A 144,179-nucleotide genomic window follows, 5' to 3' on the forward strand; every position below is an offset into this window, starting at 1 on the left:
TGGTTAGACAACCCAGAATACAAGCACTCCCGACCCACCTCAGATGCGCGAGAACAAGACAATCTTTCACTCTCTCATACTTCTCCACAATAAGAATAATCAGTCACTAAATAAGTTCAAAATAACCCAGCCTAATTACCCACACCTTGGCAATAAGAAGTATTTTTATAGAACAGATCTCTAGGCGTTGTTTGCAGACCCCCGACCTGAAAGCCTTAAAGTAAAGGTTTACATCATTGGAACAGCAGAGCTCAGCTCTATGGCACGGCTTTCTTTGTGTGTGTTTTAAAAACATGCAACCACACTATATCAAGGCACGATTCTTCCATATTGCAGCTGTTGGTAACATGTTTTGTCTAGGTAATAGGGACTGACTAGAACAGAATAACAAGAGACATTGTTGATCGACCTTGCACATTATGTTCAGACAGAATTGAAGGGAAAGCTGAGAACGTGAAAAACAATCTGTTATCATGTACAGGGCAGAGGCAAAGCGTCGCGAAAACAAATTCTTAGCAGAGGCGTGCACAAAAGCAGCAGCATAGGGCAAGCAAAACTCATGCTAACTTAGCAATGTCGAGAATGAACCCATGGGCCACATAACCCCACATAAATTAAGGGTACCAGAGACCAACCGTCCAGATATCGCTAACATTTTAACCGCTTCATGGCTACCCTGAGCACCTTGTTAAACACAGCTTTCTCACAACCAGCTGGACAGTTTGACACTAGGGGGTCTATTAGGATGGCGGTCGGATGGCAGCCACCGAGCCGTTGGCGGTCATCCACCCGCGATCGCAACCAAGAAAACCGCCGGTCCCATTATCATGGCGGTAACGACCGTGGTGGTGAGATTTACCACCCACCCCTTTTCCGCCGATAGCAGTCCACACGCTTGCCTGGCAGGCGGAGCTGGACCGCTAAAATGGGGCTGGTACAGGATCAGACTCCGCCGGCATGATTATGATGCAGGCGGTAGCCAGCCTTACCGTGGCGGTGGAATCGCCATGAATAGGCATGCAGAAAATGTCTCCGGGGGCTCATTGCCGGCCCCCAATGGGTTTGGGGGGTGTGGGTGCATATCCCTGTACCAGGTGGCAGGCACTGTGCAGTGCCTGCCACGCAGTGCAGGGATATTCTGGACATCCTTGTTTGGACATCGCGGTGGTGCTGCTGGCAGCAGCAACCACTGCAATGTTAAATGCCACAATCGTACCGCCGCGGTCGGATTTCGACTGCGGAGCATACTAATTAGACCTGGCGGTTATGCCGCAGTCCTAGAGGGCGGTGTTTTCCCGCTACCATGGCGGTCGGAGTGATTTTCTGACCGCCATCCTAATAGAACCCTAGAAATCAATTAACATGCTTTCTGAGTAAAGTTCTAACTTTCTACTATATTTGGAGTAATTTTATTACATTTTTTGTATATCACTTCCAGAAATTTGCTATGGAAATCAATATGTAAAAACAACGTTTATGGACAACCTCTTTTTTCTGACTTCCACTTGATGGATTAACACCAAACCTCCAGGAAGGAGCTAAAATAGATGAACATTTTTGGGAAAATTTTGGAAAGATTGATCAAAGTTAAGAATAGTAAACCTATAACTTCCTCTAAATGCTTACCTTCATGATATTTTCAATATTCTGTGTAAGATATTGTGTACCTTCATATACACATTCACTGCTCCACAAGCAGCAAGCTTTAATCTGGTCTGGTCCTTCATGAGTTTCCTTCATATTCAATATTTTGTGGCAGTAATCTGAGAAATTTTGTGATTTAAGCCAATTATATCCAGCTTTGTGATGGAGATAGCTTTGTACAGCCATAAGAAAGGGCCATAATACATATCTGTATGCCATGTTTCTGGCCATTCGTGAAAATGTGATAAAAACTGGACTAGCAGTGAATGAATCCCTGATGTTGATACAAAGAACATCTACACTGAATCTTTGCCTAACATATGATGGTGCTGAGCTATTCGTTAATTTCTCTGTGAGATTATGGGAACCAATTAGATTTCTCCATATTTAGAGCTTCACACCAACTTTGCAGGGATTATTACAATGAAAGTGCGCTGTAACAAATTGGATTGTTGTTTGACTGGGGTGTGAGCCCTGGTAAAGCAGCAACCACACTCTTTCTCAGGATGAGGTAAAAACCAACCCTAAATTAACCTATGCTCAACTCTACGGTAGCTTGTCACAGAACAGTCATGCATAATTCAGAGGCAATGTGCAATGGATTGCGCAGCACTTCAACCAGTAATAAAGTGAAGTAATTTTTAATAAATAAAACAAGACCAAGACAATAAAAATCCAATCAGTAGGAAAGGAGACATGTAATTCTAAAGACTTTGGTGAACATGCCACCATGTCTCAGTTCCAAAGTGCAGTGAAGCTGTGATGTGAGGTCCTGCATTGTTTTCGAAGATCACATTGACAAGGACTTGAATTGTGAAGTCTGTTGTTGAGGATGCATTGTGCAGTTGGGGTGATGTGTCGGTTCCGAGGAACTGTGATGTGGAGTCTGGCATAGTAATAGGGTAGCAGTCCTTCAGAACAGGAGACCAGCAGAGGGCAGTTCTTTTTCCTGTATCTACAGGTCCATAAGTATACTGAAGAGGTGATGTTTGAGGTCCAGTATTTATAACCGGTGCCCTTCCTCTGGAAGGGGCAGATGCTTCTAGAATTCCATTTGAAGTCCCCTGGCATCCTGCCATCCCTGTCGAGGCTCCAGGCTAAATACAGGGGGTAGGCAGCCCTTTATGTTGAGACAGAACACAGCCTATTCAGGTGTCATTAGGGCTGGCTCTAGCTCTGGCCTTTCAGCCTGACAGTGATGCCCACCTAGGCACACCTCAGCTCTCTTTTGTGTGTGGCTGTCTAGGAGGCTTTTGTGTGTGGCTCTCCAGGAGAACACACAAAGCCCAACTGTGAGCTACACCCAGTCATGTGACCCAGTAGCAGGCTACAAGCACTAAATGGCTAAGGACGGAAAATGGCAACTTTCTAATAGAAGCATTTTCAAAATTGTAATTTAAAATCTGACTTTACCATAAGTTAGGATTTTTCATGACTATTCGAAAGACACCAAACTTCAAGTGGGTATCTGCTCCTATTTGGGAATTACAGCGTATTAAATGTAATAATGTAACTCAAATGTTTTTCTTTGGAAGAGTTAGGCCTTGCTGTAGTCAAAAATGAATTCAACAACCAGGACTTGTAAAACGTAAAAGTATATGTCCTACTTTTTAAATACACTACACCTTGCCTCTGGAGTGTCCAGAGACTACCCCAGGCGTGATTTATATACATTTAAAAAGGAAGGTTTGGACCTGGCTATAGGTTTATTTTTGCTAGGCCGAAATGTCAGCTTAAACTGAACACGCAGGCTGCAATGGCAGGCCTGAGACAGGTTTGCAAGGCTACTCAAGTGGATTACACAATCAGAGGCACAGGCCCACCAGAAGCATTTAATTCACAGGTTATGGGCACAGGCACTTGCCACTTTACATGGTACTTACAAGTAATTCAATATGCCATTTGGGTATAAATCAATTCTACCATGTTTTAAGGAGAGAGCACAAGCACTTTAGCACTGGTTAGCAGTGGTAATGTTTACAGAGTCCTAAAGCCAATAAAAACAAATTCAGCAAAAATAGTAGGAGTGAAGTCAAAAAGTTTTCGGGTGAGCCTGTAGAAAGTCCAACATGATTCCTCTGAGGTGGTGGGAGAATTTACAGCAAAAATGCAAAGCAAGATTCTCCCAATGTCATGGAAGCTGGTTCCACAATTGTTTTTTCAGAAACAATCCTCAAAGTACAAGAAATCAACAACTCTGACATGCATGGAGTTTTCTACCTTTACTCATGTGCCATTGATGATTTTCCCTACTCCATTCATCCATGCATCACAAAGAGATCTGGTGCAGGAACAATTCGTTCATAAAACCTTTCATAATTATCATAGGCCTTCCTATGCATGTTTGTCTGTAGCTCCAATGCTAATGGAATACCGGACAAATGTTTCTGATGGAAGAGCCAGGTCGGGGCTCAGCCACACCTCTAAATCAAGGGATAAGAGAATTGAGGATTTATAGCAGGTCTTCAGTTCAGTCAAACTCTAATTGCTGCCCTATGTAATTCTGGTATTAAGTCAGACAATGGCCTATTTGCAGTATAGTGCAACTGTAACTTGTGTCACACATTCACTGTCCATGCAGTACATTTGTAATATCAGTCCAATTCCAGCTTCATTTAACAACCGACAACCATCTACAGTGCTTGAAATTAAGACAACAATTTGAGTGACACACATAAATATTAAAGAGCGTCGGGCTCAATGATGACCCCTGGGGGACACCGCAAGGCAGAGAGAAGGGTAATGAATTAAACTCTCCAATGCTCACGATCCGCTCTCTGTTTGGCTAAAAATGAGAAAAGAAGGTCATGAACCGATCCAACCATCCAAAATACTGCTAAAAGCTCAAGCAAAAGGTCTTGGCTCACAGTGTCGGAGGATGCGGATAGGTCCAAAAGGACCACCGCAGCCCTCTCACCGCCGTCTATGATGTGTCTTATCTCTTCGGAGACTATTACCAGAGCTGATTCTTTGCAGTAGCTTGACCTAAAGTCAAAGTGTGCCTCATCCAGAAGCTCATTATTCTCTAGGTCCTTTAAGAGAATATTGTTAAAATGCTCTTCCAGGTCCTTTGCTGGTAAAGGCAGATGTGAAATGGGTCGACGGTTTTTCTTTTCCTTGGGGTTGAGTGACAGCTTTATCAACAGAGAAAGAATAGAGGCTTTTTTGCATTCAGTGGGGAAAGTGCAGCATTGATAGTGGTGTTTAACAAACTTGTTAAAACCTGGGCTATTCACCTTAAGATTGGAGTAGGTTGAAAAAATGCCATATAGCCTGTGTCCTGTAATGAGCTTGGCAGTGTTCATCAACTGATTTAAGTTGAAGCTACTCAAGTTCTCAATTAAGAGTGCCAAATCTTTGTGAGTAGGGTCTTTTAGATGAATATTAAAATCACCAAGTAAGGTGTAATTAGGGTAATGAACACTTGTCTCTATAAAAACTTAATTTTAGGGCCCGCAGGCCTGTATATCAGGAGCCCTTAGAACATAGAATTGTTGGCCAGTTAGTCGTGAAGACTGTTTGGGTACCAGGATGACCTGTGGCATCTCCCAGCCAGTGATTCACACCTGGCTGTGTTCTAGAATGTCCAGCCCTCAGGTCTTCCAAGATCCTGTCCCAACTCTAGTCCATGACCATGTCCTCACAAAAGAGATCTTCGTTCCCCTGCCACTCATGCAGGGAGTGAAATACTGGGGACCTACTGGCTGCCCTGCTAGAGGTTCACCTGTATGACCTCAGTCTCCAGACAACTTTGCATTTGTCAGATTGAAATATCAGAACAGTATGCCCTCTCTCACAATTAAAGACTCCCCTGAACGTTCTTACACAATGTGGCAGCACTAGGTACCAAACCTCATCCAATTCCTCACCCTTCCTTCCTGATACACCATATACAAGGCTTTTACAACTTTCTAGGCACATTAACTGCTGCCACCTTGTGCAAGCTCTAGAACAGTGCTTCCCAAACTTATCAGAACCATGACCCACTTTTTAGAATGACAATTGTATGTGACCTACCGAGCTTTAATGGCCATGAGGTGGGCAATTTTTTTATGCAACTAAAGCATCGTCTGGCAGCGTACTGTCATTTAAAGACAGCACATTTTCTATTAAAATGGGCACTATATTTGCACAGACATACCGTTTTACTCATAAAACTGCATCATGCACAAAAACGTCTGAAAATCAGGTTTCAGTGAATATGTATCACTTGTACATCACCAAGTAAAGTTCCTTGATTTGTTTTGACCCTAATGAAATCTTTCCTTCCATTAAACTTCAGAATTACAAAACATGAGCTTAATTTATGCTTTCCTAACTGCTGAATGTGTACAGTTAATTTACAGGTATTTACATGTTGTTGGGTGTTACAAAAAATTACATCCTACAGACTTTCTCTACACACTCTGTACCCCAACAGTATTGTCACAGAATTCACTTTACATTTCTTTCTCTGACGGCAATGTGAGAGGAGTTTGTAAACACCAAGCCGCATGTTAAATAAAATAAGCAGCAATTTGTCAGAAGACATAGCCTGACTTTTGACCTCTGTATTTGAAGCACAGCAAATGTTACAAGTTGAATACAGACGGCCCGATTCACGAAGGTAAACTGAGACAAAAGTCTAACTTTACGACTTTCGACAATCGAAAGGGCTTTTATGGGTAGTTAAGTTCGACTTTTGTCTCAGTTAAACTCAAGTTTTGGTCTTAAGTTTAACTGAGACCAAAAGTCCTTAGAGCCTGATTCACAAAGTTAAACTTAGACATTTGGTCTAAACTTAGATGAAACGTCTACGTTTATGACTGTGGGAAGTCACAAAGGGCATTTACGAGTAGTATCTTTATGTCCGCTAGTCCGTTAGACCAAGCATCTACGTTTACCTTTGTGAATCTGGCCCCTTAGACTTCTGGTCTCTGTAAAACATAAGAAAAAAATGTTTGGTCAAAGATTAACTGAGACAAAAGTCTAACTTTATTACTCGTAAATGCCCTTTGTGATTACTGAAAGTCGTAAAGTTTGACTTTCGGCTCAGTTTACCTTTGTGAATAGGGCCCATTGGTTAGAGGCATCTTTATTCATTTCTTGGACTTTCACGACCCACAAAAAATCAGCTTGCGACCCTCAGTGTGGGAAAGACAGCTCTAGAACATAAGCCTGGTTTTCAAACCATTGGTCTGATTCTGTAAGAAACGTTCTACAAAAAGAAGATACAAACAAATCTTAGAAAATAGTGGGGCATATGGAGAGCCAGACCTAAACAAGTGAATGAAGAAACATTCAACACTGGTCAACAATTGATTAATGAAAGGAATACCTCAAACCGGCCACCTTTGGGCAGAATTTTATATTGAGTAGGAAAGAGAGCAAATGCTCTTTAAAGAGGGAAAATGCAACTTTAAAACAAAGACAAAGAGATTGAATGGCATTCTTGATTATCAGCAGAAGGAAGGAAGTGGCAAATAGAATGCAGCAAAGGAAGAAAAACAAGGCTGAAGCTGTAGCTTACCTTTGAAAATTGACCATTATTACAGCTGTTAAATGAAATTAATATATTTTATGTAAATCCTATTATTATAGTATAATAAAGTTAAGGAGTGAAGCTAAACATTGGGAGGTTCTGGTTACAGAGGTCACCCCCTATGGAAGCCTGCACAATAAAATGATGTCATGATGAGTTTGACTTAAATTATTGGACTTTGTTTTCTTTCTAGATAATCCCTGACATTGAATTCTGCTGCATGGATCTACATCTCACTGGGCTTCCCCTTCAACTACCAACCTCCACTCAGCTGCTAGACATGAGCTTCAATCGCCTCATCCTATTATCACCAAAATACTTCGGCAGACTGCTGTCACTACAAAGACTAGATCTCACCAGGTAAAAGCCATGTCCTATGTAAATCATGATGTTAATCTGATGGGGAGATGTGTTAAATCTGGCATGTGTACAGAGTACATGGATTGGAAATTAGGCTTTTAATGATCCCAAAAATAATGCCTATGACTAGTTTTAAATAATGGTTAATAAAACAGAAAACATATCACAATAATCTCATAAGCGATATCATGGCATTTAGGCATATACAGGGTAAATAGCCTCATACATATTGCACTTATTTAAAAATAAAGGTCCAGATATAGATCCTGGAGGTTTGACCCTCCATTTATCAGGGTAGTGGAACTCATCCCCTCAAAAACCCCTGCGGAACTGTCGCCTGATAAATTAAGACATCACCGCCAGCCCTGAAAAGATTGCTGCGCCTTCACAGGAGCTGTGACAAAGGTGCTTCCTGTAAAGGTACAAAAAGTTTGGTGTGCATCTACCATATTTCTGATTGTCATATACCTAACTTTTTTTTATTTTTATGGATCAAACTCTTGAAACAGGAGTTTGCTTCTGGCCCCCACACCTTGGGATGCTTCTTCTATTGTATGTAGGCCATTTTGTTTTATTAATGACTGCCAGTTTTCTCCAGATAGTGGCATACAGAAAAAAAGAAATCACACCATCAGCTTTAAATAAGGCGTGCAGTCTTCTGACTTTACTCTGACTGCTCAATGTTTTTCAATGACAAATCCAGTGGTGGCACTGCTGAGGAAAACTGAAGGTATGCTGGACTCAGAATTAGGTAGACCAATGTTCGGCAGAGAGGATATTTCATCAATTTTGTGACGGAGTACCCTGTCCACCAAATGCTAAATAAGGTACAAACAAAGTTTAATGATGAAAATTCAAGAAAATAAGTTAATTTATCATCACATTAATTGCATATCAAGTTACCTTAAGTTTATTAGCATAGAAAGCATTTTACTTTTTTTGCCAGGGATATTTAGCTTGACTTGGATAAATAAATAGCAATTTATTATACAGAGCCAAACTGTTCTATGAGTTGCTAAATAACTGGAAGTAGAGTTTCATATTCAAAATGTGTTAATTGCATATCATCGGCCAAAACCATTGCTCTATACTATTATGAGCCTATGTACACTCATTTAATTTCTGTGCTTTGTTTTATCAGCAATAACTAAGGGTTCTAACGCTGTGTTGAACCTGAAGGGACATAAATTAAAGCCCAGTTTAGTGTCTTCTTTAAGGCTATGTCAAGCAAGGCATTGGTGTTGACACAAACCTTGGAACCCTAATGAAAAGACATTATATAAGTGCACTATGAGTATACTGAGGGGTCGATTCCGATCCCGGAGAAATATTCCCCGTACGAATCGTATCCGGAGTTTTTTACGTACGAATCGTACAAGTCCCGTACAAACTGGCAAGTACGATTCGTATGTAAAAAACACCATACGAATCGCATTGGGAATATACCCCGACACGTCCTCGGGTCGGAAAAAGTGTCCGACACATCCCCGGACGTTTTTACGTACGACTCGGTAAACCGACGTCCGAACGCGCAAGTACAATCCGTCCCGTCTGTCCGAATCCACAACCGTATGGTAAAAACACCGTACGGAGCGAACCTCCACAGCAACCATGGAGACGTCCAAACATGTGCCCGCATACGCGCCGAACACCCCCCTGTGTTTGCGACGTCCCCCCAGCCCCTCCGTATGTCCACGCCGTACCCCCAGCCCCCCTATGTCCGTGCCGTACCCCCAGCCCCCCCTATGTCTGCGCCATACCCCCAGCCCCCCCGTATGTCCGCGCCGTACCCCCAGCCCCCCCTATGTCCGTGCCGTACCCCCAGCCCCCCATGTCCGTGCCATACCCACAGCCCCCCCTATGTCCGCGCCGTACCCCCAGCCCCCCCGTATGTCCGTGCCGTACCCCCAGCCCCCCCGTATGTACGGTGCGGACCCCCACCCCACCCCCCGTATGTACGGTGTTGACCCCCACCCCCCGTATGGACAGTGCGGACCCCCTCCCCACCCCCGTATGTACGGTGCGGACCCCCACCCCACCCCCGTATGTACGGTGTGGACCCCCACCCCCGTATGTATGGTGCGGACCCCCACCCCACCCCCCGTATGTACGGTGCAGACCCCCACCCCACCCCCCGTATGTACGGTGCGGACCCCCAGTGCTACGCTACGCGCTGGGGGTCCGTACCGTACATACAGGGGGTGGGGTGGGGGTCCGCACAGTACATACGTGGGTGGGGGTCTGCACCGTACATATGGGGGGTGGGGTGGGGGTCCGCACCGTACATACGGGGGTGGGGGTCCGCACCGTACATACGGGGGTGTGGTGGGGGTCCGCACCGTACATACAGGGGTGGGGGTCCGCACCGTACATACGGGGGGTGGGGTGGGGGTCCGCACCATACATACGGGGGGGCTGGGGGTACGGCACGGACATAGGGGGAGCTGGGGGTATGGCGCGGACATAGGGGGGGATGGGGGTACGGCGCGGACATACGGGGGGGCTGGGGGAGTGTCCGGCGCGTACCGGGCCCCCTTTTCCTCACGCCTCGCGGCGTACTTAGCTTTACCGGCACTTTTTGTGTGCCGTAAAAATATAGCCATCCGGAGTGCTGTCGGTACGAATTGTACTTGCTGGTACGTAAAAAGCTGCCTAACTCCGTCCGCATGTCGCGTACGCGCCGTCCCGGATCCCATTTGTATGTGTTTTTGTGTCGGTCGGTGTTTTGTACGACTAGTACGGAAATGGTGTTTCCGTACGAATCGTACTTGCATGTTTGTATGGTGTTTTTACCGGGTACGAGTCGGACGGAGAAAACGCTCCGACCGACGGTTCGTACCCGGTTTCTCCAGGATCGGAATCGACCCCTAATTTGTTTCTTAATACCTCAAGCAACTTCATTTTATACTGTCAAAAGCTTTGGTGCCATTTAAACTTACCAATAAACAAGGATCTAAACTATCTCTAGAAATATACATTAAGGGGCAGATTTACGAGAAACGAACTCAGTGCATTCTGCAAGCCATTTGGCTACACCGCACTGAGTCACTTTCAGAGCACAGGAATGCAACATATTTACAATGATGTGTCGTATTCCTGTGCTCTCCCCTGTGCTGGTGCACAAACAGCTGCCATGCGTTGGCACAGGCGCCCTTGCACCATGGTGCAAGAATGCCTGTGCCATGGGGATATTGTTTTCTTGCAGGAAGGAGCCCCTTCCTGCACGAAAACTATCACTTTAGGCATTTTCCTCTTCCAATGCGTGCTGTAGAATGCAGCACACATTTGAAAGAGAAAAAAACGAGGAGAAATGAAAACATTTCTCCTCGTTGCACCTCGCTACGCCATCCCTAGAGGCAGTGTAGCATACTGACGAATTTCCAGATTTACAATTCCTCGTAAATCTGAAAATGTGTCTGGTTCCATGGGTGTTGCGTGGGAACACCCACAGTACCAACCATGGAACCCCCCTTTCACGCAAAGTGCTCAGTGTACAAGGATCATATTTACAAGGACAGGAAAAGCCACACAGGGTGGCTTTTCCTGTCCTTGTAAATATGGAGCAGTGAAATACGCCACCAGTACATCACAAAAAGAGACGTAAGCAGGGGGCTTGTAAACCTGCCCCTAAGTCTCTAATTTGCCTGGCATGTTTGTTCCAGATATATTTCTAACAAAGCCAGATTGTTTTGAATGCACAAATTGTTTTCTATCCGGACTCAGCCTAGTTTACCAACTTTTTGTGCACATCTTAGACTTGATATTGATTAATGATATGATTCTGTTATTGACACACTCCGAAAGATATTCACCTGGATTTGGAAGCGAAATTAGCTGCAACTCTTTCATTGAACTTGGAAAAATATTGTTGATGACACACACCATATTCAAAGACTTGTGGTACAGTAGATGTGATTTCTCCCACATTTATTAAAGAAAAATTGCATTTAAGAAGGTCTCACATTTGCATACAATGAGGCCCCACACAAATGAGTTAATACAACGTCACATATGATTAGGATTTGTAACATTGTTAGCATTAAGCTAAACAAAGATAAGAAAATTGTTTCTTACCCATCTCCAAGTTTAAGTGGTTAGAAAATATAGCACAATTTCCAGACAAACATTTTTCCCTTTAATTACCTGGTTGAGTAGTTACAATGACTGAAATATGATATCATAGATAAATGAAATTACACCTTTAGGTCAGAGCATTATTTACATTCTATTCTGTAAGAAAATGGTGCACTTATAGAGAAGAATGTATAATCCGGTTCTGTCAGATTACATAAATTCTCAGCAAAAAGAAGATTCCTACAAAACATATGCAGCATAAACTTTTCTTTAACAGTTAATTTTTTACTCTCACCAATATGGACTAGAAAAATGATCGGGCATGATTTTGACGTTGCTTCCCAACAAAAGATTCTTTTAAGGTGATGTAACTAGCAGACTCCCCATTTCCAGCCTATGCAAATTATGACTGGGCAGAACTCGCAATATTTCACTCAGTGGAATTCTGCAGAGTTACAGAAAAACTCCACGAGATTCCACGGAGTTCCGCAAAGAGACAGAAAATATGTATGTCGCACTGCTCGTGCTGCAATTTAGAACCAGTAGAGTGAGCAGCACTGAACATTCTGCGTGAATGGCACCATGCTGTGCGCAAGTTCACCAAGCCATTCGAGTTGATTTTGCTGCAGCTCGAGTAGAAAAACTACTCGAGCTGCAGCAAATCTACTCAAGAAGCAGCCCTCTGACTACAACCACTTGAGACCGCCCATGTTAGAAAACGGCACTAGGGGACATCAAATCTCACTCACATTTCTGAAAACATGCAGGAGAAAATTCCGCAACGTAACGATTGGTGAAATTTGGCCGGAACTCTGCATCACAAGAGTAATACACAGTTGCCGAGATATATATATATATATATATAAATGTATATATATAAATATTGTATATTTATTACCTACTGGCGGTCCCCAGTAGGTAGATAGTTAGGACCTACATCCGCAACATTCTATTTGGAATAACTTTGGTGCCAGTAGACGAATCTTCGCGTAATTTTCAAAACTGGTGGGGCGCTTTGGTCCGCTCCTATCCTGAAAGTCTCGGGGTGATTCGTCAAGCGGGGGCCGAGAAAAAAGGGGGGTCCCAAAACATGTTTTCCCCATGCAATTTTCCATAGGAACCTTTAATCACAGCTACAGCCCGAACTGCTGAACGGAATTACACCAAATTTGGCAAAAAGGTAGTACTTGGTTCAGAGTCATGCCTTTTGGTTAAATGGTGTAAATACGTTCAGTAGTTCAGTTGTTCCTGAGAAAATCAAAAGTAAAATCACATATATATCTGGGCGGAGCCTAACCACACATCTCATCGTAAGATCTGATTAGCTGTCAGCACTTCATCCAAGCAGTGTTGGCAGCCATCTTGGGACCTCATTAAAAAGCATTGCAGTTAATAGAAGCTTTTAAGAGTTTAGTTACATTATAAATCATTTGTTGATGGTACAATACTCATTTTAGGAATTGTGGTGTGTTCTAAGGTGATTTTACCATGTGGAAAAGCTTTCTGGTGGGATATCATTAATCATGTTTGAGAGAAAACTATTTTCTCATGCTTTTCCCACAGAGGTTTGGAAGGTGATCTATAAGTTAACCGAGAGCATATTTTCTGTAAATTCACATTATCATTCTCAGTAACTGAGAATGAAGTCTGACATTCTCAGTAAAACATGTACATCCAACAAGGGCAGAGACTGTCAGTTGATTCCTTTGTGTTCTACTGCAGCTTCCCAGAGTGTTCTAAAGACCAACTAGAGCGCTATTAGTCCTACTTATGACAAACGTATTGCACACCTGAAGCCATCTTGATCGGAATAAAGTGGTAACTCTTAAAACATTTAATTTAAAAAGGAACAAAATAAGGGGGTTCATTTTGCCATAGAAAGTATGATTAGTGCTGCAGAAAGAAAAATTAGGGCACTTTTTGAGTGACTTCACAAATCCTCTTCTATTTCATTAAAAAATTCTGACACGCAGACTGAAACATGCACTTTCAATACCAGCAGCAGACTTCCCTGGTGAGCAGTAGCTTTACTACAGTGATCTAATGAGCAACTAGAGTGCTAACATTCTGAATTTATGGCAAATGTGTGACACATCTGAATGCCTTCTTGATGGAATCAAAGTAAAGAACTGAATGTATTTCCTACTGAGGAGACTGTAGTAAATGAGGAAATTGGGAAACTTCATAACAAATAAGTCTTCCAAAATGGCCACCAGAGACAAAAGAGCCCAAATGTAGCCCAAATATCACCCAGATGTAGCCCAAGTATAGCCCAATGACAGAATGCCCCAGAGTGTTCTAACGAACAACTAGAGCGCTAACAGTCTTACTTATGACAAAAGTATGGCACACCTGAAGCCATCTTGATTGGAATAAAGTGGTAACACTTAAAACATTTAATTTAAAAAGGAACAAAAGGAGGGGGTTCATTTTGCCATAGAAAGTATGATTAGTGCTGCAGAAAGAAAAATTAGGACACATTTTGACTTCTCAAATCCTCTTCTATTTCATAAAAAGATTCTGACATGCAGACTGAAACATGCACTTTGAATACCCGTAGCAGACTTTACTGGTGAGCAGTAGCTTTACTACAGTGCTCTAATAAGCAACTAGAGTGCTAACATTCTGAATTTATGGCAAATGTGTGACACATCTGAATGCCTTCTTGATGGAATCAAAGTAAAAAACGGAAAATATTTCCTACTGAGGAGACTGTAGTAAATGAGGAAATTAGGAAACTTCATAACAAATAAGTCTCCCAAAATGGCCACCAGAGACAAAAGAGCCCAAATGTAGCCCAAATATCACCCAGATGTAGCCCAAGTATAGCCCAATGACAGAATGTCCCAGAGTGTTCTAACGAACAACTAGAGCGCTAACAGTCTTACTTATGACAAAAGTATGGCACACCTGAAGCCATCTTGATTGGAATAAAGTGGTAACACATAAAACATTTAATTTACAAAGGAACAAAATGAGGAGGTTCATTTTGCCATAGAAATTATGATTAGTGCTGCAGAAAGAAAACTTAGGGCACATTTTGACTTCTCAAATCCTCTTCTATTTCATAAAAAAATTCTGACATGCAGACTGAAACATGCACTTTGAATACCAGCAGCAGACTTCCCTGGTGAGCAGTAGCTTTACTACAGTGATCTAATGAGCAACTAAAGTGCTAACATTCAGAATTTATGGCAAATGTTTGACACATCTGAATGCCTTCTTGATGGAACCAAAGTAAAAAACTGAAAGTTATTCCTATTGAGGAGACTGCAGTAAATGAGGAAATTAGGAAACTTCATAACAAATAAGTCTCCCAAGATGGCCACCAGAGACAAAAGAGCCCAAATGTAGCACAAATATCACCCAGATGTAGCCCAAGTATAGCCCAATGACAGAATGTCCCAGAGTGTTGTAAAGAACAACTAGAGCGCTAACAGTCTCACTTATGACAAAAGTATGGCACACTTGAAGCCATCTTGATTGGAAAAAAAGGGGTAACACTTAAAACATTTAATTTGCAAAGGAACAAAATGAGGGGGTTCATTTTGCCATAGAAATTATGATTAGTGCTGCAGAAAGAAAAATTAGGGCACATTTTGACTTCTCAAATCCTCTTCTATTTCATTTAAAAAATTCTGACATGCAGACTGAAACATCTAATTTCTAATTTAAAACATTTATAAAGCGCAGCGTGCACCGAACGGTTTCTTGGCGCTAGTGGAGGGTATTGGCAACAGAGGCAAAGTAGGAGCCTGTGGTAGAGCAGGGGGGGGGGAGTTTACACAGGGAAGGCCTGTTTAAAAAGAAACGTTTTTAGTTCCTTGCGGAAGGACACATAATGGGTAGCCGCCCGGAGATGGTCAAGGAGGGAGTTCCAGAGAGTGGGGGCCAAGGTAGAGAAGTTGGTCCCTCCCCACTTTTTACGTCTGAAACGTGGGATTTGAAGGAGGGACTTGGAAGAAGAGCGAAGCTCTCTGGTGGGAACGTATTCTTTTAATAATGAAGAAATAAAGGCGGGGGCAGTGCCTTGACGGGCCTGGAAAACCGTGCAGGCGGTTTTAAAAAGGGAGCGTTCCTTGACAGGAAGCCAGTGGAGCTCCCTGAGAAGGGGTGTGGAGTGGTGGTAGTATGAGAGACCAAAGACCAACCGAGCAGCCTGGTTTTGGACCATCTGGAGCCTCCTCAGGCTGTATGCTGGTATGCCGTTGTAGAGGGCGTTGGCGTAGTCCAGCCGTGATATTACCAATGCGGCCATGATCATTTTGAGTGCCTGGGGGAAAAGAAGCGAGAGACAGTGCGGATAATTCGGAGGGTGAGGAAGCAGGAGGAGACTACAGAGCTGATTTGAGAGTGGAGGGTGAGCTGATTGTTCATTTTGACCCCCAATGTTTTGACCGTGATAGAAGGAATAGGGGCGGGACCAAGGGAGGAGGGCCAGAAGAGAGAGTTCCAGGGACTGGAAGAACCCCCGGTGAGAACCAACTCGGTTTTATCCGGGTTCAACTTGAGATGGTTGTGGTTCATCCAGTCCCTGATGAATGTCATGGTGGACTGGAAGCTAGAGACAGAGAAGGGAGAGGAGGATAAGTCAAAGATGAGTTGGAGGTCATCCGCGTAATTGTACACGGTAACCTCCAGCTGCTGAAGAGCGAAAATGAGGGGAGAGATATAGAGATTGAATAGTAAGGGAGACAGAGAGGAGCCCCGGGGAACACCACAAGTGACGGGGAGTGGGGTAGTTGTGAAGTCTCCCAGCCGGACCGCCTGGTTACTGTCCCTCAGGAAGGAGGAAAGCCACACCAGGGCTGATCCCTCAATTCCAGCCGCCTTGACACGGGACAGTAAGATGGTGTGGTCCACCGTGTCAAATGCGGCGGAGAGATCGAGGAGTACCAGCGCCTGGTGTTTGTTATGATCCATACCCTTCCTGAGGTTGTCAAGGACTGATACCACGACTGATTCAGTCGAGTGCCTGGGTCGGAAGCCAGCCTGGCGGGAAGCCAGTCCCCCATTGGCCTCTACGTGGGCGCTGAATACCGCGGTGACATGGCGCTCCAGCACCTTGCCCAGATAGGGCAGCAGGGAAATGGGGCGGTAATTGGCTGAGATGGACGGATCAGCGCCAGGCTTCTTTAAGATGGGCACTATGGTAGCTGATTTGAGCGCAGGGGTCACTACTCCCTGCGCTAGAGAGCTATTGAGGAAAGTGATGGGGGGTTCAGGGCAAGAGGAGTAAATTTGTTGCAGGATTCGCGCCGGACAGATGTCTGCCGGGGAACCAGACTTAACTTTGGGGAGTATCTCCATAAATACCTCCTCAGTGAGGGGAGGGATGGAGGTAAGATGATTTTGGACAGTAGGAGGAGAGGGATCAACAAAGGCAGACGAGGGGGGGGGATGTTGGCCTTGATGGTAGCGATCTTGTCGAGAAAGTAAGTGTTGATTTGGTTGCATAGAGGCTGGGATGGGGGGATTTGGGGTGAAGCTCTGTCGGAATAGGCCAGGTCATTCACTATACCGAAGATTTCCCTGGGTTTATTCTCAGCTGACATTATTTTTGATGAAAAATAGGAGGTTTTGGCGGCAAGGATTGCAGTCTTGTATTCGGCAAGTGATGTAAGATAGAGGATTTTGAATGAGGGGCAGTAATTTTTTCTCCAATGCCTCTCTGCCTGTCGAACAGACAGTTTTAGCTCTTTTAGGTGGTCATTGAACCACCTGTTCGCTAGATGCGCTCCGTGATGCCCAAAGTGCAAAGTGCTCGATAAGGTGTCTAAATAAGGTTTAAAATCACATAAAATCAAATAAGCTCACAAACAGCGTCTACTCCCGGCTTTTCGCCTCAGGAGACAAACCCAACCGAGCGCTAGAAGATCGGCGCTTATGAAGGGCGGAAAGAGGGCGTGGCCAGGAGGTGGGCGTGGCCAACGGCGAGGGACGCCGGTGCAAGGGGTCACGTGAGCGCTAGATCCGCTCCGTGATGCCCAAAGTGCAAAGTGCTTGATAAGGTGTCTAAATAAGGTTTAAAATCACATAAAATCAAATAAGCTCACAAACATCGTCTACTCCCGGCTTTTCGCCTCAGGAGACAAACCCAACCGAGCGCTAGAAGATCGGCGCTTATGAAGGGCGGAAAGAGGGCGTGGCCAGGAGGTGGGCGTGGCCAACGGCGAGGGACGCCGGTGCAAGGGGTCACGTGAGCGCTAGATCCGCTCCGTGATGCCCAAAGTGCAAAGTGCTTGATAAGGTGTCTAAATAAGGTTTAAAATCACATAAAATCAAATAAGCTCACAAACAGCGTCTACTCCCGGCTTTTCGCCTCAGGAGACAAACATGCACTTTGAATACCAGCAGCAGACTTCCCTGGTGAGCTTTAGCTTTACTACAGTGATCTAATGAGCAACTAGAGTGCTAACATTCAGAATTTATGGCAAATGTGTGACACATCTGAATGCCTTCTTGATGGAACCAAAGTAAAAAACTGAAAGTATTTCCTACTGAGGAGACTGCAGTAAATGAGGAAATCAGGAAACTCCATAACAAATAGGTCTCCCAAGATTGCCACCAGAGACAAAAAAGCCCAAATGTAGCACAGATATCACCCAGATGTAGCCCAAGTATAGCCCAATGACAGAGTGTCCCAGAGTGTTGTTAAGAACAACTAGAGCGCTTACTGTCTTACTTATGACAAAAGTATGGCACACCTGAAACCATCTTGATTGAAATAAACTGGTAACACTTAAAAAAAAAATTAAGGCACATTTTGAGTGACTTCTCAAATCCTCTTCTATTTCATTAAAAAATTCTGACATGCAGATTGAAACATACACTTTTAATACCAGCAGCAGACTTCTGTGGTAAGCAGTAGCTTTACTACAGTGATCTAATGAGCAACTAGAGTGGTAACATTCAGAATTTATGGTAAATGTGTGACATATCTGAATACCTTCTTGATGTAATCAAAGTAAAAAACTGAAATCATTTCCTACTGAGGAGACTGCAGTAAATGAAGAAATTAGGAAACTTCATAACAAATAAATCTCCCAAGATGGCCACCAGAGACAAAAGAGCCTAAATGCAGCACAAATATCACCCAGATGTAGCCCACATGTAGCCGTATGGCAGAAGTGTGCAAAACACTTTTTATTTTTTATGTTTTTGCAGTTTTATATAGTGCAGACTTGTCAGGTACTTGAGTTCTTTACATGAGCATTGGTTACATAACACAAGAAAAATTCATTTTGGTTGTAGACACGGGAAGATTAAGTGATTTGACCAGAATCACAGAATGTTGAGCTGAAGCAGAAACTCCAACCTAGTTCCCCAGTTGCAAAGTCTGCAGCTCTGGAAGTAACACCACATCCTCTTCCCTAAGTGCAACATTTTATCAAGTGGTCAACTGAATGAAAAAACATAAAGATTACAAATAATTTAAAAGTTCTTTGTCGTTATTTGAAAACTCAGAAAATATGTCCTCATTTTAGTTTTTTAGAGCACTAACCATAATTTTGATGCAAATAAGACCCTCTCATATATGTAATTTCTAAAGGAAATGCTCTAGGTATTACAGTTTTGATTACATCAAGATGACGTCAGGCGTTCCACACTTTTGTAATAAATATAGAATGTTAGCAATCTAGTTGTTCATTGGGATACTGTTGAGAGGCAGAGGCCAGGGGCACGGACTCTGAAAATTGAAGGCAGGTAGGAGAGTGCAGAGGCAACAATTTGACCACACTGGGCAAGCAGGAAGGGCAGTGGCAGCACAACAGATTATGGAGGGCAGTGTAAAGGAGGGCAGGGGCAACAAACTAACAATACAGGACTGGCAAGAGAGGCTGTGGCAATATAATAGACCATTGTGGGCAGTGGTAGTACAACCATACAGATCCATTTCAGCCAGGAAACGTCCAATGTTTTTAAGCTCAAATGGGCTTTATTTGATCTGTCTCCAGTCTACAATCTCCTCTTTTTCAATGTAACTCAAAGGGGAAAATCAATATCCCAGTTTTTTTTCAAAATCTCCCTCTTACCAAGTTCAAAATGTTCGCAAGTATGGTGCATTGGATCATGGTAGGCAGGAGGAATTCGGGTAGGGACATGGACTCGGATAACAGAGGACAGGAGGGACATGGAGAGGTGCACCAAACTGACCCTACAGGGCAGGCAGCAGGGTTTGCAGCAGCACAATACACCACACAAGGCATGCGGGACGGGAGTGCAGCACAACAATCCATAGAAAGCAATAGGGAAGGGACAGGACCATGCACATGGACAACAGAGAACAGAGGGGAAAGAGGAAATGGTAGCTAGCTGACCATAATGGGCAGACAGGAGAGAAAGCTGCAGCATAACAGACCATAAAGGGCAGGAGGGACGGATCAGGGGCATTACATTAGAACAGACAAGCCAGGAGGGAGGGAATAGGGGTCTGCACATGGAAACAGATGGCTGGGGGCAAGGGGGCATGGCAGGAGCAGCAAGATGACCATGGAGGTCAGGCAGAATGGGCACTAGAAACAAGACACACCATGGAGAGCAACAGTGAGACTATGATGGCATGCACACACACCATGGAGGGGAGGTGGGAGGGAGTCAGGGGCAGCTAGCTGACCACCCAGGGAAGGTGGGAGGGGGCCATGGCAGCACAGAAAACCATACATGGCAAGCGGGAGGGTTAGTGGCAGCACAATGGCTATGATGGGCAAGAAGGAGGGTGCAGGGGCATGCACAAAGGACCATGGAGGATAGAAGGGAGGGTCAGGACCTGGGCACAGACAAGAGAGTTCAGGGGCAGGGGCCTCACAACAGACCGCACGGGGCAGGCAGGAGGAGCAGTTGCAGCACAACAGACCAGGGAGGGCAGAAGGGTGTGGTAGTAAAATGGACCATGGAGGACAGGAGGAAGGGGATAGGGGCATGGCATGTGGACAGGCAGGGTGGAGGTGGCAGTGACAGGTTACAGTCATCTGACAATGCTAGGCAGGTGGGAGGGGAGTGGCAGCTCAACAGAACACTCAGAGTAGATAGGAGTGGCAGGTCCATGGAACATGGTGGGCAAAAAGGATGGAGCAGGGGCATGCACAAAGACATCGGAGGGCAGGGGGAAGGAGAATAGGAGCAGCAAGCTAAGCACAGAGGCTAAGCAGGAGGTCAATGATGGGCCATAGAATTGGGCAATGGAGGGCAGGAGGAGTGGACTGGTACATCATGATAAATGGAGGGCAGTGGCTGCACATCAGACAAAGCATGGCAGGAGGGAGGAGGCTAATCCATGGATTCAGACAACAGAGGATAGGGAGGAGGTGGATGTGGCAGCAAGCTAACTGTTCAGAGAAGGTGGGTATTAGGAACTTTATTGTTTTTAAAATGTGCGAACTACTTAAAATATGAACAAGTATGCAGCATAATCTCACTTTTATTCAGGAAGAAGAGGACGTGTGTGACTGACTCTGGGCTCACTTGGCAGAAACACCCCCTGACCCTCCACCCCCCATCGCAAAATGTAATGCCCGTGAAAAGGGTAAGTGGACGCAGTGTTATATAGAACATAGTCCTGAGAGCACGATTCAAAATGAAAACTAGATATAGTATATGCTATAAACTATGCACCAAAAAGTGTGATATAAGATGAACCGGGGCGTGAAATATAATATGCAATACATTGTGCGCAATGACAGATTCATTAGAGAGCGCGAGATAGCACAGGCACTAGCGCGTGCTATGCGATATGCGCCTTGGAGTGTAATATGCACAGGGCAGTGTTGTGTAACCTAACTAGTCTCTAAAGTTGTAATATAAAATATGTGCTGGGGAGTCTAACGTTGCATATGCACTGTGATAAAGATATGGATCCCAGATTGTAATATGTATGGCATAGCGTTGTGCGTTATAACATAGGCATCGAGGAAGACACGTTAGATGGGGCAATATAACCCGTGCGAAGGCAAGTTTGGCATGACATATTCACGGGGTCGTGTTACAGTGCACATGGGCTAGAGAGTGTCATAGCATACGCACTAGCTGGTGGAATATAACACAGAGGTGTGTGGCACTCGGCGGGCACTGGTGGGTGTAACACAGCATTGGGCTCAGCCAGGAGCACGCTGTGACTCTCAAGTGAGGTTTGTCTCCTTCCAGAGAGTAAAATAAAAAGTATTACACATCCGGCGGTGGATGTGTGTTTTATTAACCGTGAGGGGGGTTTCTTGCAGAGTTTGGTCGAATTTTTGTTGAATCCCCTTTGAATGGCTTGGTGTGCGTGTGTATTAAATGTGCCCATCAATAGCTACCCATGTTTGTATAAATAAACGACAAGGGTGTCTACTTGGAGAGTACCCACCGGCGGGTGCGCCGGGATTAGGCACGGTAGGGCGTCAGACACGTCAGAGCTTCACTAGCGTGTAAATACATTCCCTGTGGATTCATTGTATGCATAGTCGCCTTTTAATGAATATCACGCAAATCGTCATGGGGATAGGTACATACGGTTTGTCCAGAATGTCCTAGGTGTTTCTATAATATTTTTAAAAAATAATAAACAACAAAGGACCGACCGGGGGATGGGTTCCCCGGGGCAATAAGTGGCCTGAGGAGGGGGGCATCCCAGCCCCCTCCTAAAGAATTAAAAAAAATAAGGCCATTACCCGGGTGTTGGGGTCCCCGGGGCCAATTAAGGCCTTGGGAGTAGGGCCACGCGGCCCCCTTCCAAATTTATTTTTTTCAACAAAAAAAATTAAGGTGCAGGCCCTGGGGGATGGGGTCCCAAGGGCCAATAAATTAGAAAAAGAAGGGGGGGGGCCACACAGCCCTCCTTCTTAAAAAAATAAAATAAATAAAAGACCGGCATCGCGCCGGAGGCCACGCCCCCTCCTTGCAGCACTCTGCAAACGCGCCCAGTGGCCAGTTGTAAGTTGGGGATTTATTTCCCCTTCAATACTGAGGGTTCCTGAGGGCCAACTAGCCCAAAAGGTATCTCCAGTATGCGCCAGGGAGCTGCGTTGCAGACAGGTGTTCTGAGGCCGCAACCCTTTTTACACCTCTATGCAATGCAGCTCTGTGGCGCTTACTGGAGGTACCTAGTGGGCTAGTTTGACCCTAGGGATCCTTAGGATTCAAGGGGACTTAATCTCTCAATGTAGAACGGCCACAGGGCGCGTTTACACAGTGGTGAAGGGAGGGGACGGGGCCTGAGGTGACGTGTGCAAACACGCCCTATGGCACGTTTTAAGTTGGGGAAATAATTCCCTTTCAATCCTGAGGGACCCTGGGGGCCAACTAGCCCACCAGGTGCTTCCAGTAAACACCACTGCGCTGCGTTGCAGAGAGGTGGTGCAGGCCGTGCCCCTTTTTACACCTCTCTGCAATGGCGCTTACTGGACATACCTAGTGGGCTATTTTGCCCCTTGGGACAGTAAGGATTCAAGGGGACTTTATCTCCCAACTTAAAGCGGCCACAAAAACCATTGAAATTCCCCCGTTATAGTTAGTTCAGCTAACTATAACTCGCGCGCCCGCAATGCACTGCTGATGACGTCACATATTACATCACTCATGACATGGTCAGTGACATCACTCATGACATCACTGATGACATCTCAAATGATATCACTGATGACATCACTGATGACATCATCCTTGTGATAGAGTGGCAGACCTCCTCTCCCCCTAATATAACCTTTGATACACACATTCAAAAAAAGAAACTAAAATTTTCAAAACAATGGACATACCAATACCAGTTACAACAACCTATTCAGTAATTCTAAGATCCACATACACATCCACTCATTCACCAACAGTCCTATACAGTCACTCATACATGTACTCACTCATCATATGTACTCATACACCTATACATCCTGTTACACAACGCCACTCATCCATAGAGTTACTCACAAACATAGTCACTCATGCTAATAAAGAATCAAACATCCATTTACTTGCATATGCAGTTATACACACACCACCACACTTACTTCTACAGAAACTTACACATACTTAGTCTTTTAAACAATCACTTATAGAAACGCATACTTATTCATACAGGAACTCTCTCAATCTCTCACTCTCACATACACTCACTTATATACACCAATAGTCACATATACTAGTTTAAAATATATGTAGTTACTCATAAAGACACTATTGAGATAGTCATTCACTCACTCACTAACACACCCATGCACACACTCATCCACCCATACAGTCCTGCACACATGCTGTCTTCAACACATACAAACAGTGAGTCACTCATTCATGCATCTATGCACTACGTAAAATGTTTAGGCATTGGCCTGTTATGAGATGTTTGTAATTGGAGAACGCCGGTTGGTCACCCTAAATGCACTGTCCTGCAATATGAATAGAGTTCGGGTACATTACCCGGTCACGATTTGAATTCGCATAATTGTAATATAAATTAGAGTGGAGCATTTACATGTCGCAATGTGGGTACATTACCCGTGCACTCTCAGCACCCTTTGTTATTTAACAAGGATACGGAATATGAATTGTCGTTGTATCCATGAGATATTGCACATTGGCATTCTTAGGCGGAAATGTGATTTTCATTTAATTTTCCATTTGGTTATTTAAGTAATCGTATTCTTGTGATTATTAACATTATTGGTTGGCCTACAAGCAATATTAATGATGTTACGAAATTTGAACAAATTGCATTTTGTTAGGGGACACACGTACCACTGTGTCCCCCATCCGGATTTGAGTCATGGACTGCCCTATGGGCCTTGTATATATTGACATCAATGATGATTATTACTTACATCCTGCTGAATAAAGCAATTTGTTTTTTCCTTGGAACACTACTGTTTATCTGGTATTGCTGTTGGTGGACCAGCTCCATGATTTTGGGTGGTGATAATGTGTTGGGTGTGTGGGAAATGTAGTCTTGCGCTGGTCATAGGGTGGACCCTGGTATCTGTGTGCCATCACAAGCTGTTGGCTAAATTACTTTGTTCATGTAAGCAGTTACTGCATGGTGACATCGTCCCAAGGTGTGTTCCTTCCTCTGTGTAACCTGACATCTTCCCTGCAGGGTGTTTCCACTATGTGGTGCTGAGCTGTGTCTACATCAGCTGGGTGTGTGACGGACTCCTTCAACTTTGCACATGCATGCTGAGCGATGTCTCCACCTGCATCATTCATGGCATCCTTGGTGGTCACTGTCCTTGTGTATGTAGACTGTTGACATGACTTCATGTGGACATGTTCTCTTTTAGGCGCTATGCATGTGTGTACTCCCAGCCTCGCACACATGTGGTACATGTACTGCAGGGTCTTTGTGCACCTGACTGACATTTGTGGGCATTGTATCTGTGGATACTCCACCCTTTGCGTTCCATGGGCACTGCTGGGAGGACTCTGCACCCACCCCTCCTGTGTCTGGACACTGCTGGGAGGACTCTGCACCCACCCCTCCTGCGTCTGGGCACTGCTGGGAGTGATAGGCACCCACCCCTCCTGTGTCTGGGCACTGCTGGGAGGACTCTGCACCCACCCCTCCTGTGTCTGGGCACTGCTGGGAGCAATAGGCACCCACCCCTCCTGCGTGTGGGCACTGCTGGGAGTGATAGGCACACACCCCTCCTGTGTCTGGGCACTGCTGGGGGGACTCTACACCCACCCCTCCTGCGTCTGGGCACTGCTGGGAGGACTCTGCACCCACCCCTCCTGTGTCTGGGCACTGCTGGGAGTGATAGGCACCCAGCCCTCCTGTGTCTGGGCACTGCTGGGAGGACTCTGTACCCACCCCTCCTGTGTCTGGGCACTGCTGGGAGTGATAGGCACCCACCCCTCCTGTGTCTGGGCACTGCTGGGAGGACTCTACACCCACCCCTCCTGCGTCTGGGCATGTACGCTCCATACATACACTGTTGGGGTGGGGGTACGCTCCATACATACGCGGGTGAGGGTATGGTCCGTACATACACTGTTGGGGTGGGGGTACGCTCCATACATACGCGGGTGGGGGTACGGTCCATACATACACTGTTGGGGTGGGGGTACGCTCCATACATACGCGGGTGGGGGTACGCTCCATACATACGCGGGTGGGGGTATGGTCCGTACATACACTGTTGGGGTGGGGGTACGCTGCATACATACATGTAGCTACTCACCAACCCATGCAGCCATGTATACACAAAGTGAGAGACTGATACAGATATTTACATATTTAAACAGTACTCACTAAGCCATGTATTCACTAAGATACACTTAATCAGTCAGTTATACAATCAATTTTTTTAAAACAAATCATTCATTTAGACACTTATATACCCATTTATTCTTCCATCGACCTTGAGATATACATATATAAAACATATGTAATGTTCAGAAAAACACACATTCACTGGATGATGTTATCAGTGATGTCATCAGTGATGTCATGAGTGATGTCACTGACCATGTCATGAGTGATGTAATATGTGACGTCATCAGCAGTGCATTGTGGGCGCGCGAGTTATAGTTAGCTGAACTAACTGGGGAATTTCAATGGTTTTGTACGAGTGAAAAGTCCAGCAAACTATAACGCCCCTGAAACCTATGGTTTCTTCAGTGAATATATATATATATATATATATATATATATATATATATATATATATATATATATATATATATATATATATATCCCCAATTTTGTCGAAGTACAGATGCACACTCAGGAGTCAGTAAGCCACCACAGGGGTTTATTTCCGTAAACCGCTACGCGTTTCGACACTCGAAGTGTCTTGATCACACGATTTTCACAGTGTACCATGACGTCCATATAATAACAACAAACATAGAAAAGGCACTTCATTTGAAAGACCCACATCCTCCCTGGTTTAGGCATCCATCTTGTAGTGGTAAACAGTACATGTGAAAAATGCATTGACATGTTAGATATCGTCTCAGAATTAATGAGATTCACAATAACTCAAGCCAATTATCCAAATAAATAAATGAATGTTGGCAGCATGTCGTAAAGCATAACACACCTTATTATTCTATAAATTGTAGTTATTTTAAAACCGAAATGAAAAAGCTGGTCGCTTAAATTTTGGTTGCGTGCTCTCATTATCGAAAAAAACTTTGCGGCTAAATGTACATTTTTCATGCAAAGCACCTCCCAATCAGAGGAATGATTACCAGGTACTGCATTAATTGCGAGCTAGTGTCAAAATTAAAGAAATCGACAAGGTATACTAGGCAAGTGCCCTTTGGTACTCAGCTTGTCTAAAGTTGTACTGGAAGTGGGACTATGTCTATACAATATATATATATATATATATTCACTGAAAAAACCATAGGTTTCACACATGTTATAGTTAGGTAGATATTTCACTCGTAAAAAACCAATGAAATTCCCTCGTTATAGTTAGTTCAGATAACTATAACACACGCGCCCGCAGTCCACTGCTGATGACGTCACATATTACATCCCTCATGACATGGTCAGTGGCATCACTCATGACATCACTGATGACATCATCCTTGTGATAGAGTGGCGGCCACGCGAGTTATAGTTATCTGAACTTACTATAACGGGGGAATTTCATTGGTTTTTTACGAGTGAAATATCCACCTAACTATAACATGTGTGAAACCTATTGTTTTTTAAGTGAATTTGCAAGGTTTTTTAAATGCTAATTCCTAACTATAATGTGTGTGAAACCTATGGTTTTTTCAGTGAATTTGTACGGTTTTTTAAATGCTAAGTTATGTATGTATTATTATTTTTTTTATATATTTATTTTACAATAAACTACGTATTTTTTGGTTTTTCACCGTGCGCGCACCCCCGCGATTTAAAAAAAAAATTACATTGTTTTTTTCTGCCTTCGGCGTCCTTCAGGGACCCTCTGACAAAGGCTAGGGGGTCAGGAACTCTCTACCCTGCCCCCTTTTCACGTTTCTTTTTCACTCTCGCACTGAAAAGAAACAAAATGGCGGCCAACACTTCCTGATTTCGACCGATTCGAACGTTGACTAACATGTAACCACCAATCAGAATTACGCTCGCGCACGTTAGGGTGCTCGTACGGTGCGCGGCTATAGATATGTATGTGCTTTTAACTGCAATTTTCTCAGGAACTACAGAACAGATTGACTCCATATATGCAAAAGGCACATCCCTGAGCTGTGGACTACCTCTCTGCCAAATTTCAAGTAATTCTGTTTAGCCTTTTGGGCTGTACCTTGGACAAAAGGTCCCTATGGAAAATTGCATGGGGAAAACGCGTTTTGGGACCCCCCTTTTTTCTCAGCCCTCGCTTGACGAATCCCCCCAAGACTTTCAGGGTAGGAACGGAGCGGAGCGCCCCACCTATTTTGAAAATTTTGCGAGGATTCGTCAACCAGCGCCAAAGTTATTCCAAATAGAATGTTGCGGATTTCCTATGGAAACACGGTCCTAACTATAACTATCTACTGGCGACCGCCAGTAGATAATATATATGTGTATTTAAGCATAGGATTAGCACAATGCTATCCACGCCGAGATAGAAATGGACAAAGTCCAGACACAAGGGAGCACCCAGTATAAGTCAAAACAATTCACTTGCAGGCATAGAGTGATGCATAAATTATGCAAAAAGGAAAGAGAGAACTCTGGGTAGTTCTCAAGTTTAGGTGGACGGCAGCTCGAGTACAGCGCACCATCAACACCAGCGACACTCTAAATTTGCTCACCTCAAATGTCTGCTTTTCTATCAAAGTTTTTAAGCATAGGATTAGCACAATGCTATCCACGCCGAGATAGAAATGGACAACGTCTTTTGCCATTTGTACAGCAAAGTCTTTAAGCATAAGATGAGCACAGTGCTATCCACGCCGAGCTGTAAAATGACAAAAGCCATTTATTACTCCAGGCACAGCACCACAGCCCCAGACCGGTGAAACACCATCCAAGCCAACCCGAAATGAATAAAAGCAACCCCCGACACGTGCCCCGCCGTCACCACAGCTCTCCAGAGAGGCCCAGCCCCATCCAGACACAAGGGAGCACCCAGTATAAGTCAAAACAATGCTGAAGCTGCTGTTCAGTGATTGGTTCATAGTCCCTCCAATAAAAAGCATATAAAGGATTCAAATAACGCAAAGCTGTGCTCATTTATTTTGATTTTATGCTCTAATGAAGACCGATGCCGAAATGCATTTGCATGAGAAAATCAAGTGATTGCCCCGAGAGTGCTCCGCGTCAAGAAATAGTTGTTGTGGAACAAAGGCGGTAGCACCCCCCGCCACGGAAGCACCCACCCAAGAGTTCGACTGCCAGGGTGGATCGTATATATACATACATAAATATATATATATATATATATATATATATATATATATATATATATATATTCACTGAAAAAACCATAGGTTTCACACAAGTTATAGTTAGCTGTACATTTCACTCCCAATGAAATTCCCCCGTTATAGTTAGTGCAGGCAACTATAACTCACGCGACCGCAATCCTCTGCTGATGCTAATACTGTATTTAGACACTTATTTGCCCATGTCTTCTTCCATTAAATTTTAGCTATACATATATTACAAATATTTTTTTTTCATAAAGACACATATGTCATCAGCAGAGGATTGCGGTCGCGTGAGTTATAGTTGCCTGCACTAACTATAACGGGGGAATTTCATTGGTTTTTTACGAGTGAAATGTACAGCTAACTATAACTTGTGTGAAACCTATGGTTTTTTCAGTGAATTTGCAAGGTTTTTTAAATGCTAATTCCTAACTATAACGTGTGTGAAACCTATGGTTTTTTCAGTGAATTTGTACGTTTTTTAAAATGCTAAGTTACTTTACGCCATTCGTGGCGTGCGCGCCCAGTTAACGCAGTTTGTTCCGTGCGCGCACGGTGCGCTTCGTGCACCGTGCGCGCACAGTGAGCACGCGGTGCGCTTCGTGCACCGCGCGCCCACTTTACGCAGTTAGTGCCGTGCACGCACAGTGGTCACGCGGTGCGCTGCGCGCACCGCGTGCCCACGTTACGCGGTATGAGCCATGTACGCACGATGCGCTTCGCGCACCCTGCGCACATGGGGGACATATTATGCGCTTCGTTGTGAACGTTATTCATTTGTACTTTCCATTTAGATTTTATATATCTTGCACAAATGGTGCCCTACGGGCACCATTTGCACACGGGGTGGGGAAAGTGTGGATAATTTTTTTTTTTTATACATTTTTTACCGTACGCGTACGGTAAGCGTAATCGGCGATTTTTCGAAAAAAAAAAAATTTGTTTTTTTGGCCTTGGGGGTTGTTTGGGGACACATATATGGATGCTGGGTGTTTAAGAACTGAATATACTCCCCCTGTAGATGTTTTTTTTCTTGGTTTTTGCAGCCCCCCTCAGAGTGCGAGAGAGAAAATGGCGGCCGCCGCTTCCTGGTTTTGACCGATTCGAATGTTTACTTAGATCGAACAGCCAATCAGAATCGCGCTCGCGCACGTCACCGTACGCGTACGGTAAGCGCACCGTAAGCGCACCGTAAGCTGGCTCAGATATATATATTGATTTAAAGGCTATTTTCTCAGAATCTACTGAACAGATTTACACCAAACCTACAAAAGGCACTTCCTTGACCTGTAGACTACCTCTCTGCCAAATTTCAAGGAACTCTGTTCAGCCGTTCGGGCTGTGGCTGTGTCTAAAGGTCCTATGGAAAAATGCATGGGAAAAACGCGTTTTGGGACCCCCCTTTTATCTCAGCCCCCGCTTGACGAATCCCCCCGAGACTTTCAGGGTAGGAGCGGAGCGCAGCGCCCCACCTATTTTGAAAATTTGGCGAGGATTCGTCGACCGGCGCCAAAGTTATTCAAAATAGAATGTTGCGGTTTTCCTATGGAAACAGGGTCCTAACTATAACTCCCTACTGGCGACCGCCAGTAGGTAATATATATACATACATAATTATATATATATATATATATATATATATATATATATATATATATATATATATATATATATATATACATATGTATACATGTTGTATCTCTTGCTTGCAACTTCTGTTCCAGACTAGAAAAACAAGTGAGGACCCAAGTAAGTGCAAAGTTTCTTTATTGCCACCAAGTTAGTCCGCCATGACGCGTTTTGGCCGGTCCACGGCCTTGATCACATGATATATATACATAAATATATATATATACTTCTATATATATATATATTATCTACAGGCGGTCGCCAGTAGATAGTTATAGTTAGGACCGTGTTTCCATAGGAAATCTGAATATTCTACTTTGAATAACTTTGGCGCCAGTTGACGAATCCTCGCGAATTTTAAAAAATAGGTGGGGCGCTCCGCTCCGCTCCTACCCTGAAAGTCTCGGGGTGATTAGTCAAGCGGGGGCGGAGAAAAAAGGGGGGTCCCAAAGCGCGTTTTCCCCATGCATTTTTCCATAGGGACCTTTAGTCCAAGGTACAGCCCGAACTGCTGAACAGAATTACTTGAGATTTGGCAGAGAGGTAGTCCTCAGGTCAGGGATGTGCCTTTTGAATATCTGGAGTCAATCTGTTCAGTAGTTCCTGAGAAAATTTCAGTTAAAAGTACATATATATCTATAAGCGCGCACCGTGCGTGCACGGTGCGCGCACGGTGACGTGCGCGAGCGCAATTCTGATTGGTTGTTAGATATCAGTAAACATTCTAATCGGTCAAAATCAGGAAGTGTCGGCCGCCATTTTGTCTCTCGCAGTCTGAGGCAGTGAAAAACAAAGGTGGAGAATGTCAGAAGGGGGCAGGGTGGACAGTTCCTGACCCCCTAGCCTTTGTCAGGGGGTCACTGAAGGACCCCCAAGGGTGAAAAAAACATTTATTTTTTTGACGAAAAAGCGCGGGGTGCGAGCACCGTGTGCGCACGGCATGCACAACGCATCGTGGGTACTCGGTGCGCGCACGGTGAAAAACCTGAAAAAAAAATATTAATAAATACATAACTTAGCATTTAAAAAACTGTACAAATTCACTTGAAAAACCATAGGTTTCACACACGTTATAGTTAGGAATTAGCATTTAAAAAACCTTGCAAATTCACATAAAAAACCATAGGTTTCACACATGTTATAGTTAGCTGGACATTTCCTTCGTAAAAAAACAATGAAATTCCCCCGTTATAGTTAGTGCAGGCAACTATAACTCACGCGACCGCAATCCTCTGCTGATGACGTCAGATATTACATCACTGATTACATATGTGTCTTTCTGAAAAATAAATATTTGTAATATATGTATAGCTAAAGATTAATGGAAGAAGACATGGGTAAATAGGTGTCTAAATACAGTGATGTAATATCTGACGTCATCAGCAGAGGATTGCGGTCGCGTGAGTTATAGTTGCCTGCACTAACTATAACGGGGGAATTTCATTGTTTTTTTACGAGGGAAATGTCCAGCTAACTATAACATGTGTGAAACCTATGGTTTTTTAAGTGAATATATATATATACATTTTCCACGAAGCTCCTTCTGGAATACTGGGACCCTAGGGAAGGTGGCGTACACTCCGGCGGAGCGTGCCGGTAATTAATATCCAACCAAGGCAAAAGTTTGTATTATACGCTCTCAGGAAGAACCAGGCAACAATCCAGTATGGTGATCCAAATTTAATAATACACAACGCGTTGTGTATTATTAAATTTGCCTTGGTTGGAGATATATACATGTGATAGAATTTCTCAATAATTTTATGAGATTGTTATAATACATTTATTCAGGTTGACATTTTATGTAATTTTACCTGTTTCGTCACTAATATATGCTGTTCTTGTTGTTTATGTCTATGACGAGATTATCGCAGCAAGCTGATCACGTGGTCACGATCATATGGGCACTGTCACTTTAAAAAGGTGTTATCTCTCTTAGACCACTGTCATGTGATCAAGGCTCAGGCGAGCCGAAACGCGTAATGGCGACAGAGGAATAAAGATTTTTTGCACTACGAGTTGGGTCCGTGCCTTTCTCTTCAGGAGAGCTGTCAGCTTGGATAAGCTACGGAGGAACAATCGTGATATATATATATATATATATATATATATATATATATATATATATATATATATATATATATATATATATATATAGTGTCCAACAAAATGCCCAAGAGCTCTTAGGGGCACACTCGCAGCCAATTTACCATCATATATATATATATCCAACAAACGACTCACTCCACCAGGGCAAGAACTGGAGGGACACAAACGGGGAGCCAGAGAAAAACCTTTAATGGCAGTACAGGCGGCATTGACAAGTTTCGGGTTAAGTCCCTTCTTCAAAATGCCAGAAACACTGCAAGCTGCTTCCTGAGGCCTTTCAGTCATCCATCTCACTGCCATTGGCGGCAGCCCAGCAGAGCCAATTGTTTCCTGCATGCTCTGACTCCGCCTCCTTCCGAAGACTTCATCTCCCAGCATATATATATATATATATATATATATATATAGACATAAAACCTACTGGCAGTCGCCAGTATTGATTTGCCAATATCTTTAGTGCTGTTTGACGAATGTTCGCAAAAGTTTCCCAAAAAAAGTTTCACTCAGGTCAGGTCTGTCAAGCGGGGATTGAGAAAAAAGGGAGGTCCCAAAATGCGATTTCCCCATGTTAGTTTCCATAGGAAACTTTAGACACAGCTACAGCCCGAATTTGCTGAACGGAATTACACCAAATTTGGCAAAAAAGTAGCTCTTGGTTCAGAAAGCGCCCTTTCTTTTAAATGGTATAAATCCGTTCAGTAGTTGCTGAGAAATGAAAAAAAAAATATATCGATATCTGAGCACCAAGGAGGGTTCATGAACCCTCCTGGGCATCAACTCAATTCTGATTGGCTTCCAACACTCCAAACCAGAATGTATTGGCAGCAATCGTGTGACTCGGTAACTGAGTCACTAGAAAACAGTGGACAAAAAGGTTAAAAAACAAGAAAAGGGGGCAGGGTAGAAACACCCTGATCCCCTAGGCCTGCCTGGGTGGGCCAGGTCCCAGGGGCAATGCTGTTTGTTTTTAAAATGTGTTTTCATTGTTTTTCTGGAAAACGTGATCATTAATAATCAGCAGAGCTTGCTGCAACATGCAGCGACAAAGGGTGTTATTTGTCACATGACATTGGCAGTTGCTATTTCACAGCTGTTGATTAAATAAGTACATTCATCTGGTATCTTACACATGTTATGTGTGTACAGTAATGTTGTACATATCTAATACAGCTAAGATTTTGGTGCATTCTTTGCATTGTGTGCATTTTTTGATTGCCAGTTCAACTTAGACTGTTGTGGTCTCCTACAGTGAGTCCAATAGAAGGACCAGAAGGATAAGTTCTACTCCAGATACTTTCTGGTGATGAAAAAAATGGGAGGGTGAGAGTGAGCGCACACACTGGACTGCAGTTAAGTGAACAGATATCTCTGAAAGCAATTGTTCAGTGACAGCTTGATGCAGTGAAGGTTACCATCACTTCTTAGAGCGCCTGTTCACCCTGCTCAGTAATCGCTCCCAAATGTCGTTGTGTATGCCTCGATGACGGCAGAAAGTTTATGAGAACAACAGGGCAGCTCCTGAAGGCTATAACATGGTAACCTGGGTTCCAGGAAGAAGATTCGCCAAGCGCATGGAAAGGTCTGCGTACGAGGCCATGCCTGAGATGCTGATAGGAGTGACCCGTTTTAGGACTGGTCAAGAGAGTGATAGGCATGAACTCAGGTGTCTGCAGTTAGCATGCCTGCTCACTGAATTCTATGTAGAAACCTCAGAAAGACCTAAAGGCTTTTGGTGGCAATGTCTCTCCAGTGGAGTGAAGAAGTGCTCCCACCAGATCGAATGGCTCTGAGTATGCTGAAGTGATGTGTGGAGACCTCATTTGGAGCAGCATGTATCTTGAATGCTAATTCCTGGGGCTGGAGTAGTGCTCCATGCCCAGCTGCTGCCATTCCTCCACCCCCCTTTCTCAGACAAATTACTCTGCCAGAGATAATAGATGAAGGTAAAATCCCGCACAACAGCAACTATCTTTGATTGGGCTCTCTTTACAACGTTTTGACCCCTGTCTACAACACATATTCCTCTCTGCTGAAGGAACTGTGGAGAGCTTGCAGAGATGCAGCTAGTGCATCTGGATTAAAAACAGGATGCCATGAGTAACATTGGCAATGTCTATATGGAGCTCCTTACTATGGAACAGAATCTGGCAGTAGCAGTCTTTTTGTTTTTCTGACACTTGGTACACAGGGGGTAAGCCCTATCACTCCAAACGCATCTGGGCAAAGAAATAATTGTAAATGTAACAATAATGTGCTGGAATAGATATCCAAAGAAATTCATGTTGAAGGAAAACATCAATTAGTCCCTCTCTTGGATTAAAATATTATCCGATAACTTTTTATGAATTCATGCCACCAACAAAAAATAGTAGTTAAAAAAAGTTTTTTATGTATATATTCACATGTAAGTTCTATAGACAATACATACACGCATATCTACAAAAATATACATAAATATATACAAATATATACAAAGAACAAAAATAATAATAGTGGATCGAATCCACAAACTGGAGAAGCCCTAAACAAATCGAAATTATTAAAAGGAATTAATAAGTATTGGTAATTAAAGAGGACATAGACTTCCCCTCAACTCATATTTTCTGTTATTTAGGGCTATCTCTATTAGATGAAATGCTTGCGATAAAACACTTTGGCATCCGCTTCAACCAATAGGGTAAAGAGGAAAGTATTAGTATAGATACACTGTTATTATTTCTGTTCTTTGTATATATTTATGTATATTTGTGTATATATGTGTGTATGTATTGTCTCTTATAGAATTTACATATGAATATATATATAAAAAACTGTTTTAACTACTATTTGATGTTGGTGGCACGAATTCATGACAAGTTATCGGATAATATTTATAATCCAAGAGAGGGACTAATTGATGTTTTCCTTCAACATTAATTTCTTTGGATATATATTTCAGCGCATTATTGTTATATTTACAATTTTCGGACACTTGGAACATCCTGGGACCCCCCGACTGACAGGGTGCCTGCAGGGCTCTGGATTGATTTCTTGTAGCCAGGATACTGTCAATGAGCCAGTATTGTCCTGAGATATGGGCAGCTGTCTTGCACTTCGGATCCTGTGTTGTCTTCTACACAGTTTACATTACACCCGAAGCAGTAGGCACTCTCTGTTGACTGTAGTGTCCTTGGGAAAGTTGGCTAAGCAAGTGAGCGGAGGTCTGACTTTCCACACAGAGAGCCGTTGCTGCTGTACTTTTGCAACATGTCTAGGCTAAAGCTTCGTCGGCAATTTCTCTTTTTTTGTGTCAAAATCTGTTTATTGAATTTAATTTAAAGGTTCCAAACAATCTGTAAAAAACCCATAATGCGTTCAACCCTTTCACGCAGGAGCAACATCCATGCATTAGAGAGCTATAATACTGACACAGTTTTGTATCTAGTTCTGGATTACTCCCGCAAACAAATCCGAGAGCAGAACCCTGCACTAAATCCGAATGGGAACATACGAACCTCCGAGCCAGTGGGGCACAGATTCCAACAGCTGAGCTCTAAATTCTTGGAACGTCGCCGTTTGTTGAGAAACAGAACACCAACGGATAAGTGGAAATACAAAAATGAAACAAGGGAGAGAAACTCCCCCCCTTACCAAACCCAGGAACACACATGTGCTTATAGTCTTGTATGTGGACAGGATACGAGAAGTAAACCTCCCATGACCAGCGCAGGAGGGTTCACATGTGGGGGGAGACACCCGGAGCCGAACCTTGAGGAAGGGGAATCTTGTATTAGATCAGGAAGAGATGTAATGCCCTTAGCCTGGGATGGCACGCAAACAGAGGAAGCCCTTCCGATATGTAGCATACTAGCGGGCTCAAAACATAGTCGAAGCCCTTACGCGAGTCATCCACTATGTCAGACAATCGCTCCATTGCCAATGCGCGCCATAGGCGGGTACGCCATTGTGTAAGTGAGGGAACTTCTGGCTTCTTCCAGGCTGCCACCAAAGCCATCTTGGCTTCCACCAAACATAGCCACATGATGGACCGGTCCCCCTGAGTCTGGTATTGGAGAATGGGATTGCAAACCCCCAAGAGTATATTTTCCATGGAGTTGCCAATCGGGTACCCCAGTATTAGCTTAATCTGGGAGAGTATTTCTTTCCAAAACGGCTGTATAGCCGGGTAATCCCACTTTATGTGTTTAAAGTCCCCCAGAAGGCAACAACCATGCCAACAGTGGTCAGATGTGTTGGGAAAAATTGAGTGTAGTGTTTGAGGGTATAGGTACTAGTCATAAAACATTTTATAGTGGGCCTCTCTCAGGAATATGGATCGATTGTACTTTGCAATATCTTTATACAGGCCTTCCCATTGCTTGTCTGAAGGCGCAGTTGGCAGAATGCCCTCCCAAAATGCTTGGTGGCGCAATGATCGTGGAAAACCCAATGGGATCATGAGTGTATAGAGAAAGGAGATGCACCCCCTTCCTGCGTTGCCAGATTGGACACATTTTTCCAGTGGAAGCAGCTCTCTAGTGGCTGCCTGTCGTATCTGCGGCTGCTGGACCTAGTGTACTAGCTGTGCATAATGGAAATCTTCTGTTTGTGGGAGCTGAAACTGGTGTACACAGTCTGTAAGGGAGCGAATCTTCCCTCCAGAGAAGAGGTGGGAAATCATAAGGCAAACTCCCTCTCACCACAGAATAAAGGGCCCCTCATGTAGTGCTGGAGGGAAATCAGTGCTAAAGTGTATGGGCGTATAGGGTGATGGAAACGTGGTCGCCAGTAGGGTTTTGGTCACGGTGTCCCACACCTGGAAGGTCGTTGCTGTGGGTATGCTTAAATAGGCGTTGGCTGATCTATCTGTTCTCTGTCGCCAAGGCAAGTCCCAGATGGTCCTGCCCATCACCTGCCTGTCTATGTGAAGCCACAACTTCTCCAACTCCCTCAATGACCATTCGCCAAGGACCCGTATTTGGGCCACTCTATAGTATAGTAAAAAGGCTGGGAAAGCAAGGCCCCCCTTGAGGCGGGGTCTCGTCAACAGGCGGTAAGAAAGGTGCGCTCTTTGCCCCTGCCATATAAAGTGGATAATCATAGACTTCAGTTCTGGAAATAACCCCTTTCAGGCATAATAGGGAGCACATGAAAAAGATAGAGGAGGCCTGGAAGCACGTTCATCTTTACTGTGTTGATTCTGCCTATCCAAGAAATGTAGGGTTGCGCTCCACTTCTTGAAGCTGGTTTTAAGCTGTCTAAGCAACAGAGGAAAGTTAGCTTTATATAAGTCACTCAACTTGGGGTTGATTTGCACCCCAAGATATGTCATTGCCTTACGTGCCCACTGGAAGGAAGACATCTCCGCAACCGTTCTTTGCACCTCTGGGGGCAATGTTAAGTTTAGTACAAAGGATTTAGAGATGTTAACCTTGAAGCCCGAAACCCTTTCAAACTGTGGTAGCTCCTGGTGTATTTCGGTCAGAGAGGCTACCTGGTTAGTGATTGGCAGTAACACATCGTCAGTAAACAACAAGATCTTGTGGTCATCTGTTCCAAACCGAATTCCACTAATCTGCGTGTTGGCTCTCACCCTAGCTGCGAAAGGTTCGATGCTGAGAGCGAAGAGCATCGGGGAGAGGGGCAGCCTCTTTAACTCTTGCTAAGTTAAAAAAATCAGATGCCACTCTGTTACCCACAACCCTAGATCTCAGGGCACTAAAGTTAGCCCTTACCATTCCCAAGAAAGACTCACAGAACCCAAATCGGCACAGAGAAAGCTGTAAAAAAGCCCAGTCCACCTAGTCAAAGGCCATCTCTGCTTCATGCGATGTAAGGGCCACCGGGATCCATTGTTTCTGGGCTTTATCTATAAGATGAAACACCCTGCAAAGGTTGTAGTGAGTCTGGCACCCTTTGATGAACCCTGATTGGTCGGGGCGAATAAGAGTAGGCAGGATCTTATCTAGCCTAATGGCAAGGATTTTGGAGTAAAATTTTGCATCTAGATTCAACAGAGCGATAGGCCTATAGGAGGAACATTGCTGAGGGTCTTTGCCCACCTTCAGGATTACCAATATCAGGGCTTCCCCCATGGAGGGTGAGACTGCTTGGGTTGCTGCAATATCGTTGAATAAGATAGTAAGCTGAGGGGCTAGATAAGCGACAAAGGTTTGATAGAACTGCGTGGTAAACCAATCTGGGCCCTGTGCTTTATGCCGCTTGAGTGAGTCGATGGCTGCCTGCACTTCCTCCTGGGATATGGCACAGCCCAACTCCTCATTAGTAGATGCTGGGACCTGAGGAAGTTTTAAAGCATCTAGGTAGTCCGTCTGGTCCGATACTCACGAGGGTTCTGCCTGGTATAGTGTGCTATGAAAATCGTGGAACGCTCTGGCTTTCCCCTCCTCACTAGTTTGAGTGACCTCATTCCTGTCAGTAATTTGCTTTACAAAGTCTTTTTTCCTGCTTAGCCCTTAACTGTCTCGCCAAGAAATAGCCTACCTTGTCCCCTCTCCCGCACTCACGAGCCTGGAGCCTCAGTATCGTCTTTTCTGCTCTATTAGTGTAGATGGCATTCAATTTCCCTCTGAGGGCTGTGACCCCTCTAAGGGCCGGAGATGAGGGAGTGGCCTTATGGGTATCTTCTGCTTTGAACAATTCTTGTTCCAACTCCAATCATTACTTCGTCTGGAGTTTCCTGAGAGAGGTGGCTAGGGAGATGCAATAACCCTGTATATGTGCCTTAAAGGCATCCCAATTGTTTGCTGCAGACGTGTCCGCGGGAACGTTAATAGTGAAGAAGTCCCTAATAGCTTTACGGATGTCAGCTCTGTGTAATCTATCCCTGCACAGCACCTCTGGGAAATACCATCTGGTCAGTTTATAATGTGGGGCCGGCAAGTTTAATACACTGGTCACAAGAGCATGGTCTGAGAGAGCTATGGCGAGGAAGAGGGAGGTTGTACATGCATGAATGAGAGATTGACTAATAAAATGTGGTCTGTACTCGAGTATGACCTATGGGCGTGTGAGAAGAAAGAATAGTCACGCATGGTGGGATTGAGGGTCCTCCATATGTCTAGAAGGCCCAATTGTTGCATGGATGCTGTCAGTGCTTTGCTGAAACACCCACCGCTCTCTGTGGATGTGTAGTGTTCATCTGTGGGTCCCAGATGAGATTAAAAGTACCCATGAGGACAATTTCCCCCAATGCAAAACCCACTAGAGACCGGAGAAAGGCCAATATAAACTCTCCCTGTCCCAGATTAGGTGCATACACTGCGGCAATCATGCAGGCCCTTCCTGAGAGCAAACCCCTAACCATAATAAATCTCCCCTCCTTGTCGCTTTTCGGGGCTTCAAGGTGAAAGTGGGCTGAGTAATAAAACAATAGGGCTACTCCATTTTGTTTTTTGGGGTTAGCTGCCCAGAATATCAAGGGAAAGTGTCTATGCTTAGGACGCTCTTCCTCTCCCCTTTTGAGATAAGTCTCTTGCACAGCCACCACCTGCGGACACTGATCCCCCAGAAACTTCCAGAAGTGTTGTCTCTTGTTAGGGGAGTTAAGGCCCCTAACATTCCATGACATTAATGTAACCCCCATCTACCCCCTCATCCTGACTTAGATTGTAATGGGGCACCCCTTGTCCTCCTCCCTGTTCCTCCCCATCATGTTTAGGTTGTGATCCCTGGGAACAACATGTATCAACATAACTACATAAACGAAAAACATAAACTGTTCAAGATTCTGCAAGGTCCCTTGGGACCGTATCCTCTGAATGCTACTGGGGTAAGACCACTTCCGCACCCAGAGCCCCGCTAGAAATCTCTGGAAGATCCTTGTCCCTGGCATTGACAATTCTCACATCCAGCCAGCAAGCAGCGTATGTCAGCCAATTTATACCACTGTCCGATCCTAGGAGTCAGAGAGTCAAACCATGGGTGAAGTCTTTTCATCTGCCCTGTCCCCTTACTAGGGGGGATCTAAACATCCCGGGGAGAGTACTGTGTTGTCCTCCGCTTGCTCGGGCAGGCAGATGTTACTGCAGTGTGAGCAAAAATTGAGATGGGCATGAAGTCTCATTACAAAGTTTTCTTGTTAGCTTTCCTAGGTGTCTGCCAGGCCCCATTAGCTCCCCGTCCTGTGGCCTGTCAGTGGGGCCTTCTTTCGGCATTGTCTCAGTTTGTGACAAAGTCGCTCTCCAGATCAAGTAGAGACGCTGCCCCCTCCACCTCTGTGAAGTGCAGTTGCCTATTGTTGCAGGAGAAAGCCAGGCCGAAGGGGTAGGTCCACCTATACCTAATGTGGCACTCCCTCAGGGCAGACGTGATCATTTGGAATTGTTGGCATCTCATCAGCATGGCCCGGGCAACATCCTGGAATAGTGCACAAGATGCACCTTGGAATTCCACCAAGTCACAGTCTCGGACCTTCCGGAGTTCCTTGACCTTGATGGAGGCGAATTTGGCTAAGATGTCTCTCGGGTCTTGATTTTTCCCCTGTAAAGCCGGGCCGACCCTGTGAATGCAGTCCAGTTGCACTTCGCACGCCCCCTCGCCTAAGATGCTGGTAAATAGGCCCACCATGTAAGCCTCCTTCTTTCCCTTCCTCCAGGCACCGTACCAGTATGTTTTCTCTTCGAGAGCGGTTCTCAGGTCCTCACATTTTAGGAGTGCTGAGTTCACCTGAGCAGTAAGGGATTCCGCCCCCTCCTCTAGCGGTTGGATTCGGCCATCTAAGTAATTTTGCATGTACGTCAAGGGTGCATGAGAGAAATGGTTGAGTCGGGCCACCACTCCTCCACATCGGTTGTCCAGGGAGGATCTGTGTCACTCATAAGTCCAGTCCCCTCTCAACTTTGGGCAATTGCTCAGGGCTAGACTCCACTAATCGCATTCTCACCGTGCTCTGTCACAGAGCCGAGCGAAGTCACGTCTTCGGGCCATGATGGTTGGCCACTCCCCGGCAATGCTGTTTTATGTAGCGGGGGCCGTGGGGGCACCCGCAGACCCTGGCACCTCCACTTTCCTGGGGCTTCATTGAAAAAATGCATGGGGGTGGCTGCTGCCCCCCCACGCTGCCCCGGGGAACGCCACCTCCCTGGGGCAATCTTGATTTATGTGCAGGGGGCCTCATGGGTCACCCCAAGCCTCGGGGACCGCCACCTCCCCAGGGCTTTATTCTAGTCAGGTGGGGCCTCACAGGCCCCCCAAGCCCCAGGGACCGCCAACTCCCCCGGGCTTTATTAAAATGGGGTGGCAGGGCCTCGCGGGCCCCCCCAAGCCCCAGGGACCACCACCTCCCCTGGGCTTCCTTCTTTAATGAGGGGACAGCCTCACAGGCCCCCCAAGCCCCGGGGACCACCACCTCCATGGGGCTTCTTAATTAATGGGGGGCCTCGCAGGCCTTCTAATCCCCAGGGACCACCACCTCCCCGGGGCTTTCTTCTTTAATGAGGGGGGCCTCGCAGGCCCCCCCAAGCTCAGGGGACAACCACCTCTACGGGGCTTTGCACTCATTGTGAGGGGGCCACGCAGCCCACCTCCTGGAGCCCTCAATGATGCTGGGGATGCTGGGGATCACCACCCCCCAGGGCCGGCTCTTGCAATGTCCAGGTGTGCCCACTCCCAGGATATTGCCATTTGCAATGACAGGGCAGGAGCCGTGTGGCTCCCGCCCTGTCATTGCAAACACTGCTTTGCTTGGTGGAAGCAAGCACAGGGAACCTGCTCTCACTTCTAACAAGCAAAGCAGAATTACTTTTGGGCAAGGGAAGCTGCATGTTAGCAGCTCCCTCTGCCCAAAAGCAATGCCGGCTCCCGCAGGAGGAAGGGAGCTGGCTGTGGGGGCATTGGGGCTCCCCCCATGATCCCCAACGTATAGCCAGGCCCCGGGGGATGGGATCCCCATGGCCAGAAGTGGCCTAGGGGAGGGGGGCCACGCAGCCCCCCTCCTCAATGAAAAATACAAATAAAAAAAGACGAGGCCTGGCCCCCGGGGATGGGATCCCCAGGGCCAATAGTGGCCTAGGGAAGAGGGGACACTTGGCCCTCCTTCCCAATAAATAAAATTAAAAAAGGAGGCCATACCCCGGGGGATGGGGTCCCTGGGGTCGAAATTGGACTTCATCCCCGAGCAGCAGTGCACCAGGATCCACGTTTGCAGAGTGGTGTAAAAAGGGGGCATGACCTCGGACCACTCTCAGCAATCCAGCTGTGTGTGGCTTACTGGAGGTACTTGATGAGCTAGTTGGCCCCAGGGACTCTCATGAGGAAAGGGGACTTCATCCCCTAACCAAGAGTGTGCCAGGAGGTGCGTTTGCAGAGTGGTGGAGAAAGGGGGCGTGGCCTGTGTTCCCCTCAGTCTCAGGGGTACCCCAATCTAAAGTGTACCCTAGTATATGTAGGTATTTTCACTGTATTCTAAGTGTCTTTTAGCTTAGCACTGGCTCTAGGACTGGTTAGTCAGAGTTAGTTACCACCAGTACCCGTCAGTAAAACAATTGGTGGCACAGGGTGACTTTGAAACAAGGCCTCTTTCTGCACCTCTGTTGGTTCTTTCCGCATTTTTTTTTACTTCTTTCTGCACCTTTCTTTGTCTTTCCTGCCTTCTGTTACCTCTTTCTGCATTTCTCTTGATTTTTTGTGCACCTATCTTCCTCTCTCTGCACATGTCCTACCTCTGTAGGCATAGTTAGAAATTAGCATTTAAAAAACCTTGGAAATTCACTGTAAAAACCATAGGTTTCAGGGACGTTATAATTAGAAATTCGCATTTAAAAAACCTTTGAAATTCACTGAAAAAACCACAGGTTTCATGGACGTTATAGTTAGAAATTAGCATTTAAAAAACCTTGGAAATTCACTGAAAAAAACACACGTTTCAGAGACGTTATAGTTAGAAATTAGCATTTAAAAACCTTAGAAATTCACTGAAAAAGACCACAGGTTTCAGGGACGTTATAGTTAGAAATTAGCTTTTAAAAAAACCTTTGAAATTCACTGAAAAAAAAATAGGTTAGTTGGACATTTCACTTCTAAAAAACCAGTGAAATTCGACCGTTATAGTTAGTTCATCTAACTATAACTCACGACCCCGCAATGCACTGCTGATGACGTCACATATTACATCATTCATGACATGCTCAGTGACATCATTCATGACATCACTGATGACATCTCAAATTCTAACTATAACATCCCTGAAACCTATGTTTTTTTCAGTGAATATATGAATTTATATATATATGGGAGGGCACACAATGGGTGGCCATGTGATATGGGTCAGTATTGCCATTGAAGGGTTTTCTAGTGACCTAGTAAACAAGAAGACTGAAGGATGAGTGCTATGTAAGTTTCAACAAAAACGCAAAATGGCAAAATTGCATCATATCATTTACATTATGCTTTATGTATTTTTATATTACTTGCTTATTTTCAGATAGTTTTCTTAAAAAAAGCTGTTTTCTTTCAGTGCAGTTAACAATGAACACTGGGTGAAATTAGCATATTTAAGGTATGTTTACCATATATTACTGTGCATTTATAAAGTGATAATAAAACAATGGGCAGTGAGGAGAAAAGTGGATCTACTAGATTCTGTGGCTGCAACATTTATTCCATAATTATTCATTTTTAATTTTTGGCACTTAATTTGCTAAATAAAGTCAAAATGTTTCTAGCTCAAATGGCTGAAAATATTACTGCATGAGAATGTGCCACATAGTTTAGCTTTTTTGCCACATGTTAGAAAGTGGACTATTAGTTGGGGTGGATGGTATTCGACCACAAATAATGTCAGTGTTCTTTTTAAGTCAAGCAAGTGTATCAGCAATTTAAACATGAGTTCAAACCCTGGCAGCTATGTCACAGAGCTTACAGGCTTAACTCAAGAAAATATGTAAAGTATTAGAAGTACCAACACAACACAATAAACATCCCACTCTAATTTATGAAAATAGAGAATACTTTAATGAAAAAACTGACGCCAAAGCAACCAAAATCTAATAAAGGGAACCGTAGAAACAGATTTTTAAAGTTTTAAACACAAATAGCACCAAAATGTGTTAAGCACCATCAGTGATCATTTGGCTACGCTTGACCAGGACCTAGGTGCAATTTAATGTGGACATTGATGGAGCATAGGTAGGATACAGCAATCAGGTAGCCTTCTGACTTAGGCCCTAATTACAAGCTCGGATTCCTGCAGCAGGGCTAGGCTGCAAGCTGTAGCAAGCTCAGCAAGACTGGATACCCTCTCCACGATGTGCCGGTCAAATGGGTTTGCTGCTGCGGAAAACCTTGTAGCAACACGGAATCTTTGACCCATCAGCAACGCAACTTTGTTAGATTGACTTGGCAGGTTTGTCCTCGTACTCCAGATGTCTTTGGAGTCCCAGTTTTTCATGGTTGTTGGGAGTACACTATGACACAGCCAATGGTTTAAGGATATCAGGAACAACACTGGGGGTCAAGATTCACTTCATTAGAAACCACCGGCATGGTCCAGGGCAGGCCCAGTTGGAACAGGTCAGCTGTACTCTTCAGGCAAAGAGGCTTCTAGCAGCTTGTTCTGTCCCATTAGCTTAACAGGAGTTTAGTCGACTGACTCTTGGAGTGCACTTTCTTGTCCTAGGTTTGAGTCGGAGCAGTGCAGCATTTTAGGTCTCAATAGCAGGTACAGCCCTTCTTCTGTCTTCCACAGATCCAGTAGTGTTCTGAAGAGGGTGCCCTGGGATGACACATTTATACCTGGCATTAGCCTGTGGGTATGGGCAATTCCTTGTCCTTTTCTAACTAATAGGAAAAACGGTCCTAGGGGTAACCTTACCCACTTTTGCAGCAGTTTCTGTGTGATCTAATGCAAACAATCCCACAGTGACCCTCTACACAAAACCTGAGCAGCGTTCCTGTGCTCACCCTGGAGGTGAGGCCAGGGAAATGCAAAAACCAGCTCTGTGGGCAGGTCCACTCCCACTGGGCTTGGTGCCTGACTGACTAGAAGGACACAGGATGGGACTGGCCCAGGTTTTTGCTACATCTGCCAGGGTAGGCTTCTGTTGAAGTTAAATACGTCCATGGGAACATCCCAGAAGGCTATCCTGTCAAAGGATAGATCGCCTCCTTACACCCACGGCATTTTTCTTAGCCCTGGGAGTAAATTCACACCTCATCAAGGGCTATTCACCTCCTGTATGACTACTGGAAGCTCAGGCAAATAAGCTTCTACAGACTTTAGGCAGGCAAAAGGTAGTTTTTTTAAAGTACCTTTTCCAAAATATTTATTACTAATCCGACTTTACCAGTAAATTGGGCTTGTAATAAATATTTTAAAAAGGCCGAAAAATAATATTTGGAGCTGTTTCTTGGCAGAGATAACAATATTACATTTAATATTGTATCCAAATGCTTTCATTTGGAACAGCTAACCCTGCTACTTTGTATATAGCATTTTAGGACTTGTTACAGTAAGGACATGTTTAGCATAAAACTTTTACATGTCCTACTGGAAATACCATGCACCGAGCCTCGTGGAAATTAAGGTCTACTTAGGGGTGACTTATTAATATTTAAAAGGAGGGTCTAGGCCTGTCTAATGGGGGTTATAATAACAGGTTCAATTTACAGTTTAAAAACTTCACGGCCAGGTTGCAGTTGTAGGTCTGCAGTCATGTTTTTAGTATCACTGGAGGGCATGGCATTCTGGGTGCGGCAGTGCACAAGTGCAGTGCTTAATTTGAGCCTGTGATTATTGGTGGGGTCTACTGTAACTTAGTTTTGGGGTCTGGCACTTATTTTTCTGTGTCAGACATTTAGAGAAAATTAGAGTGGAAAAACACACAAATTGGAAAGACGGAGGAAGAAAAATATGAAGAAAATGTCATTAAGGGAGAAAGCCGGACAATGCAAGAGTGATAACAAGAGGGACGGATTGTCTGGTAGTGGATTAAAGAGGCATGAGGTAAATTGAAGACTACCAGTCTTGGTATTCAGCACACCAATTTTCAAATGCACCAGCCTCAGGCTCCAGAACTGAGTATAGGGCACAAACGCTCTTTCTTTTCTTTTATAAATTAAGCACTGCACTAGTAACATTTAACTTACAGGCCCTGGGTGTATTTTGTTCCATATACTGGGAACTTATAGGTAAGTTAAATATGGCAATATGGAGTACAGCCAATTTCAACATGTTTTAGGAGTGAAACATATACATAGGGACCCAATGAGCTGAGTCCAATGAACAAAGTAAAATAAACAGTCCAAATAAATGGGGTTTATCATGCAAAAGAAGCTTATACCACCCTATATATACTTCATATAATTTAGATAAATTAGATTTTCTAGTAACTCTGATAATAGTGAAGCTCTACAAAGTAGTGTCGGGTTGTCATTATGAGGAAACCTGTATTTTACAGGGCACTGTGAAATATGTTTAATGTTATTGTATCCTGCTAAATATGAGTTTTGATATCACTACCTTTTGTACAATAGGAACATCTATAATGCAATTATGATTTCAAACTAAATTTACAAGTTCTCGTTAGGAGCATAATCCATAGCTTGCATAGCTTGCACAACAGCCATGCAAAGCATTACTCACACACCAAATGGAATGCTCCTGACTTCACCCTTAATGCAACAGATGTAATAAAAGGTGTTACAAATAATCTTACAGATGAGATTATTAATACATTAACCTTACCACTTTAAAAGCAACTTTAAAAGCGACAACGATAAATGTAGTATTATCTATTAGTTAGAGTATGTTTTGGTACTTAATTAAATATTGCTTTTAGTTGTTAATGCAACTAAACATTTTGCTATGCAAGCTAAGTTTTTGTCTAACAGGAGGGCCAGGACCCAAGACTCAGGGGGAAACCTTGGATGCTGCGGTGGATATGGCAAAAAAGAATGAAAAGACACGGATCAAGCAAAATGAGTTAAATGTGCTTAAAGAAACAACGCATCCAAACACTCCGTCTTCCACAGCGCAGGTGGTCATAGTATGCCCTGAGCTGCACTCTACCCCCTATCCTGCGTAAGTATAATTCCCAAACAGGGGGCCCCTGCCAAACTACCAAATCATACGATGGGGCCTGTTCTGATAATAAAGCAGAAGCCAGCAGTAGCAAACCGCTTAAGGGCCCAAAAGTGTCCACAGACGTAATGCAAGGCACAAGCTGCAAGCCTCCTTGTCTCTCACCCAAGACGCCTGACAATTTTGAAAAGTTTTATTCGCTAGCTGATGAATCAGAAATATCGGATATATGTATCGCCGCTTCAAGTGAGGAAGATGGGTCTAAATGGAATAGCAGCTCAAATACAGAACCTCAGAAAAACAGACATAGGCAGACAAAACAAAAAAAAGAAGAAGGGGGACCAGCAGAGAAGATGTAATACCCCTGACAGAGGAAGCGCTGCAGACCTGAGATGGGATTATTCTGCCACACAATTTACAGTCATATCATATACAACGGACGCCTCGGGCAGCAATGCCACAATCACAGGCAATAATGGCTGCAAGAGAGAGTGGGAGAAGGGGCAAAGATTTAGCCTGCACTGGCATTGGTACCACAGTCCATCAAGAGCTCTCAGGAGTAAGCCAAATCAGATAGCCGCAGATCACGCTTAGCAGCCAAAAAAACTACAAGGGGCCATCAGGAAGGTCGGCAGAACTTGTGCAGAGATTGCTGATCGAATGGCTTCCGTAGAGGTACGGATGGAAAATCTGGATAAAGACCTAGCCACACTGAAAGCCTGTTAGACCTGTCAGCCCTAGGGTGGTCTCCCCATTTATTTTTGATCGTGCCTCATTTTTTCCACCCTCATTTTTATGTTGGACTAGGTCTCCGGGCGCCTTTTCATTGCCAATCAGTGTTAAGGTGCAGGTGCTTCCTTCTCCCAAGATGGCTGCCACAGACCCCTGCTACTGCAGAGTGGTCTTTATTAGTAGCACCCTAGCTGCCAGGAGCTGGCTGGGACCCCACAACAATGTTGCAACACCAGCCCGCCTTTTTTGTCCCATAGGTAGAATGGGGAAGCTCCTGGAATGTGCTGGAACCTTCTAGAAGGGAGGTGTGGTTTTTACTTTTGCCACCTTGGCTAGAGGTCACCTGACCTAGGGATACATAAGTGAGGGAGGGAACTTTTTCCAGTTAGTTGGCCAGTGGGGTAAAGCAGAGCTGGAGAATCCACGCAGGAGTGTAGGCGGTAGGGCCTAGCCAGGGACTTATGCCTCTGAGAGTGACAGGATTCAGGTGCTGCCTCTTAAGTATGTGAGGGATCCTGTAAAGCCCACTGATCTTGCCCAGCAGTAGGAGGACCCAGGGAACCTCTGCCCAGCCTGACTAGGAAGGACCTAGTCGCCAACTCACCCCCTACCCCCCTGTAACAGAACCCCTTAAGGGCGCCAGATACATCTGCGCCATCAAGACTTTCTAGAGCAACTGATTGCAGGAACTGAATGCTGAGACTGCGTGTCCAGACTGAACCTTGAAACTACATGCCTAACCGATTGTGGTATCGCTGAGGATCAACCAGGTCTTAGCGCTGTGACCCCTGCGCTCCCTGACCTGGCCTGGGATCCCCGGCAACGTGCTCCGTTAAGCACGGAGCTCCCCAGCTTAATTTGAGCCCCCCCTGTGGCGTGGAGGCTGAAGCGCGCTCACCGCTGCGGCCCGGAGGCCGGAAGAGTGCCCCTCATCGTCGCGAGGCCCGAGGAGAAGCCCGGGGCCCCGTCGCTGCCGTCGCAGCTGTGGTGAAGGTGCGTGAGGCCGTGGCCGGCCCCCGTCGCAACAGGATCGCCTGCGGACTTCAGAGCCGGTGTGGACGCCTCCCGACGTCGAGCAAGGTAAGCCCGGAGGCTTGGGACTGACCCCAGTGCGCCCCCTACAGGCTGGGAGCCACACCGCACCCTGAGCCCGGGTTCCCTCTCCGTGGGAGTCCCCTGGTCACCACGACAGAGAGACCCCTCCGAGGGACTTGCCCCTTGTTCCCCACTGACTATTCAGAAACTTTGTGTCTCACGAACTGCACCGGAGTACGAGAGGCTCGCTCCGTAAGTATTCATTGCTACTGATTACGAGTAGCGCTCTGTTCTAAATGCTCCGTTCTGAAGTATTCATTGCTACTGATTACGAGTAGCGCTCTGTTCTAAATGCTCTGTTCTGAAGTATTCATTGCTATTGATTACGAGTAGCGCTCTGTTCTAAATGCTCCGTTCAGAAGTATTCATTGCTAGTGATTACGAGTAGCGCTCTGTTCTAAATGCTCCGTTCTGAAGTATTCATTGCTATTGATTACGAGTAGCGCTCTGTTCTAAATGCTCCGTTCTGAAGTAGTCACTGCTATTGATTACGAGTAGCGCTAGGTTCTGACTGCTCTGCTTTGAAGTATTTCCTGATTAAAGGTTACGAGTGGCGCTGTGTTCTAAAGGCTCTGCTCTGAGGTATTAACTGATTAAAGATTACGAGGAGCGTTAGGATCATGGGCTCTCCTCAGAAGTCAAATGCTCAGTTATTACGAGTAGTACTGTGTTCGTCAGATTTGTCCCGAGGTGTACAAGGCCCGCTTAGCGCGTAGAGCGCGGTGATCGCCACTGAGGCGCTACAGGTAACCAAGGTAGCGGTAGGCCTGCGAGGTCTGCCCTAGGTCCCTGCACGCCCCCAGGAGTGGCGCTGCGCTCCCCAACCCTACCACGGGGAGTGAGAAACACGAGGGTGGCCTAGAGCCTTCAGGAAACTTCCTGGTGAATATCCTACTGGTGAATATCATGCCGGTGAATATGGTGCTGGCGAACCCAATGCTAATATAAGTGAAGCTTGCCATTGTCATCTCATTAACTGCATTTATATCTCATGAAGTGCATTTATATCTTATGAATTGCCTTGTTATCCCATGAACTGCATTTATCTCGAACTGCTTGGATAAACTTGAGTTATTTGCATAAATCTCTACAGTGTGGCGTCCCTTATTGTGTGCGTTCCTTGCTTCAGAGAATGTGTGTGTTGTATGGTCGCTTTACACACAAGCCTTTGGGTGCCCAGCCGCTCGTGTCATGTTACCCCCTTAGGGCCTGGAGACCCCAGGTCTTACAAAGCCCAATGAGATGAACATGAGGTCATAGTTAAGGCCCTCATATGGAAAATGGAGGAGCAGGAAAATAAGCAGCGGTGCAATAATCTCCGCTTTCTAGGCATTCCTGTATGTGCGGAAGGGAATGATCCCAGGAGCTATATGATCATGCTCCTCAAAGGGGCCTTTCCAGAACTACACACTTGGGACTGGGACAAAGAAATCCAGTAGGCACACAGATTCCCGCTAACTCCCTCAAAAGGTGCCTCATCTACGGCTCAGCACCCCCATGCTATGCTTCCATATTTTGGGAACTTTCTCCTGCGCCAAGCTCTGTATGATATGGCCAGACCTACGAACAAAAGGGTTTTGATGGAATCACTTTCTTCACCAGGCCCAACTTCGCCCACGCAACAGTCAAACGCAGATGGAGGCTGAGGCAGCTCTTCACTCCCTTTTAACACCTGGGAGCCTTTTACCTAAGATAATCTTTACAGAACATTCCTCTGGCATTTGAGGAAAAGAGTTTAAGATCGCTTCAGTCTAAATTCAACACCTTTATTTGGGCTTCAAAAGCGATTAGAATATCTTGGAAGAAGCTCCGGAGGATAAAGAATAAGGGGGGGTTGTGTTTACCTAAATTAGTTTTGTATGCTAGGACTTTTTCTTTGAGGTTAGGAAAACCATTTTTGGGCATCCCTGATGATTCGGATGTGGGAATAATGTTCAAAGCGATGCTTTTGGATGTGGAAGATGGAAGTAAATGCTTTTTATATGAATATGGAGATCCGAGATTCTTCAAAAAGGTCCGACTAAAAATATTACGTGAACTGGCTAGTTTTTGGGCAAAAGTTAGAAAACTCTTAAAGATTAGCTACTTCAGTGCTTTTGCACCTATCTGGAATGCTCCAGGGTCGCCGGGTTGGACAAGAGATGTTATGTCAACTCCTTTGATAGTTGCTGGGATCTGGTGTTGGGGACAATTAGTTGTAGGAAAATCTTTATTAGCATGGGAAGAGCTCCTTATACTTACTGATAACAGACTTTCGAAATGTAAGTACTGGCAAGTACGAAGCTGGCATCAGAATGTTGGTTTAGAGGTGGGCTTGCCTAATGCATTACAAAATTTACTCTGGAAAAAAATTGGGAAGAAGAAAGAGATATCAACTTTGGATTGGCAAATGCTGGACCTGGAAGAAGGAGAATTCAATTTACCGAATGAGCTGTGGGGAGAGAGCTTGTCTGGTGTTCAACTCGAAGATATCTGGCAAGTATCTCATGACATCTTATATACCACAGTACAGCCAGCATATTAGAAAAGGAACCATATTTTTTGTGTCCATAGGGTGTACTGGTCTCCCCAAAAACTCGCGAAGTTCTCGAAGGGTCCAACTCCAAAGTGCCCTAAATGTCTTCTTCGTGAAGCTGACGATATTCATATGTTTTTTAACTGCCCTAAACTTCACAATTATTGGACGGCGATAAACAAAGGTATGGAAGATATGATGGGTCTAAACATCCAGGTAAGCCCACTTCTAGTGTTTTTTGGTCTATTACCGGAGTATGAATCCCTTTCCAGATGGGAAAATAAACTATGTTTATATCTGATTTTGATTGCAAGAAAAGAAATCTGCAAAAAATGGATGAAGGATATACCTCCTACTTTTTTAGACTGGGTCGTCTCCATTAAATATACGATGAAAATGGATAGAGTTAAACTGGAGAAGAAAGCATCAAACAACAATAGGGAAAATAGATCAGACTTTTGGAGTCCATGCGAGGCTTGGTTGGGTACTCTTGAATAATAAAGATATTGGTCCAATGATTAAGCCTAACACTTGATATACTTCATCTCTCTGGTTCTATATGGTGCCCAGTCTTTCTTTAGAAATTCTGTGTAAAGCAACTCCAAATGGACACAGAGCTCTCCAGTGGGGGAAGTCGAGAGGGAACCCACAGGAGTAATTTAATAGCTCTGTTGTATCTATTGGCGAATGAGGACTAAAAAAAACCAAAAAAAAACACCTGGGAGCCAACGTGTACCTGCAGAATCCCGCTCGGCTAAAAATCATGTACAATGGGACTACACGTAGCTTTGTCTTTGAAATTCAGGCCAAAGCATACTTACAAGAGATTACTAATCGAACTGGGAGTAAGTAGTACCAGTCAACTGTCAACTGTCCTAAACTCAATCAGCCGGGAAGCAACGTTTCTATAGTGTTACATGATCCTTCTCTGACTGCTGTGAATTATTATTTATTTTGCTTTCTTCTAAGTTTTCTTTTTCCCCCTTGTTTCTTTTTTCTCTCTTTTTTCCTTCTCCTTGACTCTTCCTCCTTATATTTTCCTCCCCTTATTTGCCCTAAAATGCCGCCACTCAAATAGTCAGCATATAGAATATGGTGAAGGGGGAAGGAGGGGTGAGGGATAAGGAAGGTACCAAATCCACAGCATGGATGGAGCACCCTGGACTGCTCAGTCAAACTGTTTACATGTTTATTTGGGGGACATGGAGCTAAATATTCTGAATCTCTTTACTACTACCTGCTTAATGTATGCATCTTTAAAGTATTTATAAGTCACTTAGGGGAGCACAATGGTGGGGAAAGATCGGGGAAGCGCGGGGCCTTGATCCCTCAGATGCTATTCTCCTGGCCTTGGCAAGGCCAGGTAACCTCAGTTGTAGGCCGTGGGAGGAGGGTGGGAAATGGTGGAGGGGGTTACGGGGGGTTAGGGGGCTGGTCCAGTAAAAGGGGGAAACAAATCTGTAAATTTTTGTTCCTAATACGGTATAAGCATCCATTAAAATATAAATTAGTAAGATACGCATTGCCGCAATTAATATTTGCGGCCTCAACGATCCTAAAAAAAGATGAAACAAGGCAGCAGGCTTAAGGTTTTAAAAGGCAAATATAATTTGCATGCAAGAAACACATATTGAAAACACACAGAAACATCTATTAGGAACACTTGAGTATGCATTGGTGGGGGCCACGACGCAGAACTCTCGCACACTCAGGGTCGCAATATTGGCGTCTAATCGCACATCACAATTCAGCCACACGTTAGTGGATCAGCTAGGGAGGTGGGCAATTACTGAATGTCACAGGAGTTATGGGGACCCAATTACTATATTCTCCATCTATGGAAGTAACTTAGTCGACGCAATGGTGTTTTATCATTTTAGTAATGAACTAGCTACCTGGCCACTCCCGTTAATAATCTGCAGGGACTTTAACCTAAACTAGCCTGCCGATAAGAATTTTAGACAGGAGTCAGGTTGGATATATAAGGGTCGTAAACCGAAGGTGTTTCAGGCTCTAAAGGCACTATGTCAGGAACACGCGGTCACGGATCTTTGGAATTGGCAGAATCCCACAAATCCTGGCTTTACCTATTTTTCGCATCCACATAGTAAACATGTAAGAATAGATTATATTCTAGTATCTCACTCCTTACTGCGGGATTGCAGAATAAAAAAAAACCCTTGTATATAGGCAGACCACAGCCCGTTAATAGTAGAGATTAACATGGGAGGGCTTATAGGGGATGCTGCTTTCACATGGAGCTTTGAGCGGGCGCTTCTTTTTAATGAAGAATATTGTGAATGGGTGAATATCTCAATTTCTTAAGGAGAGCATAGGAAGTGCCAGAATTGACGTCGTTTGGGATACACTTAAAGCAGGAATATATGGGGGAAACACTTAGATTTTCTCTTTCGCTGAATAAAAAAAGCTGTAATGAACGATCGACTAGTTAAATTAGCAGCAGCAGAAGAAGAGCTGATCACAGTAGTGCAAAATAAAGGCAATCATAGTGAAGCACAAGCAAGGGTTATGGCTGCCAAATCGGAAATTATGGAGATAGTAGCCAAAGGTGCAGTTGACAAACTCGCCGCATGGCGAGAAGAAGCTTATGAGTGCAGCGAGCAAGTGGGTCATCATCTTGCCATAAGGGCCAGACAAAAGGCAACCCTGAATTTAATTGCAAAGATTAAAGACCCCGAGAAGGGACTCATTTCAGGCTCAGCTGGTATTCGAAAGGTTTTCTATTCCTATTATCAAAAGCTTTACTATGAGGATTCACCACAAAATTCGGCTGATGTGGCGACATATCTTAACCAGATCCCCACAGAGCAATTCCCACAGGAGGAACAGCTAATGTTGGAAGAGCTACCCCAATTGCTCGAGATACTAATGTCGATTAATAGCCCGCCCAGTGGCAAGGCTACCGGCCTTGATAGCATACCCCTTGAATTTTATAAAAATAATTCAACACAATTGAAAGAATGTATGACGCAGCTGTTCACACATATTTTTAAGGGGGGCAGACCACAAGAATCTTGGACCAAAATCATAGTTTTACTTAAAAAAAAAAATACAGACAGATCCTGCATCGTACCGTCCCATAACACTAATTAACACTGACAGTAAGATCTTCTAAAAAATGCTAGCTACACGCTTGGCCTCGGTAATCCATATGGTTATCTCCAAACAATAGCATAGGTTTATACCTGGATGAGGGACGACTGATCACATCAGAAGGGCCATCACACTTCTCGATGCAAAAAACATCACTAAGGATCCAATAGCACTAATATTGTTGGATACAGAGAAGGCTTTCAACAGAGTCTCTTGGCCTTTCCTATGGAAGGCTCTGTCCATGGTGGGGATTGGAAAGGGATTTCTGCAAGCCTTCAAAATGCTTTCTTTCCATCCCACTGCAAAACTCTTGATGAATGGAGAACTTACCGACACCTTTAAAATAACAAGAGGTACCCAGCAGGGCTGTACAAGCTCGCCACTGCTATTTGCTATATACATTGATCCCTTTCTGCTCCAGCTAGAACGTAATAATGTTATTAGGCCCATTGTAACCAACGGCTGGGAAACCAAAGTTCTGGCATACGCCGATGACATCGCTTTGGTGACAAATGATCCTGATGTAGCTATAGGCGAAATTGAAGTAGAGGCGGCGAGATTTGAGTCGCTCTCTGGGAATTCCTTCAATAGCGATAAAACTCAAATTATGAGAATGTTATGACTAATGATGATCGAGTCATTAAAAAAGCAACATATCTGGGTGTAGATATCATTGCAAATACTGATTGTACTATTAAGGATAATATCGAGCCACTGCTGGCTAAAATTAAACCAGAATTGGCTAGATTGCACAATCTACACCTATCCATTATTGCCAGATGCAATATCGTCAAAATGCAGTTTTTTCCAAAGTTCTTGTATCTGTTGTGGGCAATCCCTTTAGAATTTGATACTAAATGTAACCCTGGGCGTAGTTCGCGAAGTAGCACTACGCGAAGCTACGCAAAGTGCACTTCGCACTACGAGAGCTACGCTTAGCACTTCGTGAACTGCGTAGTACCCTGTTCACACTGTGCAAGAGGTTGTTTTCAATGTTTGCACAGTGCGGACAAGCAACCGGCACTGTGCAATCATTGAAAACGGCATCTTGCACAGTGCGAGCTGTAGTTTTCTTCTGCTCGAGTAGATTTTTACTTGAGCAGCAGCTTTCTCAACGTGGATTGGTTTTTTATCATCGCGAGCGGTCGCGAGCATACGCGACCACTCGCAATGAGAAACATGACCTCCTCGCGTTGAGAATCTCGCCGGGAGGTTTATTTTCCACGCTCGCGATCGCCAACTTGATGTTGCAGATCGCGAACGAGGAAAAAGTCTCGCCAACTTGACGTTGAGGACCGCCAGCAAGCAAAAAATGACCGCTGCACTACGCAACACTACGCTACGCATGTTTGCACTGTGCTACGTGCAATTCGCAAGCGTGGCGTAGTGCTTTGCCCAGGCTTAACTAAATGTCTTAAAGGAATTGAGGACCTATTCTCCAAATTTATTCGGGGATATGCAAAGCCTAGAATAGCATTCAAATGTATCTCTTTACTCAAGGAAAGGGGAGGGCTTACCCTACCAAACATCAGACTTTATTAATGAGCAACTATCATACTTTATAAATTAGTTCTTATCCAGGAAAAACTGAGAGAAAGTAGGATAGAAGAGATACCATCCCCACTCGAGCTTGTTATGGGGAAAGCAGCATGGGGCTGGGTCTGGAGGCACCTGAATGACAATCAGTTCAAAAAAGTCTGTTTCAAGTTGCTACAAGACAGATGCAAGGTTGTGAAATCTAGTCAGAAACTTATTGGGCTCGGCCGCTTGAATTTTTATACACCACTCTGTAATAATCCCATCTTGCCTTAGATTTTTAAAGGCTCTATTATAGATGGAGTGAAGCAGAATTGACTAAACTTGGAGCCTCTTTTTCCTCAGCAGGGCTGGTTTCGTTTGAAAACTATAGAGAATGGTATGGGCTACATAGGAGAGACTTTTACAAGTTTTTACAAATTCGAGTCTTTTTGACTAAGAAAGGGGGGGGGCGATAGGGTTCACTAATATTGAATTTATAGATAAACTTAGAAAGAATAGAGATTTATCTATTGGTGTTGTCTATGATTTTTTTAATTCATCAATGTCAGATGATATGGAAAATCGAGCTTTAAAATGGGAGACAGAGATTGGTGTCTCAGAAAACCTATTTTTTCATTCAGCTAATTTAACACAGAATATTTTAGTACCAGCCCGACTTCAGGCTCAAAATTATAAATCGTGCTTCTCGCTTTATTATACCCCTAAAAGAATTGCTAAATGGGGAGCGGGGAGAGGGACGGTCTGACCCTGCTGCACTTTATTTCAAGCAGATCTCAGCCACATCTTTGCCACTTGTGATGTTTTGGACAATTTGAAATGAGAAATTACCAGCTTTTTCAATGAAGCCCTGGAGATTCCCTGCTCCCTTTCTCCAACGTTAATTGGTCTTCGGGTAGATCAGGATCTTCAGGGGAATCCCGTAGAAAAATTTGTGTTTATTGGCATGGCAATCCTGCGTCTATGTTTAGCATCTTGCCTGTCTGGATCCTAATCCACCAGGGTTTCAGCAATGGCTCTCCCGGTTACTTGCAAATTATAATCTTGAATTAAAGGTCGAGAAATCTGGGCACCATTGACAAGATGGTTAGAGAACAATGAGTAAATGATTAAAAGCATCTCAAAAACTTACACCTGAACCTTGAAAGTTACCAGAGGGTGACTAACCCCCAGGTGGGTGGGGAGGCAAGGGTGGGGGGGTTAAATCGGGGGGAAAATTACTAATGCATTATTCTCTTGTTTTTCTTTTTTTTTTCTCACTATATGATTTACTTGTTACACATAATGTATAGTATTGTTTAATTTATTGGTTCGATCTTTGCATTAATACATTTTTCTTTTTTTAAAGCAACCTATAATTATATAGGTTGCATCACAAATTTAAAGACTGGTCACAAAATGTGATCGTCCAATTTTGAATCACTTTTTGTGACAAGTCTTTTTGTACATCTGGCTTTTTTTCATTAAATCTTTGGCGGACCGGAGAGAATAAAATAAGAAGGGGGATTAGGGACCCACCATTTAAAAGCTGAAATCTCCTCTTAGTCCACCAAATAACGTTTTTATAACCACTGAGGCTTTGCTTGACTACTTGGACAGGAAACACACACATCTCTCTTCAAAAGATTTCTGTGTTCATACATTTTATGGATAGTGTCTAGTGAGCATGGTCAACAGATGTGACTACCTGGTTTTTGAGCCAAGGGATTTGAACTGCCTGGAATTGAGTGCAAGGTGCAGCTGAAAGTTCTTGAAGCACAGATGTTGTTCCTCACAGAAGGACGTACACAATTGATTCTACTTCTGGTTCACCATGCACTTCAAGAACTGTTGTACTGGTTTGGAGACATAGTAGATTATTTTTAGTAGGGATTAAAGGACAGCTCCTCCTTCCAAGTATGTCTTCTTGCTCCTCTCCACTTTCATGTTGCGCGCTTCGCCATCTCAGACATTTTTCCCACAGCGTGAGTTTTTGAGAGCACTACAAAAACTGCTAACTTCATTTAAGGGCAGATGTGGAAACATTTTAAGTGAGCCGAACTGCTGCAAGCTTGCATTGTAGGTAACAATAATTAAGGACTCAAACGTGTAATACCAAGCAACTACATGAAAGTTTACTTCATTTTGATTACTTTTTGCCTTTCATCCTCCTATTTTTGCTGACTTCATTTTTGCTGGCTTTAGGGTTTTGCATACTTTACCACTGCTAACCATTTGGTAGCAGAGTGAAATGTTGAGTTTGGTGTCTAAGGAATTGTAAGTTAAAACTCTCTGTAATGGTAAAGTCGGATTTTAAGTCACAATTCTGAAAAGGCCACCTTTAGAAAGTTGCTATTTTTCTTGTCCTAACCATTTGGTGCCGGCACCCTGCATCCTTGGTCACATGACTAGGTGTAGCTGCCAGTTGTTTTTTGTGTATTGCTCTCAGACAGTGAGACAAAGAGTAGATAGGTGTTGGGGGCAGGATGAGCCATCTCTCACTTGATGAGGGGCAGGAGCTGTTACCTACCACACATGCATATCACAAAGACTCTGCCTAGGCATTCTCACCAAGGGTTTGACACTCATCTTTTGGGACCCTAGGCAATCTGGGATGAGCGCAGGTAGGCACGTAATTTCAGACACCTCTGAGGGTGGAAACCTCTAGAATATTCTCAGATTTCAAAATGAAAACCAAGTATAAATGGTGGACCCTCAGACCCAACTCTTTAGTACACCTCAGGACCTGTGGAAGACTCAGAAGGACTGCTGTGCTGTTCTGCAGAAGTACTGCTACTCTGCTACCCGTTGGCCCTGCTGTCTGATTGAAAGGACTGAACCCAGGTCCATAAGAGTGACTTCAATTGCTAGTCTGGCCTCCTGATATGAGCCTAAGGGACAGAAAAGGCTCCAACCACCCTGAACCCAGCACCTGGACTCTGTCTGCTGTGAGTCCTACACCTCAAGGGGTACCACCCCAGTCCTAGACCCTTGGAAGTGGGCCTGAAGGTGCTATGCAAACCCAGATGTGGTCCTGTGAGCAGAACCATTGCCTCTCCTCGCAGACGCATTGGAACCTCCAAGTCATGTATCCCCAGCGCCAGACCTAGCATCCTAGCCCGCAGTCTCCTCAAAATTGCTGCTGTGCAATGCATCCTCTGCACAGGCCTTTGCATCACAAGCCCTTTATCAACAGCCTCTTCAATGACATCTCAGGACTCCTCATTACAGTCCTGCATCTTTTTCAGAATCCTCCAGTGTGCATGCACATCTTCGGCGCAGGACTTAGCATCACAAGCTGCTTGTCCACGTCATCCTTAATGACGATGCAGAACTCCAGATTGTAGCACCACAGCTCCACAACAGAGTCACTGCATGATGCATCTTCGACGCGGAATCTCGCAACGCTCCGCAAACTAATATTTAAGATACTTTGTTCAGCAGGCCTAACTGGGTCCCTGTATCTGGCCTTCACCCCATCTTGGGTGGCCTGAACTTGTGACTTCGTCCAAGTCCAGTATGACCAGATACCCACAGTTGTAGCCTTGTACTTCCAAGCCCTCTTTTCATTTAAAAGGTTGAAATTGACATATGTCTGGTTATATGATTGGATTTTTGTTGTTTTAACCTCAAATAATGTATTAGATTTTATTGTGTTATTTTATATTAGTGTGGGATTTTTCTTGTGTAGCATATTCACTTTATTACTGTTTGAAGTGCTGCAAAAATAATTGTTGTATCCAAGCAGACACAAATGCTGAAGAGAATCTGAAGAGATTTATTCAAAGATAAAACTAGACAACACACAACATTCCTAATGAAAGTTCTGGCCCCCAGCCAACAACTGCCTTCAGGCATGAACCCTCAGTACTGAACATTCTAACACATACTTAAAGTAACAGCACATATAACACACACACCCATTATGAGCTCAAAACAACTAACACATACTATACAAAAAAATCTTGTGATAAAGTGTGAACACCATTATTAACAAATACAGATTTGCTGCGGAAGAAATGAATACAAAAAATAAACAACCAATAATGTATAGAAATAGATTTTACAACATATATCCCATAAAATGAGCAAAATTGCACTTACATGTTAACTCAAGACATAATCTTTCAAATATCCTAGCCTTCTGTTTCTCTCTTCAAGAAACTGGAACCTTCCAAACCTCCAGTAGCAATCACCACCTCGCTCTCCACTTCCCCCATGCCTGACACACCATGATCACTCACTTGATCAGAATCACCACCATTCATGGGTTTCTCCCCATCAAGCCACAAATAACCTGAAAATGTGCTCCTCCACAACTCCTCTCATACCTCATACTCATGAACGCAGCATTCCTTTAACTCCACCATTTGACATTTTCCACCATAATGGCATGCTTAGACACCTTCACAACATGTGTTTTAGGAAAAATCTTTTTCCCTTCTTAGAGCCCTGCTGCTTTGTGATTTTAATCTCATTACCCACCTGAAATTGCACGCCCCTTACTTTATATACTTCATTATACCTCTCTGTACTTTTCCACTGAGCATCATCAACTCTAAAACATACTTCTCCCAATTCAGGCATCTTTATGCTGGTACTTGCGTGATCTGTCACCCGGGCAGGATTACGCTTTCCAGAAGAGCACCTACCCTTCAACAGCACAAAAGTAGCCAGTTGTGGAATGTAGAGTATACTGATATCTCCCCAATCTTTCCTGTAAGCATCCACACATCTCCCTCCTGACAAAATCCTCATTTGTATCATCTCGTTCAATATGCTATTCACCATTTCCACCATACTGTTGACTTGTGGACTATACAATGCCCTTGACAAATTCATAATCACAAAAGATGAGAAAAATGACACCATGGCCTGAGATCTGAGCAGGACCCCATTGTTCTTAACAATTACTTCTGGAACACCTTACCTTCAAAATAAATCCTTAAAAGCATTCGATGACCACACACATACTGGGTTCCTTTAATAATGGGCACCCTATCAATTTAGAAAAATAATGTACTCACATCAAATCATAACTCACACTAAGAACAAGGTTGTACATTGTCCCTATAAAATCCATACCCAGTTTCTCACACGCAACACCATGACAAAGATGTGTGTAAACATGCAAACCATTTTAGTCTGCCTCTCTACAATTCAAACAACTTCTAACAAATGCTTTTACCATCTGCATCCATACCTTGCCATCAATAATACATACAAAGCCTTTTCTTGGTACCAATCATTTCCATAAGACCTCGATGAGCTCATCTTAATAACCGTGATCTCAGCTCAAATGGCAGAAACAACAAATGTCCCCACAGAACCAAATCTCCTTCGATAGTGAGTTCATCATTCACCCAGTGAAATACCTCAATTGCTTAATTCACATTGTTCTTTTTAGGCCATTCTTTGAGAATATAATTCCTCAAAGCCACTTGACAGTCATGTTACTCTGCATGCTGTTTCCATTCCTGGAAACTAATGGCATTAAACACAATGACAAATCCGTCAAACAACCCTACAACACACTCCAAGTCTTCCAAACCTAGCTGCTAGCTTGCTCACACATGGGAAACCTGTAAAGAAAATCCACCCTGGTGTTAGACCCGTCAAACTTAGGGTGGTCTTCCCCCAACATTTTTGCCTGCTTACCTCCACTTTTTGCTGATTTGCTTTGCTGGCCTTAGGAGCTCTTTAGTACTGCTGACCAGTGCTAACGTGCATGCGCTTCTCCCCTATACATTTGACATAATTAATTTACTTGTAAGTCCCTTGTAAAGTCGTATACCATACATGCAAGGACTGTAAATTAAATGCCACTAGTGGGCCTGCAGCACTGATTGTGCCACCCTCACAAGTAGCCCTTTAAACATGTCTCAGGCCTGCCACTGCAGAGCCTCTGTGTGCAGTTTTACTGCCACTGCGAATTGATATTTAAAACCCTTTGCCAAGCCTTCAATTGCCCTTTTATTACACCTACATACATCACCCCTAACATAGACCCCCCATAAGTAGACCATAGAGCAGGAAGCTGTGTAAGGGAAGGTAGGACATGTACTTTTAAGTTTTGCATGTCCTGGTAGGGAAGAAACCTAAATTCATTTTTCACTATTGTGAGGCCTGCTCCTCTCATAGGTTAACATTGGGAATTACTTAATACACATTTAAGCTGTAATTCCTGGTAGGAAAGGAGTAGCTGTGTCATGTTTTATATCTTTGGAATGATAATGATAGATCCTCTTTACTGCTAAAGTTGGATTTAACATTACTATTTTAGAAATGACACTTTTAGAAAGTGGACATTTCTCTGCTTTTACAGCTCTCTGTGCCTGCAGCCTGTCTCCAACACATGTCTGGGGTGGGTGACACCTAATCATTGTGCATTTCCTCTAGGCAGCCATAAACACAGGAAGGCTAGGTGTGTCTGAGTACTCATCTCCATTCTGTAAGGGGCTGACACTTACATCTAAATAGGCAGTGCCCTATTCCCACACAAAGGGATGATTACCCCCTACTGATAGTTTGGAGCTATGGCTAGGAAGAAAGAACCTCTGTGCACTTCAAAGATCCTTTTTCTTCTTGCTGTTGCAACAAAGAATCAAGGTACTTTGCTTACCAGGCCTGCGTGGGTCCTGTAGCCAGTCTGTGCTTCGTCGCATGTGGCCTAAACTTTTGACTTTGCGCCAGTCCAGCTTGCCCAGATAACCCCCATAGGTGCCTATTGCTTCTAAGCACTAGAAACACTTTTACTCTTTAAAAATGTATATCTCTACTTCTACCCTTTGGATTGTTGTCATTTTTAATTATCTTGATTTATTTATAAATCTTATTGTCCATTTTTTTCAAAACCTGTGTGGAGTCTTTTTGTGGTATTTTTACTGTGTACTCTGTGTGTGTTGCATAAATGCTTTACACTTGCCTGTTCAGTGCCAAGCTACCAGAGTGTTAGCACAGGTTATCATTTGGTGTGCACTTGACTTACCCTGACTAGAGTGATGGTCGCTACTTGGCAGGGTGCCAACTAGAGACCCCATTTCTAACACCTGGTATATTCCATCACACAATGTGCTTGCCCGCGAAGTTATTTTTGCCAATAATCTCACCAATCTAGGACTTGTCCTGTTGGGACTTTTCTTAGACAACAAATAAGCCAATGGCTTGTGCTCAGTTACTAAGATGAACTTCTTCCCCCACAAGAAGGTACAGAAATATTTTGTAGCCCAAACACAAGAAAACACCTCTGTTTCTATGGTGCTTTTGAAAGTCATTTGGATGCAAACATTATGGTGTACTCTTTCCCTTCCACCATCTGAGTTAGAACGTCTTCCATACCAACTTCACCGGCATCAACAGTCACAACTGACTGAACATCATCTCAGAGAATGTGAAGAGCTGGGGCTTTGGTAACCCGGTCTTTCAAATTTGCAAAATGCTGTACATTTCTCAGCTTCCCAAACATACTGAATACCTTTGCGTAAGAATCTCCTTAGGGGTTCAGTCTGCAATATAAATTATCTATATAGCATGAATAATACTCAAAGAGTCCTAAGAAATATCTTAACTGGTCCTTATCACCAAGCGTAAGACTACTCTGAATGGCATCCACTAAGTCAGCGTTACGTCTAATCCCATCTCCTGATATGCAATGACCCAAGCATTCTACTTCCGCAACTATAAACAAACACTTTTTGGTTCATACTGTGAACCCATACTGTTCCAAAATCTCAAGCATGCTTTCCCACACTGCACATGTTCTTCAACTGTGTCCGAGAAGACAATAATATCATCTTGGTATGCAAGTACATTTTTGAAAATCTTGAAGTGTAGACATTAATTTTTGAAAGACAGTTGCCGCTGAAGCTAGCTCAAATGACATACATAGAAATCTGAATGCAGCAAAGGGAGTGGTAAATACCGTGAAGGAAGGATTTCAATTCTTCAGCCTATTGTACCTGATGATACACTGCTCTTAGGTCAAGATAAGAAAACACTTTCGCCAACCCCACAACTTTGCTAAGATTTCATGAATTTTTGGCAGCGGGAAACAATTAACTATGATGTTCCTGTTCAAGGACCTGAGATTTTCACTGATCTTCTATGTACCACAGGGTTGGCTTACTGTTTGAGTATAATTGTATGTGTATAGCCCTTCACAGATCACAAACCATTTTCAGATAAGGATTTATGATCTTCCAACAACTGTGGAAGCATCTTAGTCTGAGTAGGGACCTCCACCAATGAAAGCAGTACCTGGTCTTGAAACCATTCCAAACTCTCCTTGATCCTTCCAGCTCAAAATGGTGTAACCACTATTGGCGACATAAACTTTGTTCCAGATTGACATATCTTTGTATGTGATCTGTTTAGAAAAATAACCCATTATGTCTATAGCATGACACCTAAATGTAACAGTATGAATGTCAGGAGGCAATAGCTGAACTGTATTCCACTCTCTCATAAACAGCTCAGCGGTCACAAAGGTGATGGGAGATCCAGAACCCACTGTGACTCTGACCTCAGCATCACCAATTTGTATAGCGCAGAGTGGACCTTCACTTTTCAGCATACTCCATTGAATCACTACCATCTTAATGTACAAAACGACTGTCATCAGCTTGACCAATATTGTCCTTAAATCGTATCAAGTACACCGCATCAGTAATCAACGCTACTTTCTGAAAGTTTTTCCATACTCTAACAAAATGCTCTACTTTTTTGCACTTCAAGCAAGTTTTACCCAAGGGCAGGACACCCTTTACAATTTGCCATATGAGTGTTGGTCCGACACCTAAAGTAAACATTTGTGACAAGTCTATCAGAATTCTTGTTGTCAGTAGAGGAATTGAAATTAGGCTTTATGGTAACAGCATTAACATTTTCCATGTGAGAATGTTTTTTTAAGTCTTTTTATTTCCTTGGACACTAACATAGACCTTTCTATGTCTATGGCAATTTATAATGTCTCTTTAGGGCTGGGATTCGTGCAACACAACAATTTTTCCTGGGTTCTTTTTTCAAAGCAGTTAGCAACCAACTAATCTCCTACGTGATTATCATTATTACCATCAAACTCACAAGTATCTGCCAAAATGTGAAGTTTATTCAAAAGATTGTCAATTGCTTTATGTTGCAATGGATGTTGTGTAAAAAATATGTGCCTTTCAACAAGTATACCTGTGTCATCCTTGAAATGACTTTGCAGTCTTTTGACAGCCTCCAAAGATATGTCCCAATCCACCTCCGATTAATTGCCCTTTTGAACCCAAGTAATTATAAAGGAAAGCCATCTTCCTTGCAGGCTTAATTTTATCCCATCAAACGCAATTAAATAGCTGTCAAATTATTTAAACCATTGTTTCTATTTAAACGTCTGAATACCTAGGTCTGCAAGAAATCGTGTAAGTAAATTGTCAATCTGCATGTTTATAATACAGTGGTGAACAGTTGTGTAAAAATATGTCCAAACAGAGATAACTAAATGAAACAATCAGTGCAGCCTTGTATCCAAGAGTATGGCTTAACGAAGAACCAATCACCAGTCCTGTTCCTGTCTGATGAACATTAACTCCTAGGGCAGAGTAGAGAGTTTTAGTGTTGAGATCTTGAGAGCACCGTGGACAAACTCCAATTAAAGGTGAGCTGTGCTTCAAAATTAAGAACAGCAGTCAGGGATCAGAGCGAGCTGATAGCTCAAGTGCAAAAACAAAGCACCAGCTGCTCCCTTGAGATCAGTGCTGTGGTAGCATGAGTTGCCGCTTGAAATTATTGCTAGGCATATGGTCTCTTGGCACCATCTCAGCATCACCCAGGAGAGTAGGGTAAGCTTTGCACAACCCTCCATGCTAGCTGGGGAAACTCCATCCACAAGTGCTACAATAGCCGGTCCTGGTGTATGCCCACCAGTGCGGGGCTGTGCATGCTTGGAGATTTGGTATCACCCTTGAAGTGCCCAAAGTGATGTCACTCATGGCACATAGGCATGAATTATTCAGATGATTTATGGTTAGGGAACCTATTCTGCTTCTGTTCAGGTGGTGATTGGGATTCCTGTCCCATTGAACTATTTTAGGGACCTTCATAGAACTTCTTGATTATATGTTTAGCTCCTCCCTCTTTTTGTGGTTGACCCTGTCAACCTTGTGGGGACCTCCCCAGATACCTTCTTGTGGACCCTGGTGCTGAGCTTTCAAGGGTCAGTGAGCTTGCTATGAAACAGATGTTGGTACAGCTCTGGAAAACAAAGACTAAACATGTACTATTTTGACACCAAGTTTTGCAGCCCCTAGTAATCTCTCAGTTCACTGCTCTTTAGCCAATCATCCAGTAGCTTGCGAAATGAACCCACACAATCCACCCAGGACCAATGAGTCAGTTTGTCTGTCACTAAACATTTACTTTTGCTTTTCTGAAGTGAGGCCGTACTTCCTGACACAGGTGTCCTTCATGGGGAGATAGCCATCCTGTCCCCTTCTCTAGAAACAGCAGGATAACCCTCCATTCACAAGGCATATGCTTTCAGGGACGTGCTCCCCCTTCCTCCTCAGGGATCCTTTGCATCTCCAGAGCAACATCATAGATCTAAAAAAACACTTGAAGGTATCTCACACAACAAAGTTAGGCTCCAGATCTTTGTGATGTAGATCATCTTGTCTCCAGAGGACACTGTGAGTATGTGCCACCACTATTTCTGGATTCCACTTGCCTTGCAGTTATGTCCGGCTCTCGGAGACTCCTTTCGTGAGCCATTTTCCTCTCCTCTACCTCCATGGCCAGCTTCTCTTCCCCCATCTTGAGCTTGTCCACCTGCAGCCTTAACTCTCTCTGTCTCCCTGCCCGCCAGCTCATCTGCTGACAGGCCTTGTGAAAATACACTTCTCTCCGCTCTGGCAGGGAGTTCCAATTCAGGAGACAAGTCATCCCTTTCCCCTTCCCCTGAATGCTTCATCTCAGGACTAGTATCCAGGTTGTGCTCCTGCACATCATCCTTCCCATTCTGATTGCCTGTTACTCTCAGCCACTGGTGATCTTCCGCCTAGACCCTCAGAGGTTTCTGGAGTTCCAACTTCTTGGTACCTTTCCTGATTGAAAGTCTGTTTAAACACAACCACAGTGTAGCTCTTCAGGTTGATGAGCTTAAAATTAATTCTTGCAGGTTTAGCCAAATACAGTCAGGTAGAATGAGAGTGAATTTGGAAAAAGAGTAAGGGCCAAATTAGGATAATTTAGGAAAAAAACTCAAATTGGTGTCAAATTATTTACCTGGGATTTTAGTGTAACACAAAATCACTGTATGGCACTGAACAAACACAAGTCAAATTTCAGCGCTGAACACCAATGTAGGAAATGGTGTTACTGTTTGAGGGGGTGAAACCTCACTCAAGTTCAACCACAATCTCTGTCAGGGTGAGACAAAAGGAAATCCCAAATTAACCTGTGCTCAACCCTCTGCAAAATGCAATTAGACTTAACTTAAAGGCAATGTGCAAAGTATTTATGCAGTATTTCAAACAATAATTCAGTGAAAATACAATTCAAGAAAAATCCCACACCAACGTAGAAGAATAGAGTAAAATGTAATAAATTATTTGAGACCAAAACAACAAAAATCCAATTAGTATCTCTGGAGATAGGCAGTTTCAAATGTTTAAGTGAAAATAGTGCCTATAAGCACAAAGCACCAACTGTGGTTATGTCATGGTATGTTATGTTATATAAGTTTATAGCACGCACAGCTACTCCGAAGAGTGTCCCAGCGCCAGTATTAAAATATCAAGGGACAAAGCTAAAAAAAAGAAGGTTTTTACCTTTTTCTTAAAAGTCAAAGAATCATGAATGCTGCGTAAGGCCAACGGCAGGGCATTCCATGCCAGAGCAGCTTTACAGGCAAGAGAGCACCCCCCCCAGCCTTTGGCGGGTACCAGGTAATCTGAGCCAATAGTTGTGAAGAGGATCGCAGTAGTCTCGGAGGGGCATAGAATGAAAACCTCTTCTGTAAGTAGACGGGCCCCAGGCCATGGAGGGCACTGTTGGCAATAGTCAAAATCTTGAATTTTACCCAAACCTCAACAGAAAGCCAGTACAAAGATCGCAGATGAAGACGCACACTGCTTCTGCCGTAAAGGTCCAACAAGAGCCTGGCAGCCGAATTCTGTACTACCTGGAGCTTATTCAAAAGATAACCCGGCAAGCGAGCATACACTGCATTTGCGTAGTCTAGGTGAGAGAGGATCAAAGCGCGGATGACAGTTTCCTTTGGAGATTTTGGAAGAAAGGGGAGAAACTTCCTCAAGTTTTTAAGATGCCGTAGCAAGTCCCCGCCAGCTTCTTGACTTAGGTCGAGAAAGTTAAATTCTTCTCGAACCACACCCCCAGATTCTTAACCGAATTCCCCTTCAAATATGTCAAGGGGAACCTTGGAGGCCACAAAGTCTCTCAGAAGTTGGCAGGGAATTTGCCATACAACAGGATCTCGGATTTCTCCTCATTACACTTAAGTTGTGCATGAGCCAGCCAGTGGAAGACGGAGGCTAGACACTGTTGAGCAGAGGAGATCAAAGCATCATCTCTTCCCCAAGAAAACAGAAGCTGGGTGTCATCCACGTAGGCTATCACCTTAGCCCCTAGCCCCTCCTCTAAATATATCAGCGGGGTGACATAGATGTTAAAGAAAAGGGGGCTAAGGGACGACTCCTGCAGGACACCAGTGGCCACTGGCTGAGGTGCGGAAGCACACGATGGTAGCCAGACCTGCTGCGTCCGGCCATCAAGGAAGGACCTGAGCCAGCCCCAGGTGGATCCGGATATGCCAATCTCAGAGAGACGGGCAAAAAGCAAGGAGTGGGGTACCATATCGAATGCCGCCAAGAGGTCCAGCATAACCAAAGCTGCCCTCCCGCCGGCATCCAAACACTCCCCGATCGCCTCAGAGACCTCCATCAAAGCAGACTCCGTGCTATATGAAGCACGAAATCCCAACTGTGCAGGGTTTGTTTGCGGACCGAGACAAAGTCACAAGTTCAGGCCAACTGCAAAGGAGCGCGGGCCGGATACAGGAACCAAGTTAGGATGGCAGAACAGACCTTAAATCCTGATTGCAGAGAGCTGGAAGGATGCATCATGCAGTGGCGTTTTTGAGGACGCTGTGGGGCAGCAATGCAGAGTCCTATGTCATCGTTGAGGATACAATCGATGAGGGGCTTGCGATGCAAAGGCCTGATTCAAGGATGTGTCATGCAGTAGCGGTTCAGAGGAAGCTGTAGGACTGTGATGCGAAGTTCTGTGTCTTTGTCCAGGAAACCGTAAACCAGGGGCTTGCAATGCACAGGCCTGCGTCAAGCATGTGTTGCACAATGGCCATTCCAAACAAGCTGAGCAATGCGATGTGAGATCCTGCATTGGGGATACGTTGCACAGCAGCAGTTCTGATGTGGCTGCGAGGAGGTGCATTGTGCTGCATTGTTTCTGATCACTGGACCACAGCTGGGCTGGTGAAACCCTTTCAAGCCCACTTCCAAGGGTTTAGGACTGGGGTGGTACCACTTGGGGGCAGTAGGACTCACAGTGTACCACATCCAGGTGCTGGGTTCAAGGTGGTTGCAGCCTTTTCTATCCCTGATGCGCTGATCAGGAGAGTAGCCAAATAGTCCTTGGAGTTACTCTGGTGGTCCTGGATTCAAGATACAGGTCCAGTCCTTTTTTTACTTAGGCAGCAGTGCAGGAGGGAAATAGAGTAGTATCCTTTTGCAGAGCTGCACAGAAGTTCTTCTGAGTCTTGCACAGGTCCAGAAGTGTACTGAAGAGTTGGGTCTGAGGGTCCATTATACATACCTGGTGCCCACTTTTGAAAAGGAGAAGGTTCTGGAGGCTTCTAACTACAGAGGTGCTTGAAATCTATTGCCTTCCGTCCCCTTGCCTGTGCATGTCAGAGGTCACAAAACATTAGTGTCAAACCCTTTGTGAGTGGGCTCAGGCAGAGCCTTTGTGATGATCAAGTGACAGCTCCTTCCCCTCATGAAGCCAGAGATGGCCCATCCTGCCAACAGCAATTCCCCTTTGTTTCACTGTCTGGGAGCAATACACAAAGACCAACTTCCAGATACACCTAGTAATGTGACCTAGGATATAGACTGCAGGCACCAAATGTTTAGGACAAGAAAATTGCAACTCACTAAAAGTGGTATTTCTCAGAATTGTCTCTTAACATCCTCCTTTACTATTAAAGAGGGTTTTAAATTATAATTACACAAAACTCAAAATTGCTACCTGCTCCCAATTGAAAGTCACCACTTAATAAATGTAATAAGTTATCCCAATGTTACCCTATGGGAGACATGGGCCTCACAGTGGTGGGAAATTAATTTAAAGGTTTTTTCACAACCAGGACAGGTACAACATAAATGTATATATCCAAAGTTTTAAATACACTGCACCCTTCCCTGTGGACTGTTTTGGGCCTACCCTGAGGTGAATTATATGTAATGCAAAACAAGGTTTAGGCCTGCCAAAAGGTTTATTTTGCCCGGTCCAAACAGCAGGTTTGAACTGCACACAGAGGCTGCAATGGCATGTTTAAAAAGCTACTTAAGATGGTGGCACAATTAGTGCGATAGGCCCTCTAATAGCATTTAATTTATAGGCCCTGGGTACATGCAGTACCAATAGGGACATACCAGTAAATTAAAGGTGGCAGTTGGGTTTACTTTAAGCCAATATTACTATGGTTAAAGGTGAGAGCTCAAGCATGTTATCACTGATTAACAGTGGTACAATGTGCAGAGTGTTATAGCCAGCTACAAGGAATTCAGCTAAAACAGGAGATGGAAGGCAAAAAGCTGGGGGGAAAAACGCTAATAATGTGAGGTCCAACAAATATCATCTGCACTGACTTGGCAAGTGGCATCTCTGCTCCATCAATCAATAAATCAATCAATCAGGATTTATAAAGCATTGCTAATCACACAATAGGCTACCAAGGTGCTAACAGTTCCTGGCAGCTCATTCGAACAGCCAGGTCTTGAAGGCTCTTCAGAATTCCAGAATTTAATTGATGGTCCAGAGTTGCATATGAAAGCTGTTCCAGTTCTTTGCTGCGATGTGGGAGAAGGAGTGTCCTCCACATCTGCTTCAGTAGATGCGAGGAGTATGGACAAGTGATAAAGAGGCAGAGCGTAGTTTTCTCAATGGTTGGTGGGAGTTCAGGTGGTGGTTAATTTAGGTGGTTCCTTGGTTGTGTAGGGCCTTGTGTGCATGGGTCAGCACATTGAATTGGCATCTCTTCTGTACAGTGAGCCAGTGGAGTAGCCTTAGGAGGGGTGTGATGTGGGTTCGTCGAGGATGAATCTGGCTGCTGTGTTCTGTATGGTTTGAGTCTCTGTAGGAGGTGTTCAGTGATTTCTATGTAAAGGGCATTGCCATAGTGCAGTAGGCTGGTGATGAGGGCCTGTGTCATGGTGCATCTTGTATACAGAAGTAGCCACTTCAAAATCTTACGTAGCATGCACAGAGTGAGGAAGCAGGCGGAGGAGACGACGTTGATCTGTGATTTCATGGTAAGCTTGTTATTAATGTTGATTCTGAGGTTTCTGGCATGGTCAGAGGAAGTGGGTGTGGGTCCTAGGTCTGATGGCCTACAGGAATCATTCCATGTGTTGCTGCTGTTGATGAAGATTAGTACCCCCGTCTTGTACCTGTTCAGCTGCAGGCAGTTATCTGTCATCCAGTCAGCGATGCTTGTCATGCATCTGTGAAAGTTGGTCTTGGTGGTGTCATTAGTGAGTGAGAGGACGAGTTGAGTGTTGTCTGCATAGGAAGTTATGTTGAGACTGTGGGATGTGCCAATGTTGAACTAAGCAAAAACAAGGAGATGATGGACGGAGCACTGAAACCTTTTCGACACTCAACCTCAGTCACAGATCTGGGTTGAATCCATCACCATTCTTTAGCTCACTTCGCCACCTCAGTTCAGACCCAGCTATATGAAAATCAGTCTTGACCCTGTGCCTCATGTTTGGGCTGGACTGTTCCCATGAGGCACAGGGTCAAGACTGATATGCATAAAGCTGGGCCTGAACTGAGGTGGCAAAGTGAGTTAAATAATGATGATGGATTCAACCCGGATCTGTGACTGGGGGAGAGTGTCTGAAAAGTTTCAGCGCTCCGTCCATCATCTCCCTGTGTTTGCTTTGTTTGCTCTAAGTTGGCAGGCTATGCCCAGACGTGGGTCCCTTGCTCACTTTACCACTGGATTCAAGCTAGCCTGGCTGATGAAGGGTGTTACCAAGAAACCGGTCCCAGGATGCTTGTTTCCGGTTCAGGGAAGACCTGGCTAAGCAATTCGGGCAGGATTGTTCCCATGAGGCACAGAGTCAACGCTGATTTGCATAAATCTGGGTCTGAACTGAGGTGGCGAAGTGAGCTAAAGAACGATGATGGATTCAACCCAGATCTGTGACTAGGGTTGAGTGCCTGAAAAGTTTCAGCGCTCTGTCCATCATCTCCTTGTGTTTGCTTTGTTGGCCCTGAGTTCGCAGGGTATGCTCAGATGTAGGTCCCTTGCTCACTTTGCCACTAGATTCAAGCTAGCCTGGCTAATGAGAGGTGTTACCCCAAAACCGGTCACAGGATGCTAGTTTCCTGTTCAGGGAAGACCTGGCTCGGCAGTTCCGGCTGGACTGTTCCCATGAGTCACAGGGTCAAGGCTGATTTACATATAGCTGGGTCTGAATTTAGGTGGTGAAGTAAGCTAAAGAATGATGATGGATTCAACCCAGATCTGTGACTGGGGGTGAGTGTCTGAAAGTTTCCATGCTCCGTCCATCATCTCCTTGTGTTTGCTTTGATCGCCCTACGTCGGTAGGGTATGCCCAGATGTCACTTTAATTCCCAGATATCTCATCTCAGTTGTTGGTCTGTCGTCCCCACTTTCCAAATTCCAAATCATTATCTCCGTCTTCCCCCTATTTATTTCATACCCAGAAACTCTTCCGCAATCCTCAGCTATTCTAACCACCTGCACCATTGTATTTTTCATATCTGCCGTATATATCAACAGATCATCGGCATACAATGCCAGTTTCTTTTCCAAACCTTCACATTGAAACAGAAGAATCCTCTGCTCTACCCTTAGCTTCCTTGCAAAATGGCTCCATATACAGATTGAACAAAATTGGGGACACAGCGCATCCCTGTCTCGTCCCTCTCATGATGTTGAAAGCTGGCGTTAATGTCCCATTTACTAAGATCTTTGCCTTTGGGGTCTTATAGAATTGTGCTATTGCTCTACAAAACATATCCCGCAATTTAGCAGCTTTCAAAACAGATTAAAAAAAAAATCCCAGTTAACCTGATCAAACGCCTTAGTTGCGTCTATTGCAATCACTGCTAAAGGAGCTTTATTTTCTGTAGCCAAATCTATTGCCCCTTTAAGGGAATAAGTAAGCTCATGTAATGACCTTCCTTGCATAAACCCCTTCTGATCATCATTCCTAAAATCCTCCATAACTCCATTTACCCTATCTGCTAAACATTTTAAAAACATTTTATAATCACTATTTAATAGTGACACCGGCCTATATGAGTCGCAGCTGTTCTTGCTCTTGCCAGGTTTCAGGATTATAGAAATTGTGGCTTCTGCCCACGATTCTGGTTGGAGCGCCCCTTCCATGAAGATCTCATTTTACAACTTGGTTAAAATCGGGGACAATACATCTGCTAATACACTGTACAATTCCATTGGTAAAATATCTGAGCCTGGAGCTTTCCCCTGTTTACCCTTCTTCATGGCTCGTTCTACTTCCCCATCTTGAATTTCCATGTTCAGAGTTATGATCTTTTCCTCCTCCAAAACTTCCACCAAACCCTGACCCAACCACCTTTCCCTTTCTTCTTCTAATGTCACTAGGCCTTCTTCATACAATTTTTTCAAGTAACTATAAAAAGCCCTCTCCACCTCTTTTCTATTTGTTAGAATCTTCCCCATACTCTGACACTTAATTTCCTGTATTGAATTCTTCACCAGGTCCTTCTTAGTCTGCCAGGCTAATAAATTCCCACAATTTTCCCCATATTCAAAATTCCTTAGTCTGCTTTTTTCCCATCTCTCTCTTACCCTTTTTTCCAGAATAGATGCTAATTTAAGTTTCAGGTCCAACAATTCAAATTGTCTAGATTCTCTCTGAGTATTAATACCCAGGTCGTCTTCCACTGCTCTTATCTTCTCTGCCACCTCTCTAATTTCCTCTCGAAAGACCTTTCTTTTAGCTGCCGCACAACTTATAAGGATCCCCCTAAATAAGCTTTATAGGAGTCCCAAACCACTCCCACCGGGGCCGTACCCCAATTAACCTTGAAATAATCAACTGTCTCCTCTTTCAGTCTCTTCACTACCTCCTGATCCAGCAATAAGGTACAAACCAAAGTCCACCTGGTGGGGACGTTGTCCTCCGTGAGGAAATTTCTAAAACTACCGCTGAATGATCTGACAGATGGATCCCTATTTGCTGGACATTTATTACTTGTTCTTAATCCAAAATCCACCAAAAAATAGTCTATCCTAGACTGATGGTGTTACTTTCTGTTTGAATATGTATTGCCTCTTGTACCCCCAATTCTCCATCTCCATATATCGCACAACCCCAGTTGATCCATCATTAATTTTACTTGTGCTCTCATTTTATTATTAACGGTCGCTCTACTACTAACCGATCTGTCTTGGATACTATTTATAACTACAATAAAGTCCCCAGCCTAAATTATTGGGGCTAGAACACAAGCCACCTCCACCAACAACTCTTGTAGGGGAGATATATCATCCTAATTCGACCCATAATATCCTACAAGAGTGTAAACAAGGTCCCCAACTTTTAATTTTGCTATAATCCACCTACCTCTATTATCTTAAATACTTTCGACGATTGTAACTTTTGGGTCTTTTTCTACTAATATCGCTACCCCTTTAGTGATATAAGTTTGCTTAGTACATACCAACTGCTGCATCCACCTTCTATACTCAAAAACCTCTTTACACTCTTTTTCCATCAAATACGTCTCCTGTAATATACAGACCTGGGCAGTACAATCTTTAATATATTGTATGATTCACTCTCTCCTAGACCTCACCCTTAACCCATTCACATTCCAAGATAGAATTTTCAATTCTAGCCTCTGTCCTTCTCCCATACCCCTATCTTATTGTCCTTCTCTAAAAGTGAATCTCCCGCTTCAAAGGAATTATTTTCTCTTTTATCCCTATAAACCCTCCACCCAGTGAACCTTGCCCCTGCCCTCCCCCATGGAGAACCTACCCTCTTAATGATGGTTATTACCCTATGGGTTAACCCCCAAGTGTGCTTTAACTTCAGCCATAATTTATTTTAATTTCTTTTTTTTTTACAAGCGTATTACAGGAGTCCTCACTCAACACATCAATTTTCACTCTTTTTTTAAAATTATTTACAAGATGCAATAAAGTCATCTACTTCGCTCACTCCTCTGAAGTTATGTATCTTGTTGTTCAACATAACGTTTAATACCGCCAGGAAATTTCATTTGCACCGAAGCCCCTAACTTCACCGTTTTTAGTTTTCGAGCTCTAGATAAAGCCTTCTCTTTCAGGACATAAGTGAGAAATTTCACTAGAATCCTCTGGTTTTGCTTCTGTTGGGGTTGAGCCTAAAGGGGTCCCTATGGACTCTGTCTGCGTCCTTGGCAATTTCCTGATCAGACTCTTCCAGCTGTAACCCCAATTTAATCAGTCTGAATAAAAAACTTTTCAGATGGTCTCCCTCCACCCCTTCTGGCACATTGAGGATCCATAGATTATTTCTTCTCTGATTGTTTTCCATCCTTTCCTCCCAATCCTGGTGCCCCTGTTATTTCATCCTTAAAACTTGCATCTCTTCTTTGTTGGCTTGTACTTCCCCCTTGAGCTCTTCCACCGTAGCCTTCAGGGCTGTTGTTCTCCCAGCCAAATCGTCCAATTTTTTCTCTAAGGTCTTACAGGCTAGCTTTATCTCTTTTTGGTTCTCCTCTGATACTTTAAATCTGCTCCTGTTCTCCGGCATGAGTGTTGCTATTAAATCCCCTAACCCTACTCCCCCAGTATTTACTTCCACCTCCTCTCTCTGCATCATGCCCTTCCCCTCCCCAGTACTGCAATTATATTCTGGGTCCACCTCTTCTAGTCCCTTGCTTTCACCTTTGCTTGTCAACCCCATCTCTAGATCTAAAGGGGTAACGACTGCATCAGTTGAATCAGTTTGATTTTCCACTTGCTCCGATCCCTCAATATCCTCTACCTGAAGTGATGAGAACCTATTTGGGCTAAAAGCAATCCCCCAATCCTCCGCTGTCCCACCAGCTCGATTTTTCCGATTTTCCTGCAGTTCCTTCGTGATCTTTCCCTACCTCTCTTAATATCAAAGTCTTTCGCAGTACTTTAAAAAAGTCCTAAGAGAGGGGGTGACCTTAACCTTCCGATCCTTACTCATACACTTCTTTACCAACCCCTCTTGGCCACCTGCTTTCTGCTCTTTCACCAACGGTTTCCTAATAACTGGTACTCTAGGTACTGGGGTTCTTACCCCTTTGGCTCCTGCTTTTGCTCCTCTGCCCAGATAAGGTGTACCCCACTGTGCACTGATTGAACAGGATTTTTTGTCTTTTAGCACTCCTTAGTGTATATCTCCAGACCCCCTGCAGTTTGGGCTCGCATTTATTACTGGCTGCCTTTCTGCTGTTCAAACCCTTAAAGACTTCCTGTCCCTCTCCTGACTTTCGCTCCTCTCCCTTCAATTTAACATCCTGTTGTGTACCCTGATAACTTGCTGCGGTTTCCTCTGTGCCTTCAGGTACCCCTAATTTGTCCGGGTTAATCCTCTGAAGCTGGCTCCAGCACCTCCTTGGAAGGAAATCCTTGCTGCAGCCCTTCTCCCTCTCTTTACTTCCAGCGCGGCTTTCGATCAGCGCTGTTCGATATCCTCTTCCTCTGCCCTTGCTCCCTCTCCTCCACACCTTCCACCTTATATCACTTTTCACCCCCAGTCGACTCGATCCCTCCTGCATCTCAACCTTCACCCCAGAGTATGTAACCACCCTACTTCACCACTCAGACTGGGACCTCCATGTCCACTGCAGCTTCTTGCACCAAGTTCCAGAGCATTCCAGGGTGTTCACCTTTGACTGAACAACATCCAAGTCACAACGCCTTTTTTATTCCTTCTCAGAACCCTCTCCACATTTCTGTTAAGGAATCTCACACTATAGCTTCTCCAATTTGATAAATGCCTCTCGCTTCACCTTTACTTACATATCCTTGAAAAGAAACAATGTTTCTCCAGAAACTAGGGGATACGAGGGAAAATGAACCAAGTTTTTTTACCTCAGAATCACCGCAGTGGCAGCAGCTCTCCAGCGTTTAGTAGTTGGGCCAACATTTTCTGTTAGCACTACAACATTTCCAAAATGGAGCCTTTCGACCAGTGCAGACCGCTTCTCCGCCTCTCGGGGCAGCGCCACCTTAGGGCACCTCAGATGGGACCTGAACCCACAAACCCTTGCCCACAAAAATAGCTCCCTTAATCTCCCTGAAAACAGTTCTTCGAAAACGAGGAAATACGGGGAAAAACAGACCAGATCACTGTGCATTCCTCAGTGGCAGCAGGACTCTAGCGTTTCAAGGCAGAGATTTTCGATCAGCACAGTCCCCTTCTCTCCCTCGCTGGGCATCAAACTCACATTAATCTCTAGGTATGTCCACAGAGTAACAATCTTTCCAGTTAGTCTCTCATAGTCTAATTTGCAATAGCTGGTTTCACACTGGAATGGCATGGGGGAGCAAAAAAACACAACGGATTTAGTCCCAGATCTCTGTACTGGGTTGAATGTATCACATTGTTCTGCATTCTATCCATCAATTATTCTTTTTGCATTTGCCACCCCGAGTGGGATGGGTATGCCCAGACGCGAGTCCAGTGCTCTTCATGCCACTGGGCTCAAGCTATCCTGACTGTGAAGGGGTGAAACCCCAAAACCGGACCTGGGATGCTTGTTTCCAGTCCAGGGAGGACCTGTCCTGGAAGTTCGGGTTGGACTGTTTCCATTGGGCGCAGGGACAAATCTGATTTGCATATAGCTGGGTTCAGACTGGAATGGTATGGGGAGAAAAAAAAGGATTAATTTAGGCCCAGATCTCTGTAATGGGATGAATGTATGACATTGTTCTGCATTCTGTCCATCAATTGTAATAGAGCTATCTTGGCAGCCATCTTAGAGTGGTATATACCTGTTCCGTGAAACCTGTTTAGGGAAAGCGACAGAGGACTACATCCCTGAGAAACCGGGACCAGAGAAAGAGTTATAGGACTACCCCTCAGATAGGAGTTAGCATGGCAGTCATCGTTGAGTGGTATATAGGAACATAGTGAGCCTGTAATTAGTCCGCACCACAGACATCTAAGTCACCAATGGAAGACTGAAAATTTGTCACTGTATGATCAATAACCAAGAAAGCACACAAGCTAAGATACCACTATATTTATCCTCCTGCTACCAGGTAGACATAACAACAGAGGATTGTTAATAATAATAAGACACTAAATCATCACTCACAATCATGACAGGATACCATCTGAAACTGGAAGGAAGGAATTCCCATTCAATCTCATATCCCCCCAATCTTTCTAAAAATGCTTCCAAAACTTTTAAGCATAACCTACTTAGAAGGAACCCTGAAACCCTAATCTTAGACCCCTCCCTCTACACAAAAAAAGGCGCTACTATTAATGAGCATATATTCTTTACTTCTAAAAGGTCCAAATGGCTAAACACCCTAAACAACCTGTTGAAGGTACCGGAAATGAGAAACATTCCTTATGGCACTAAGATGCTAATAACACCCTCTCGAAAACTAAGAGCAACGCTAAGTATAACATTATATATAAAAAATGGCACGATTCTCATTCAAGCCGCCAACAAAGATCGGGAACGATTTGACTAATATTTTTCAACATTAAAAGAACACGTCCTCAACAGCCCTCCCTCAAGAATACTACCCAATAACAACTCACAAGCTATCTCCACACACAGGAATCAATCCACTGTGATAGTTTACAGCATCGATATTGAGCCCCATCAGTCAAATCAAGCTGATGTGATAGAACACATCATCGCTAACTAGCCCCAACATTGGAAACAGGACTCTAGTAGCACCATAGCTATGAGTTACAGCCCACATTCGTCCAATTCAGCTTTACCCACAACCAACCACAGAAACGTTAGCCCTGAATCAAGACCTAACACCGGCCCCATCCCTATACTGGAAACAAGCATTAGTTTGGAGTCAACAGTATTAGACCAGGACAATTGGAGATGTAGTCATAGGACTGACGCTAAGAAACGTGAAACTGTAACAAGAAACAAGGTTATTGACACTGTCAAGCCGTAACAGTAGCCCCAACCCTCCAAAGTCAAATCATGCTAGCATGACATCAGGGTGAGTCATACAACTTCCTATTATACCTGAACCTACCCGAATAGGGAGCTCGATGACCTGAGCTTGCAATCCAGCAAGACCTATAAAGCCATGCAACTCTTTATCAGAGACATGAAGAACCTGCTACACCTATCAGAAAAATGTCTATCAAAATGGGAGCACATACAGAAATCCACCCACGAAACTTAGAAGAAACTAAAATCTATCCCAATGGTAGTGACAAACAGACTACTCCGTCCCCGAAATCAACGTAATTATCTGACAGACAACAAGTTACAAACCCTTTTACGATCCTATGAACCAGCCCACACTACTCCTAATAAGTTAGACAAATACAAGATTCGATCAGTCCCAGCTAACACATAGAGAATAGCAAAGACTAGCAATAGAGTACTAAATTTCAACAACCTAACAAATGTGATAATAATTCCCGAAAAGCTCGAATCTTCAACGATTAAACCACAGAAGCACATTAGGTGTATTTTTTCAACTGTCGGTCAGCAAAGAAACATGCTGCAGACATAGCTTACCTCATATTAAGCCAGGAAATCGACGTAACTATACTAACAGAATCATGGCTATCTTACTCTTCCTCACCATGCCTAGATATATTAGTCCCCCCTAACTATTGCATTATGAGACTAGACAAACCAATCAAAAAGGGAGGAGGCATCGCCTGTATACATAGAGCTGACTTTCCCATTACGAAAATACAATCTGACCCTCTTGAGTCATATGAGTATCTCGTTATGTCCTTAAAATCCGCCGACAATCAAATTTGCAAACTGCATACATTTTACCACCCCCAGGCAATAACACCAGATTCATAGACCAGCTGAGAGAAATCATCACAGCTAACTCTACCTCTCATTCCAATGATATTTTCTTAGGAGACTTCAATCTTCATTGGGAGGATCACTTTGACAATCAGATCAAGTTACTCAAAGCCTTCCTTGAAGATCAATCACTGGTCCAAGAATGTCTTCTACCAATCCACTCCAAAGGCTCTACCTTAGACTGGAATATAGCTAAAGAAAAAGCTATAGAGAAAATTGAAATCACTCCATGCGATTGGTCTGATCACCTCATCATTACTTTCCAAATACCCTTCACAAAACCAAAAGCTTCCTCACAAGCGAAAAAACCCAGAAAATGTGTTCGGGACACAAGAGGGCTCAATATGGAGTTGGTCGCAGCGCGCTGTGAGATAGAATTGCAACCTCCTAATAACATGGTGAACGTCAGTGACCTCACAGAGTATTACAATAATTCAATGTCAAGTATTATGGAGGACATAGCCCCGCTAAAACTCAAAAGGATCCCTGACAAAGATAAAAACCCTTGGTTTAACGGTGACCTCAATGAAGAAAGGCGGTCACTTAGATTCACAGAACGGAAATGGCAACAACACCCTTCCTCTCCCCATCTATTGCAACTAAGAAAGGCCAGGAAAGAATACAATAAAGCATTATAAACTCAAAAAAAGAATTCTTCAGGAAAGAACTGGACAATGCAAAAAATAGACCGAGGAAATTATTCGACCTGCTAAAAGATCAATCCAATAAAACGGCCAAATCGGCACCAACTACCACAGAGTCGATTATAAGCAGTGAAGATTTCTCCTTCTCCACAGCCAAAGCCAAATCGATGGAGGTGGATCTCAAAAAAGCAGCTGAAGACCCTTGTATTACTAAGAGCACCCCAGATGAGGGTCAACTGCAACCAGTTCTGGAAATGCCTAACAATAATGCAGGATGGTCAGAATTCAAGCCTATCAGTGATCTAGACATTGCAAAGATACTTTACCTGCAAAGTGTTGGTCCTCAATAAACCAATTGCTCATCCCCTCATGGACAAAGATCATCAACGCGCCACTGGCACAAGGCTCAATACCTGAGTGCCTAAAAACAGGGCAAGTCACCCCAATCTAAAAAAAAACAACAGAGAGCACCTCTGACCGAAACAATTTCAGACCAGTAACAAACATCCCCATGCTAGCCAAAGTCCTGGAAAAATGAGTACAAAAACAATTGAGCCATCATATCTCTGAATTCAATCTGCTGAATGACTGCCAATCAGGATTTAGACCAAACCATAGTACTGAAACAGCGATTCTGCACATCGTCGATGACGCTCTAATTGCCCTTGACAGCAACAAAACCGGTCTCTTATTCCTGCTCGACCTCTCGTCGGCATTCGACACGGTGAATCATGCCAAAATACTTGATTGCATGAAAAATAGGATGGGATTAGAGGGTACAGTCCTAAAATGGTTTAGTACTTTCTTAGAGAATAGAACGCAAACATTTACAGTCAACCAGACACTATCAGATTCATCCAGAAATGTGATCGGAGTGCCTCAGGGCTCAACACTTTCCCCGGCACTATTCAATTTGCACTCACAGAAACCTTACATCGAGCTAACATCTCTTTTCACTTGTACGCAGATGACACACAGCTGTAGATCAAGATTACATCAACAGAAGAGATAGATATCATGAACCAAGCTCTAAAAAGTACCATCCATTGTCTAACCAATAATCACTTAAAGCTTAACCCTCATAAAACCGAATTCCATATGATTCACCCACAGAAAAGCGCTACGAACGTCCTAGAGTGGACCAACCTGATCACAGCACTAAACTGTACGCGGAGGATTGTTCATTCATCCAAATCCTTGGGAATTATAGTAGACAAAAACCTGAATATGCTATCTCATATCAACACAATGGCAAAAAAATGCCCGGTTCCACCTAAGTTACCTCAGAAAACTCAAACCCTTCCTAAATAAGACAGACCTTAAAACTGCAGTCCAGGCACTTGTAATATCAAGGATCGAGTACAGTTGCACAACCCTAGCTGGTCTCTCCAAGATTTCAACAGCCCCACTGAAAGCATGTCTCAATGCGGCCACAAGACTTATATCGGGCTCCAGGAAATTCAACCACATCACCCCTTATCTGAAAGCACTTAACTGGTTGCCTTACGAAGCAAGAATACAACTGAAAATGGCATGTATTACTCATAAAGCGAATAATTGCAAAACACCAACATACCTAGCCCAGAAAATAATACTATCAGGAGGATGCCGCGTATTCTGGAGTCAGGGAGATCTACTACTGAAACCGGCCTGATTCCGTAAGAAAAAAACTTATGACCGAGCATTCTCTGGTGCAGCGCCTAGAATTTGGAACGCTCTTCCCCCTAACATTAGAAGAATTTTGTCAATCTCTGCTTTAAAAAAGGAAGCCAAATCTTTTTACATACCTACCATAATCGCAACAGACTCGTCATTAGCATGGATCCACCATGATCATATGCATGCTACCTCTCACCGAACATTAACCTCTTCGGGGTACTGTATACATGTGTAGTTTTTTTTTTGTAAGCATAATTGTGCTCGCCAATAGTGTACAACTACTGATGACTTGGTAACAAATTGTTGATAGATATACTAATGTAAAGCGCTCTGATACCCCACTCAGGGTCATGTCTGCGCTATATAAAACACCAAATAAATAAATAAATAAAATTGTTCTTTTTGCATTTGTCACTACCAGTGGGACAGGTATGGCCAGACCTGGGTCTCGTGCTCTCCATGCCACTGGAGTCAAGCTGTCCTGGCTGATGAAGGGTGAATCCCCGAAACCGTTCCTAGGAGGCTTGTTTCCAGCCCAGGGAGGACCTAGCCTGGCAGTTCGGGCTGGACTTTTCCAATTGGGCACAGGGTCAAGTCTGATTTGCACATGGCTAAGTTCAAACTGGAATGGCACGGGGGCAAGAAAACTATGGATTTTGGCCCAGATCTCTGTACTGGGGTGAATGTATGACATTATTCTGTATTCTGCCCATCAATTGTTCTTTTTGCATTTGTCACCACGAGTGGGACGGGTATGCCCAGACGTGGGTCCTGTGCTTTCCATGCAACTGGAGTCAAGCTATCCTGGTTGATGAGGGGTGAAACCCTGAAACCAGTCCTAGGATGCTTGTTTCCAGTATAGGGAGGACCTGGCCTGGCAGTTTGGGCTGGACTGTTCCCATTCGGCGCGGGGTCAAGTCTGATTTGCATATGGCTGGGTGCAATCTGGAATGGTATGGGAAGCAAATAAATGATGGATTTAGATATTTGTACTGGAGTGAATGTATGACATTGTTCTGCATTCTGTTCATTAATTGTTCTTGTTGCATCTTCTACGTCCTCAATATGAAGCTCAATCTCCTGAACTGATCCCACTTCGGGAGGAAATACTATTGGTTGTTGCGGCTGTTGCTGTCCTCTTTTCTGAGTTTTCTGTAACAATTGGGTACTACTTTACGAGAGAGATAAGTGAACTTAAAAGTTACTGTTTGTCGGCGTTGCTGTGATTAGACTGGCTGCCTCTGTGAAAGACATGATCTTGGGCCGATGTTGGGGTGGGTCTGCTGATGTGGTGGTGTTGCTCCCAGCTTGCTCCCCAGAGGCCAGTGCAGCAGGCACAGTTTTTCCCCCAAATAGGTGTGGGTCAACATACCAGTGGTAGTAAGCTCCTTCTTCTTCTCTCTGGCCACTTTATTAGGGCCATATTGAAGCTGTCAGTTAGCAGTGGCACTTATCTTCACAAGTTGAAGAGTTCCTGTGATGTGTGGGTCACGAATCACGTCGTGCACAGGCTTTCTGTCTGGCAGTACTGTGGGTGAAGTTGTCTCTTGTGCACCTAAAAGAAAAGAAGCAAGAACATCAGTGAAATGTGGCATTGTTGCACTTCAATTAGTAGTTCAAACGAACAATATAATTTTATGTGGTCACTGGTTACTCTATTATAAATAGTTAACAATACAGTGTATCCATTTGTAAAATGGAAAACCACACTAACATACACTTTCATGGTGTACACTCAGGAAGGATAAGAAAGAGCAACTACAGCAACAACTTACAGATGTAATTGCTTTATGTGTATTGCATGCAATGTGGCACTAAGGGAGGTGCAGCTGACAAATGACAATGGAATAATCCTTAGACGATTAATGCTATTGTGCACTTATAGCAGACATGGGGTTAATTCATTGATGCCAGATGTTATGCAAATAGTTGAAAGAAAATGTAAAAATGGAAGAAAGCAATTTAACGTTAAAAAACTAAAATTAAAAAGAAATTAAAATACAAAAATGATAAATAAGTGAAATTATCCTCAAGCATATAATTTATTAAACTGCTATCTCATTGCTCAACCATTAATTCAAGCATATGGCAGAGGGCCACATGGTAAACAGCCATTACAGCACCTGTGTTACAACGCATGCGATTACAATGCAGTCGCTACAACGACCGTGTTATTACATCACAGTACAATACAACGCAAGTCATTATATCGACTTGCTGTAGGGGGTGCGCTAACATAAGGAATAGTATAATTTACTATTCCAACACCTTCCCTACTGTTGCGCACACCGGAGTTTGAATAGTAAATTATACTATTCCTAAGTCCAACGCGCCCCCTACAGCAAGTCGATGTAACTACTTGCGTTGTAATGTACTGCGATTTAACAACACGGTCGTTGTAACAACCGCGTTGTAATCGCATGCATTGTAAACGCATGCGATGTAAAGTGTCCTATTCGGCCACACTGGCTGGATGCACCAAATGGCTGCCTGCCATTGTCAAATGGTCTGCCACATCAACAACAACACTGAGGAAGAAGGCATTAGAAACAAAGAGAAGACATGGAGGCAAAAGCACACTGGCTGACTGCACAAAATAGCCACCAGTCACATGGTCACAAGCAACAACAAGCAAGAAGGCATGGGGAACGAACTTGAAAGAACACATGCAGGCCTATGGGTAAAGCTTACTGGCTGGCAACACAAAATGACCATCAGGTACATGGTCATTCGTCACAACAACAACAGCCAGCAAGAAGACATGACCACAAACAAAGAAAAAATGCAGACCTATGGTAAAAGCACACTGACTGCCTACGCAACCTGCTTGCCAGCAACCGGCAACAAGAAGCCAGAAGGCTGGAAAACAATTAACACATGCAGGACAGACTATACCAAATGACCCCTGGCCACATGTCATGGGGAACAAAGGGAAATGGTGGACTATAGCAAACACACACAGGAGGCATAGTTAGAAAGAGAGAACAGAGCACTGATTAATTCGGCGAAGCCAAAAACACAAATAAACAGGGCTAAACGTTTTCAGAACAACACACATCCTCCAAAGGCATTATCCCACCTATAAAATTGATTGCAGGAAACAAATGAATGAGAAATACCACAAAAAACACTTTTTAGATTTTTTAATCACATTCCATCCATACCCTAGATGATGTTTCAGTTTAGCAGACACCACAGAAACCTTTCTTTCAAGCACCCATGACTAGCACTGGGCCTACTGACTGGATGGCCCATTGGCATACTAGGTCACATATTGAATTAAATCAGTATTGCAAATTTATGAAGAAAACATGGAGAATATGTAGTAAACTATGCAACATTGTTCCCTTATAAAAGAGGAAAATTACTGAAACTACAGGCCACCCACCACACCAAATTGAAAAAAATATTAAAAGTACAAATAAATCCAGTTGCATGGCCCCATCAAACAAACAACACCAGTTTTTCAACTTATTTATTTCTAAAAATACAAAGTCCTTAAATCCAATAATATATGCAGCATCACAAAGAGTGATCTTTCTAACTCCAAATCCAAATGAAAAGGGACCAGGAGATGGACAAAGCACTGTGAGGAGCCTGCTGGACATGTACAGGAAGTTGGCAACTCTGGGGAACTTCCTTCCAGTTGTAAAACCTGATGTGGATATGGTTATGGACAAATGTGAGATAACTAACACCTGCCGTGGATTTTCAAAGATCAGTGTGTGCTCCTTAGATGCCACCAGAACAGCATTGCTTCCCAAGGATCAGGACCCTCTCTGGCTGGAACCATTCCAAGGCACCCTGCCCTTCACAAAGAAAAGAGAACTCTCCTCGGGGCTCCCACTGGTTTCTCCAGGTTTGTTTGTGTTACCACACTGAACACCGCAAGTGCGTCTGCCTCTGCCACTCTAGATTTGGTAGTCTGAACCTGACTCCCTTTTGATCAGCTGAGGGCAATGGAGGCCTTTGCCATCCATTCCGTACAGCAATCACCCATCTGTTAGGACCGACTGACCTACGTTCATCTGCGGTCAACATGCAACCCTTCTCCACTTCGGCCTTCAAAGTTCTCATTTAAATATTTGCTACTACAACTAAGATCTGCACCTGCCACAGCTCCACTTATGCCCTTGCCATGGACTTTCATGCACACTGCAGCGGCTGTCTTACTCGTTAGCCCCCTTGGTACTCAGCCCGGCGACAGTCAGGTATGTTCATACACTCTGTTCATCCATTTTTAGGGCTTGTTGATTCGGCAGGTGAGTTGTTGAACACTTTTTAGTGGATTTAGACTTCATGGCCACCATCCTGCTTTCTATATTCTATACCCTGCTTTTCTTGGGTCTGATGACCGTCAGCATTGGGCACCTTATCCAAGTGACAGATGGAGAGATCAACCATAACTGATTTACTGAGCCATTTGCAGTTTCACTGTTCCAGCCTTGTGTACTTGCACATGCTTAGCTTAATATCTGAGAGAAGCATATGTTACTGACAGGATCAACCAGATAGCCACACCTGCTGGACAGGAGAAGGAGCAGCGTGCCTGTCCTGAACCAACATTCACACCCTTCAGTAGTCTGCTTTGGGAGCTCCTGCTTTCCTGTAGTGGGCATGGGGGAAAGGACAGTTGCATGGGCACTGGGATGCTCAATATACTCCAAAACAACAGAAAAGAGAGGCAGGCCACAGTGCAGCCTGAGCAAAACACAGGGTTGATGTGTCCCGGCATGGGCAGCCGGGGCACTCCATGCAACGGTCCATCTGAACTACTAAGGATCTGCACTGCACTGAGTGGAGGAGTGCTGCAGACAGTTGCATGGGGCCTGGAAAACCAGGCAGCATCTGAGACTATCACCACGTGACCTCACCTTGTCTGATCAGACCACTTCACAAGCTGCTTGTCCTTTACTCTGCTGAGTGACTTCCACAAAGGGCAGACCCTCAAATAGGACAGTCAAGGCAGATGGAAGCTCTTTGCTTGAAACAGAAGCAAAGGCTGGCAAAGCAGTCCATTTCTAAATGGACAAAGTGTACACAATCAATCAGAGTACAGTGCAGGCTAAACCAGCCCGAGCAGGCCATCCTACACAGGGATGTCAGCTTCACATCCCTGCCTGCTCTTTGGGAAGCAAGGCTAGGAGGAAAGGGATATTGGAAAGGGCTGGAAGGCAGCCACAGACTCAGACTGATTGGATGCCAGTGCGGGCTAGCCCACGCACCGGCATCCAATCGGTTGGCTCAGTCTAAAAGCCAGATCTTGAGTGCCTTATGGAACATTCCAATGCACTCCATTAGTAGGAATGCATATTGTGGTAGATGTTTTTGAGAAAAAGTGTGTAGGAGATAATTAATGTTATGATTAGAAGGTTAAATCATTTTTTTGACATGTTACGATCTCGCGAAACTCTCACAGGATCGTAAATAGGAGGAAGGAGTAGATGATATTTGAATACACTCTGCCATGTACACTTGTTATGTATGAAGGAGTCTTACTAGAGATGATGTTTATCAGACTCTACTATTTATGCACATTATTTGAAGAAGAGTTGCGAGTAGAGTTAAGGCTCATCTAAACACCCTAATATGCACAACATCACCTGAGTTACATGTCCGAAAGGAGAGCCCAGTCCCTCCCCACACCCTATTATGCACACCTATCATTACTGAGAGAGATCTCAGCAGAGAGGCCAGCTTACCTTCACACCCTACTTCACACACCGTCATGAATTCCTCAAATGAAACTCTTCCTTTCGAATCTGACGAGTATCTGATGTGAAACAGGGACCAACATGGTCCTTAAATGCGCAGTTGACGAAGTCTTTCCTTTTTAGTAATGGGACTACAAGAATTAGCCCTTTTTCGAAGGTGTGCAATTTCTAATGATACGTCCATGTTGGTCCCTGATTCACATCAGATACTCATCAGACTCGAAAGGAAGAGTTTCATTTGAGGAATTCATACCTCAATTTGGATACTCGTCAGACTCGAAAGGAAGAGTTTCATTTGAGGAATTCATACCTCAATTTGGGCTGTCTACTACTACCCCCTAGCCTTGAAGAAGACCCGCCATGACATCAACGAAATAGGCTGTCGTCAGGGTCGAAACGTCGGCGTTATACGTAGGCTCAGCCATATCAAGTCTCTTGGTTTTGAATGATGAGCATTTTTGCCCTCTGCCAGAGACATTGATTAAACTTGTTCTGACCCCTTTTTCCTGTAAACCCATTGTGAATATTTGTATATAATGTATCTGCACTTGTATATATTGCATTCACCTCACCACAGTCACTGAGCACTTTATTCACTGTATTATATGTCACTATTTTTTACAGCCTGAGAAATCAAATTAAAATAAATATTCTGATTGAATTTGATATTTATGAAGCACTTTTTGTATGTGTTCCTTTTGTATCTAAACTGAGTGATACTATTGAAATTGTTTAGACTGATGTGAAGAAATTAGTTTTACACACTACGGAACCACTGTAGTTTTGTTGCTAAATACCCAGGTTCTGAGGGACACAGGGTTTTCCCATTGTTTTTGTGAAAGCCCAAGCAATCAGAGCATCGGCGCGCAACAAAGCTGCAGGAATGGACGGCTTCCCGCTAGAATATTATAGCACCTTTTCAGCTCAACTGATTCCCCGTGTTGTAGCCATGTACGAAGACGGGCTGGAAAGAGGTGAGCTCCCAGGCTCACTCAGGGAATCTATCAAAACCACACAGAGGCCCAATGCTCCCTGCCTCATACAGACTAATAACACTACTAAACGCAGACTGTAAAATACTGGGTAAAATACTAGCGGACCGTTATACCCAAATTCTCACACCACTGATCCACCCAGACCAATGTGGGTTTGTCCTGAGGCGTAACACCTCGCAGACTCTACGCAGGTTGTTCCATATCCAAGACAGGGCGAGTACGCAGTTCCCCAATGCAGCATGTCTGATTCTAGACCTCGAAAAGGCCTTTGATACTTTGATGTGGCCATATCTATTTGCTGTCCTCCGTAGAATAAACATAAAACCTACCCTGATGGCGTATACGCAACTCCTCTATAAAAGGCCTAACCTCGCGGGTGAGAATAGCTAAATGCATTTCTGCCCCATTCTCAATAGAACGAGAAACTAGACAGGGGTGGCCCTCCTATTGGTCCTGGCAGTAGAGCACCTGGAGATGCGCTTACGTCGGGAGGGCGAGACATGTGGTATTCCGATAGCAGACAAGGTACACTGTGTATCACTGTATGCTGATGACCTGATATATGTCTGAGACGTCACAAGTGACCTCACCCTAATCTGGATGACGTTACAGGACTTTGCGGAGGCCTCCAGCCTCAAAGTCAATTGGGACAAATCCACTATTTATCCGCTGAGCCCTCATTTGGCCCCTCTTGACATGCCTGTTGGAGCTCAGAAAATTACCTGGAGTATTGCAGCGCCTAGATATCTGGGGGTGAGGCTGTACCACTCTCCCGAGGACCTGTATGAAGGGAACAATCGCAAGGCACTAGCGGGGATAAGAACCGCGGAGGGCTTCTAGAAAACACTGCCCCTAGCCCCCATTCGACGAGTAGCCCTTGCTAAAATGATCATGGTCCCCAGACTACTCTATCACTTCACCAATCTCCCAGTAATACCACCGCGCCCTTTCTTTCGGGAGCTGGATACACTGCTCACCGCATTGATATGGGGAGGAGGTCAACATAGAGTAGCCTTAACCACACTGTACTTGCCCACAAATCAGGGAGGGCTGGGAGCACCATCCTTTGAAGCATACTTCTTGGCAACTCAACTCCAATGGTTATCACACTGGACGGCAGAGCGTCATTTCGGAGAAACAATTACTGATGAGGGCCGCGTACCTCTCCCGGCAATACGGAGAATGCTCCTGCCAGGTACCAAGCCACTGCGCGCCTACCCCCTGCAGGTGTCCATAGCCCGCACGTGCATGCTGAAAATCCATGACATGTCTAGAGAGAGGCCCCTATACTCACCTCTACTCCCACTGGTAGAGATCCCCCAAATGGATAAATACTATACCACCCGAACCCTTCAGGTTTGGACCGAACACTCAATAACGGAGATGGAATCCATGTTCGAAGATGGACAGCTAAGGACTTACGCACAAATAGTTGAACACTACGACCTCCCACCGGGCCAATTCCTGCTGCACAGGCAATTATTAGACAGCAGCCATCATTGCTGGGATCTAAATGAGGGGGAACCTCCGACACACCTGGTGCTACATACAATTCTGCATATGGGAGCGGGTAGACACTTAGTTACCTGGCTCCACAAAGCTGTCCGGGAACTAATCCTCAACCCTCTACACTCATTACGACAGAAATGGGAAAATGAAGTAGGACGGGTATTTAATGATAAAGAATGGGAGGCGGCACTAGAATATCCAAAAAAAGTCTCCAGGAACGGGCGTTTCAAGAACATTCAGTTCAATATATCCTTCACAGAGCATACCTTACACCACACAGCCTCCACCATTTTTACCCCGATACATTTTGCATGCCCCAGTTGCCAGAAACCTGAGGCGGACTTCAAGCACATGTTTTGGGATTGCCCCACTATCCAACAGTACTGGGACAAAATACAACAGTCACTCTGAGTGACGACAAACATTATGACCATATCCACATGGGAAGCATGTGCTCTTGGAATCTCCCGCAGGCGGAAGTCCGAAAAGGTACAGAGCTGCTTCGCATCCCTAGCCATTCTCTTAGCAAAAAGGGGAATAGCCATGTATTGGCAGGCCCCGGAGGAACCCCCTGAAGCAGCCTGGGTAGGCGCCATGAAAAAGTGGGGTGCGGCGGAAGAAGAGATACTGAGGGATGAGGAAGTGAAGGGAATACGTAAACATCCCATATCTCTGAAGTGGGCACAGTCATTATACCAATTCAAGCACGAAACAGCGCAAATGGAATCACCTATAGCCTCTCAATCTCAGACTCCAAACCTATACCCCATGGGACCGACATAAGAAAGTACAAGGCTGAGCCCAGACACCTAAGGCAAGCGATACGTAAGGGCCACACCAGTTAATCCCATACACTACATTGAGACGGTCTGCTGCGCCCCCCCACATGTACGACACCTCACCATGAAATGAAAATACAACCAGCCGCAAAATTGTTTTCACCAATATACATTCCAGCAGCTCCCAAACATCTTCCCCAGTTCACCCCCAAAGTTAGTAGTTCTTCTTCTTCATCGGCAGTTTGAAACTAATGAATTTCAAAAGGGAACACATTCATCAAATATCATATGTGATAGCACAAAAATGTAAAAATGTGGGGATAAAACATCAATCCACGATCATGGGAAACTCACCCAGCCAGGTTCTAGCAAGAGTACTAACACAGAAACAGAATTAGGCAAGAGGGTAGCACCCAGAATATTCTACTCTGCCCTGTTTAGTGTGTTTGATATGCAGTAATGTTGTAAATTCTATTATTTACAGTCATTTTTCAACTTCCTGCAGACGCATGTCGATATATTATAACTGTATTATATCTACTTGTAACATGAAATGCTAAATCCCAATAAACAAATTAAAAAAAAAATCTGAGAGAGGGGTGTGAAAGGACAGGCAAATCAATTGACACACAGTACTATGCACACCTGTCATCTGAGATAGAGATCTAAAAGGAGAGGTCTGTCTCTCCCCATACACCCTACTAGGCACATCTGTCATCTGAAAGAGATCTGAAAGGGGAAGGCAGTCCATCCACATATGTTACTATGCACATCCGTCATCTGAGATAGAGGCCTGAAAAGGATGCCAGTTCATCTACACACCCTACTAGGCACACCTGTCATCTGAGAAAGCTGTCTGAAAGGTGAGGCCAGTCCATACACACACACCCTACTATGCACACCCATAATTACTGAGGGAGTTCACAGCAGAGAGTCTAGTTCCTCCACACACCCTACTACGCAGACCTGTCTAAGAGGTCTGATAGGAGAGGTGTGTTGTTCCCCTTACACCCCACTAGGCACACCTATCATTTGAGAGAGAGGTCTAAAAGAATAGGGCACACCCATCATTACAGAGAGAGGGCTCATCAGATAGGTCAGTCCTCCACACATCGTGCTATGCACACCCGTCATCTGAGAGAAGGTTGAAAGGAGACGTCTGTCACTCCCCATACACCCTACTACACACACCAGTCATCTGACAGAGAGATCTGAAATGACGGGACAGTCCAGTCACACACCCTACTATGCACACCTATCATTATAGAGAGATCTCAGCAGAGAGGCCTGTCCCTCCAAACACCCTACTACACACATCCATCATCTGAGAGAGAGGTCTAAAATGACAGGGCAATCTCTCCACACACCCTACTATGCACACTCATCATCTGAGAGAGAGGTCTGTAAGGAGAGGCCAGTCCCTACCCCACACCCTACTACGCTCACCTATCAATACAGAGAGAGGTCTCAGCAGATTGGCCAGTCCCTCCACACAACCTACTATGCAAACCCATCATCTGAGAGAGATGTCTGAAAGGAGAGGTCTGTCACTTCGCATACACTCTAGTAGGCAAACCTGTCATCTGAGAGAGAGATCTGAAAGGAGAGGGCAATCCATCCACACACTCTACTACGCACATTTGTTATCTGAGAGAGAGTTTTGAAAGGAGAGATCAGTCCATCTACACATCCTTCTACGCACACCCATCATCTGAGAGAGAGGTCTGAAAGGATAGGCTAGTCCAGCCACACATTCTACTATGCACACCCAGAATCTGAGAGAGAGGTCTGAAAGGATGGGCCAGTCCATCCACACACCATACTATGCACACCTGCAATCCGAGAGGGAGGTCTGAATTGTATTGTATTGTATAATGCAGCCCTGCACCACGGGCCACTAGGTCACACACTTGATTCTGGGTCTTGATTTCACAATGGCAGAGACCATATCAGTGCACACGGCATCATCGCAGGCTGCACACCTGCTCAGCTCTTGAGGTGCCACTAACTCTGTGAACCGTGAGGCAACGTCACATGGTGGTAAGCCCACACTGCCCGCTGGCTCAGGCCTACACTGCGGTCCAGCAGGGCTCACACTGATCCTTACCAGTCCGGACTGTCAGGACGGCGCATCATCGCAGGCTGCACACCCGCTCAGCACTTTAGGTGCCCCTACCTCAGTGCACCGCACGATACCATCCCGTGGCGGTGTGACTGTGCGTGCCGCAGTGTATCCGGTGCCACCAAGTATGTGCACCGCTATCCATGGACCCTTTATGATTGAGTCTTGTGGTGTGGATGCCATCATATCACCCCTGGCACTGGGCAATGTGAGGTGGCAGGGCCCTAGGCCCTCATGCATAAATGATAACCACACGGAGACACCCAGTTAGGGTGTCAAAATGGCGCCCAGCAAGTGCGCCAGGCACTTTTTATTGGCAGGGTCACATGTCCTGTGACAGCTGTGCTGGATGGGTGTGGTGTGGGTGTACACCAGCCATGAGGGAGTGGCTGTGGCATGCTGACAACTAGACCTGTGAGCAGCACATCCCTACAGGGAAGACCTGGGACATGTAGTGTTGTCGTCCCACCCTGTGAGCGTAAGCAGAGTGGGCTGTCCTGGCGTATGCTAGTCCAGCTTAAGGGTGTCAACAATGACGCTGGGGCTCTGGGCATGTTTCCGGCCTGGGCTGGACAAGGAAGTAACTAATGGATGTGTCTCTGTTGTAGTGTCGGCGCCACCCGGACCGCAATCGGCAATGTGTCACCCTGTGACCCGAGTCCCACAACATGAGCATCATGGATGTAAGGGGGAATCACTGGCCCTACAGTCATCCAAACTTCCACACTTGAAAGATCATAGACATGACACATCTGTGTGAATATGAATGTTCATTGCACATTCAGTGGAGTGTTGCAGCTGGAGCAGTACAAAGCCATGCAAATCCCACTTTACATTGTTGGCCCATGGAGGGCCAGCCAGAGTCCTTCAGGGAATGACAAGTGCATCAGAAGAGGAGGAATTCAGTCCACAGTCTGATAGCTGTGTCATTGGTTACCAAACAGAGGATGGCAGTCCATGACGAGGTCCAAGGTGAGTGTCGCAGAGTGCATAGGGGGACAGTGGAAGGTGATGATGCAGGGTAGAACCAAGCAGAAACAGGCCACATGACGGAGATGAATGCTCCTGCCTCCTTCTGACCACAAAAGCAGATTCATCCACATCTTCGTCCTCTGCTGTTGCATGTGCCTCACATGTGGGTGGTGGTGTTGTGTCTCCAGCACTGTGTGGCAGTGATGCCTCAGGGGCCGGAGGTGGAATGTCTGCCACACTGTGTGGCACTGACACCTCAGGGGCCGGACATGTGGATGGGGTGATATCAGCAGCATGCATCAGTGCCAGGCCTTGTGGCAGCAATGCCATGAGGAGGGTCTTTAGGGCATTGAGGGACCCAGCTACCTCTCGCTGGTGTGCAGTCGTGGCAGCCGCTCTTCCCACCTGCGTCCGTTCCATGTTCTCCATGATCCTCCGCATGTGTCCCGACTCCCGAGCGAGATCGCTGGAGGGGACTCTGACTAGACAGTCGTTCTTGTCACAGAGTCAGGACTCTAGTGATGACAGCCATGGTTTGTGGAGAGCATGGAGCGGACTTTCGGTGTCCCTTAGGGACTGTGAGTGGTCCCTGATGGGACTTAGACACCGACGTATGGCATCTAGTTTGGCTGCCATGCAGTCGAACCCCACCTGCACCTGTTCAGCCAGCTTCTCCTGGCACCGCAACACACAGCGTTGGAAGGCCATGTGTTCGTCGTGGGGGTCCTTGGAGGCAGCTGTGGTGGTGGGTGCTGCCTGCTGTGTGTTCTGTCCAGGGGGTGGGTTCTCCTCGTAGCAGCTTGGCTGCCCTGCTCCTGGAAGTGGACTGCGGAGGCTCTCCACGAGCTGTTGGAGGGCATCGGAGTCGAAGGTGTGGTGGTCCTCTTCGTCATTAGAGAAGACAGGTTTGGCTTGCTCTGCAGGAGGTGTTGGATTTCCTCCTGCAATGTGAAGGGGAGATGCAGTTTAACATTGTGTTCACATGTTTGTTGACGCATTGTACATGTTTACATTCAGACTGCATGAGAGTGATTAGGGGTTGGCGGAATTTGCGTAGTCGCGTTACGCAAAGCTCTGCGAAACGGTAAAAAATCTCCACGAGCTATGCTGAATTCCGCAAGCACACAGAATTGCTTGTTCCACCCGTTTGCGATGCATTTTTCCTGTTCGGGGACGCTGTTTGCGTGCTCGGGGGGGAAATATCTCGCGAACTTGCCCATGCGGTTGCCAATTGGCGGGGCCATCTTGTTTCACTTGTCCCGCCCGCTCAAGATGCGTGTTTCCTGTTTGCGACCGCGGATGTCCGATTGTGCGTCCGAATTACATGTCCGCGATCGCGCTCTCTCGCAGGATCGCGCGGCCGGCTACCAAAATCTCGTGGCGCACGCGAACGGATAGGAAAATTTGTTGGCGAATGCAGGGATCCCGGTAAGTTGCTACCGCGCACGCAAACACGCATTTTGAAAGCGCGAACAAGGGAAAAATTCTGCTACGCCGCGGATCGTAGAATTTTTGGTAATTCTGGGTTCTCCGCGGAACGCAAAATTGCCAAAATTCCGCAAACTTAAAGAGCGGAGCGGAATTTACCGCCCAGGCCTAGTGTACATTGTAACTGTTTGGGGGGAGCTGCCTATTTGATGCGGGACAGTGGACATTCCGACAACATCACGGATGTGTGTTTGTGCTTGTACATTGTCAACTCACATTTCCCTGAAATGCCAAATGTGATTGGCCAGTTTCTATGCACATGCGGCACCAGTTGTGTCCTCTGTTCTGATGTGGACGTGTTGCAGTTTGTACCACATCATTGTCAATGTTGATGTGCACTGCATGTAATGTGTGTGCCGCATTTTAGGGGCTTCACCCTTGCAGCTCTGATTTAGCTTTCCCTTATCCCTTACATGCGGTGTGCCTCTGGCTTCTGTGCTTATGCAGTGCTGAGATGTTGCATACATTAGTGCATTGGTGTATTGGTGGGAGTTGGGGGTCTGGGGTATGGTTTGTCTGCAGATGTGCCATGCTTAATTGTGCATGTGTGATATTGTGCCCATCTCCCCCTGTCCCCCAGTCCCTGGTCGTTACTCACCCTGTTGCTGTTGTGTCCGGTCATGTTGAGCAGTGTCCGGGCCCCCCACTCCTGCCACTGTCTCCCAATTGATGACTGTGGACACCATTTCCTCCATCTCGTCCAGCTGCTCCTGTGCCGCTGGACTCCCACCTACAGTCTGCATTGCTTCTTTCGGGTTGTTTGCGAGTTTCTGCTTGATTTTGCGCTTCACATCATTCCAGCACATCTTGACCTCTTCCATTGTCCTCTTCAGCACTCCGACTGCATTCACCTTGTCCACGATGGTTTGCCATATTACATTTTTAGTTGCCAGTGACACAGTGGAGGTTACGAACAGTAGTTGATGGTGTTCCACCACCTCCGTTATCAGGATCCTGTTTTCCTGCGGACTGAACTGCTTCTTCCTACTCTTCTTGTCCTTGCCCTTCCCTGACCCTGAGGTCCCAGGCTGGTCCCCTGGGGGGTTTGTGGGGTTCTGGTTGTCCTCTGTACTTGCTCTGGCTACCTCCATTGTGCTTCGCTGTTGTTTGGCTTTTCTTTGAATTTTTTTTTTCTAATTTTAGAGTGCATTCTCCCGCATGACGTGTGGGAATTGCAGGCCTGTGGCTGGTTTTCGCTGATTTTTGTATCGCGATTGGTGTCATCGCTACTATTTTCACATTTGTGTTTCACATTTTTGCGGCATCGGCTTGATTTTGGCACTTTCGTTTGATGCGTGATTGTGAGACTATCACATAGTACCGCCATGTTAGGAATATCACGTTAACAACACAGCATTATTTTCCTGCGATAGACTGCTATGTGAAGAGGTGTGTTAAGCTAATTTTGTGGTAGTTATCCCACGTTCTTGAGAATATGCCCCATAGAATGTAGAGAGATGTCTGCAAGGTAATAGATTGTGTTAAAAAATGAAATGTAGAAATTGTTGGGACTAATAAGTTAAGGCCGCAGTGTTTGTCAAATTGTAAGACAAAGAATGCAATAATACAAGCTATCCTGTTATTATGAACTTCATTGTACATCTACTTTAGCCCTATGAAATGTTTGAGTAGAGATAATGCTATTCCTAGAGTGAAACACTGTGGTAAGTGTTAGCAGAGGTGTGTTAGGATGACTGTGCTACTTTACAAACTGTTATGGAAGTAGAGTTCATAGCATGTTATAATTTAATTGCAACAATATGAAAATAGACTGGTTGAGGGTGTAGTATTTTTCAGGAGAAAGGCATACTAAATTACTGTTGCACTAGATTCCAAGATGTGACTGTGAGTGTAAAATGTAGTAAAGTTTAGAATATCTAGTGATGTATCACTGTAATGAATTATTGATCTGTATGTAACATTTATCTTTTTTGTTATTTTGTCTTTTTGAGGAGGAAAATGGAAAATCATGTCTGAGGAAAGAATGATCTGCTTACATTAGCAGCAGAAAATAACCTTGTTAAGACATGTAGGATTATTGTCTTGTTCAGCAGTAAGCTCCTGAGCAGGCACAGTGTTTCCATGCTGAAAAGATGTGGAAGCACATAAAGAGGTCTATAGTTCAGCAGCACGAGCTAACTGTGCTCGTGCTAACCCTTGTGAACTCCTTTTAAAAAACTGTACACATGAGAAACTTTGCTGAAACCTTTTTGCAAGCTGGCCTGAAACAAAAAACTGCTATGCCAAAGGCTTTTTGGGAGACTCAGGTGGCTGAGGTGGTGCAGCTATGGCAAGCTTCTCATCATAAAGTGATGAAGACACTAAAAATTAGTGAAACTGGTTCTTTGATTTGTTTTATAATTGTTGATATAGTTTGTTAATAGATTGTAATGTTAAATATTTTTTGTTATAATTAAAAAGTTTCAAGTTACTACTGATTTGTAGTAGTTGTTATAGTTTTGAATATTATTTTAGTAATGTAATGTTGACCTCAACTGGCAGGGAGTGCAGAAGTGCTCCTGCATGTCTATATATATATCTACGGTACTATGCACATCTTTTATGCTACAGAGAATTGTTAATGGAGAAGCTAATTATTTGGAATCCCAACTATGGATACTTCTCATGCAACAGTGAGGTCTCACTAGGGAGAGCCTTGTGCTTACTGTAGTATACAGACCCCTCATATGAGAGAGAGCTTTTGGCACAGAGGCCAGTGCATCCTCAAATTCTATTATGCACTGCTATCAGCTGGTTGAAGGCTCTTATTTGTGGCAGTAGAGAGAGGCTCCATTGTATGAAATTGCTGACCTTTCTGTGTATTCTGCTGCTGCTATTGTGTGTTCAAGCCTTCTTTTAACTTTTTAAATGTTATTCCTTGCTTCCGGCCACGGCATTGCCATGCGCTGACTGGGCGGTTTTGGACCAATCAGACATGAGCTCGGGAGGATCCAGTTGTACCCCTCGGCTATTTTGTGGAAGCCGCAGCACGGATGCGCAGCGGTCGCCCACAGAGGGTGCACCAAAGGCATGCCAAAGGCAAGCCCGTCTGCGCCCGTCCGTGCCTGGACATCGCCAGGTGCCAGGCCCTCTCTGCCTTTGAATACCCACAGGCTGGTCTATTCCCAAGAGGAGCTCCTTTCATTTAGGAGCTCAGTCAAACCTCTGTTATGACCAGGCCTGGGTTCCAACAGATCCCCTTTTCACTATAAACATTGTGGGGCAGATTTACAAGAAAGTGACGCATCTGTACAGATGCGTCACTTTCCCTTCACCACCCTTAGAAACTCTTGCGCCACCATAGATGCGCCGTATTTACAATACGGCGCACTATGGCGCAAGGATTGACAGATGCATCAGAAATTCTGACGCATCTGTTGGCGGAAAAGTCACGCATTGCTGGAGTCGTGTCGCAAGCACGACGCAACTCCAGCAATGCGTGTTGAGACCTATTCCCACTACACTGCGTCACTACTTACGCCTGCTTGAAGCAGGCGTAAGGTTTTGACGCAGTGGCGTCCTAAAAGTGGCGCAGTGAAATCTTGTAGATTTCACTGCGTCACTTTTACGAGGCCTTCCTGCGTGGGAACGCCCACCCTGCATACATTATACCTGACGCAGGTATAATGTGTCGCAGGGCTTTACAACGTGACGCATCTCCCTAGATGCGTCATGTTGAAAATAGGCCGCATTTTTTGCACCGTCGTTGCGTCAAAAAAAGTGAAGAAATGGCGGCGCAGGAAGGCGCAAGGGGCTTGTAAATCTGCCCCGGTGAGTTTAAGACAAGGGAGGGAAGTCCAAATACAGCGCCTCCCCCTCACACCTCTGAGTTTAAATTTCTTAGCTTAAGCTGAAGCTCATTGATAATACACTATGCAGAAGTTTTCAACGTGATTCAAGAGGAGATGCCGGCCGGATGTCCTTTTTTTAACAGAGACCTGGCTTACCCCAGACACTGTAGCTGAGCCGTTGCTGGCTTTTCGTCAGGGCTACATCATGAAGAAGTTCAATAGAGTGGGCAGTAGAAGGGGGGGGGGCATTGCAGTTATTTTTAAAGAAAGCTACTTATGCAGCCTCACTATGGAGAGTATTCCTGACTGCTAAAATGCTCTCTTTTAAATCACGCTCAACTGCAATTTCACCCTATCAGGGCTGCTTATCTACTGCCCCCTGGCCTCTCCAAACAATTTAGGGAAGCTTTGGTCAATCTAGTCGCCACATTGGCTACCAAAACTGGTAATTTCAACATTGTGGGTGATCTCAATCTCCACCTGAAGGCCTGCCAAGACAGTGAGATCGCTAATTTCTTGTCTGATCTCGAAGCCTACCAGCTGGTGCAGTGCACTCAGGAGGGCACCTCTTAGATCTTGTGTTCTGAAATATACCTTGTATAAAAGTTCACCCCCCCTCCTATGGCCTGCTCTGACCATTTTTGTTTTATTTCTATGACGTTATAGGGTGAAGTCCAATGTTCCCTCTAATTATTCTTCCTCGTGTGCAGGAACAAAATGTTTGCGTGCACACGTTTCTAGCTTGAGTGCGCAACCGAGTAATGAGATGTGCAATTATGAAAATCAACTAGCTACCACTGGAAGGTTGATAAGCACTGGCAATGTCAATAGGTCTGGAATATATATAAAAGTGCCCCCTTAGTCATTGATGAGTTTAGGTTCAAAATAACTTATCATACATGCATTCTGTTACTCAAGCATCTATTCGTCACTGAGTAACTCTTATATTCACTCATTTTCACAACCACAATAAAGCGCATGGGCAAATTCAGCAACAGGAAAATAAAGAATAAAAACAGAAAAAAGAAAACATAATATCGCCTAAAAATGATCGACATATGCTTGCAGTAACAAAATTGAACAAAGCAGCAGGTGGTCGTCTTGCAATGGTACTGTACATAGTTTATTGTTTCTTAGTTGCATCTCATTGCCACGTTTAGAACCAACATGTTGTCCAATTTGCAATGTTAAAAGCAATGAGACCCCATGGACATTATTCTTCCATGGTGGTCAGGTGGTTTAGATGTAGTGGCTGTACATGCTGCAGTACACTACACTGGGCAGACAGCAAGCAGTGAGTTAGAACTGTCTCTGGGGGTTCAGAAGGCTTAAATCATGACAATGAAGAGAAGAGGGAAAGAAATGAAAGGGCCATATAACTAAAACATGAAAAACTAAGGGACTGGCCCACCAGCTCTGGCACTTAAATGCACACATTTTCAGGTGGTTGTGCACATGTGACCAGACAAATGACTCTCACAGGGCAATGGAGTCAAAGACTTAAGTGGTTTATATAACATTGGTGTATATAGCAGTGGTGTATATGTTTTTATTACAAGATCCTGGCAGACAATTAAGCCTGTCAAACCTTCTGAAGAGATTCTAGAAATAACTATTGCAGTGCAAATTGTGTACCTCTAAGGTTTGTCCAAATGGTAATAAACATAAAGGGGCCGATTCACAGAACTAACTCAAGACAAAAACCTAAACTTACTTCTTTTGGTATTCACAGAAGTTAGGATTTTGTCTTAAGTTTGTCTTAAGACAAACTTAAGACAAACTTAAGACAAACTTAAGACTAAATCCTAACTTCTGTGAATACCAAAAGTAGTAAGTTTAGGATTTTGTCTTAAGTTTGTCTTAAGACAAACTTAAGACAGTCTTCAGACAAATTGAAGACTAAATCCTAACTTCTGTGAATACCAAAAGTAGTAAGTTTAGGATTTTGTCTTAAGTTAGTTCTGTGAATCGGGCCCAAAGTCTTGCATAAAAATGAATCTGTGAGATTTCATGTAACAAACTGCTTCTGCAGGCTTTAGCAGGGTGCAATAACATTTCATCTTTAAAAGCCTATTGGCTTTCACAGGTGTGTTTCATAATAAATAAATCAGGCCTATAACCTATGTCAGAACTTTTCATAAGAGATAGATCAGACCTATGGCATATGAAATAACTGTACCCATTGAACCAATCAGGTCATTAGCATATGTTATTGGCTCATCGCTGTAATAGAGGGAGGCTAACTGTACTGTGTATAAACTTTACTACAAGCTAACCATCAGTAAAATTGCAAATATAAACAAAATTAAAGTTGCCCAGAAAATTTTTAAAATTACCCCTTAAGAAGGCCTAACAAGGATTATTTTAGTGCAAATCTTCTATGTCCACATTTTATTCCAATAAGTCACAAATAACAAAACGCTTGCCTACTAGAGTATTCTGTGAAATTCCATGTAAGTACTATAACAATCCCCAGTATGGGCCTATGGGCTTTAGAACATGCTTTTCACAATAATCAAGCTAGGCCTACTGCCTTTATCATATCTTTTTATAATTAAGGCTCCCTGTTTTCTGTTTTTACTGATTTTTACGGATAAATACAGATGGAAAACTATTTATTTTCTTGTCTGTATTTCTTTTTAAGTGTGGATAAAAACAGAAATTCGGCTCTTTTTGAGTGATTTTAAATACACTTTGCCATGACTGCCTGGCTATTAACTGTGTGGGTTGATAGGTAAGGGGGTCAAAACAAAAAAGGAATTTTAGTAAAGAGGCTTAAACAGCATTAGATACGCACAAGGATGATACTGAAATCTGCATATTTTCATATCAGTGCATTCATTTATCTTCTGCGAGTGTTCATATCACTGAAACATGGCAGTCATTCAAGCATGACTGCATATTTATTGGTTAAATAAATGTGGACATATATCAGTTTTAGCGTTATTTTTAGACAAAACACATAATAAATATGGATAAATACAGATAAATTTGACAAAAAGTAAATATGGATAAATACAGACGGAAATGTAAAAAAAAAAATACCATAAAACCGGGACCCTATTTATATTAAACAGATCCGATGTATAGCATTGGACATAACGTTTCCCAGTAAAAGAATCAGATCTAATATCATTTCCCTTGGCTTCACACCATAACCTGTACAGTGCGGAAAAGCTCATAGCTTGTGTGCATGAAGTTATAGAATTACAAATGTGATTAAAACATCTGATTCTCTCTCACAGCAGTCAATTTCGTTGGAATCAGAAGGAGCACTGCAAATGATTCTGGTACTTGGAGTTTTCCTAAGCTTTTGTACACTACAAGCAGGGACACTGGAATTATGCGATTTACAGTTGTGGCATTTTCTGGCTATTGATGTATTTTCCGTATTTGCCACATAATCCATCATCTGCTGCCTAATCTGTAGCGTTTAGCAAAGAAAAATAGTTTCTAGTGCAAACAGATAATAAATTACTAGAAATGCAACGACGCGCATTGTCAAACAGCAGAAGGACCTCTGCAAAGGTTGTCTGGTACTCTTCTGTTGTTTATTGCTGTATGTGGATGTTGAACTGGTACTGTTAAGGTGATCCCTTTTTCAAGGCAGTGTTAACCTGTGTAAAAATGCCAAAATAAAGAAGCAATGCTATCACTAAAGTTGTTGCATTGTGCAGCATAATTTACATTTTATTGCTGCATAATTTAGTCAACCCTGACCCATAATTTGGTCTTCCTTGGCCACAATTCCAGTGGCCATAACTATAAGAAAATAGTAATGTGGTACTCCTCTCAGCAACCTTGCTGTTAGTTTGGATGGAAGGCCATGAATACAGAATTACCTAAGCAATAGGACTGTGAGGATTAATTTCACTGATTATTTTTTAAACTATGAAAATCTGCATCAGTGAAAATCAGAGGAGTTTTAAATCACACATTAAATTAGAAGCTATCAGATGGTACTTTGCTGACTTGGTACCTGGCGCCACTGCCCCTGCTGCAGAATTTCTATCTATGTCCCTCTTTAAAACAAGAGAAGTTTGAGCAATGAAAATACACAGTCCTGTCAGACAGTGAGGTTGAAAACTATAAGCCTCCAAAACTGATGGCTCTCAATAAATTATGAAATTTCAGCCTCTGGAATGTTACTGGTGGCTGACACCTGAAAGGTGAATGTGTGCACCAACTTCCAGAGTTTAATATCTGAGAACTGCCACAGTTCCCAATGCATGCTTCACATTGAACTCTTGGGCTGCAGTGAAGGCTCTGTGACTGCCTGTCATTTCAGGTGTTGAAACTTCTCTATTAGCATTTTTAAAGACAAAAACATGCCTTTAAAAATGTATTTAGCAGTGCAGCTTAATCACTAGGGCCACATTTCAAAGGCTTGGATTAAGCTCTTTACAAGTGCAGAGGAATCCTTTGGTGCGCAGTGTTTGAAGGTCTATGCGCAGAGAGAAATGTAAGTGTGCATGCACGCTCCGGACCGCAGTTTAGACGGAACTATGGTGAAGGCCCTCTATTGCGTTTCTGTTCTAATCCTACTCTGAAACGCCCTTGGCATAAGCTGGATGTTGATGACCTCCTTCTAACTCAGATGCCCCATCTGCCTCCTTATAGAGGTAGCAAACAGCCTTTTCCATGAATGGCTCATGGATGATCTCGACAGGTGCAATCCAACCAAACTAACCTATTGTTAAAGAACACAGACCAGTCCTTGGTTTAATGAGACATTGACAAAAAAACTGCAAGGTGCTGGAACGTGTCTGGAGACGTTTCTATGATCTAGCCCTAAAAATACAATATCGAGCAGCCATCAAGGCCTATCATAAATTAATTCGGAAGTCCAGCGCTGACTACTTGGCACATAAAATTAAAAGTAGTGGTAACCCTCCAAAAAGTATCTTCTCCCTTCTAAATGAACTCAGGAAACCCACCTTGGTAATTAAATGGATCATCACTTCAAACGCTCAGTGTGAGGATCTGGCAAACTACTTTATTAGTCAGGGAGTGAATATCTAGCAAATAAATTCCCACCACTACTGGCTAGGTAAGGTCAGATGCGCTAACTAGCTCCCCAGGCTTTTTACTATTCTCTTTTCCTTTCCTATTTTATGGGGAACTATGCACTCTCAGCAGTAAAATCAAATCAGGTTCACCAGCTGATCCACTCAAACCTGACCAGTTCCAAAAACTTCCAGAACATCTCCTACTTATTTGCTGTGAGCTGATAAACTTGTCGTTATTGTTGGTGTTGGTACCAGCTTCATGGAAACATGCCAAAGTTATTCCTTTGATGAAAAAACCTACTTTGGATGTATCTAAACCAGAAAACTTTCATCCCATTTCCCTTCTTTCCTTTTTGGCTAAAACTACTGGACCTTATATCAATTCTATTTTAACCAAATTTGAGGAGTCCAATGAAATCCTGGACTCTTCTCTGAATGGTTTTAGATCTCATCACAGTACCGAATCTGCACTGCTAGAGGTAACTGAACATTTGCAGGGCTCCCTAGATGAAGGCCAGAGAGTTGAAATAGGCCAGTCCTACTCGATTTAAGTGCAACGTTTGACAAAGTATCGCATGAGATCCTGTTGCAGCGTTGACAGGAGACAGGCATTGGAGGTGCAGCCATAACTTGATTCTCGTAATTTCTTTCTGAGAGATCATTTCAGGTTATTTCCTCCCCTCATCACGCTCAGGTGCACACCGTACGTCATGGAGATCCCTCAGGGATCGGCTCTGAGCCTTACGCTATTTAACATTTATATACAACCTCTTGCAGTGGTAGTAAATTATAGGGGGCTCTCATTAGTATCCTATGCTGATGATCCCCAGCTTGTCATCTCCTTCTCTAACAAATTTACCCAGAGCGTGCTCAAATTCCATGACAATATGGTGGCTATTTCAGATTTGATGTCGGCCAACCGTTTGCAGCTAAATGCTAACAAATCAGAGATTCTTCTAGGAAGAGATACCCATATATGGGGCGATCATTGGGGGCTCGCTCTGCTAGGGTCATCCCCTCTGCCTAAGAAGGCAGCAAAAAATCTTGTTGTCTGGGTACATACAGGCACATGCATCAAAGGAAAAACCAGTCGCAAACCGGCAGATTCTTAGAATCTGCCCCTTTGCAACCGGTATTTTTGCATTTGGGATGCATCATCCCAAATGCAAAAATCGCAATTTAAGGAATCTCTAAATTGCGATAACTTAAATTGCGATTGCATTTAAGGAATCCCAAATTGAGATTCCTTAAATGCAATGCATTAAAGTAAATAAATTAGTGATGTTGCTAATAGGGGGAGCAAATTACCATGAAGTTAAACTTCATGGTAATTTGCAAAAACTTTGAAAAATGCACTTTTGTGCATTTTTCAAAGTTTCATGTTGCGCACACACATGCCCCTAGGGCATGTGTGTGTGCAACATATGTGCACAGATCAATTTCAGGGGTGCAATAGGGTGTCATTTTGACACCCTTGCACCCTTGAAATTGCATGAGCAATTTGCGAGTACCTACTGGTACTCGCAAATTGCTCATGCAATCTCCAATTCATTCCTATGGGCCTGGAGGCCCATAGGAATGAATGGGACGGCATTCCTTAATTGCGACTCGCAATTTGCGAGTTGCAATTAAGGAATGTGTAGGAATCGCTATTTTATAGTGATTCCTACATGCATAGGCTTTTGCAATTCCTTAATTGCGATTCCTTAATAATCGCAATTAAGGAATCGCAAAAGCCTACGTTGATGCATGTGCCAGATAGTTCATTGTCGTTTAAAGCGCAGATGAAATCAGTGGCGGGTGACTGTTTCGCACTTCTACAAGTACTTAAGTTTTTGCTTGGGTTCTTTGGCCCACAGACATGTCAGATTATTATCCAGTCTACTATACTCTCCAGACTGGACTATTGCAACTCTCTGTATCTGCGCTAATAAAACAGGGATCAAACGACTTCAGAGGGCTCAAAATGGCGCAGTGCGAGCTTTATTTGTACTTCCTAAATTCTGCTCAATCTCTAAATTAATTCATAAACTGCAGTGGCTTCCGGTGGCTAAGAGAATTCACTTTAAGACACTGTGCATTGCACACATAATCCTTATTTCTCAAGAGCCTCTTATTCTATCCAACTTTTTACTTGCATATGTCCCACACCGTGAGCGGCGCTCTGCAGATCTTCACCTAGCTTGTGTTCCTCAAATCAGAAGAGCAAGAGCAGGAAGGCGATTGTTCTGAGTTATAGCATCAGCTCTTTCGGCTTTCAGATAGACCGCAAAGACTTGGCTATTTTCGGCCTAACCCTTTTGCCCTATCTCTCCTTCTTCAGTATGAGCTGGGATGCCCCGTTGCTGGGGCAGCCATGTGCTTTACAAATCCATGAACATAACATAACACAGTAGAGAGAGTAGTTCTTTTGCACATGTTACTATATATGCTTGCGACTCTGGAGACAAATTTCAGTGGAGAAGTCTGTCCCTGTGTAGACCCTACTACACCTCATTGTCCCCATGGGGACAGGTCTGAGTGAGATGTGAGTCCGTCCCCACATTCAACTATCCACACCAATCAACCAAGACACAGTTCTCAGCAAAGTGGATACTCCGTTTCTATACCTTACTAACCCAAATCTACTTTGCACATATATTTGATCTCTCAGCTGAGAGTGCAGACTGTTTATGCATCATAGTCCCTAATATTGTTATGCAAGACAGACTTCTCAGCATGGAGATGGTTTCACCCATCTTACTTGTACATCTGTCATCCGGGGGTGAGCTGTGAATAGAGAGGCAAGCTTGTTTTCATAGCCGAATGTGCACACCCATCATCCAAGGGACAGCTCACCGGAGAGGAGCCAGTCCATTGCCACACTGTAGTGCTCAGATTTATCATGCAACACATATATGTAATCAAACATGGTAGTTCTGCTCCACATCCTACTATGTTTACCTGTCAGCATGGGAAGAGATATGAGCAGTAAGATGTAATTTTCCGAAAGCCTATTACAAACACCTCCCACCCTGGTAAGATGTATCAGCGGGCAGGTCACTCCTTTCCCAGACACCGCTGTGTATCCCTGTTGCTCAATGGAGAGGTGTCATCAGAGAGGCCACTGTTTGCCCACATTACTGGTCATTCATGTTATCCTGCAGATAGGTGTTAACAGAGTGGACAATGTTTCCCATCACACTACTGTACATGTCTGTCATGATGAGGAGAGCAGTGAGTGAACAGGGAAATCTATTCCCACACGCGAATGGATATGGGTATTTTCCTGGAGAGAGGTATCAGTGGAGAGGCTAGTACTTACACTTACTGTGGCATAGTGAGGTCTTATATGTGAGGTGTGCACCTTCCTCACCCTACTATGCATGCTACTAAGCCTGGGTAAAGGTCTGAGTGGAGAGGCATTGGCTCTTTACACCCAACCCTACACTAGGCCTGGGTGGCAAATTCCGTTCCGCTCGCGGAATTTGCGGAATTTCAGTAATTTTGCGTTCCGCGGAGAACGCGAAATTGCCCAAAATTCTGCTTTCCGCGACTTTGCGAAATTTTTTCTTGTTCGCGTTCTCAAAATGCGTGTTCGCGAGATATTTCTCCCCGAGCACGCAAACAGCAACTGTGAACAGGAAAAAAGCATCGCGAACAAGCAATTCCGCGTGTTCGCGGAATTTCTGCATGTTCGCGGAGATTTTTTACCGTTTCGCGGAGATTTGCGTAACGCGATTACGCAAATTCCGCCCACCCCTACCCTACACACTGGTTACCTTCATGCAAGGTGTCAGTGCAGAGGCCAGTCTCTCTCCATAGTCTAGTAGTGGGAATTATAAGGGATAAGTATTGTAATGAAGTAAATTGTAAATTCTTCCCTTAAAGTAATTTTACAATCTCGCAAGAGTCTCGCAGGAGCTGCACTTAATATTCATGAGACAGGTCAAATTGTGACCCACTGTGATTCAGTATTTTGTGACCTGACCTATTAGTACATAGTTCGGTTCACAAAATACCATAGGATTCACAAAAAGTCAGTGTGCAAATTGTGACTACTTTTTCCGAATCCTATTTTAGGTAATCTGACCGCTGAATGTTTACACTTAAATTGAAAGCTGCTATTAGGAATGTTGTGGAAAAAGACAGTTATCAACCAGTTTGCAGAGAGGCAAGCATCTTCTTTTGAAGCCTAGCAGGTTATACAATTTTCTGAGTCGTTAAGAAGAAAAAAAAGGGTAATAGTACAAACAACAGATATTATGAAAGTATAGGGTGGCTCTGAAAAGAGCTTTTCTAATTAACATTTTTAACAAATGTATTTTTAACTATTTATATTTTTTTTGTTTGAAAAGGGTCCAACAAAAAAAGGAATTGGAAACAGAGAAACAACATCTCATTTAAAACAAAGAGAAAGAAAAACTGCAAAAAAGAATATTTCAAAAAAATGACTGCCTAGGTGGGCATTTATAATCCTGGACAAGCCTGTGCAGTGCAGCCCTGTTTGTCAGAGATGAAAAAATGCTTTACTTATGTATGCAGCAAAAAAGGGCTTGTTATGTGCTTGACCAGTGAGTACCACGGTAGGCACATTGTCACCAGGTTGAAAAGATGTGGGCACCCTTGATGAGTTATCATGGTCTGCAGCACGGCTAACTCAACACGAGCAAGGCGTTACGGGTACAGAGCCCTCAAATGTCGACACATCTCAGTGGTACTCATACTGTATTGCTTGTTCCTGCTGCCCCTGCTGAACTCCTTTTTGCATATGCAAATCACATATTTCTCATAAACGTTTCTCCCACCTGCCCTCCTTTGAAAAAATTCCAACACCAATGACTCCTTCGGGTGAGTGAGGTGACTGACTCGGATGATGACATACTGGTGACAGAAAATCAGCAATGATACAGGGCTAGCTAAAAAGGTCTAACAACTGCAAAACCCAATAGGTAAGTGAAGCAACAAGGAAGGAATCTTTAACTCCGAAATAAAGACATCCATATGAATGAATCACAATCCTTCCTTGAGATTTCTTTCCTCACCCAAGAGTCTCGTGGGTGTCAGGCAAGAGGCCCAGGAGATCATTAAAACAGAGACATTTCTTAATATATCAAATGCAAAAACACATTAACTGTTTTTTTTACTTTAAGCAACAGTTCACGTCTTACTTTCTTCAAAACGTCATAAATACACTGTTATGAACTTAGTTTCAAATGTACGATCCCACAAGCGGATCCTGAGAGCCAGACAGAAGGTACAGCCCCCTTGTAGTCCACACCGGAAGTGTGTGTTCGACTCCTGCAATTGTCTCATGAGAACAGTAATTTTGTAAATGAAATTATTAACAAAATATGCATTCTGTACTGACTTTATTATGAAATATTAGCATTCAATAATTACTGACAACATGAAAAAGATCTCTGTACTATAGTTTAGAATTAAATTTATAACTGTGCGGTCTCACGAGTCTCTATCAAGCCAATCGCGAGCCTCCTGCAAGAGCAATCATACACCCTAAAAATTGATGTACATAGTGGAAACACATAGGAAAAACTGATCAGTTTTGGAACTATAATTATGAAGTGCATGTAAAAATACATAAAAAGAGTATGAAAACTATGTTTGGAATATTTCTGCATATGTTAGTTACAAAAACTCAGAAGTTGAACAATCTCAGTGCAAACATTTTTGGAGTAGTTTGTATCTATGTATTTTTTAAGATATTTATATATTTTTTTAAAACCCCTAGAAATTCACTTAAAAAAACAAAGGTTAAAGTAACGTTATATTTAGGTGTAATAGAAATATCTGTCACTGTTGAAACTATAAGTTGCGCCCCCTCCATGCACTGCTTATGACCTCACATAGACATAAATATAACTGGTGAATTTCTGTGTTATTTTTTTGATGACGATATTCATGTTGACACTGACAAATTCATGTAACATTAACCTTACTTTAATCTTTGTTTTTTTCAATGGCTATATAAACATACATGTTAAAGCAATGTCTGTCATGCTCTCATGCACAGATGGGTTTATCAACAAACGGAACATTAAAGGAGGTTATAATTCTCTGTTATCCTGAGACTGAGGGGAGAACTGTTGATGCCTGTAGAGACCTATAGCACTGGCCTAAGGAACAGTAACCTAGAACAGCAAGGGCTTGTGTCTGTCTCAGGAGTGACATCTAGTTATGTATGTGATACTGCACCGTTGTGTAAGATTCTTGAGGAACATTTATTAAAGCATTAGCACATTAAAGCCAGCCCTCCTGGCTTTGCCAGTGCTTGTTTTCCTTGAGTGCAGTCATTGGTAAGTCATGATATTTTTGGATTTGATTTTTATTTCCCTTTTTAGGCTGAATTTGTAGGTCAGTCTCAGCTGGCTGCCATCAAAAAGGCAGAATGAATTGAAGGTGGTATATCTAATTTGTAAATGTTTCTTTGAAAAATAACCACCTTCACTCCAAAATGTAATATTCTAGGTTTAATTATTAAGAAGAATCATATTGAACAACAATAAGCAGGTGAAAGTACCATTTTCTTTACAAATTTAAATCTAGTGGATGCTGGATTGCAGCAGGTTAGACCAGAAGACTACTTATACGTAAAAAGCTCCCAGTAAAAACTATTTTTCTTTATTTCTACATTTAAGTGGATTTTTTCACCAACTTTTTTATTACTGCATTATAGTCCCATGTAGAAAAACCTTACAAATACTGTGAGGGAACACTGAGGCAACCCTTAAGGAGTCTAGAAACTTATCATTCTCATTGCTTTACATAGGGCCCCATTATTGAAGGGGAAATGTTTGATTCCTTAGATTTTTGGGAAAGGTTGGAATGTGATCCATGGTTCATCAGTTCTTCACAGCAGCCAGCCTATTTTTTCATTAATAAATGTGGTATTGGCATCAAGTGACCAGTGTTTCTGTTCTTTTGACCTCCATTAGGTGCAGCATTGAAGTAATTGAAGACAAGGCTTTTTGGGGTATGCAGAACCTGACTTCTCTGATCCTGACCGGAAACCCCCTGAAGTATTTAAGTACAGGGGCCTTCTATGGTTTGCTATCCTTGCAGAGACTGGCTGCAGTTGAGATGAATCTGGCATCTTTGGATGATCTCTTTATTGGGTTCATGTCTGGCCTCCAAGAGCTAAACATTGGCAGAAACAAAATCAAATCTTTGAAAATCCCTCAGTTTTTCACCAGCCTGCAGAGTCTCAGAATTCTAGACTTGCATGCAAACATGATCTCAAGCATCTTTGTTGGAGACTTGTGTGTACTTAAAGAAATGGACACATACAACCTCACAGTAATTCTTTCACTGAATGGTATAAGCCACATTGAGCCAGAATCCTTCCTGGGGATTCACATCCACAAGCTTATCCTACGCTACAGTTTTGCAGATGCTGACACTATGCAAAATTGTCTTCTGGGACTGACAGGCTTATGGGTCCATGAACTTGAAATAGGAAACTTCAATAATAATTTACACTTCAATTTTAAAAATGGATTGCTAGATGGTTTATGCCATGTGGAGTTCTACAAGCTTTTACTTATCAATTTTGGTGATTTTCCCAATGACACTGACACGATGTTTAACTGTTTGATTAATGCAACTGTCATTCGACTTGTGAATTCAGGTCTTGCTCATATAAGAGAGATGCCCATATTCACTAGACTCCACCATCTAGAATTTAAGGATTGCTTATTGACAGAGGTGCCAGGAAACCAACTGTCAAATCTGACTCCCCTCAAGGCACTGAAGATAACGAATGGACATTTTCTCAGACATTTCGATGGCCGATTAGAGGGGCTCCCTAACCTCCTATCATTAGATGTCAGTCAAAATAGGATTATCTTGGTTAGTTGCTGTCCTCACCTAAAAACACCTAGACTCCAGCATTTGAACCTAAGCTTCAACTCAATTATTACCATCAGTTCGGCATACCTTCAATTGGAAAACTTGCTAACTCTGGATTTTCAGCATACAAAGTTAGTCAATTTTGGTACAACTCAAATGCTTTCCCTACTCAGAAGACTTTTGTACTTGGATGTTTCCCACTCAGACACAACATTTTTCATTGATTGTGCATTCTGTGGTCTTGAGAACTTGCAGGTGCTCAAGCTGGCTGGCAACCAGTTTGGACCCAACATTATGTCCAGCAGCATTTGCAACCTGACAGAGCTTATATTTCTAGATGTTGCCAGTTGTAGCCTGGAAAGCTTGCAACCACAAACATTCAGTAGGCTTGAGAAGTTGCAAGAGCTAGACATCAGCAACAACAAGCTTTTTGTGTTTGATCCAGCAGTGTATGCACCTCTTAAGGCCCTCACTATTTTGAATTTCAGTAGAAATCAAATACCTGCTTTTCTAGAAAATGCACAAGAAAGTCTTCCAGGCAACCTGGTTTTACTGGATCTTTCTCAGAACCCATTTGACTGCTCCTGCACAACTTTGTATTTTCTTCAGTGGGTTAAAAGTCATAAGACCCTCCTGGGAGATGGGGAATCAATGATCTGCAAGAGCCCAGGACACCTAAGGGATGAGAAAGTAGGAAATGTGGACCTATCCACTTGTGATACTAAGCTGTTTACTGTGTTGTTGCCTGTGAGCCTTCTTCTCTGTACATTTCTTGTGCTTTTCCTTATCTACAAATGCTACTTCCAACACTATTATAGGCTGCTGCTCTCTAAATGGTGCATGGACCCTGCAGATGAGGCAGGCATGTATGATGCCTTTGTCATCTATTCTAGCAAAGATGAAGAGTGGGTGACTGGTTTACTAGTTAAAAAATTGGAAGAGGGTGTGCCGCCCATTCGTCTGTGTCTCCATTTCCGTGACTTTATGCCAGGGGTATTGATTACATCTAACATTGTGAAGGAGGGTTTTCTGAAGAGCCGCAAGGCTGTGGTTGTTGTCTCAAACCACTTTTTGGAGAGCAAGTGGTGCAGCTTTGAGTTTGAGTTGGCTCGGTCTTGGCAGTTTCTGGAGACTACGTCAGGAATTATTGTTGTGGTTCTGCAAGAGGTGGACAAAGCTCGCTTGAGGCATGTCTTGGGCCTGCACAAGTACCTGCGCAGAAACACTTATTTGGAGTGGAAGCAGAATGCAGTGGAACAACATTTGTTTTGGATGAAGATGAGAAAGGCTTTATTGGATGGAAAACCATAGCGGCATCAACAGATGAAAATGAAATAACAGAGGGAATAATGGCTTTTGACCTGACTCACCTCTGTTCACCACTCAGGACCAAGTTCAGACATGGCACAAGCATAGTTGAAGACAAAATAGCATCATCTTATGGTGAAATGAATGTTCAATTCCTCTGCTATGGGCAAAACACCAGTATGTAGGGTATTTTGTTTCTTGCAAACAGCATTCTGTTGGTAACAAGATGGAGCCATATGCCTTGAATTCTTAGAGATGATGTACCTTGATGATTACAAATTTTAGTTTTTTAATAGTTTTGCTCTGAAATGCAATGCATCCCATATAGTGCCTTTAAAGCAAGGGGACAGGTGAAATGCAACATGACTCTGTGAGATAAAGCAATCTTTATCTCTCATCTGGCCAAGCCATATTCCACCACAACTTCATATTTATATGTTTAGATATTTCCTCTGCAACTTTCACACTTCCCCCTCGGAGGAGATATCATCATTAAGGCCATCATGAACACAAATTCAATTCACTTCAGTCTTTTGAGGCTTGTTTACATATGCAGCTAAACAGAAATATTCCCATTTATATCAAACAACTTTACCTGCTGTGTTTCTAGGCATGAAGAAATTTGGTTCTGACCCACTACAATTCAGATGTTTAAGAACTAACCTATTAGTACATAGGCACTTCTTGAAAATCTTTACTGGACAGAGATTGCATGACCTTTTTGGGATCATGTATTAGTAAATATGGTTCTTAATTACTTAGGGTAGGAAGATACACAAAAGCCATCGCACATGCAGCTCATTCTAGACCACCAATCATGATGCCCTATGTTGGGATAAATTGTGAGAGCAGGGACCTCTCCAGACACTTACTGGTGGCTGTTCTCCTACGGAACAGCACCTTTTCCTAAAATTGTGTAAACATGTTCTACCTCTTAGTTTATTTATAGGCTTCTACTTCAGGCTATGACTTTGGATGTGATTTAGCCTACCAAGAACGTAGTAACATATTTCCCTATTCCTTCATCAGCTTCATAAGCTATATGTGCATGTGTTTCACATCTTACAATTGCTCTTCGTTACATTGAGTGTCGCCATCTGCTTGCATATAGATTTATTTCTCTCTGGTTACCAGCATTTTACATTATTTCCTTCCCTTCTCCTGGAAAAAGAACAATTGATGGACGTAATGCTGAACAACGTCAAACATTCACCCTCAGTATCTTGGCCTAAATCCATCATTTCTTTGCACACCATGCCATTCCAGTTTAGACAAACAGCCATATGTAAATCAGTCTTGGCCCTGCTCCCACTGGAAACAATACAGCCCGAACTACCAGGCCAAGTAATCCCTTGACTGGAAACAAGCATCCTGGAACCGGTTTTGGGTATCACCCCTCATAAGCCAGGCTAGCTTGACTCCAGTAACATGGTAAGCACGGGACCCAAATCTGGGCATACCCTTCCCACTTAGGGTAACAATTGCAAAAAGAACAATTGATAGACGGAATGCTGAACAATGTCAAACATTCACCCCCAGTACAGAGATCTGGGTCTAAATCCATCATTTTTATACACACCATTCCATTCCAGTTTCAACACACAGCCATATGCAAATCAGTCTTGAACCTGCTCTACATGGGAACAGTCCAGCCAAACTGCCAGGCCCGGTACTCTCTGGACCGGAAACAAGGATCCTGGGACCCGCTTCGGGGTATCACCCCCTCATCAGCCAGACTAACTTGACTCCAATGGAATGGTGAGAACCAGACCCAGTCTGGTATTGCCTTTGGCACTTAGGGAAATGCAAATGCTGAAAAAACAATTGATGGACAGAATGCTTAACAATCTCAAACCTGCACCCCCAGTACAGAGATCTGGGTCTAAATCCATCGGTTTTTTTTGCACACCATGCCATTTCAGTTCAGACACACAGCACCATCTAAGGATGCTTGTTTCCGGTCAGGGGAGGACCCGGCTTGGCTGTACGGGCTTGACTGTTCCCATGAGGAGTTCCCATGCTGTTTCAGTATATTATCAATTTATCATAAATTAACTTCTCCTTACATATTCTATGCTGTTTTAAATTTATCAAAGCTGCGCTTATTGTTAGGAAGCACAATCGGACCCCCGTAATGAAGTAATTTTATGTCTGTTTTATTTCACTCTACTGATTTTGCATATGTTTTTATGAAATGTATTTATACTGTGCTGCTTTTATGGCATTGATCTGAATAAAGTATTTTGAAGATGATGATGATGATGAGGAGGAGGAGGAGGAGAGTGCAAGAAAGAAACTGGATGTGAGAGGAAGAATGGAAAATAGGTTGCGGTATCTACTTTATACAAAATACTGCAAAGAGAAACAAAGAATTCCTAAAAAAGTTGTTTTCACAGAGAGAAACATAACAATGCATCATCCTTAATGAGTACTTGCTTCTCTACACTGTGAACTTATATTTGTAGCACTTGTGTGTGGAATAAAATGGAGCACATGTAAGCAAATACTTTGCTGCCAAGCTACCATCCTGATCCATCATGGCTGCAGTGTCACAGTTTGTTGGAAACTAGATCATTAGCAGTGATAAGTAGGGGAATACCACTAGTAATGAGGCCACAATCACAAATAAAGGTCCAGTCAAGGTCTCAATAAATGATTCCCTTGCTCAATCCTTGGTAGCTGGCAAAGAGCAGGCAGGCTTAACTTACCAGACAGGTGTGTAAAGTACTTAAAAACACCAATACATTAAGGGGCAGATTTATGTTTGACTTGCAACTCATTTACGCCGCCGTTGCGTCACTTGTGTGACGCAGCAGCGGCGCAAATCCTGCGCCATGGTGCGGGGTATTTACAACGTGACGCATCTGGGAGATGCGTCACGTTGTAAAGCCCTGCGCCACATGTAGGCATTCCAGGGCAGGTGGGGGTGTTCCGGCACAGGAACGCCTCCTAAAAGTGGCTGAGTGAAATCTACAAGATTTCACTCAGTCACTTTTGAGCCCATGCTGCGTCAAAACCCTGCGCCTGCTTGAAGCAGGCGTAAGGATTGACGCAGCATTGTGCAAATAGGGCCCCCCAGAGCATTGCTGGAGCCGCGTCGCGCTTGCGACGCAACTCCAGCAATGCGCCACTTTTACGGCACAGATGCGTGACGCATCTGTGCCGTTTTTGCCCCATGGTGCGCCGCATTATAAATGCGGCGCATCCATGATGGCGGAGCTGGGGCGCAAAATAACTGGCACATCCCTGCTGATATGCAGGGATGCGCTAGTTATTATAAATATGCCCCTAAATAAGTAAAACACAATACACATTAAAAATCCAAAACCAATTTATATATAGGTTATATTTGTATGAACAAACAGACACAAAAACAACAAACATCCAATGAAGGGAACCAAAGATATAAATTTGTAAAGAATAAACACGTTATAGTGCAAAAAAAAAAAAAAGCTCCAAATTGGGACATGTGGTCACACTTGACCAGGACTCGGTCAAAGTTTGAGGATGACCGCGATGGAGCCCTGGTCGGATACACTAAGAGGGAGGCCCCGGTCCACTTTTACCTCCGGTCTTAGAAACTTTTATGGAGGATTTTCTCTCAATGTCGAGCGGGCCTCTCCAGCAGGCTGGATCTGCAGCAGCTTCATCAGCTTGGTCCAGCAGGAGCCTGCAGTCAGCTTTTGGAAGTCTTAAGCTCTGGAGCTTCCAGCAGGACAAACCTGAACTCCAGGCTGGGTCGTGGTTCGACGTAGTCAGCTTGACTCTCGGAGCTGGTCACTTTATGGAACTTTTTCCAAAAGTTGCTCCAAACTTCTCCAAACTTCTGAAACTTGTACCTGAAGTTCCTCTTGAGGTTTCAAGTATCCAAAACACCAATCCGAGGGTCTAGAAGATCTGAGAGGGTTCTTTGGGGTTTTAGGAATACAATTCCCACAAAGCACCTGGCCAAATCCTTAAAAGTCCACTGGACACACTCCAGGATGGGGACTTCTTGGAGTTGATGATGCAGGTGAGCTCTGTTAATTTGTATCTTGCCAGGAGGCCACTCCTTAATCCTTGTGAAGTCAGGCAAAGTCCTTAGGGCTGTAGTACCAGATTGTGCAGCATGTGCAGTCCTTCAGAGTGCTGTCCTTTGGGTGCATATCAGGGTTTCAGCAGGGAAGTCTTTTTTCTCCCTGTTGTTTCAGGCCGTAGTTCTGAGTTGCTTGGTAACACTCCCACATTTATTCAGTGATCCTGGGCGTCAAGCAGGCGAACACCCCTAACCAATGGGATGCAAGGTGCTACCCTCAGGTATGACCACTACCTCCAAAGGGTGGCATATTCTTGTCCTAGAAAGCACTATTCTTCCAATATCCAAAATCGAGAAACGCTCTCCTGGAGAGTTAGATATTGCTAAGCCAACCCACTAGTAGGTAACAATTGTCAAGAATTTCTAACACTCCCATTCTAGCCCCTTCACTAATCTTATTACAGGGGATCCTGTGTGTCTGGGGTTGCAGGATGTGGGGTTGAGCCTGTGCTGCCCTAAAGTGTCATTCTCCTTTGAAGGCTAGTCTGGCTACTCCACCCCCATCCTGCCTTTTGCTTCTACAGCTGCAGTTCTCCACCCACAGGAAATCCTTTGTCTCTATAGCATGACACTTCACACCTCATTAAGAGAGCTTGGCTCAGGCTGGACAATCAGGAGAGGACAGTTGGAAGGCTGGATTTTGGCTTGCAGAAAATAAAGTTCTATAACTTATTTTCTGCAACAGTTATAACAAATCTAACAATGGCAAGTTGTTGGATTCATTCTAACTATTAATTTAAGTCTTTGAATTACATTTCTAGCTCACTCCTGTCAATATTAATACTCAAATAAAATATTCCCATGTTAGCCAATAGAGCAAGTTTTCTACAATGAGTAAGAACGAAATCGGCAGTTTTTTCCTCACCAGGGTTTATAAAAAATAAGGTAGTTTGAGACTTTGGAAGTACCTTTAAATCCAAAGTCAAATTGGCACATACATTTAATGTAAGTACGTTAAAAAAAGAAAATGTTCTTGTTGCAAACCCTATGATCTGCACATCGATCTGTATAAATTTGTTAGAACTGCTAAACTGAAATGTTATTTTTCCATCAACAGCTATGAACACACTAGAACTGTCAGCACTATGCCAAAAACCGATGTCAGAGTGTCACATATTAAAAATGTCTCTACACTCCTTTCCCTAGACAATGACAATGAGTCCTCATGTGGATACGTACTTGACAGCATGAACATCACACAAGAGTATATTTGTGAAAAGTGGTCTCCACACCCGCAGTAAATTCACGCCTCAAGGTACACACCTCTACAGCATTGAGGTAGTTCACAATCTAGCGACAGAAGACTTACATCGCCTAGAAGACAAATACCATAGAAAAACCGAGAGGTACACCAGGGCCAATCTTACACTAGACGAGAGGAAAGCAATCCAAAGTTTACGCATGAATTGTTCAATAGTTACCAGGGAAGCAGACGTGGGGGAATGTTGTGGTGATTAATAGAAATGACTGCAAGATTGAGGTACATAGACAGCTTAGCAACACCGCACACTACGCAAGACTCACTCAGAATCCTTGTACGGCAGCCACCAGGAAGATTAACACTCAACTTTCACACTAGAAAGAAGTGGGCCTCTTGTCTGACACAGGACACAATTTTCTCTCAATCCTAAATCCCAGACATCCTTGCATCTATCTTCTACCGAAGATACACAAAAAACAGTCTTTCCCACCGGGACATCCGATCATCTCAGGCATAGGTTCCATGACAGAGGCACTCTCCAAATTTGTTGGCACCTTTCTACAACCTTTAGTGATCACCTTGCCATCCTATGTCAGAGACAGCATGTTGGACCTGGCCCTTTTGGCCGGATGGTCCCTAGACTTTTCGCCTTCCACCTGTACTTTTTCTGACCTGTTGTTGGCTATTTTATGACTCTGGGCACTTTACCACTGCTGTTCAGTGCTAAAGTGCATATGCTCTCCCTACTGTAAAATGTATATGTTGGTTGGATTCCATGATTGGCTTATTTGGTTTACTGTCAGACCCCAGTAAAGTGCACCAGGGGTGCCCAGGGCTTGTAAATACAAATGCTGCTGGTGGGCTTGGAGCACTGGTTGTGCCACCCACAGAAGCGGCCTGGTAAAATGTATCTAAGGTCTGCCATCGCAGAACCTGCGTGCAGTCTGGTACTGTCATGCTGACTGGGTAAGTGCACACACTTGCCAGTCCCTAAACCTTCCCTTAACTTCTTATCAGACACCCCTATGGTAGGCCCAAGGGCAGGGTGCATTGTAAGCATAAGGTAGGACAAGCCCTGATGTGTGTGGCATGTCCTAATAGTGAATTACAGCCATTTTCGATTTTCACTATTGTAAGGCTACCTGTTCTCCGTAGGCCAGAATGGGCTGTTAGAATTGTTACATTCTATGATCCTAACAGACCAAGGGAACATGGTAGAAATTTGAGTTTAGTATGCCTGAACTCAGGATAATAAAATACATCTTTTAGTAAAGTTTATTTTAATATTCTGTGTTTGCAAATACCACTTTTAGAAAGTTGGTATTTGCTTGCTTGACCATTTCAGCCTGCCTCTGCTATGATGTGTATTTGCCTGTCTGGTTGTGTGAGTGACAGGGCTGGAGAAACCCAGAGGGGCAGGGCTAGGTAGCCTGGTGGTGAATAGGAAGATTGGCAGTCAGATGGGTGGGAGGAGTACACCTGGGCTCTGAATAGGGTTGTGCTCTGCTACCACAATGCTGGCTCCCCCTCCTGCGGAGCGGCTGATGTCTCTGCCCTGCACCCTGAATAGAAAGGCAGAGTCATGTCAACAGAGTGCTCAAGAACTGGTTTGGACTGGGCAAAGGCACCTCAACCCCAGAGGAACAAAGGAATTAGGGGTATAAGTATTGGGACCCTGCTCCCAAGAAATTAGATCCTGCTGAAACAAGAATAACCTCTGCCAGAAGAGAAAGAACTGGGAAAGCTGTAGGAGGAGTAACTGCCCCTGACCTGGGGGATTGACCTGCAGTGGTTGCCTTGCTGCTGAAGGAGAACATAAAGACTGCTAAGACTTTACTTCAACTTGTGCTTTAAAAAGATCTCCAAGGGCTTGAACTGAGCTTGCCCCCTGAACGAAGTCCCAGGACCAGTGGACTTCACCCCCAGCTCCCCAGAGTCTTTTGGAAGTGACTGCTGCTGTTGTTGGGCCTTCTGAGGGACTGCGTGTCGCAAGGAGCTGGAAGCGCGAGGCAAGGAAGAGAAGCGTGCCGCTGTCGGAGCCGCTGTCGTCGCATCTCGCAAAGGGTGTCGCCGCTGCAGCATCGCATCGAGCGGAAGCATCTCGCATCATTCCGGAAGTGACTCGCAACGCCGAAGAAGCGTATCGCCATCGCAACCATCGTAGCTGTCGCATTGCACCGCTTCGAGAGAAGAGTCTCGCATCGAGGAGGAAGCGTGTCGCCATCGCAGCCATCATAGTTTTCGCATTGCACCGCAACCAGAAAAGCGCCTCGCATCCACGGAGAAGCGTGCCACCGTCGGAGCCGCTGTCGTCGCATCTCGCAGAAGGGGTGTCGCCGCTGCAGCATCGCATCGAGCGGAAGCGTCTCGTAATGTCAGAGAAGAGTGCCGCTGCCAAGGCCGCTGCCGTCGCATCTCGCCAAAGGTGACGCCACTGTAGCTGACGCATCGAGTCGAGTCTTCTCGCAACATCGGAGAAGCATAACACATCTGGAATATCCCGTCTTTATTTCTTTTGCACCAAGAACTTCAACGCATCTGCATTGCTGCAACACTTTCGTTGCCCTGCGTGTCGCATCTAAGGTACATTGACTTAAAGTGTCGCATTTAAGAACTTAAGAGAAACTAAGCAATCTTCTACCAACCAAGCAACCGTATTGTGTATTTTTAATCGTTTAATGGTCTGGTGATAATCCTATATAAAGAATCCTTATTTTTTAATATAAATACCTGTGTGGTGTCCATTTGTAGTGTTGTCACTTGGTTACTGTATGTATTCACAAATGCTTAACCTATAACTCTCTGAGATAAGCCTTGTCTGCTCGCGCCAAGCTACCTAGAGGGTGAGCAAGGGGTTGTTTTAGTAGTGTAACCCCTTACCCTGACTAGAGGAAAGGTTCCCTGCTTGTCACAAGTACCTACCTGTGCCAACCAGAGAACCCGGATTATAACATTGGTGGTCAGTGGTGAGGATTATGGACTTGCATTTGTGACTCATGTACAGTGATTGGTGAACACTACTTAGTGAGTGTAGACCTTAAACGCAACCAATACTTGTTGGTAGATTTCTTTTTGGGACTGTCTATTTTTGAGCACTGCCAAGCTTTACCATGGTGGAGAAAGCAGCATCCATAGTCTCTGTTGATACTGAATTTGAATGGGAAGAAGAGGAAATGGATAGTTACACTGCAAAGCAGCTAAAGTTCTTCTGCAAGAAGTTTAATGTTTCTACAACTGGATGTAAAAACAAGACACAGCTCTACAAGGCACTGAGGGCCTGGGTAGAAGCAGGGAAGGCCACTGAGGATGATAATGCAGATGAGCAACTGGATGAGCCAGTGGGCTCAAGAGGAAGGAGAAGCCCTTCCTCTGCTGGTAGCAGTGTTTCTAGGAAAAGTATATCTCCAGAGGAGCTGGCAGATAGAAGAGAGGGTAGGACGCACCAAATTGAAATGGCAAAGCTCAAGTTAAATAGGCAACTGGAGCTAGAAAGCAAAAAGCTGGCTCTGGAAGAGAGAAAAATGGAAATGGAGCATGAGTTGATCATGAGGAATCTTGACTTAGAGCTCGAGAGGCTTGAGACCATGAGTGTCTCAGCCCAGCCACAAGAAATGTGTGTAGCTCAGAGATTGAGCTTTGCTGAGTGGGAGGAGGAATCCAGCTCAGATGGTGGCAGCAATATTGAATTTTATAGTGCTGAGAGAGTAGTACGCACACCCAGAGATGTGGCGCCTGACTTGAAGGAGGGGGTTAACATACACCAGGAGGTTCAAGGGCATGAGGTAGCTCCAGTAGTGCGCAGTATCCCTGAAGGGAATAGGGTAACTGGCGCAGGGGTTCATAATCCTAGTGGTGGGAGGGACACTCTACTGACTCTAGATGAGAGGGGCAGGGAGAGGGGTTCCCCCAAAATTGAAGTCCTGGTGGGTGAGTGTGAAGACCGCCCAGAAGAGTGTGGGTTGTGTGACAGAGGCAGTCAGATACTGTCTTGCCAGTCTCAGGAGAGTGATGTGGAGTACGTGTGTCAGACACTTGATCGTAAGATGAAGGATAGTTTGGTTAACCCTGCTAGGGGGCTGTGTGATCCAATTGTGGGAGAGCATATTGTAAGTCCCTGTTTTCCAGAGCTATGCCAACACCTGTTGGAGAGTGAGTTCTCTGACCGCAGGGAGCTCACATTGGAGGCAGACCTTTTGGTGGAGTCCAGAGGGTCTGGAAAGGCATTGGGGAGTGATCCCCAGAGGAGTGGTTCAGGTATCTTCAAACCCAGCGTGGTGGAAGTGGCTCAGAGTAGCTCAACTAGGTCCTGTAGTAGTGAGAGGGGTGTAGGGCCTCACGTCCTGTCTTTAAGGGGAAGGAGTGAGAATGGGTTATGTCCCGGTAGTGCCCAACCTCAGTCTCAGAGCCTGGATGGTTCTTTAAGGGAACACCAGGTGGAGAGCCTAGTCTGTCCTGAGGGGCTGCCCATTGTGCGGGACCCCCTAGGGTCTGGTGAACGGGGAGTGTCTGTAAGCAGGCCTCCATCAGTTCTGGTGTCTGGCAGTACCGCTCCAGTTGGGAGGGTACAGAAGTCCAGAGTGAGGGGTGAGAGGGGGAAGGAGTCCACAGTGGAAGAACCAGTGGGTCAGGGGCCAGCCGGAAGGGTTGCGTCCCCAGTGAATGACCATGGTGACACCACTTCTGTCCTGGGGGATCTTCGCACACTGTCAGGAGGACAGGGGTTGGGAGATCTGCGCCAGGCAGACTGTCACACGACACAGGAGTTATGTGTCACCCTCAGGGGGGGCATGCGTGCTCCCCGGGAAGTCCTGGTGCGCCAGTCGAGCGTTCAACCGCATGGGTTGGCCCCAGGGTTGGGAAGCCAGATTCAGGTGTTGTCTGACCTGGAGGGTGGGACAACTGTAATCAGTGTCCTGACCCATGTTGCCTCTAGGGGCACCACTCCAGTTGGGAGGGTGCAGTACTCTGGAAGGGGGTGCAGAGGCAGGGAGTCCTCGCCTCTGACCCCGGTGCAGCCTGAGGGGTTAGACCCTAGGTTGGAGAGCCAGGTCCAGGTGTTGTCTGACCTGGGGGGAGGGACATCTGTAATCAGTGTCCCTACCAGTCTGTCTTCTTGGTGTAATTCCAGGTGGGAGGGTACAGCCATCTGGAAGGGGGTGCAGAGGGAGGGAGTCCTCGCCTCTGACCCGAGCTCAACTGAAGGGTTTAGACCCTAGGTTGAAGGGCCAGGTTCAGGGTGTGTCCCCTGACCTGGACACCCAGTTGCAGGATAGAACCCCTGAACTGGTGGGCGAATTGCGCAGGACACCTGCCACAGGTGCCCTGGCAATTCTGGAAGGGGGTACCACTCCAAGTGGGATGGTACAGAGCCCCAAGGAGGAGGACCGGGTGTGGGAGAGGCCACCCCAGTCTTTGGTCCAGCCGCCGGGTACAGGCCTGGGGCTGGTGGGTCTGTGCCAGGATGTCATACCTGACCTGACAGGAGGGAGAATGGACAAATGGTGCCAAGCACCTGGGGCTACTGCCCCCCGCTCCCTGGCGCCACAGAGGTTTGAGAGCCCTGAGAGGCATACGGCCTGGGTCTCATCCCTGACTACTGTCAGTGGCCACGGTAGAATTTTGCTGTCTGTCTGTTGGGACACACCTGTGAGCCAGTTACGGTTAGGTGCTGCCCAGGTGGTGTCCAGAGATAAGGAGAAGGGTTCCCCATGGATTGGCTTGGTGGGCCCTGAGAGTATGGACAGAGGGATTCCAATAGGTTCAGATTGGCGTAGGACTGGAGTCTGCCCCTGCAGTTGCGGGCCAGGTACTTGTTCTACCGCCTGCAGCAGGGAAGCCCATCAAGGTAGTGATTGGTCTACCCTGCGTTTTGGCTGGAAGGGGGTTGTGTTGGACCTGGCCCTTTTGGCCGGATGGTCCCTAGACTTTTGCCTTCCACATGTACTTTTTCTGACCTGTTGTTGGCTATTTTATGACTCTGGGCACTTTACCACTGCTGTTCAGTGCTAAAGTGCATATGCTCTCCCTACTGTAAAATGTATATGTTGGTTGGATTCCATGATTGGCTTATTTGGTTTACTGTCAGACCCCAGTAAAGTGCACCAGGGGTGCCCAGGGCTTGTGATTACAAATGCTGCTGGTGGGCTTGCAGCACTGGTTGTGCCACCCACAGAAGCGGCCTGGTAAAATGTATCTAAGGTCTGCCATCGTAGAACCTGCGTGCAGTCTGGTACTGTCATGCTGACTGGGTAAGTGCACACACTTGCCAGTCCCTAAACCTTCCCTTAACTTCATATCAGACACCCCTATGGTAGGCCCAAGGGCAGGGTGCATTGTAAGCATAAGGTAGGACAAGCCCTGATGTGTGTGGCATGTCCTAATAGTGAATTACATCCATTTTCGTTTTTCACTATTGTAAGGCTACCTGTTCTCCATAGGCCAGAATGGGCTGTTAGAATTGTTACATTCTATGATCCTAACAGACCCAGGGAACATGGTAGAAATTCGAGTTTAGTATGCCTGAACTCAGGATAATAGAAGACATCTTTTAGTAAAGTTTATTTTAATATTCTGTGTTTGCAAATACCACTTTTAGAAAGTTGGTATTTGCTTGCTTGACCATTTCAGCCCGCCTCTGCTATGATGTGTATCTGCCTGTCTGGTTGTGTGAGTGACAGGGCTGGGGAAACCCAGAGGTGCAGGGCTAGGTAGCCTGGTGGTGAATAGGAAGATTGGCAGTCAGATGGGTGGGAGGAGTACACCTGGGCTCTGAATAGGGTTGTGCTCTGCTACCACAATGCTGGCTCCACCTCCTGCGGAGCGGCTGATGTCTCTGCCCTGCACCCTGAATAGAAAGGCAGAGTCATGTCAACAGAGTGCTCAAGAACTGGTTGGACTGGGCAAAGGCACCTCAACCCCAGAGGAACAAAGGAATTAGTGTTATAAGTATTGGGACCCTGCTCCCAAGAAATTAGATCCTGCTGAAACAAGAAGAACCTCTGCCAGAAGAGAAGGAACTGGGAAAGCTGTAGGAGGAGTAACTGTCCCTGACCTGGGGGATTGGCCTGCAGTGGCTGCCTTGCTGCTGAAGGAGTGGAGAAAGACTGCTAAAGACTTTACTTCAACTTGTGCTTTAAAAAGATCTCCAAGGGCTTGAACTGAGCTTGCCCCTGAACGAAGTCCCAGGACCAGTGGACTTCACCCCCAGCTCCCCAGAGTCCTTTGGAAGTGCCTGCTGCTGTTGTTGGGCCTTCTGAGGGACTGCGTGTTGCAAGGAGCTGGAAGCGCGACGCAAGGAAGAGAAGCGTGCCGCCGTCGGAGCCGCTGTCGTCGCATCTCGCAAAGGGTGTCGCTGCTGCAGCATCGCATCGAGCGGAAGCGTCTCGCATCATTCCGGAAGTGTCTCGCATCGCCGAAGAAGCGTGTCGCCATCGCAGCCATCATAGCTGTCGCATTGCACCGCATCGAGAGAAGAGTCTCGCATCGAGGAGGAAGCGTGTCGCCATCGCAGCCATCGTAGTTGTCGCATTGCACCGCAACCAGAAAAGCGCCTCGCATCCACGGAGAAGTGTGCCACCGTCGGAGCCGCTGTCGTCGCATCTCGCAGAAGGGGTGTCGCCGCTGCAGCATCGCATCGAGCGGGAGCATCTCGCAACGTCGGAGAATAGTGCCACTGCCAAGGCCGCTGCCGTCGCACCTCGCCAAAGGTGACGCCGCTGTAGCTGGCGCATCGAGTCGAGTCTTCTCGCAACATCGGAGAAGCGTAACGCATCTGGAAGATCCCGTCTTTATTTCTTTTGCACCAAGAACTTCAACGCATCTGCATCGCTGCAACACTTTTGTTGCCCTGCGTGTCGCATCTTAGGTACATTGACTTAAAGTGTTGCATTTAAGAACTTAAGAGAAACTAAGCAATCTTCTACCAACCAAGCAACCGTATTGTGTATTTTTAATCGTTTAATGGTCTGGTGATAATCCTATATAAAGAATCCTTATTTTTTAATATAAATACCTGTGTGGTGTCCATTTGTAGTGTTGTCACTTGGTTACTGTATGTGTTCACAAATGCTTAACCTATAACGCTCTGAGCTAAGCCTTGTCTGCTCGCGCCAAGCTACCTAGAGGGTGAGCAAGGGGTTGTTTTAGTAGTGTAACCCCTTACCCTGACTAGAGGAAAGGTTCCCTGCTTGTCACAATTACCTACCTGTGCCAACCAGAGAACCCAGATTCTAACACAGCACACACATACTCAACAAATTTGCAGACCTAGAATGTGATCAAGGGAATTGGTTCGCAACACTTGATCTAGAATCTCTCTACATGTGCATCAGGAGAGATCTAGGCAAGATGGCGGTAGACTTCTTTCTTTCAATCAGACAGGCGACCCAGATGCTACTAGAGAGGATTGATCTCATCCTTGACAACACATTTTTTCTTGTTCAACACTTCTTGGTACAAACAATAACAGGGGACTGCCATGGGATCCATATTTGCTCCGTCATATGCTAACCTCTTCATGGGGTGGGTTGAACACACACATGCATGGTCAAGAGCAGCCTCAGACAGGACTAGGCATATCCAGTTCTGGGGCCGGTACATTGATGACATTATCATCATATGGACAGGCACTGGACTCGAGCTTAGGGAATATTTCAACTTCCTCAACCACAACATCCTTAATGTCACCTTCACTCTTGGAAATGTCACAAGCCAAGATACACTTTCTGGATTTCACAGCTGTACGCAAAGAACAACACTATCCAAAGCACATTACATAGGAATGAAACTGCAGTTAACAGCACTCTGCACCACCCCAACTACCATCCACCGTCTACCAAAAAGGCTATCCCCTATGGTGAGTTGCTGTGTATTCGCAGCAACTGCAGTGATGAGACCCACTTTGTTACACAAGCCAAGTTAGCAACAGACAGACCGAAAGAAGAGGGTACGAAGAGCATATACTTAACTTGGCAGGGAACAGGGCCAGGAACTTAACAAGAGAAGACACACTCAAGAGTAAGACAAAGGACCTTGACCAGGGCAAACAAAGACTCTCATTCATCACGACTCATTCCTCAATGAATCTCGAGGAGCACAAAATTCTGGGCAAATATTGGGCACTGCTTAAGGGGGTACCCGGAGTCAACAACATCATCACAGAGAGACCCTCCATGACATTCAAGAGGAGCAGAATGATTAGGGACACCTTGTGTCCAAGTTACACCCTGCACACGGCATCACAACAACACAGCTGGCTGAAGAAACCCATGGGGTTTTACACATTTAGCACCTGTAACATCTGGTACCTAGGCTGCAACAGAATGACGTTCAGCTACAACACAGATTTGCAACACAGGATAAGACAGTTTATCTACTGTCTCACCAACTTCGTGGTCACATAATCATATGTGGATGTAACAAGATCTATGTAGGAAGTACCACATGACAGCTCAAAACACGCATCCAATAACATTGCAGGGCAGTGCTTAATAGAGACACGACATACGCTCTTGTCTCACATGAGTGCAAAATTGGAGTAGATAGGACTAAGTTCCGCTTCCATGGCATAGTCCTTGCCTTAAGCAACAAAAGAGGGGGATAGAGCACTGGCACTCAGACAACTCGAAGCCAGATGGATATGCACTCTACGCTCTTCTACACTGGGTCTCAACAAGTACAAGGAAATGCATTATTTCCTGTAATGGTCCACACGCCTGGACCGTTTCTTGCCATTAGGTAACTCCCCCCTTCCTGATTGCACCTTAGCCTTTAACTTCCTTTGTTTCCCATTTGATTTACGCATTACATACTTCCCTCACTTTTGGCCATTTCCAGATCTTTTGACATTACTAGCCTCTCCTGCTCTCCACCTTAGGATGTGAGGCACTGTAACCTTATTGCTCACATACCCAAGGCATACAATGATTCCAATGCTTAGGATAAGAGGTACTGTTACCCCATTGCTCGTACACCTTAGGATATGAGGCGCTGTAACCCCATTGCTCGCACACCATGGGGTGTGAGGCACTGTAACCTTATTGCCCACATACCCATGGGACATAATGCTTCTGATGTTTAGCATGTGATGCACTGTCACCTTATTGCCCATATACCCTAGGTACATAATGCTCCCGATACAAAATATGCGAGGCGCTTTAGCCTCATTACTCGCACACCCAGGCTTTACAATCACACATACTGATGCGAAGCACTGTAATCATATTGCTTGCATACTCAAGGTACACAATGACTCTAATGCTTAGGATACGAGGCACTGTAACCCCATTGCTCATCATTTCATATGTGGGTTACAATGAACAATAGATAACCCAGTATTGCATTGTAGTTTCTATAACAGGTGGGTCAATATTGCTGTAGTGTATTAGTCAGCATTAACCAGTGATGGCCAAATAAATCAATTTTGAATGAATACAACATTTTATCTGTACAGACCACAGTGTGCCGTACTGATGTTTTCTAATGTACTGTTAACATGGCTCTCTCCTCCTCCACGCTATCTTTGTCCCCACCACCTACATAGATTCGGGTACCTTCCAGCTTCAATAACTACCTCTCTTTGGCTTCTCCTTTTAACCCTTTAGTCATTTTAGTGGACTACCACAACTAATTTCCTCATCTAGGTCAGACATTACACTGTCTTATCCAATGCACTACTTGCTATAAATATTACGATTCTCTCTGCAGTGCACCACTTTTCGGGTTGCACTATAGCCTAATTCAACATCTTTGGCCAGACTTCGCATGGTTTCTTTGACAATTTTGATCTAAATATACTTCTTGTAGCCCTTGCGTCTACCGATAAGTATGCTTTCAACTATCTCCGCAACCGGAAGCGAGTACCAATATTACTCCAGGTTCACAGTCTAGTCTTCCAGTACCCGAGAGCGGACTCATGCATCTTACGCTACTTAGCGGGACACCTCCAAGAGGCTACACTTTGCCTTTCATACTGCAGACCAAAGGACTACATCCGGACATGGCTCCTTCCGGACAACACTTCGATCGAAAAATGTCCTTTGGTTAACTTGCTCCGGAGGCTGCATTTGTGTGCGATATCTTTTTGACTCGCACAACGACAAACGTTTTTTAAGCAGTTGCCAGGTTTTCTGAAATTTCCGGATCATCACTGCACACTAGGACTCATACTTAGGGTTACATTACCTGTGAGACCACGTCTCTAAACTATTGCCATGCCACAAACTAATGACAAGATTGTCCTGTACTCGCTATTGGATACTTCCGATACCGGCCCTCTTGTCCGCACAGGTTTCGCTTTGACCGTAGTCACCGCCCGCACCTATTTACTCACCTTTATAGGCACTTTCATCGCCCAACCTTTGCTGAGGTTAACGGGGGGTCCTCTTTAGTCTATTTACTGCCACACACTTATTTTAACATAATATATATTTTTTAAACTAATTTACATTTTCTTGAATACAACCTTTTAGACACCCCTATTAGGAATTGAGCTGCGGCTCGGTATCACGACTCTCTGACTTTGCCATGGGTTATACATGGCTCATATGGCCAAGATGCCCATCACAGGGGCACTGCTCCATCTTGGCTACTGTCGATCATGTCTGTGCACATTCTTTCAAAGACACAACATACTGGATAGCATATGGCTCTTCTTAGACTCATCACAACCCTTAATATTCCACAGATCAATATATCAACTGAATGAATACTATTCTATGGACAGCATACCACCAGACCACAGTGGGATACACCCACAGGCGACTCATTGAGTCTGAGGATTAATCAGTGAGGACTTCTTATACGCATTATGCCTACCTTTGCCTATAATGCCTGCTACATGACATCTCTAGTCGGTAAGCTGGCCACTTATGCGACTTTCTTCACACCGCCCCCATCACTGACACTTGGATTGTTTATGAAATACTCTTAGCACTTATGGTCAAAAAAACCTTTTGGGCTCTGTTGTCTTCCTTTCCACTTTTACTGATATTTCTGCTCTCTCCTCTCACTGCGCACTTAGCGCCCAGGCATATCTGTCCCTATTCAGCCATCAGTCGGGATCACGTAATTCCCAGTCACATTTTCACTCCTTCTTCTCTTCCTTCCCTGTCTGCTCTCTCTTTTACTCTTCTGTACCACTCCTTTTCAACTCACACACTGAACACTGTAGTCTTTGATCTACGGTTTTTAAAACACCTGTATATTGTATGCCATTACAGCCCTGAAGAAGCCCATGTTAGGGCGAAATGCACTGGCTATTTCCAAAGAATGCAAACGAAGCATCCCTGAAATAAAGCTACACAAAGATTTTCACCAACAACTTTTTTATTGCTTGTCAACTTGTACACGTTGTATCTCTTCACCTGTTACTCGTTCGTATTACCTCTCATCCACCCTCTATAAAAAAACACTACGACCAGCTTACACTAGTACACAGAACAACATGCGTGTTATTCAAAGCAAACACTGTTTGGAGCACTGTTTTTCAGATTAGGGTTTCTCTAATTTCCTCCCCTACGCCCCGTGTTCACGTAACAGCTATGCAATAGTTTAATCTCGCAATTACCTAAAAGCATAAATCAAATGAGCATGATGGATGAATATGGTAGTCATTATCTTTCGACCTGCCAAGTTGTATCTTTCGATGAAAAAATACTGAAGCAAGCTTCTGGGTGGGGGAACTGGCATTATTACACAGCCTATGTTGAAAGGTTGAGGACAAGAACATTTGCAATGTAGCCAATGTTCTACCAACCAGAGCATTCCCTGAAGATTTCACTTATCTAACTAAGAACATCAAGTGTAAGATTGGAGCACACAGAACCACTCAGCAACCTCCTGCCTAGCCTATATGTGAACGTCACTGTGCCCAAGAGATTCCTTCAGGGCACACACAATTTGATAAGCAAGTAAAGAAGTCAGGATGCATTCAAAAATCGCTTGAGCTGCATTCTTAAAAAGAACAATGTACCTTGCATTAGAACCAGATGCAAATGACACTACAGTTTCTCTGAGCCTTTTGTTTATCCCTTGCTCTTTTTTTAGAAACTACACAAATGAAACAACAGTTTTCATCTCGTTTGCGGCCACACTATGCATGCAACTTGAGGGGTTATCAACCTGACATTGATTTTAGTGAAAAACACTCGAAATCTGCACAGTGATATCACAAAGCACTTGGCAGAAGTATTATTGCTTAATGCAAATATTGGATTCACCTTCATACACATTTTGGGGCAGATTTAGCAACACTGTTAGACCTGTCAGCCTTAGGGTGGTTTTCCCCTAAACATTTTTCCTTCACCTTCCATTTTTGCTGATCTTGTTTTGGCTGGCCTTAGGTGCAGTTGCCTCAGTGTGCAGTTTTTAAACTGCCATTTTGAACTGTATTTTGCCCGGCCCAAACCTTTGTTTTTGATACACAAAAGTTACCTCTGGGGTCGTCCTTAACCCCTTTGCTGCTAAGCCTCCCCCCCCATGCTAACCCTCTTTTGGCTATTTAGGGTAGTTCGCGCTTAGGCCCCTGTAAGCTTTTTGTACAAATAAGGTATCCACGCCAAATTTGCGTCCTTTTCTTACAACATCATGGGGATTTTAAAGTTGCCCAGGCTTTGTGGATTCCCCTGTAGGGGACCAAGAAATTAGCCAAAATGCAGCTACATTTTGTTTTTTGGGGGGGAAAATGGGGAAGTGCTGCAGAAGAAAGCATCTGTTTTTCCCCCTGAAAATGGTATCAACAAACGGGTTGTGGTGCTGAAATCACCATCATCCCAGCTTTCAGGGACAGACAGATTTTTGTCAGAAAACCAAAGTTTTGTACACAGTTTTGGCATTTTACTGGGACATAGCCTATTTTTGCTACTTTTGTGCTAACCCATTTCCAGTTAGTGGTAGAAATGGGTGTGAAAGCAATAATGGCGCCTGGAAAGGTACACATTTTTGAAAAGTAGAAAAGATTCTGAATTTAGCATGGGGTCATTTGTGCAGATCCTTCAAGGTTTTTGTTTTATATAAGCTAATAGTTGAACATAAGAAAAATTGAAAATGAGTTGAAAAAAACCCAGCAATTTATGCCCACGTTTTCACGTGTAACTGCTTCTAAGTATGATAGATTTTTTAAAGCAATATATTGTTACATCCTTTGGATCCTTCTGGTTGTGGGGATATATAGGACTTGTAGGTTCACCAAGAACCTAAGGAACTCAAAGCTAATAACTGAGCAGCGCCTTGCAATGGTTTTTCATTGTGTACCGGGTATATAGCAATTCATTTGGTAAAATATAAAGATTGAAAAATAGGTATCAAAGACACTTATGCATTACCAAAATGGGAACAAAATATAGAGTTTAGAAACAATAGCTATTTGCACATCTCCGCAATTGTGGGTCCCCATACTAGCATGTGAATTATAGGACATTTTTTAAAGTGACTTCTTTTTTACACATTGTCTTACGTTTGGAAGGCAGAAATGCATAGAACGTCAAATGGTAATAACAGTTGCACTACAAGTCTGTGTTTCCTCAAGGCTCTTAATAAAAACAGTACTTCACTTGTGTGGGTAGGCCTAGTGCCCGCGACAGGAAACAGCCAAAAACGCAATGTGGACACACCACATTTTTAACAGTGAAAATAGACCCTTTTTTTGCTAAGTGCCCAGCTGTGGATTTTTAACCCTAGCTCAGCCGGCACATAGGGAAAACCAGCAAACCTATAAATATTTGAAAACTAGACACTAAGTAATCCAGGATGGGGTGACTTCAATGGCTCTCACCAGCCACGGTTACCCAGAATCCCTTGCAAACCTCAAACTTTCAAAAAAAACACATTTTCCTCATATTTCTGTGATGGCACCTAGGGAAAACTAGCAAACCTCTACATTTTTAAAAACTAGACATCCAGGGAAATTCAGAAGGGGGTGACTTGTGTTGCTTTCATCAGGTTCTGTTTCTCAGAATACCTTGCAAACCTCAAACTTTGTAACAATAAACACATTTTCTTCACATTTCTGTGATGCAAAGTTCTGGAATCTGCGTGGATTCACAAAATCCCACCCACCGCGCATTCCCTAAAGTCTTCAGATAAAAATGGTGACTCACTGTTGTTGGTAGGCCTAGTTCCCGCGACAGGAAACGGTCCAAAACACAACATGGACACACCATATTTTTACAGTGAAAATAGACCCTTTTTTTGCAAAGTGCTTAGCTGTGGATTTTGTACCCTAGCTCAGCCGGCACCTTGGGAAATCCTGCAAACCTATACATTTTTTAAAACTAGACACCAAGAGGATGCCAGGATGGGGTGACTTGAATGGCTCCCACCAGCTTCTGTTACCCAGAATGCCTTGCGAACCTTAAACGTTTTTAAAAAACAAAACACATTTTCCTCACATTTCTGTGTTATGGAAAGGTCTGGAATCTGCGTGAATCCACAAAATTCCACCCACCTCGCATTTCTCAAAGTCTTTCAATACAAATGGTACCTCACTTGTGTGCGTAGGCCTAGTGCCTGCAACAGGAAACAGGGTAAAACGCAACTTGGACACACCACATTTTTACAGTTACAACTGACCTTTTTTTGCAAACTGCCGAGCTAAGGATTTTGAACCTAGAGAAACCTCACAAACCTAAACATTTTGGAAAACTAGACACCCAGGGAAATCCAAGATGGGTTGACTTCTGTGGCTCTCTCCAGGTTCTGTTACGCAGACTCCCTTGCAAACCTCAAACTTTATCAAAGAAAACACCTTTTCCTCACATTTCTGTGATGGAAAGTTCTGGAATCTTCGTAGATCCACAAAATTCCACCCACCCTACATTCCTGAAAGTCTTCACATAAAATGGTGCCTCACTTGTGTGGGTAGGCATAGTACTTGCAACAGGAAATGGGCCAAAACGCAATGTAGATACACCACATTTTTACAGTGAAAACTGACAATTTTTTGGCAAAGTGCCTAGCTGGGGATTTTTAACCTTAGCTCTACCGACACATAGGGAAATCTAGCAAACCTATACATTTTTTAAAACCAGATACCCAGGGGAATCCAGGAGGGGGTCACCTGTGTAGCTCTCACCAGGGTCTGTCACCCAGAATTCCTAACAAACCTCAAACTTTGTTAAAAAACACATTTCCCTCACATTTCTGTGATGGAAAGTTCTGGAATCTGCGTGGATGCACAAAATTCCACAAACCACGCATTCCAAAATTCTCCCAATAAAAACAGTACTTCACACGTGTGGGTAGGCCTTGGTCCCGCAACAGGACCTGGCCCAAAATGGAACGTGGACACACCACATTTTTACAGTAAAAACGGACCATTTTTTTCAAAGTGCCTAGCAGTCGATTTTGAACCCTAGCTCTGCTGGCATCAAGGAAAGCATTGCAAATCTATACATTTTTTAAAACTAGACACCCAGAAAAATTCAGGAGGATGTGACTTGTGTGGCTCTCGCCAGGTTCTGTTACCCAGAATCTGTTGCAATCCTCAAACTTTATCGCAAAAAACATATTTTCCTCACATTTTTATGATGGAAAGGGCTGGTATCTGTGTAGATCCACAAAATTCCACCCACCCCGCATTCCCCAAAGTCTTCCAATAAACATGGTACCTCATGCTGGGGAGCCCTAGTGCCCAAGACAGGAAACAGGCCAAAACGCAACTTGGACACACCACATTTTCACAGTAAAAACTGACCTTTTTTTCAAGGTACCTAGCTGTGGATTTTTTAATCCTAGCTCTGCCGGTACCTTGTGAAACCTAGCAAATGTATACATTTTTTAAAACTAGATACCCAGGGGCATCTAGAAGGGTGTGATCTGTGCGGCTCTAGCCATGTCCTGCTACCCAGAATCCCTTGCAAACCTCAAACTTTGTAAAAAAGAAAAAAGCATTTAACTCTCATTTCTGTGATGGAAAGTTCTGGAGTCTGTGTGGATCCACAAACTTCCACCCACCCCGCATTCCTCAAAGTCTCCAGATAAAAATAGTACCAAACTTGTGAGGGTAGGCCTCGTGCCCACGACAGGACAAGGGCCAAAACGCAATGTGGACACACAACATTTTTTACCGTGAAAACTGACCCTTTTTTGCAAAGTGCCTAGCTGTGGATTTTGAACACTAGCTCTGCCGGCACCTAGGGAAACCTAGCAAAAATATACATGTTTGATACCTAGACAACCAGGAGAATACAGGATGAGGTGACTTGTGTGACTCTCACCAGATTCTGTAACCCAGAATCCCTCTCGAACCTCAAACTTTGTAAAAATACAAATTTTTCCACATTTCTGTGAAAGAAAGTGCTCAAATCTGCATGGGTCCACAAACTTCCCCACACCCCGCATTCTTTAAAGTCACCTGATAGAAATGAAACCTCACCTGTGTGGGTGGGCCAAGTACCGGCGTCAGGGAAGGGCCCAAAAGGTATTGTGGAGACATCAAAATTACCTATCACAAAACAACCTGATTTTGCAAAGGGACTCATCCGGGTTTTTGGCCCCGTGCTCAGCAGCCGTCTATCGAAAGCTACCAAACCCGGACATCTTTGAAATCTAGACAACTGGGGGAGTTCAGGGAGATATGGCTTGTGGGGACTCCCTAAAGTTTTCCTACCCAGAATCCCCTGCAAACCTAAAATTTAGCTGAAAAAATCAAAAGTTTCTCAAATTTCTGTGTGGGAAAGTTGTAAAATTACTGGGCGGACATAAATTTCCAATCACCCAGCGTTCCCCCAGCTCTCCTGATAAAAATGGTACCTCGCGGGTGTGGGTGGGCCAAGTACCCACTGCAGGCAAGTTCCCAAAATGTATAACGGAGACATCAAATTACCTATCACAAAAGAACCTGGTTTTGCAAGGGTTTTTCTGGGCGAAGGCTCGGCGGCTATCAATGGAAACCCACCAAGTGTACACATTTTTAAAAACTAGACACCCTAAGCAGTCCAGGGAGGTATGGCTTGTGTGGATCCCCAAAGTTTCCCTACCCAGAAACCACTGCAATCCTGAAATTTAGCTGAAAAAATCACTTTTTCCACACATTTTTGTGTGGGAACACTATGCCGGCACAAATGTTCCACCACCCTGCATTTCCAGTTCCACTGTTTCGGTGCTCGTGGGGCCAGCCTGGAGTCAGCCTTCCGAGCACTTCAACACTTGGGAAAGGTATCATTGGAAAATCTCCCCTTCCCAATGGTACCTTTCCCTAGTGGATACCTGCTTGGCGATCACATCAGGAGGGTGCTCCCCGAACAGGGATCCACCCACTAGCCACCAGAGAGGGGAGAGCGGCCCTTTGGGCAAAGGCCTTAGCTCCCCCCATTTTATTTTGCCATAACCAGTCTTTCTGCCCCCCTCTGAGGCAGATGGAGGCAGTTGCCCAGAATCTGCCCCCCTAGATGCCAGGGATTATTTTTTATGGGCCAGGAGTGGGGGCTGCCCAAAATGGGCACAAAATTGGCATGCCAATGGCCCCACCCGTCCCCCCCAAAAAGGCAAAGACGTTCCTGCCCCCCTGGAGGCAGATGGGGGCATTAGCCCCTGATTTGCCCCCTGAGTGGGCAGAAACCCACTAGGCACCAGGGATTTTGTTTATTAGTACTCAGTGGTGGGAGCTGCCCAGAAAGTGCATGCCAATGCCCCCTCCCCCAAAAACATGCCACAGTCTTTCTGGCCCCCTGGGCAGATGACGGCAGTAGCCCCTGATCCTCGGGGGGGCAAAAAGCCCACTAGGCACCAGGGATTATTATTATTTTTTATGCGTAGGGGTGGGGCCTGCACAGAATGGGCATGCAAATGCCCCACTCCAAACAAATTGGAACAGTCTTTCCTGCCCCTTGGGAGGCAGATGGGGCAATAGCCCCTTATCTGCCCCCTGGGGGGCTAAAAGCCCACTAAGCACTAGAGAATATATTTTTGGAATGGTCAGGGGTGGGGGGTGCCCAGAATGGGCATACCAATGCCCCCACGACCCCCTCAAAAATGCCCCAGATTTCTGCCCCCCCCCAGGAGGCAGTTGGGGGCAATTGCCCCTGATTTGTGCCCCCAGGGGAGGGTCCACTAGGAGCCAGCGATTATGCTGGATTTTTTTATGTAGGGGTGAGAGTCATACCAATGCCCCAATTCCCCCGCACAAATGCCTACCCTTAAACAAATGCAAAAACAACAATTGATGGACAGAATGCAGAACAATGTCATACATTCACCTCAGTACAGAGATCTGGGCCTAAATCCATCGTTTTTTTGCTCACCATGCCGTTCCAGTTTGAACCCAGCCATATGCAAATCAGTCTTGACCCTGTGCCTCATGGGAACAGTCCAGCCCGAACTGCCAAGCCAGGTTCTCCCTGGACTGGTAACAAGCATCCTAGGACCGGTTTCGGGGTTTCACTCCTCTTCAGCCAGGATAGCTTGATTTCCAGTGGCATGGAGAGCAAGGGACCCACGTCTGGGCATACCCTTCCCACTCGGGGTGACAAATGCAAAAACAACAATTGATGGACAGAATGCAGAACAATGTCATACATTCACCCCAGTACAGAGATCTGGGCCTAAATCCATTGTTTTTTTGCTCACCATACCGTTCCAGTTTGAACCCAGCCATATGCAAATCAGTCTTGACCCTGTGCCTCATGGGAACAGTCCAGCCCGAACTGCCAAGCCAGGTTCTCCCTGAACTAGTAATAAGCATCCTAGGACCGGTTTCGGGGTTTCACCCCTCTTCAGCCAGGATAGCTTGATTTCCAGTGGCATGGAGAGCAAGGGACCCACGTCTGGGCATACCCTTCCCACTCGGGGTGACAAATGCAAAAACAACAATTGATGGAGAGAATGCAGCACAATGTCATACATTCACCCCAGTACAGAGATCTGGGCCTAAATCCATCGTTTTTTGCTCACCATGCCGTTCCAGTTTGAACCCAGCCATATGCAAATCAGTCTTGACCCTGTGCCTCATGGGAACAGTCCAGCCCGAACTGCCAAGCCAGGTTCTCCCTGGACTGGTAACAAGCATCCTAGGACCGGTTTCGGGGTTTCGCCCCTCTTCAGCCAGGATAGCTTGATTTCCAGTGGCATGGATTTAACCCAGATCTCTGGACTGGGGGAGAATGTCTGCATTGTCAGCATTCCGTCCATCATTTGTTGGTTGTAACGCTTTTCGCCCTAAGTGGGATGGGTATTCCCAGACGTGGGACCCGTGCTCACTACGCCACTGGAGTCAAGCTATCCTGGCTGATGACGGCTGATAGTCAGAAACCGGTCCTAGGATGCTTGATTCCGGTCCAGGGAAGACATGGCTTGGCAGTTCGGGCTGGACTGTTCCCATGAGGCACAGGGTCAAGACTGATTTGCATATGGCCATGTCTAAACTGGGGTGGCGTAGTGGGCAAAAGAACGATGGATTTAACCCAGATCTCTGGACTGGGGGAGAATGTCTGCATTGTCAGCATTCCTTCCATCATTTGTTGGTTGTAACGCTTTTCGCCCTAAGTGGGATGGGTATTCCCAGACGTGGGACCCGTGCTCACTACGCCACTGGAGTCAAGCTATCCTGGCTGATGACGGCTGATAGCCAGAAACCGGTCCTAGGATGCTTGATTCCGGTCCAGGGAAGACATGGCTTGGCAGTTCGGGCTGGACTGTTCCCATGAGGCACAGGGTCAAGACTGATTTGCATATGGCCATGTCTAAACTGGGGTGGCGTAGTGGGCAAAAGAACGATGGATTTAACCCAGATCTCTGGACTGGGGCAGAATGTCTGCATTGTCAGCATTCCGTCCATCATTTGTTGGTTGTAACGTTATGCTTTTTGGCACTATTTTTACTAAAAAATTGAAACTTGCAAATTTCCAGTTATTAAAAATGACTCTATTTTTCTTAACTGGTGTGGGATCCTTTTGTGGTGTGTTTTCACTGTATTACTGTCTGAACTGTTGCACAAATACTTTACACATTGCCTCAGAGTTAAGCCTGACTGGTCTGTGCCAAGCTACCCTAGGGTTGAGCACAGGTTAATGTAGGGTTTGATTGTGACTTCACCATGAGAGGAATTGTGGTTACTGCTTGACAAAGGTTTCACCCCACACAACCAGTAACCCAATTTCTTACAAACACTATGCTAAGTTTTAATTTATTATTTTACTTTTCAGTGCAGATTTTATTTTTCAATTTAAAGATTCCCAAAGCAACACAATTTAGCATGTTATGCTACTTTCTATTACTTTGTGCCAAAGGGACAAATCATGGGTGATACATGGCGTTCCCATCCTACCGCCCATAGTTTTTGACACAAAGCTTATCTACTATGAGCTGTAGATGGGGCTGTGACCAAAAATAAGTCTTCTATAAGGTAGGTGTTAACTTGGTGAAATGTTACAATTTCTTCAAACGTTCCAAATTTTACATGTGTGCTGCTCTGTATGGTACACCAATTGTTTTTTTGCCAATTTACCAATTTATTTATTTATTTTGTTATGGAACTCCTACAGAGGTCCACAAAAACACACCATCAGTTAAAAAAAGAGACAAACATTACGTACAATACAAAATTCTTCCTTATACATCGCTATGGAAATTCTTATATCAAACATACTAAAAAGTGTGCAAGTAGTGCTAAAATACATGGAACTAACCGACCACTAAATTTCTTTTAGCAACCTAATGGGAAATGTGCAAATAGTGCTATAAATACATGAGACAATAAAAATAATTCCTAATAAATAGGCAGAAATATTTTGAAAAACTGATATATCTTAAAACAGACCATTTCATTCGGAGGGGACAGAACCAAAGATCGTGCCTCCTGGGCCGAGTGGATATTATATTTAATAAAAACTGGCTTTAAAAACATTTGCCTAGCACTTTGCAGATTTGGGCAGACACAAAGCACATGATTAAGATCTTGGATTTGCAGCTGGCACAATTTACAAATTCTCTTCTCTCTAGGTGTTTTATCCCAGATACCAGGAACATCTCTTAGAGACAGCACATTAAATCTCAGTAGGAGTATCAGCCTTCTAATCCCGTGAGGGGTTTATTCCGCAGAGCACTCCCTCTGACCGCCTCATTACTAGACCTGGACTAACTAATTAATAGGGGATCTAAACTTCTTTAGAAGTTGTTTCAGTACAGGTTTGGCAATAGGAGAAGTGGAATTCAAACTAAGACCGAATGTGTCATTTGCACATACAAAGGACCTTAAAAACTTTGATTGTTCTTTTTGCATGTCAAACATTTCTATTCTCACGGCGGCCCTATGTGTACCCTCCTCTCTCAAAAGGAGGGAATTACCCCACCTAACGACTGCAGCATTGGATAGGGTAAAGGACGAGACTAATCCAAATTCGAGGCGCAGTGCATGTGGGGCTGCCAAAGAGTTTAAATTGCACATTTGACACAGGATTCGCCCTTCAGTCTTATCGAAAGGAAGCCAAAAATTCATGTCCAGCACCTCAGCAGCATATATTATCGAGGGAGAGATTTTGACCTTAAAAACAGATAAAACATGGCCTAAAAGGCGTCTCCCGCAAGTTTTATAGAATCTATTTAGGGCACTTGCCTGGGAGACAGTTTACCGATACAGTGTTGAATATGCTCCAAATCTCTGCCAGTTTTGGAAAAAACCTTCCCTAGATATAGGTACGAGTCAACCAGTTCCAGTTTTTCGTAACCGAGCATTCATCTTAAACATCTTCTTATTCTAAGCCCCTTCAAAGGAAATATCAAAATCTTGCTTTTTGCGGTATTAATTTTCAAGAAGTGAGCCTCTGCATGTTTACTTAGGGCATCTAGCCGACGTTGTAGGCCGATAGGCGTTAGATCGAATATTGCAACATTGTCTGCATATAATAGAGAGCCAACGGACATTGTACCAATTTTGGGGGCATACCCCCTTACCGAGCTCAGAGTGCCGGGAAGATCAGCAATATACAAGGAAAAATCAAGATGGTGCCAATAGGCAACCCTGTTTGAGCCCATTGTGCGTTCTAATTTTACATGATAGCCCCTGCGAACCTCCCATCAGAACCCGGCACCAGGTGTCTGTATGTGATTCCATAATCAGACCCAAAAGATGATATGGTATGCTAAGGAGGACAAGTTTTCTCCACAGCATTTGGCGGTCCACTTTGTCAAACGGCGTGGAGAAATCAATAAAAGCTGTATATATTGGCATTTTTCAGGCGAAAACATATTTCTCTACAATTGTCTGAACAACCGCTATATTATCCAAGGTGCCATGGTTCTTTCTATAACCAGCTTGTTCCGGGGGAAGAATATTCTGATCATATACCCATTATTGAAGATGGCATAATATACTTTTTGCAAATAATTTGCCTGAGGCATCCAGGAGGGCAATCTGTCTAAAACTAGTTGGCACCGTTTTGACCCTTTTTTATACAGAAGGACTATAATGCTCCCCTCCAAGAGGGGGGGGGGGGAGGTTTATTCATGAGAAAGCAATATGTAAAAAGTGGCTCTTAAAAATCACCCCACGCTTCTGGCTCCTTTTTAATTAGTGCAATCAGGATTCCATCCGGCCCTTGTGCGCTGGAAGTTCTTGCATTCTTTATATGACTTACCACTTCCTTTCCTGACGGGGGGCCAAATTCAGTGAATTCAATAGACGCCGGTTTAAGCCTATCTGTCATCACGGAAGAAACTAGGATAATGTTTCCATATAATAGGGAGATGTACTCCACCCAGTCCTTTTCTGGAATTGGTATGGGTAGTGCCCTCTGCCTTGAGTCGCAGTATTCCGCGATGAAGCGCCAATACTTTCTTAAGTCTTTGGCCCTCGCGGCTTCCCTCAGCCCAATCCACTTATCATCAAGTTCCCTTCTTTTTTCACTGAGCATAATGCGTCTTTTCTTAAGGCGATCGATATCCTGCTGCTGGCCAGTGAGGAAATATATATGCTGTTTTCAGACAAGATGGTTAATTGCATGTTTTAAGGAAATCATATGGAACGTTTCCTGTTTATACAGGCGAGGTACAGAAGAAGTAGAGCTCAAATTACAAATCTTCTCCATTTGAGCCTCAAAGAAGGGTATAATATTAGAGTGAATTAAACCCTTTCTACTTGGGACATCTGCACCATAGAG

General features: G+C 44.4%; 1 protein-coding gene across 1 annotated transcript; it reads left to right on the forward strand.

The window, feature by feature from the left end:
- The first annotated feature begins 7,376 nt into the window (after positions 1 to 7,376).
- TLR4 (toll like receptor 4) lies at positions 7,377 to 114,817 on the forward strand. Its single transcript, XM_085615860.1, has 2 exons — positions 7,377 to 7,525; positions 112,594 to 114,817. The coding sequence occupies exons 1-2, from the start codon at positions 7,386 to 7,388 to the stop codon at positions 114,815 to 114,817; spliced, it is 2,364 nt and encodes a 787-aa protein (XP_085471986.1). The 5' UTR covers positions 7,377 to 7,385.
- Positions 114,818 to 144,179: the final 29,362 nt, after the last annotated feature.

Source organism: Triturus cristatus, chromosome 1_2 (assembly GCF_964204655.1).
Source record: "Triturus cristatus chromosome 1_2, aTriCri1.1, whole genome shotgun sequence".
Lineage (NCBI taxonomy): Eukaryota > Metazoa > Chordata > Amphibia > Caudata > Salamandridae > Triturus > Triturus cristatus.

Bases quoted from the DNA above. Each gene is read 5' to 3' on its own strand.
- TLR4 (XM_085615860.1), top strand. From the start codon at position 7,386: ATGGATCTACATCTCACTGGGCTTCCCCTTCAACTACCAACCTCCACT. The intron at 7,526-112,593 runs GTAAAAGCCATG...GACCTCCATTAG, and splicing joins CAAAGACTAGATCTCACCAG to GTGCAGCATTGAAGTAATTG.